The sequence below is a fragment of the Delphinapterus leucas genome, chromosome 3, assembly GCF_059928025.1.
Source record: "Delphinapterus leucas isolate spDelLeu-1000000601 "Yukka" chromosome 3, BTC_Dleu_Yukka2, whole genome shotgun sequence".
Lineage (NCBI taxonomy): Eukaryota > Metazoa > Chordata > Mammalia > Artiodactyla > Monodontidae > Delphinapterus > Delphinapterus leucas.
Window position 1 is genome coordinate 114,375,905 of NC_143131.1, and position 143,604 is coordinate 114,519,508.

Sequence of the window (143,604 nt, forward strand, 5' to 3'; positions counted from 1 at the left end):
ACATCGATTGTCAGAGTCAGTCAGATTGACTTAAAAGACATGCAAATGAGCCCACTTGTGTACCAGAGGCAGCAAGAGTGTGCATCCCAGTGTCCTAGAGGTGGGGGCGGGGGGCCGTGTTTGCTGGGTGGGTCAGTGGAACTGTTCAGACACGCAGGAGATTCCCTCCCTCCCCATGGAGCCCCAAGGGGAGGGACGGACGGGGAGAGGTAATGGGGGGCAGGAGAGGATGCTCCCATATTCCCCCTGGGAAATCACCTTCAAAGGAAGAACAGGGGCAGGAAGGGAAGGCACTCAAGCTGCTACATGAAGAAGGAGCCAGGCAGAAGCTGAAAGCCCACAGAACCTTCAGTCAGGGAAGTGCCTAGACCTGCTCAGGAATGTGGGAGGGGGTTCGGGCAGCCCAGAGCTAGTCTCTGTGGATTGCACCTGCCCTGCCCCTGCCCCTTCTCACATGGCAGGGACATGCACCACTTCTGCACCAACTTGGAGGTCAGGGGTGCAGAGGCTCTGCCTAGCGCAGAGCAGAGCTTGGCTGCAGCCCATCCAGAAAGGGTTTTTTTTGAAGCAGACTCTGAAGGGGCTCATAGATCAGTTGGATCAACAGTCCCCTACCAAAGTCATTTGTTTTGAAAACTCTGTGTAATCCATTTCATTCTTATAGCTGGCTGAGGTTGCAAATGCAGTGGCCCAAAGTCACTGCAGCCCCCGCTCATTTTAGCAGCTGAGCTCCTTGATATGAGGTGGGGCCTTTCCCCAGGAAGACCCCCCCCCCCAGGTTGATCCAGGTGACTCAGACCCATCCCTCTGGCCTTACAGACAAGCCCCGTTTCTTGGGTCCAGGGCCGGCTGAAGCGGACTGCTGCCTGGACCCACAGAAGGGATTTGCATCGCCTACGTGCCCTTCTGTTGCCAGGACACAGCTGAGGTGCTTTTTAAGCACCTGAAAGCACCTTGGTCGATGTGGAATCACTGCCTAGGCCCTCAGTGAAAGGAAGATGTGGATTTGGTGATGGGGGCCAGGCCCTGTGCTGAGCTCTTCACAGACACTCAGACACAAACACACACACACACACACACACACACACACAGAGCCTCCCCATTGCCCCACTCTGACTTTGTCCTCCGTTCTCCTGCAGACGAGGCTTACAGAGATGAAGGAACTTACCCAGGGTCCCAGCACTGGCCGTGCTCACCCTGAAACTTAGGTGTGTCCAACTTCAGAGCGGAACTCTACACAACACGGCCATCTGCTTTCTATTCACAGGTCCCACTCTGCAGGGCCTCTTCTCACCCCTCTCTGTACCCGATGAGGCAAGGCAGGTGGGGATTATGATCCCCTCAATAGAGAGGAGCTCAGATCTCAGAGAGGGCGACGTGTCCAGAAACCCCCAGACTTGGCAGCAGAACTGCTCTCTGCGGCTGGCTTCAGTGTCCTTCCACCTAAACCACGAGACCCCTCCTGTGACCTGGGAGACTTGTGTGACTGAGGACACATCTACAGAGCAGGAAGCTGGCTCTCATGGGAATCAATGTCCTTGTGACCCCAGTATTTGCTGTCACTGGTACTCAATAACAGTGGTTCCCTCAGCTGCTTTGGTGCCCAGAGAAAGTTCCATAACACCTTTGGTACAGGTGTCCGTCTGGCCCTGCACAGCCCAGCCCCGGCACTACCCTGGCAGATCCTGGTCTCCTGATTGCCCGCCACAGCCCATTGCACAGAGATGCCAGGGTGGGGCAAGAAGGGAAAAGAGGAAAATCCTAGAAACCACTGGATTTACACCAACAAAAATGGGGAGTGGAGCAGGGGAGTGTAGGGATGGGATAAGGCTATTTTCTGGTCTTTTCCTGGGGGGAGGGGTGGGTCCTCCGGCCGAAGTTATAGCACACCCAGGTTCTGGCTCCACCTCTGGCACTGACCCATGTTGTCTCCGCATTCTTGGGCATATCGGAGTGCAAGTGCTGCCCTGACGAAGGGGTGCTCTTAGGGGTAGCAGAGAGGGACCTGGCCCGAGGGCTCTGAGCTCCTGTTCCCGTTTCAGCTAGGATTGTTCCACCTCTGTCTGATCATACAAGGGCGCCCACCTAAGATTGCTGTTGAGGGGATTCCACACCTGAAGCTGGTTGAAAGCTACCAGCTGGGTGGTCTGAGTGCTGCACGATGGCAGCAGACCTCTGCTCTCCAGAACCGAGTGTAAGAGCCAGGAGAAATAAGAAGTAAGGACAGTTCCTGCAGGAGGAAGAGACTTCTAAAGGGGGGAGTGGGCCAGGGAAAGGGAGAGGAGGCGACAAAGAAGAACTGTGTGTCCACAGAGGCTGCTGACAGCCCTGATCACTGACTGGACTGGTGCCAAAGCTCTGGGAAGATAACCTGGACTCAGCCCAAGGAAGACATGGTTGTGATGCCCTGGACTTCCTCTTCAATTACTATAAGATGTGCTCTGGTGACAACATGTTGCTGAAAACCAGAAATGACCAGCAGAGAGGGCCTGCAGCCCAGGTATGTGGGACTTCTCCCAGCCTGGGCAGAGTGCAGTCTCCATTCTGCAGGCTCCAGGCGCCATGCCGGAGGGAATGGTACAGTGTGGTTTTGCCTTTGTTGTGAACAATTTCAGAAGGCCCAGAGCAGAGCAAAAGCTGAAAATCAATTCTCTTCTCTTCCGAATCTCTGTGTAAGCATGCTAATTGAGCGGGCAGGGATCAGCAGTCTGTTTTTCTCTTTTAAATTCCTAACATTTCTCATTCATGTTTGCTCAACTTGAAGACAGCACTGTGTCAGGCCTGACACAGTGCCGTCTGGGTCTGTCTGTCGGTTGGTCCGTCCACCTGAAGTTCTATGCTGCCTGTCCCCAAGCTTCTCACGCTGTTAATAGCAGTTGGTACCTTCTGGGCAGTTTGACCATGTAAACTGGCTGTCTGAGGGATCTGTCGATTGGTGTGTGAGCACAGAGGGAATTTTGTTTCCTTCCTCTTTCCAGGCACGTGGCTGCTCCTCCACATTTTTCATTTGTGCGGACAGTCAGGAGCATGGTGTGCATTTGCATCATGCTGTCATTTACAAGGACACGTGGCCTTGGACCTCGGACGAGTTACTTGTTTCTTTGGAGACTCAGTTTCCTCACCTGGAGAGATGCATTCCAGTTTATGGACTGCCTGGGAGAGGCCACAGGAGTGGAGAGCCTGAGCCCCATCACAGCTGAGCTGAGGTGTGGCCTGGCCTGGTCCTAAGGAGGCTGGCATTCCAGGGCACCTTCCAAGATCCCCGACTGTCAGGACAATGACATTGCTGTTGTTCAAACATGAGTGATTATTACAGGTACTGCATCTCTCCACCCTGGCCACCCACAGGGGTCACAAGGCAGGGCCAGACAGGGCCAGAGCACAGGGGCCTGATATCCCTAAGTGACCCCTTTGCTCACTACACAACATCTGCCTCTCTTCCAAGAGGCCTGTATGGCTGGGTATCTAATGGCTGATGAAGTAGCTGGCCCTTGCGGGCCTCTTCCTGAGGGTTCAAGGTTTCTTGATTCACAGGCTCCTTGCAGGCATGTGTTTTCATGGTCTGGCTCCCCGCAAACTTTCCCTTTGCCCTTATGTCTCTTTAACTCCCCATTGTGCCAAAAGTCTTGATGACAAAGCCCAACAATGTTTTTTTCACTGGCTAGTCGATTGGCTATTCTTTCAGCTACTGTAAATTTGCAAAATTCCCTCTTCAATAGGTCCTTTGGGGCCTGGAGCCATTTTGAATGGTAGCAAGTGGGAGAGGTGGAATATCAGAGAGAGAGAGAGAATGAATGAGGGGGACAGCTCTAGGGGTGGCGCCAGGGGCCCCTGAGCTACACATGCTCCCTTATCCTCTCTCTCTCTCCCTTTTTTACTTAAAAAATGGGACAAACCACAATGTAACAACCATAACAAAAATGTTGCTTTAATCACTCCTAATCCCATCAGTCAAGCAAATCAACTGTTTATAATTTTGGCTTCCAGAGCTGGTCTGTAAGTAAACATTTTTCTAAACAGCTGTAATTGGAACACAATTTTGCATCCTGTGTTCCCCTTCTCTGCTAAGCCTGGCCTCACATTGCTACACAGTCTTCATAAGTATCATTTTTAATGGCGCACTCAATTGTGGCCTCTGGAATTTACTTGCCGTCCCCATAAATGGCCATCACGTCATTACTTGTAAGAGCTAAAATTATCTGGGAAACAAGTATCTAGGTTATTCTATAATTTCTCAAGGTAACTGAATTCTAGAAGTATCTGGCCTTAACATGCTTCTTTGGGAAGGCACATCACTGTTCCAAGCTTGGAGCTGTTCTCCATGCCTCCTGTGTAAATAAATTTTACATTTTTGGAGGAGGCTCCAGCCCAGACCCCTTTGTCAAGAGCACAGCCACAGGTCATTCTTTGCACGGTGACTTTTTTGAGTATGAATTCGCCTTGATGGAAGAGAGCTCTTCCGTCAACATTACCATCATCATCACCATACTAAGAGCTGCCGTTTATTGAGCATTTACCCTGTGCCAGGCACTGTGTTTTACATCATTATTTTGTTTAATCCCATGACTTGCTACTGCTTTTATCCTCAGCTACAGATGAGCAAACTGAAGCTCAGGATGCTGAAGTGGCTTGTCTGAAGTCTAATAGCTCTCAAGTGTCAGAGGCCTTGTCCAGCCCCACACCCCCTGGGAGGCATCCCTCCAGGATGGGTGAGCCTTTGCACCATCTACCTCCTCACGTGAGGGCCTTTCATCCAGGGCAGAGTTTGTCTAGAGCTCCTAAGGTGGGCTGCTGGGCCCAGGGAACCTACTGTCTTAGTCCATTTTGGCTGCTATAACAAAATACCACAGACTTGTGGCTTCCAAACAACAGAAATTTATTTCTCACAGTTATGGAGGCTGGGAGGTCCATGATTTATGGCACTGGCAGATTCGGTGTCTAGTGAGGGCCTGCTTTGGTGTAACCTCACATAGCATAAGGGCAAGGGAACTGTCTGGAGTCCCTTCTGTAAGGGCACTAATCCATCCTGAGAGCTCCACCCTCATGACTTAATCACCTCCCAGAGACCCTTCCTCCTAACATCACTTTGGGCACTAGGTTTCAACATATGAATTTGGGGGACACAAACATTCAGTCTATAGCACTATTACAATGAACCTTTCTCTAGAAGGGAAAGGAGACCTTCTCCCACCCCACAGGAGCCCTGGGCAGGAGGGAGTGCCTGGTGAAGATAGAGCTGGGAGGCCATGATTACTTTATAGAAATCGAGGCCCAGAGCTGCCCAGAGCTGGGAAGGGCCTCACCCAAGGTCACGGGGTGAGTCACTGGCACAGCCAGCACCCACAGGAGGTGGGTCTCCTGACTCTGTCCTCCTCACTGGGAAGTGATTTCAACAGACTACACCTCAAACTGAAGGAGAGGCTTTGGAATAGTCTAACCTCTCAGTTCTCAGAACATGCTGGTGCTGTCACATAGACAGTGCAGGGCAGGAACAGGAGAGAAGGCAGTGACTGGTGGCAAACAACATCGACTCAGATATGTTGGAAACACAACCCTGACTTGACTTGTCAGACTTACTAAAAAAGCTCCAGCCGAAGGGATTGCCAAAAAGGTGGGGCTCTTTGCTCTTCTGAGTCTTCCACAGGCAGCAAAACCCCCTGAGAGGGACCTTTACTATGACCACAACCTTTCCTGGGCAAAATTAAAGCTGCTATAGGAAGAGAGACAGCTTCATTCACTGATTCTTTCAACAGTTATTTATTGAGAGTTTCTGTGCCAGGTAATGGGGATAATGGGGGAATAAGACCAACTTCCTGTCCTTATGGAACATCCTCTTTGGTGGGGAGAATAAACTAGTAAACAAGATACTTCCTGAAGATAAGTGCTTTGAAGGAGGAGGGAGGTGTGGTGAGGACAGTGGGTGGAGGTGAGAGTAGGAAACCAACTTGGAGGGAGTTGTCAGAAATGGACGGCCCTTCTGGGGAAGAGGCGTGTGTGCTGAGACCCAGCAGAAGCTGCTCAGATCTGGGGGCAGAACACTCAGGCTCTAAGGTGGGAAACAGCTGGGGGAGTTGCCGGAACAGAAAGAGGGGCAACGGGAAGAGGTTATTTTAGGTTCAGCATTAGTGCTGTTTAGAGCAAAGGGAGAACCCGCTGGAATTCCTGGCCTGTCTCCCCTTCCTCAGTCATCCACCTGGGCTGTATTCCTCCCTTGCCTCTGTACGTCACTCCAGATTGTCCCCTCATGGGCTCTGTGTGCACGCTCCAAGGAGCAGTGTGTGGTTGGGCACTAGTGCAGACAGTAGCCCTTCAAGATGCACTGCTCCCTCCAGATTCTCAGTTCTCTCAGTCTGATGGCTTGTGTACATCTCTGATTGCTGCCTCCTCATTAGAGGCTGTTAACAGATCAAAACAGCTTTTCTTGGACTTTGTAAAGTAATAAGTCATGTTATGTTTAGCTTTTGGTTACTAGGCGGAGTGCTAGGGTTTGCAAAAAGCCAGCCTGTGGTTATTTAATTGGAGAAACCTGCTCTTGTTAAGGACTCAGCTCAACAGCCATTAGTTCCGGGAGAGACAGACCTGAACCGGCCGTGCCTACTCATTTGCTGGTTCCTGATGGACACTAACTGACTCCCAGATCTCACTGCCCATGGGCAGGGCTGATCCAGGTGTGCCCTGCACTGAGGCTCTGCTGCTGGGGTCTGGGCCTGGCTCAGCACTGACTGAGGAGAACCCCTGCCATCCCATCTCCTCTTCTCCTGAGGCTACAGACAGGGCAGGGGAAGGGAGTGCCCTGGGGGCTAATAGTGGACCCCCACCCCCATGGCTCTGACTCTGTGCTACCACCTCAACAATGAGGCACTCCCAGGCATAAACGATATGCCCCATCTGTGTCCCCTGCGGGATTCGAGGCCTTTAATGAAGCCCACAGTACATAGCCTCGTGTCTGCCAATTTTCTGGGTATGGTCTCATCTACTTCCTTTTTTTTCTTTTTTTGCCTTGTTTCAGATTTTTTTTTAAATAGATCTTTATTGGAATCTAATTGCTTCATAATACCGTGTTAGTTTCTGTTGCACAACAAAGCGAATCAGCCATATGCATACACATGTCCCCATATCCCCTCTCTCTTGAGCCTCCCTCCCATCCTCCCTATCCCACCCCTCTAGGTCATCTCAAAGCACGGAGCCAATCTCCCTGTGCTATGCAGCTGCTTCCCACCAGCCAACTATTTTACATTCGGTAGCGTCTATATGTCAATACTACTCTCACTTCTCCCCAGCTTCGCCCTCCCACCCCATGTCATCGAGTTCATTCTCTATGCCTACCTCTTTATTCCTGCCCTGCAACTAGGTTCATCACTACCATTTTTTTTTTTTTTTTAGATTCCATATATATGCATTAGCATACGGTATTTGTTTTTCTCTTTCTGGCTTACTTCACTGTGTATGACAGACTCTAGGTCCATCCACCTCACTACAAATAACTCAATTTCATTTCTCTTTATGGCTGAGTAATATTCCATTGTATATATCTGCCACATCTTCTGTATCCATTCATCTGTCAATGGACACTTAGGTTACTCCCATGTTGTCCTGGCTATTGTAAGTAGTGCTGCAATGAACATTGTGGTGCATGACTCTTGTTGAATTATGGTTTTCTCAGGGTATATGCCCAGTAGTGGGATTGCTGGGCCATATGGTAGTTCTATTTTCAGTTTTTAAAGGAACCTCCATACTGTTTTCCATAGTGGTTGTATCAATTTATATTCCCACCAACAGTGTAGGAGGGTTCGCTTTTCACCACACCCTTTCCAGCGTTCATTGTTTCTAGCTTTTTTGATAATGGCAATTCTGACTGGCGTGAGGTGATACCTCATTGCAGTTTTGACGAGCATTTCTCTAATAATCAGTGATGTTGAGCATCTTTTCATGTGCCTCTTGGCCATCTGTATGTCTTCCTTGATGAAATGTCTATTTAGATCTTCCGCCCATTTTTTAACTGGATTGTTTGGTTTTTTGATATTGAGCTCCATGAGCTGTTTGTACTTTGGAGGTTAATCCTTTGTCTGTTGTTTCATTTGCAAATGTTTTCTCCCATTCTGAGAGTTGTCTTTTTGTCTTGTTTATGGTTTCCTTTGCTGTGAAAAAGCTTTTAAGTTTAATTAAGTCCCATTTATTTATTTTTGTTTTCAGTTCTGTTACTCTAGGAGGTGGGTCAAAAAATATCTTGCTGTGGTTTAGGTCAAAGAGTGTTTTGCCTATGTTTTCCTCTAAAAGTTTTATAGTGTCTGGTCTTACATTGAAGTCTTTAATCCATTTGGAGTTTATTTTTGTGTATGGTGTTAGGGAGTGTTCTAATTTCATTCTTTTACATGTAGCTGTCTAGTTTTCCCAGCACCACTTATTGAAGAGGCTGTCTTTTCTCCATTGTGTGTTCTTGCCTCCTTTGTCGTAAATTAGGTGATCATATGTACGTGGGTTTATCTCTGGGCATTCTATCCTGTACCATTGATCTATATTTCTGTTTTTGTGCCAGTACCATACTGTCTTGATTACTATAGCTTTGTGGTATAGTATGACGTTGGGAAGCCTGAATCCTCCAACTCTGTTTTTCTTTCTCAAGATTGCTTTGGCTTTTCAGGGTCTTTTGTGTTTCCATACGAATTGTAAGATTTTTTGTTCTAATTCTGTGGAGAATGCCATTGGTAGTTTGATAGGGATTGCATTGAATCTGTAGATTGCTTTGGGCAGTATAGTCATTTTCACAATATTGATTCTTCCAATCCAAGAACATGGTATATTTCTCCATCTGTTTATGTCATCTTTGATTTCTTTCATCAGTGTTTTATAGTTTTCTGAGTACAAGTCTTTTGCCTCCTTAGGCAGGTTTATTCCTAGGTGTTTTATTCTTTTTGTTGCAATGGTAAATGGGAGTGTTTCCTTAATTTCTCTTTCTGGTTTTTCATTTTTGGTGTATAGGAATGCCAGAGATTTCTGTGCATTAATTTTGTATCCTGCAACCTTACCAAATTCAATTCATTGGTTAGTTCTAGTAGTTTTCTGGTAGCATCTTTAGGATTTTCTATGTATAGTATCATGTCATTTGGCAAATAGTGACAGTTTTACTTCTTCTTTTCCAATTTGTATTCCTTTTATTTCTTTTTCTTCTCTGATTGCCATGGCTAGGACTTCCAAAACTATGTTGAATAATAGTGGTGAGAGTGGACACCCTTGTCTTGTTCCTCATCCTAGTGGAAATGCTTTCAGTTTTTCACCATTGAGTATGATGCTTGCTGTGGGTTTGTCATATATGGCCTTTATTATGTTGAGGTAGGTTCCTCTATGCCCATTTTCTGGAGAGTTTTTATCATAAATGGGTATTGAATTTCGTCAAAAGCTTTTTCTGCATCTATTGAGATGATCATATTGTTTTTATTCCTTAATTTGTTAATGTGGTGTATCACATTGATCGATTTGTGTATATTGAAGAATCCTTGCATCCCTGGGATAAATCCCACTTGATCATGGTGTATGATCCTTTTAATGTGCTGTTGGATTCTGTTTGCTAGTATTTTGTTCAAGATTTTTGCATCTATGTTCATCGCTGATATTGGTTATAATTATCTTTTTTTGTGATATCTTTTTCTGGTTTTGGTATAAGGGTGATGGTGGCTTCGTAGAATGAATTTGGGAGTGTTTATCCCTTTGCAATTTTTTGGAAGAGTTTGAGAAGGATCGTTGTTAGCTATTCTCTAAATGTTTGATAGAATTCACCTGTGAAGCCATCTGGTCCTGGACTTTAGTTTGTTGGAAGATTTTTAATTACAGTTTCAATTTCATTACTTGTGATAGGTCTGTTTATATTTTCTAATTCTTCCTGGTTCAGTCTTGGAAAATTGTACCTTTCCAAGAATTTGTCCATTTCTTCATGGTTGTCCATTTTATTGGCATATAGTTGTTTGTAGTAGTCTCTTATAATCCTTTGTATTTCTGCAGTGTCAGTTGTGATTTCTCCTTTTTCATTTTTAATTTTATTGATTTGCGTCCTCTCCCTTTTTTTCTTGATGAGTCTGGCTAAGGGTTTCTCAATTTTGTTTATCTTCTCAAAGAACCAGCTTTTAGTTTTATTGATCTTTGCTACTGTTTTCTTTGTTACTATTTCATTTGTTTCTGCTCTGATCTTTATGATTTCTTTCTTTCTACTGACTTTGGGTTTTCTTTGTTCTTTTCTCTAGTTGTTTTAAGTGTAGGATTAGATTGTTTATTTGAGATTTTTCTTGTTTCTTCAGGTGAGTTTGAATTGCTATAAACTTCCCTCTTAGAACTGCTTTTGCTGTGTCCCATAGGTTTTGGGTTGTTGTGTTTTCTTTGTCATTTGTTTCAATGTATTTTTTAATTTCTTCTTTGATTTCTTCAGTGATCTCTTGGTTATTTAGTAATGCACTGTTTAACCTCCATGTATTTGTGTTTTTTACAGTTTTTTCCTGTAATTGATTTTCAATCTCATAGCGTTGTGGTCAGAAAAGATCCTTGATACATTTTCGATTTTCTTAAATTGTCTGAGGCTTGATTTGTGACCCAAAATGTGATCTATCCTGGAGAGTGTTCCATGTGCACTTGAGAAGAAAGTGTATTCTGCCACTTTTGGGTGGAATGTTCTATAAATATCACTTAGATCTATCTGGTCTGTTGTGTAATTTAACACTTGTGTTTCCTTATTTATTTTCTGTTTGGATGATCTGTCCATTGGTGTAAGTAGGGTGTTAAAGTCCCCTACTATTATTGTGTTACTGTCAGTTTCTCCTTTCATGGTTGTTAGCATTTGCCTTATGTATCGAGGTGCTCCTATGTTGGGTGCATAAACATTTATAATTGTTATATCTTCTTCTTGGATTGATCCTTTGATCATTATGTAGTGTCCCTCCTTATCTCTTGTAACAGTCTTTATTTTAAAGTCTATTTTATCTGATGTGAGGATTGCTATTCCAGCTTTCTTTTCATTTCTATTTGCATGGAATATCTTTTTCCATTCCTTCACTTTCAGTCGGTATGTGTCCCTAGGTCTAAAGTGGGTCTTGCAGACAGCATATATATTGGTCTTGTTTTTGTATCCATTCAGCCAGTTTGTGTCTTTTGGTTGGGGCATTTAATCCATTTACATTCAAGGTTATTATCAATATGTATGTCCCTATTACCATTTGCTTAATTGTTTTAGGTTTGTTTTGTGTGTCTTTTTCTTGTGTTTCCTGCTTGGAGAAGTTTCTTTAGCATTTGTTGTAAAGCTGGTTTTGTGGTGCTGAATTCTCTTGGCTTTTGTTTTTCTGAAAAGCTTTTGACTTTTCCATCAAATCTGAATGAGATCCTTGCTGGGTAGAGTAATCTTGGTTGTTGGTTTTTCTCTTTCATCACTTTAAGTATATCCTGCCACTCCCTTCTGGCCTGCAGAGTTTCTGCTGAAAAATCAGCTGATAACCTTATGTGAATTCCTTTCTATGTTATTTTTTGTTTTTCCCTTGCTGCTTTTAATATTTTTTCTTTGAATTTAATTTTTGTTAGTCTGATTAATATGTGTCTTGGTGTGTTTTTCCTAGGGTTTATCCTGTATGGGACTCTCTGTGCTTCCTGGACTTGGGTGACTATTTCCTTTCCCATGTTAGGGAAGTTTTCCACTATAATCTCTTCAAGAATTTTTTTCAGGCCCGTTCTTTTTCTCTTCTTCTTCTGGGATCCCTATAATTTGAATGTTGCTACACTTAGTGTTGTCCCAGAGGTCTCTGAGATTGTCTTCAATTCTTTTCATTCTTTTTTCTTTATTCTGCTCCTTGGCAGTTATTTCCACCATTTTTTCTTCCAGCTCACTCATCCATTCTTCTGCCTCTGTTATTCTGTTATTGATTCCTTCTAGTGTATTTTTCATTTCAGTTATTGTGTTGTTTATCTCAGTTTGTTTGTTCTTTAGTTCTTCTAGATCTTTGTTAAACATTTCTTGTATTTTCTCAATCTGTGTTTCCATTCTATTTCTAAGATTCTGGATCATCATTTACTATCATTACTTTGAATTCTTTTTCAGGTAGATTGCCTATTTCCTCTTCATTTATTTGGTCTTGTAGGTTTTTACCTTGCTCCTTCATCTGTGACATATTTTTTTGCCATCTCTTTCTTTTTTTTTTTAATTAGTAGGATTGTGTTCCTGTTTCACTGGTTGTTTTGCCTGAGGCTTCCGACTCTGGAGTTTGTAGGCTACTGGGTAGAGCTGGCTCTTGGTGCTGAGATGAGGAACTCCGTGAGACCTCACTTTGATGAATGTTCCTTGGGGTTTGAGGTTCTCTGTTAGTCCAGTGGTTCGGACTCTGAGCTTCCACCGCAGGAGCTTCCACCTGACCCCTGGCTCGCAAATCAAGATCCCGCAAGCTGCATGGGATGGCAAAAAAAAAAAAAAAGACCAATAACAAAGTAAAAAATAAAATTAGACTAGGAAACTAACAGATATGTTAGAAAGAATGTAAAAATAAAAATACAGATGAATTAACAACCGGAAGGTAGCTCTTGGCTATAGATAGAGGGGCCTAAGCAAGGGTGAGGTTTGGGTGGTGGGTGAGGCCAATGCTTAGGGCCCACAGGGCAATGCTTAGGGCCCACAGGGCTGGAAAAGGCCCTGGGGGCTGGGGGGGGTGGGACTTAGGCTCAAGGAACAGAAGGGGCCCAGGCGTGCCCCCCACCCTGGTCTTAGATGACAAGGGCCTCACCTGGGAGCCCAGTAGGCTTCCTGAGCTCAAGAGGGTGGGGCAAACGCCCTCCTCTCCTCTCCTGCTCCTCCGGTCTGTGGTCTGAGAGGACCCCTCCCGCCTGCCTCTTCTGATCTCCCCGACCTCCCTCCTATGCCTCCAGGACCAATGTGGCTGGTTGGGGGGGTGTTGAAGGGGGGTCCTCCCAGGCCAGGCAGGGGACTGGCCTGGGAGCTCAGCAGGCTCCCTGGGCCCCAGTGAGCAGGGCAAACTCCCTCTGCTCCTCTCCCGCTCCTCCTGGATGGCCCCTCCCCTCTGCCACGCCAGATCTCCGGCCTCCCTCCTATGCCCCCAAGACCCATGAGGCCTGGATGGGGCTTTGGAGGGGGGAAGCAGCTTGGGAGCTCAGTAGGCTCCCCTGCCTGAGTGGACTAGGCGATCGCCCTCTGCTCCTCTCCTGCTCTTCTCAGAGAGTCCCTCCCTCCTGCCTCTCCTTATCTCCCTGGCCTCAGGGGCACTGTTCTTGTCTGGCCTCCACTTCTGCTCCCCTCTTGGTCCCCCTACATCCTACCGGTTCATTCTGGGGTTCCTCCCATCTCCTTGAGGGTCAAAGACCCCAACAGTGGCCAGTAGGCGCCCTAGTTGTGGAGAGATGCTAACTCCGCGTCTTCCCACACCGCCATCTTCTCATCTACTTCTTATTCTAATTAAGCCTTTTATTCTGAGATCATTGTAGATCCACATGCAGTTGTGAGAAATAGTACAGAGAGATCCCACATAGCCTTTATCAAGCCTCCTCCAATGGTAACGTCTTGTGAAACTCTAATACAGTATCACAACCAGAATAGTGACCTTGATAGTCAAAATACAGACATAAGGATCCCCATGTTCCCCATAAGGATCCCTCGTATTGCCTCTTTACAGCCACACCCTCTCCCCATCCCTCCACCCCTCCTTTACCATTTGCACAACCATTAAACTGTTCTCCATGTCTGTAATTTTGTCATTTCAAGAACGTTATGTAAATGGACTCACCCAGAATGTACCTTTGGAAATTGGCTTTTCCCACTCAGTGTAATTCTCTGGAGAGTCATGGTTGTTGTGTGTATCAATAGTTCCTTCCCTTTTATCATCAAGTAGTATCCGTGGTACGGATGGGCCTCTGTCTGCTTAACCTTTTACCCATTGAAGGACATCTGGGTTGTTTCCAGTTTTGTGCTACTCTGAATAAAGCTGCTATATACATTCATGTACAGGTGTTGGTGTGAACATAAGTCTTCATTCCTCTAGGATAAATGTACAGATGTGAGATTGCTGGGCTCTATGATAGTTGCATGTTTAGTTTTTTAAGAAACTGTTTTTATGAGGGACTGTTCTATTTTACATTCTCACCAGCAATGTATGAGTGATTCAGTTTCTATATATTTTCTCCAGCATTTTGTGTTGTCACTATGTTTTATTTTAGCCATCTGATAGGTACATAGTGATATCTCATTGTGGTTTTAATTTACATTTCCCTAACAGGTAATGGTGTTAAACATCTTTTCATGTGCATATTGGCTATCTTCATATCCTGTTTGGTGAAATATCTTTCCTGGTCTTTTGTCCACTTTCCAATTGGATTGTTTGTTTTTATTTTTACTGTTTGGTTTTGTAATTTGTTTACTTGCAAAGGATACTAGTCCTTTGTCAGATATGTGGTTTGCAAATATTTTCTCCCACTCTATAGCTTGTTTTTTCATTCTCTTAGCAAGGTGTTTTTCAGAGCAAAAGTTCTTAATTTTGATGAAGTCCAATTTATCAATTGTCCATTTTATAGATTGTGCTTTTGATGTTATATCTATGGACCCTTTCCTGGCCTTGAAGACTTTCTATTTTTTTCTAAAAGTTTTATAGTTTAAAATTTTACATTTATGTTCATGATACACTTTGAGTTAACTTTCAAATAAGAAGTGAGACTTAGGTCAAGTTTCATTTTTTTTAACCCACAGATGTCCAGCTGTTCCAGCACCATTTGTTGAAAAGATTATCCCCTCTATTGATTTTCTTTTGCACTTTTGTCAAAAGTCAGCTGGGCATATATCTGTGGGTCTATTTCTGGGTTCTTTTCTCTTTCATGGGTCTGTGTGTGTCTCTACCAATACCACACAGTCTTGATTGCTATAGTACATAGTAAGTCTTGAAATCAGGTAAAGCGGTACTTCCCATTTTATTCTTTTTTCAAAGATTATTTTAGCTATTCTAGCTCCTTTGTCTTTCCATATAAATCTTAGAATAATCTTGCCTATATCTACAAATTATCTTGCTGGAGTTTTGATAGGAATTTTGGTATCTGTCTTTTTATAAATAACTTTTCTGTAGCTAGCACATATTTTATGTATTATTTTTAATAGGATGAAAAATTTTAAATTAGCAAAAAGAGAAATGATAACATCTACAAGTCTACCAATATATATACATCCTGCATAGTCTATTTCATAACCAAGCTGTCTTTCAGTTAATATATTATGACTCTTTTTCTATAGCAATATACACATTTCTATGTTATAATTTTAAATTGTTTCATAATATTTACCTGTGTGGATATAGCATTCTTTATCTGATCAATCCCCCATTGTTGGATATTTAGGGATTTTTCTTTTTTTAATTTATTTTTCATTTACTTTTTTCTGTTATAAATAACACTGTAATAAGTGTCTTAAAGCCACATTTCTGAAAATATCTTCAATTATTCCCGTAGGAAAAACTTCTTTGAGTAAGTAGCTGGTGTTGTCTAGACTCTTATGTTTTTCTGAACTTAGATGGAGATCCAGTTCCTGGAACTGAAGATAATTTGTTTATTAGCTCAAAAAAGGATTGAGCATCAAACCGCTTTTTACCTCTGGCTTGCCTACCACCTCGGTTTCATCCTCTTGGGATGCCCCCACTGCCACCCCACTCAGGCTTGGATGGGAGAGGGGACAGATGAGAGATCCAAGTTCTCCACAACTCTCTGTTCTTAACATCTTCTCTGAGGCTCTCCCTGTAGTTCAGAGCTCTGTGTCCTATTTCTAACCCCAGATATAAAACAGATGGGAAATGGATCCTGTGCTTTACTCTTAGATTTCCCCCATACCCCTGCATTTGCCCAGTGATTCTCTAAAGCTGGTTCTGCCTTTCCAGAAGAAGGTACACAGGGACTCATGGGCCCTTACAAGCCCCTCTCCCAGCCCTGAGTAGCGTGTGACTATTTTCAGAAAACTCTTTAAGGGCTTCAAAGTGTAATAGGATAGTTTTCTGGGGTGCTTGTTAAAATTCTTGAATATATTTAAGGGATTTATATTTTCAAAGAGAGAAAGTTTTCTGTTTGATGTTGAGAAAAGTTTTTTTTTCTTCCCTGTGAACTTAAATAATTTGCTTGACTTTCTAGTGGAAAGACCACAGTGTTCTTACATTCTGGATGTGGCATTTGTTAGACTGCTTAATGACTGACTGCAGGGAGAATGTGTGTGTAAATGATTTTGAAATATGTTTTCAAACCAATGGCCATCTGTAAGTTGTCAGCTTAAAAAAACAAAAAAGGCATCTCCCGTGAATAGAGAAGTTTCATTTCTTTGAAAGAAATAGTCACAAAAAATCATAGTAGTTTTAAATGATCTTTAATGATGACCCAAAAGGTGCCTTCCAGAAGAAATGGAATCAGTCTTCCCCCTTGTGGATAACTAGGAAAGTACCTATTTCTCCAACTAAAATTTACATGGAAGAGTTCTGAGGGAACTGTAGGGCATATGAGTTTTTTTCCTTCTCATTTAAAAGTACATTTAATGTAAAATTTGTGTTGAAGTAACAAAATATCTCTGTAATAACTGATTGGCTTTATGACTGGTATTTTAAAATACACACACAAAGTAAGTAAAAAGGTTAATGTGAGATTGTATGTATAATTTATACAATATTCCTTTCTATCTGTCTATGTATCTATGTATCTATCTATCACTTTAGAGATTCCTGTCCCGTGTCCTCAGAGCCATGGCATCCCTGTGGGACAGGTCACTCTTCATGTCCCTGTCTAGGTCTTGTAAGCTGAGAGGTTTACGGTGCACCAGGAGCCTGTGGACTCACAGGAGAGGTGACAGTAATCATCACTGTCATTTGGTGGGGAGGTTACTATATTCCAGGCACTATTCTTACCATTTATGACTGTTCTCTAAATTAATTCTTGTCACAAGCTTAGGCTGTTATTATCCCCATTTTACAGCTGAGGACTCTGAGACTCAGAGATGGCTAGAGACAAACTCCCTGCAGGGGACAGGGGACAGGGAAAGCACTAGAGAAGCTCTGGGCATTCGGGGAGGCAGAAGGAGGCCATTCTCTCTGTAATACAGTCTGAGAAAGCGGGACAGAAGAAGTATGAGGACCTGTTATAAGCTGAATTGTATCCCCCCCAAATTCATATGTTAGAGCCCTAACTCCTAGTACCTTCAAATGTAATTTGGAGAGAGGGTCTTTAAAGAGATAATGAAGGCAAAATGAGGTCATTCAGAGGGGGCCTAATCCAGTATGGCTGGTGTCCTTATAAGAGGAGATGGGGGCATGGACACGCACAGAGGGAAAGTCGTGAAGACACGGGGGGAAGGGACCCATCTACAAGTCAAGGAGAAAGGCCTCAAAAGAAATCAACCCTGCCTCTACCTCGACTTCAGACTTCCAGCCTCCAGGACTGTGAGAAAATAAATTTGAGTGTTTAAGTCACCCAGTCTGTGGGATTGTATTAGCCCAAGAAGGCTAATAGAGCACCTGTGGCCACCCGGGAGGTTTCTTGGAGGAAGGCTACTGGCTTGCTCAGGTGGGAGTAGGGTTGCCGTGTGAGAGAAGGCACAGGGGGCAATGTGCCGGGTCTGTTAGGGGCAGTGCAAGTCCAATGGGCCGGAGGGGGCACTTGCTTAGTGGAGAGAGGAAGCTAGATGATGAAGGGCCTAGAATGCCAGGCCAGAGAGTTTGGATTTGGTTTCCTAAGCAAGAGGGAGCCACCAAAGATTTTTGAGCAAGGGAGTGATAGGATAAAATCCGAATTTTAGAAGGAGAAGTCTGGGAGCAGGTTAGGTTGGCAGGGGAGTGTCTGAGGTTGGGATCAGCTGAAAGAGGCTGCAGTTGCCTGGGGTAAGAGTTTTAAGGGTCTGAATGAGCATGACTGGGGAACAGGTCAGAAGTAGATCCCCAAGAAGGAACAGTTCATAGGTGACATGGAGGCCCCACAGGAGGGATCCACATGGCACTGTATGATAGGTAAGAGATATGATGACCAGAATGTAGGGGGAGGCAAGGGTCGGAGAAAGAGGAGGACTTGGGTAAGAGCCGTAAACCCTTAGTGGCACCCGTCTGTTACTGTGACTGGTATGTATAAAAGTACGTCTTTGGGCTTCCCTGGCAGCGCAGTGGTTGAGAGTCCGCCTGCCGATGCAGGGGACACAGGTTCGTGCCCCGGTCCGGGAAGACCCCACATGCCGCGGAGCGGCTGGGCCCGTGAGCCATGGCCGCTGAGCCTGCGCGTCCGGAGCCTGTTGCTCCGTGACGGGAGGGGCCACAACAGTGAGAGGCCCGCGTACCGCAAAAAAAAAAAAAAAAAAAAGTACGTCTTTGATTTGCCAGCATTGAAAAGCAGACAGTCCTCTTAGGTGAAAGTTTGTCCTTCTGACAAACTTCTTATCTGAATTGGAAGAGGGGCTAGTTGAGCAGCTCATCTGGGGGCCCAGCTGAAAGGGGAAATTAAACACTTCATCAGTCCTTTCAAAAAGAAATAAACAATGTTAAAGGTACCAGGGGAGTTCACATTCTTGAAAGCTGCAGGTACCAGTGGCATGCTCCTGCCCTGAGATGGTTTAGAACAGGAACTTTATTGGAGCTTTTCCTGAAAAACAGTAGAAAGTAAGAAAATCCTGGGGGGAGAGAAGGAGGGAGACACCAGGATCATGGGGGAAAGGGGAGAACACCCCCAAACGGTGGGAGGAAAGTTCTGCTCCTGGACGCACCCCAGGTGAGGGACTTAGGACCAAAGCCCTCAGTTTCTCCTGACAGAGTGACCTCAGGCCGCCTAAGAGCAGCTTCAGGGTGATAAAGGTGTCACTTCTGGCAGGAGGAGGAAAACACAAAGGACAATTCTGACCGCCAAAGACACAAATGTGGTGGAGTATTTTTTCCAACAAAGAAAAATCAAGTTGGCAATTGAAACAGAATCCACACTATAGTTGAGCTCCAGGTTTTTTTTTGGTTTTTTTTTTGCGGTACGCAGGCCCCTCACTGTTGTGGCCTCTCCCGTTGCAGAGCACAGGCTCCGGACGCACAGGCTCAGCGGCCATGGCTCATGGGCCCAGCCGCTCCGCAGCATGTGGGACCTTCCCGGACTGGGGCACGAACCCGTGTCCCCTGCATCTGCAGGCGGACCCTCAACCACTGCGCCACCAGGGAAGCCCTGAGCTCCAGGTTTTGAGCTGACATCTCACTGAGCATGGGCTACCCATGCAGGTCTCTGCACTCTGGGCCTTAGCTCTGCACCCTTTGCTCTGTTCCCTTAGCTGACCACTCCCATCTTATCGAATCTCTGCTTTCTCCAAACTCCACCTGGACTTTAGCAGCACAGGGACCATGTGTCCCTTCAAATCTGAATTTCAAACCTCCTGCAAGACGGTCACATGGTCCCTGTTACACAGATGAGGCATGAGGCATAGGGAGCGCTGATGTCCCTCCCCATCTAGACTGTAATCTGTCTGGGCAGAGAGCACGCTCTGCCTCCAGAGCAAGGGCTAGAAGCACAGGCTCCGGAGGCAAGGGCCTGGCCCGAGACGCTTAGCCACACTGAGCTGGAATGAGAATCTCCACACCTGCGCTCTGAGTCCCTGCCCCTGGGATTATGAGGGTTTTTAAAGTGCTTCCTCAGCACAGTGCCTGGTGCTGAGTCCTGGCTCTACCTGGATAAGACAGTCCCCATCTCTGGGCCTGATGATGCTCTGCTGGTCACAAGTGTGAGGATCCAGTGAGGATTCAGTGAGGCCAGGAAGGCCAATGCCTTGTGAACTGGCAGCAGCGCCCAGGGGATGGGCCCAGGGATAGGGGCTCTGCTGGACCAAACACTTGCAGTTTGAGTACGCTCTGGCTCGTACAGTGAGTTGGATGCATCTTCTCCGGGGCTCTGTGTGGGCCGAGATGGCTGAGGGTTTGCCACAGAAATCCCAGAACCCTGGACTTGCACAGCATTCATGGGGAGGTGGCTCTCTAAAAGTCACCTGAAATGTCTTCCAGGTAAAAAGGGCATCAACCCCACAGAAAAGCCTGAGGGGCTGGCCTTAAACTCTATATTTATGGGTTAGGGCAAAGTCTAACACGCGTTATGAAACGAAGAAAACAACTTGTGATACATGATTTCCTTTACGTAAAATTAGTTATCGTCATCCACATCGACAGATAAACACGGACACAGGCCAGCCTGAAACCACATTCACCAAACCAGAAGGGACAAAGTGTAGTGTCTGTGTCCCACAGCACAGACATTCTCACATCTCCTCCACGTTCTTTCCGCATCTGATTACAACCTATGATACCGATATTTAAAGACTCATATTTTTATTGAAAGAAAATCTACCTTGTCCCAAGCAAAAATATCTATAAAATCATAGCTTTGATGTGATAATTATATTTTTTCTAATATACATTAAATTAAATATATTTGCTATCAAAATAAAAACTATTCCCCTGTGTGTCACCTGAAATCATTCTTCAATGGCAAAGTGATTAAGTACTTTGGCTTTGGAGTCTAACTGCCTAAGTTTGAATTCCAGCTCTGCCACTTAATAGTGGCCATTGATTACTCAATACATTCTTAACCTTTTTAAACTTCATTTTCTTCTCTTTACATACCCGCTAGGATTATTAAGTGGAAATAATCAATGAAAAATGATCAACATGGTTCCTGGCATAGAATAACCATGCAAATAAATGTGACTATTGAAAATTGGTTCTCTTCATTGCCGAAGTGTAACTAGTACTAAATTTGCCCTCCCACTGTGAACAAATAGGAAAGTGGATAAACCAGGAAACCACTATTTTAAGACAATGGAAAACAGAAAATGCAGGACAGTGATTCAGGCAAGAAGGGGAACAAAGGAGGTGAGCCCTAAAATCACCACAGCTGTCCCCCTGAAGACCCTTTTTAAAATGCAGCAGGGAGGGGATACTCATGCAGTGCCTCAGTCTCTCTGAGTCGGGAAGGCAGAGACGGATGTTCAAGAAAGATGAGATAACCAGAACTTGCATATGATTCCTTTTGTGTGATTTTAGGGGAAAGGCAAAAACCAAAGGGACAGATAACAGATCAGTGGTTAAATGGGGGTGAGGAGAAGGGGATGCCTTCTACCTAGGGGTACAATGAATGGTGGCCAGGAGGTACCAGGTACCACCTCACAGGAGCCCAGTCTGCACCTCTCTTCCCAAGCCCACATTGAGCCGTGCCATGTTAGCATCTTGGAATCAGCCAGGTGGGAGTACCTACACCAAGGAAATCAGCAGACACTCCCATCAGGGCTTGGTTGTGTTGTTTGTTTTTGAGAGCTGGTTTACCAGAACACCACTGGGCAAAAGGGGTTTTGGGGGGGATAATTAGACTGTTCTATGTGTTTTTTATTGAGGTATAGTTGATTTACAATGTTGTGTTAGTTTCAGGTGTACAGCAAAGTGATTCAGTTATACATACATGTATATCTTTTTGTCTTTTGGATTCTTCTTCTTTATAGGTTATTACAAAATATTGAGTACAGTTCCCCGTGCTACACAGCAGGTCCTTGTTGGTTTTCTATTTTATATATAGTAGTGTGTATATGTTAATCCCAAACTCCTAATTTATCCCTTCCCACCCTCCTTTCCCCTTTGGTAACCATAAGTTTGTTTTCTACATCTGTGGGTCTATTTCTGTTTTGTAAAAAAGATAATTTGTATCTCTCTCTCTTTTTTTTTTTAGATTCCACTTATAAGCAATATCATATGATACTTGTCTTTGTCTGACTTACTTCACTTAGTATGATAATCTCTTGGTCCTTCCATGTTGCTGCAAATGGCATTATTTCATTCTTTCTTATGGCTGAGTAATATTCCATTGTATATATGTACCACATCTTCTTGATCCATTCGTCTGTCGATGGACATTTAGATTAATTTCATGTCTTGCCTATTGTAAATAGTGCTGCAATGAACATTGGGGTGCATGTATCTTTTTGAATTATAGTTTTCTCTCGATATATGTCCAGGAGTGGGATTGCAGGATCATGTGGTAACTCTATTTTTAGTTTTTTAAGAAACCTCCATACTGTTCTCCATAGTGGCTGTACCAATTTACATTTCCACCAACAGTGTAGGAGGTGAACTGTTCTATATTTTGATTAAGGTCATGATTACATGTTCGTGTGCATTTGTCAAAATTCATAGATCTGTACACTCAAAAGTGTATATTTTATTAACTAAAAATATATATATATAAAACTTGAAATATTTAGAAGTTAACATAAATTTATATGAAAATGCAAAGGACCTACAGTATGTTTTTATTTTTATATTTTAAAAATGTAAAATATTTTTTCAAATGACCAAAGCTGACAGACTCCTGTAGCTGATTTCAAGGAATATAGTAAATTTATAGCAATGGTTCACAACTGAAAACTATTTTCCCCCCAGGGGACATCTGGCAATGTCTGGAGACATTTTCGGTTGTCATAACTCAGGGGAAGGGGTGCTACTAGCACCCAGTGAGTAGAGGCCAGGGATGCTGTTAAACATCCTACAATGCACAGAATAGCCCTCACAGCAAAGAATCATCTGGCTCAAGATGTCAGTAGTGCCAAGATTGAGAAACTCTGATCACAGTAATCAAGGCAGTGTGGTATGGATCAACAAAACAGAACAGAGCGTCCAGGATGTATGGACCCACACATCTATGACTGAGCTTTGACAAAGGTGCTGGAGTATTTCAATGGGGGAAAGGAAAATCTTTTCAACAAGTAGTGTTGGCATAATGGATAGCCGAATGGAAAAATAAATCTTGATCCCCACCTCAAATCATGTCAGTTAACTCAAAAGAATCATAGTTCAAAATATAAAAGCTAAAGCTATAGAGCTTCCAGAAGAAAACAGAAATAAATCTTCACAATCTTGGGATAGGCAAAGATTTCTTAGGATTCCAAAAGCACAAATGAAAAAAAAATAGATTTCATCAAATTTAAAAACTGCTGTTCCCTAGAAAGGCATTGTTAAGAAAATGAAAAGGCGAGACACAGCTTGGTAGAAAATATTCACGATACATATTTCTGACAAAAGACTTGTATCCAGCATATATAAAAGCTCTTACAACATAACAATAAGACAGACAACCTTACAGAAAAGATATTTTGGGGCTTCCCTGGTGGCACAGTGGTTGGGAGTCCGCCTGCCGATGCAGGGAACACGGGTTCGTGCCCTGGTCCGGGAGGATCCCGCGTGCCGCGGAGCGGCTGGGCCCGTGAGCCATGGCCGCTGAGCCTGCGCGTCCGGAGCCTGTGCTCCGCAATGGGAGAGGCCACAGCAGTGAGAGGCCCGCATACCGCAAAAAAAAAAAAAAAAAAAAAAAGATATTTTGAAAAGGAGTTTCCTTTTCTAGCGTGATAATGTAAGGTCACTATCGTTCATTCTTCCCGTTGATTATGACTAAAGATTCTGAACAAGATACAAAAACCAACTACCTGAGAACTCTAGAAAGTAGATGAAACAGGTTGTGGAGGAGAGTCAAAACTTGGACAAGTGATCCATGCAGGGGTAGTTTTACTAGGTTCCTTCTTTTTCTCTCTGTGTCTCTGTGTCTGTCTGTCTCTCTGCTTTGCCTAGAGGGCAAACTCCATGAGCACAGTAGCAAAAGCAACAGTGGAAGGAGGGGGACCCTGGAAGGACAGAGAGTGTGGGGGAAATCCAGGAGGAGAGAGAGAGCCAGAAAAGAGGTCCCTTAATTCTTCAAACCTGCATACAAGTGTTGACCTAACCCCTGAGATACACATGAGTGGGACAGACCCAAACCAGCACAGCCAAGCTTTGAGAACCAAAGTCAGGTTTAAACCGTGTGCATAAAAACTTTTTAAAATGAGTTGTATGATTTCAGGGACACATATTTTTAGCCTAATCACTAAATAATGTAAGTTCAGGACAGACCCAAGCCACCACTACAACACAACACAGCAAAGGCTTAGAAAAGTGAACTCAGATTTGAACCACGGCGTACAGAAGGTAAGACAGAACTTGCAGCTTGAACCTAACAGAGTTGACTGCCTTCTAAAACAAAAAAATCAACTGTCTCCACAGGATGCTCTACAGGACCCAAATCTACACAACGTAATAGTCACCATGTCCAGGACATTTCAAAATTACCCAGCATACAAAGAACCAGAAAAATGTGGCCAGTTCTCAAGGGAAAAGACAAGAGATGCCAGCTTCAAGGTAACCCATGTGTTGGAATTATCAAAGGCTTCAAAGAAGCTTTTATAACCATGCTCCATCAGGTTAAAAAAAAATTCAGAATGAATAAAAGGGTAGAAGTTCTCAGCAGAGAAATAAAAACTATAAAAAAAGAACCAGATGGAATTATTAGAACTGAAAAATACAAAATCTGAAATTAAAAAGTTCACTGGATGATTTCAACAGCAGACTGGTGATGACCAGAGGAAAAACCTGTAAACTTGAAGAAATCGATAGAAATTACACAATCCGAGGATCAGAGAAAAAAGAAAATTAGAAAAAAAATGAGCAGAGCCCCAGGGATCTGGGGGAAAATATATATTTTAAAAGTAACATATGTGTCATTGGAGTCCCAGAGGGAGAGGAGAAGTAAACTGGGAAAAAAATACTTGAAGAATATTTGGCCTAAAGCTTCCCAAATATGGTGAAAGACATAAATTGACATATTCAAGAGGCTCTACCAACTCCCAAAAGGGTAAGGATATGAAAAATAATCTCTAGTGACAACAGGTCATAGTTGCCTGGGGATGGACCTGGAGGGAAGGAGAGATTACAGAAGTGCCAGAGGAAATTTGGGGGGGTTGATAAAAATATTTGTTAACCTGACTGTGGTAATGGCTTCTCAGGTGTGGACGTAAGTGAAGACTTATCAAATTGTACACTTTGAATAGATGCAGTTTATAGTACTTTAATGATAATAAAGTTGTTAAAATTGGCAAAACATTTGGACGCTTGCAAATGAAGATACATAAATTGACAACATGCACGTGAAAAGATGCTAAGTGTCGTTAGTAATTAATGCAAATTAAAACCATAATAACATACCACTATATACCCACTAGAATGGCAAAAATTTTAAAGTGATGGCAAGAATGTGAAGCAACTAGAATGTTCATACATTGCTTTTGAGAATGTAAAAATGGTACAACCATTTTGGAAATAGTGTGGCAGTGTCTTATTTAGTTAAACATGCACTTACCACGTGATCAAGCTACGCGCATCCAAGGTATTTACCTAAGAGAAATGAAGACTATGCCCACATAAAGTCCTGTACCTATTCAGAGCATCTTTATAATGGAAATGACGGAAACGCCTCTACACAGATGACTGGATAAACGCCATACGATGGTGTACTGCTCATTGATAAAAAGGAGTGAACAGTGCCACAACAGGGATGAATCTTCAAATGTGGAATAAAAAGCTTCACACAAAAGAATACGTATTGTGCGATTCCAAAATGAATCAGTAGCATCAAAAAGCAAATCAGTGGTTGCTTGGGGTTGGGAAGCAGAGAGAGGATTACCTGAAGTACTTCTGTATATTAATTCTGGGGTTGTTACATTAGTGTATAGATTGATTGGTATTGGTGAACCATATACTTTTTAGTGTATGTAAATTAGACCTTGATAAAGTTGATGTTTTAAAAGATGACTGTATAACATGAATTGAAATTATGATAAAACTAAAGCGATCAAAACAATATGGTATTGGTACAAAGAGAGACAAAGAGAGGGACAGAGCAATAAATTCGAGAAACTGACTTGTGTTTGAAATAGTTAAGAACTTAGAATGTGGGTTTACTTTGGTATTTCAAATCAGGTTGGGGGAGAAACAAATTATTCATAAATGATGTTGAGTCAACTGACTAACCATTCAAAGGATAAAATAAAATTAGAGCCTTATCTATTACCACTTACAAAAAATCACTTCCACATGGATTCGAGAGTTAAGTCTATTAAAAGAGAAAAGTGGGCTTAAATGGCCCAGCAGCCCATGGGTCCCAGGGCAGAGAGATGAGGGAGACCTGCCTGGGCCCCCGGGGGGTCTGCTGGGTCACGCTTTGCCTGGAATCCTGCACTGCGGAAGCCTGAGGTCCTGGAGACGTCCAGACCTTGTGGCTTCCCCATGGTGGGCTGGGGCTCTCCTGTCTTGAGCCCTCAGGCTAAAGTGTAACTCTGAAGTCCTCTTCTCCAGGCTGTCCTAGTGCTGAGGCTCAACTCTCCAATCTGTAAAATGGCCTAACAGTGATGCACTTTCTGACTTGAAAGTCTGTGGTGAGGACTGCATGTGGGAATCACCCAGAGGGTGGGACACTTGGGAGGTGACCTGGGAGAGAAGCCGGGGCTGCTGGCTCCACGGGAGAAAGCAGGCATTTGGCATAATCAGTCCTTCCACAGCCGTCTCACGTCGTGCTCACTGGTGACCAGGGAAGGACAACACAGGAGGGGCTGCTGGGATGGAGAGCAGAGATCCAGGTCTCGGCTGCATCCCCGGGGGGACTGGGGCCCCCAGGTAAGGAGACGTCCAGACGCCCTGGGCGGCAGTCCTTGGGACTCCTCCTCACCTCCTGCCAGAGGCCCTGGGGGACTCCACGAGTCTCGGGGCACAAGTCCCTGAGCAAGCTCACTGGCCCCATCGTGGAGAACTGATCTGATTACAGAAGATGTCCGCCTTCCCTTTGTCCCCCTGAGTCTCTGGGGGAGAGCTGGATTAAGCTGAACTAGGAGGCAGGTGATGATCCCAGCTGTTGGGCGCTTGGGCAGGAGTCTCCATGGTAACAGAGCCATCTGGCTTTCTTGCCTGGCACCAGGCCTTGTGACTTCACGATGGAATCTTCTCTGACAGGCAGAGGGGGATTTGCTAGGGGGAAGGAGAGGTCAGGAGGAAGGCACCTGCTGAGGAGGCTCTGTCTTTTCAGCCCGACTCTGAAGATGAGACTTGATCTTGTCATGACTTGGGGCTACTGCTGACTCTGGAACGGCCTCTGGAGGCGGTGTCCCAGGGACAGCGCAAGCAGCATTGTGCGCGTGCCATTTTGCCGAGCCCCTCTGGGGACCTGGAGGCACACCTGGCCTCCTTCAATCCAGGCCTGGATGGTGAAGTGGAGCCAGGACCCAGGCAGGAAAGGCTGCGGTTCAGGAGATCTGCTGGCCCCCGGCAGGGAGGTCCACGCTGGGCCAGCACTACCACATGGCAGGAAGGGTAAGGCCTAGGTGAGCCCAGCCCACAGAGGGGGCTGCCGTCATGGCGATGGGCCTCTCCCCACAAGCTGCTCGCCAGGTGGGGCTGGGAGAGTGCTGCCAGTCTCCATCCTTATGCCAGATCCCTTCATCCACGCAACCAGCCATCCAGCCAACCTGCGTGAACTAGTGTCCTAGGGCTGCCGAAGCAAGTCACCACAAACTGGGTGGCTTCACACAACGCAGATTTATTCTCTCACAGTTCTGAGGTCTAGGAGCGAAAATCAAGGTGTGGGCAGGGTTCCTTCTTCGGGGCTCAGAGGGAGAATCTGCTCCTTGCCTCTCTCCTGGCTTCTGATGGTTGCTGGCGATCCTTGGCATTTCTTGGCTTGTGGCAGCATCTCTTCAGTCTCTGCCTCCATTGTCATGTGACATTCTCCCTGTGTCTGTATCCAAATTTCCCTCATCTTATAAGGACACCAGTCATTGGATTAAGGGTCCACTCTAATCCAGGATGACCTCATCTTAACTGGGTTCCATCTGCAAAGAGCCTATTTCCAAATAAGGTCTCATTCACAGGTACCAGGGGTTAGGACCTCATTTCTTGTGGGGGACACGGTTCAACCCACGATGCCGTGTAAGTCACAGTGAGAAGACCACAGGCTTCAGAGCAGGGCAGACTCGGGCTCAAACCCCGGCACTGCTACTAGTCTGTCCTGTCTCTTTGGCACAACAAAGCTGGAAAGGCAAGTCTTTCCTCACAGGCCTCTTTAGGGTTCCTGGAGAGAGAGGACTGCCCAGCGCAGTGCCCATGGGGTGTCTGGGGAGTGGTAGAAACTCAGCAAAGGTGGCGTGAGCGAGACACGTGGAACTCAGAAGAGGGCCTGGTACCCACTCTCCAGGAAGTTGCAGTCAGCAGGACAGCAGGCATTTAGCAAGGGTTAAGACTTACGATGGGGACCGTGGGCTCAAGCTGCACACAGGAGTGTGTGCCACCACATGGCCTTTGGTGAGGGAGGGGCACTCAGGCCCAGAGTCCCCATCAAGGATCAAGAAGGCCTCGGCCAGACCACAGCAGGACCCTCCTATTGGGAGGGTCCTCCAATAGGGGCCCAGAGGCCACACATATACCCCATGGACCCCACCATGTACTCGTGGCCCTGACAGGCAAAGGTGGAGCATGGGCTGGCTTTTCACTGACAGGTGCTCTGGGTCCCTATGTTCCCTCAGGGCCTGGGAAGTAATTCCTCGTTCTCCACCCCACCCTCCCCACAAGAAATGGCTTCTCCCTGCTGTCGACATTGAGTCTGGCAAAGACTTTGCTCCTGGCCAAGCCCAGTTCAGTACTCTTTCTTTCTTCCTCTTTCCTTCCCTCCAACCTTCCTTTCATTTCTTCCAATATTTGGTATCTACTGTGTGCCAGGGCTCTTCTAGGCTCCAGGGATATGGAAGACAGATGGGCCTTGCCTTGGTGGACTTTATAAATTGTAGGATGAAAGGCATTAATCAAGTAATCATGCAGACGAATGTTTCACAGCAGAGGAATTGGTGCCTTGAATGAGAGGAATCAGGATGGTGGGAGTCAATGGTAGAGTGATGCAAGCAGACCAGGGGGGTACAGGAAGAGACCTTAAGCCAAGAGCTGGAGAAGTTGTCAACTAGGAAGAAGGAGAGGGGAGAGATTCCAAGCAGGAGCATTAGCAAGTGCAAAGGCCCTGTGGCAAGAGGATGCTTGGCAAGTAAGAAGCACCTAGAGAAGGTCTATGTGGCTGGACTGGACAGAGTGAAGGGCATATGAGATGCACTGAGAGTCAGCAGACTAGACTGATCATTTGTTGGAAAAGCATAGGCTGAGTGCCTACAATGAGCCAGGAACACCAGACAAAGACCACCGCACACACGGAGCAGGCAGACCAATGACTAAGAAAAATGCTTCAGTGCAGAAGTGAAGGGCGAAGTGATCCGGAGTCACGTGGGGGAGGCAGGGGCTGGGAAGGCTCCTCTGAGCTGAGAGTCTAAGAGAGTCTTTAGAGCACAGGCTCTAAAGCAGTACCTGCTTGGTGTTACTGACGAAGGGCAAGAAGGATGGTGTGTCCCGCGGGGACCTTGCAGGTGAGGCTTGTGGGTAAGCCGACCCTGGATGGGAGCCACCCTGGGTTGTAACGAGGACAGCCGCATTTGGAAAACCCCTCTGGCCTCCAATGTAGGCAGGAGCTGGGGTGAGAGCTGGGGAGGCTGGGGGAGTTGGGTGCAGTGACAGATGGAACTCCCTTCTCTTCCCAGACGTCCCAGAAGAGCTGCGAGGCTGAGCCCAGAGTCTTGCCCTCTCAGAGCCTCCTGCAGGAGGACGACCCAGAGTCCCCATCCCGGCAACTGCAGGCCACCGGTTCAAGGGGCAGTGAGCCCCACAGCAACCTTGACCTCTCCCATGGGCCCCTGGTGACCTTGGAGTACCTGCCCTTCTTCCGCACCTACGGGCAGCTCCTGGCTGAGGAGGAGCTGTCCCCGCGGCCTGAGGTTTGCAGGGACCAAGGAGGAGACCAGAGTATCAGAGGGGAGGACTCAGAACTGCCCAGTGGCTTCTTCCCTCACTACCGCTCCAAGGAGGAGAGTTTTCCCAGCCTGGCGCTTCCTGGCAGGTGGTGTTCAGGCTCCCGTGACCCACCCACCAGGAGGGAGCTGCAGGCTTGCTGCTGCTGCAGGACGACAGTCAGCGGCAGGTGTTCTGTGAGTTGGGGAGGCCACAGAGGATGCAGCACTGCGGGCCCTGGCAGACCTCTGTCCCAGGGCCACACACCCCAGGAGGCTTGACCAGGCCCCCGGGGTCGGTTGGGGCTCCTGGAGCAGCGTGTTGTTAGATAAGGGCACAGAGCCTGGAGGCAGGCTGCCTCAATCCCAGCTCGGCCACTTGCTCCGAGAATGTGTTTTAAGCCTCATGACCCTCAGTTTCCTTATAAAAGACAGAAAGTAATAGTAGCCACTATTTGTTTAGTCCTTAGGCTCCCAGATAAATGATTCGTGTGTGTCATTTCATTTTTCCTAGTAATAGTCCTATGAGGTAGATCTTGTTATTATTCCCGTTTTATGGAATGAGCCTTGGAGAAGTTAAGCGACTTGGCCAAAGACACTGCTAGCAAGAGCAATCCTGGGATTTGACCCAAAGCCCATGCCCTCCAGAGTTCCTAAAGCCACTCTAGCCCCACAAAGCCGGCAACTTGCCCTGTGACTGCAGGATGGAGGAGGTGGGATGCGTGGGTTCTAATCCCAGCTGGGAGCCCTGGGAGGGCTGAGTGACATCACATCGCTGAGTGCTTCCCTTCTGTAGAAGGTACGGCCCTGGCTTCTTCCCCTACGCTACTGTGGAGTGGAGGCACAGGCCAATCCTGGGAGCCTGGCTGACCATCTTGTCTCCTGCTGACCCAGGCTGGCCCGGCAGGCCCAGACCTCATCTCTGGGCTCTCTCACTCACCGACTCGCTGCCCCACCCTGCTGGTCTCAATAGGGCACTCCCGTGACAGCGGCTTGGATGCGCCTGTCTCCAGCGACGTTGCTTTCGGGGGCCAGGCCCTGTGTGCTCCAGGATTCGTGCCTTACTACAGAAGCCCTGAGGAGTGTCTGCGCACGAGCCCTGGGCCTCCCGCCTGTCCGCTTTGGGGCCAGGAGTCCCCAGGGAAGCTGCCCGGGCCTGGTGCGGCCTCACTGCGCCGGAGCAGGCGCTGGGGCCGGCAGGGGCCACCGAAGAACGGCCCCCGGCCCCTGATGATTAGCTCACAGGCGGTGAAATGGCTGGCGGTGAGGTTCCCAGAGCTCAGTTCGCCCTGGACCTGGAGCTGGCCTGGGACTGCAGCCTTCAGGCCTTCACTTTCCCTCCCGGCGGGAGGACCCCAAGCCCCGGCAGGCTCCCCTGTTGGGCTGGAAAGAAGACCCTGCACCCTGCTAGCCAGTGGCTCTACCCTGGGGTGTGACTCAGCAGAGGGGAGAGCTCAGCCTGTACCCTATGTTCAGCCCCACCCCCAGGAAGTGACCCTCCCACCCCGGCTGCTTCCACTCATCTATCCTAGCTGGGAAACCTGCCCAGTGGAGAGCAGCTGCCCCAAAAGTGCCTCCACTAAGCAGAAGGGGCAGGGCTGGCTGGACACCTGGGAGGCGCAGAGACCAGAGACGAGTTTGTAAATAAATCATTTGACTACAAGGGTTGGCGTTGGTGCACTAATTTGATGCTGTGAAGTAATACCTGTGGCTTCCGTGTATTGAGCATTTACTATGGACTAGGCACCTCACAGAGACCATCTCCATAATCCTTAGGGGCATACACTTGTGTCATCGCCATTCTACAGTTGAAAAAACAGGCTCAGAGAGGTTAAGTAACATGCCCGAGCTCGCACAGCTCACCAACAGAGGAGCTGGGATTCACACCCAGGTCTGTCTGACCGGGGGTGGGGTGGGGGGGGGGCTGAGTGCTTGAGCACTTCCCCACATGCCCCTCCTCCGTGAGTCTTTACACAGCAAGGACAGAGCCAGCTGCTGCCTGCCAGGCTCCCTTGGACCCACCCCCAGCTCTCCTTTCCTCACTGCCCCTCTGCCTTTCCTTCCCCAGCTTCCTCCTCTTTGGAGCAGCAGGCAGGACACAGCGACACAGCACATATCTGCTGAGGCCCTGCCTTCTTGGACTCTGTGGATGTGCTGTCTGGTGCCCCAACTCCAGGTTCCCTCCACGCACCACAGCAGAGGGCCCTGAGGCTGAAGCACATAGGATGAGGACACATGGGTGTGTCCGCCCACCCCACCCACTCCTGGGACTGAGCACACGGACGTCAGCTTCTGTTTGACACTGTCCTTGAGTGCCCAGTCATACACGTCATGTCCCACCTTCACAGCCAGTCTGTCCCGCGGCGCTGATTCCATGACCCACACGCCCCTGATGGCTGATTCCTGTTCCTGCACCAGGGGAATGCCTGCACCTCCTCCCCACTCTTCCTGAGGATGAGGAAGTTGAGGAGGAGGGGAAATAAACCAGTCGGTCACACTTCAGGTACGTGGAAGAATTTCTTCTAAAAAAATCCACTTTTTGATATTTCCTGTGAATTCCCTTTGGGCTGGGGGACTTGGGGTTGGGAGTATGATGGACGAAATCTAGGTGCCCTTGCTGGAAGACTCCTTGGCTTTGCTCTTGGAGTGGGGGAATTGGCCTGGTCCCTTGTGCGTTCCTCAGGGCCGAGTCTGGGCTGGGTCTGTGCTGGCTGGCATCCTTGAGCCCTCAGCGCCCTCAAACAGTTGGGAGGTGTCTGGGTGTGAGTTAGAAACCAGGGCGGGGTGCCACTCTTTCTTTGTGTTCTCCGAGCTGGGTCCCAGGTACGGCTCCCTCGGTCCGTGTGTGGGGCTTGTAGAGAGCACAGGTAGGGCTGGGAGCCCTGCAGCCAAGTGCCAGGGCTGAAGAGACCCTGGAGCTTTTCAAGACTGAGAGCTCTCTTGAGGGAGTGGTTTGCAGGAAGGATCTGGGGCAGAGAGATCCTGGGTAAGCGGATGGGCTTCTCTGCAAGAGCAATTTGCTTCTTATCCATCCAGCTGGCACTGGCCAGGAGCTGCTCTGTGCCGATGCAGACATGAGCACCCATGAGGACGCAGAGGCCGGAACAATGGTGAGTTAACTTTCGTTGAGTGTTTACTGTGCACCAACCACAGTGCTGAGCACTGTACATGATTTAACACACTGATTTTGACTTTGGTTAGGTACAGTTAGCAACCCCATTTTACAGAGGAGGATGTCCAGGCTCAGGGAGATTAAATGGCCAACCAAAGAATACAGAGATGGAAAGCTTTAGAGCTAGGATCTAAACACTATCTAGCTCTGGAGTCCATGCTCTTAACTATTATGCTTGTATTAGATGTCTATTTCCTTGTAATAAATTATCTCAAAACTTGGGGGCTTAACATAACAATAAACACAATTTCTCACAGCATTAAGGTTCAGGAATCTGGGAGCAGCTTGGCTGGGTGATTGTGGCTTGAGGTCGCTCGGGAAGCTGCAGTTAAGGTGTTGGACAGGGCTGCAGTCATCTGAAGGCTTGACTGGGCCTGGAGGATCTGCTTCCTCCCTCACATGGCTGGCAAACTGGTGCCGGTTCCTGGCAGGAGGCCTCAGCTCCTCACCTCGTGGGCCCCTCCACAAGGCTGCTTGAGCAGCCACGCAACATGGTAACTGGCTTCCCCAGAGCAAGTGATCCCAGAGACCAAGACAGAAGCTGTAATGCCTATTAACAACTGAGCCTCAGAAGTCACATATTTTTACCTCTGCCATAGTCTGTTGGCCACACAGGTGAGCTCTAATTCAGTATAGAAAGAGACCTCACAAGGGCATGAATGGTAAGAAGCACTGGGGACCATCCTGGAAGATGGGCTACCATATGCTCTAATATAAGGCATAGTGCCAAATGCTGGGGATTCGTGGGGAGAGAGGGCTCATTCACCAAAGCAGTCCCTGGAGTTGGGGTGCGGCATCAGAGGGAAGTGGCATTAACACTGTACTTGGGAGGGATGTGCTAAGATAACACATAACCCAGCATTATGCCTAGTTCATGGGAGATACTCAAGCATTCATTGTTGGATGAATGGATGAGGCATCAATAAGGGCAGAAAAGGGGACACATTCTGGTTTTATGGGGCCTAAACTTAGGGGAGGAGTGGAGGAAGGGGGATGGAAGCCTCCTTGGTCATTCTGAGGCACCTTCGGAGGCTGCATGCAAGAGGAAAAAGGTGGAGCTCCTCAGGAGAAGGTGGAGAGGGGGCTGGAAGAAGTGACAGGCAGGGGCAGAGCCGGAGCTCGGCTGCTTTGCTGGGAGACCCGGCTGCAGCAGAACCATGTAAGGCATGAGGCAGTGAGCAATTTCCCTTCTGCACGCCCCTCCCCAAGTGGTTTGGTACCTCATTTAAGGCTGGTTCCCCTCAGCCTTCTCCCTGGCTACAGATTTGTCACTTAGGAAATCTCTACTTTGGAGAAAATTGAATCCACATGGTTTTGAGATTTTGTTCTTTTAAGTTTTTTCTTTGTACTTGCATCAAAAATGAGATGTCCTTGGAGTCCTTTAAGTCACCCCTCTCTTAAAAACAGGAAGTTCCTCCTTGCCATGTTCACACTGACCCTGGAGCAGACAGCAGTGGTTTTGGGTGGGTTCCAAGCTGAGAGTTTTGTCACCCCGTCTCTTTCTTTGAGGTGTGGGGTCTTAAGTCTGGCCTTTCTTTTAATAGATGGAGAAACTGAGGTCGGGAAGGAAGAGTGCATCCAGAGACGCACAGCAAGTGGGGAGACCTGTGCCATCTCTGCGGACGGAACACGTTGCTGGTTCTCGTGCCCACGCCCCACCCCCACCCAGAGGCTGACGAGTGTGTGCTGTGCGTGTGCTGGGTGAGGGGAGCGAAGGGACACCACAGCCCTTCTGAGAGGCTGGACCAGCACAGGCCTCAGCCTCCCCAGGCAAGCCCGCCAGGTTCCCACAGAAAGCAAGGCTGGTGTGCAAGGAGCCCAGGCCCACCTCAGGGTGGGCCAGGGAGGTGTGTCCAGGTGAGATGCAGCTAGCCCCCAGATGGGTCCTCCGTCCACTCACAGGGGCAGCAGGAGGACTGCGGACCGCCGATAGACAGCAGATGCCACCGCCCACAGAGTCACCTGGCCAGCCAGGGCCCTGGAGCTCAGACTCCAAGCCTTCAGCCTCCTCTCCCACAGCAGGCGAGCTCTTTGGCTCCCGTGCTCTCTCCTGCCTGGGGTCACTCAGCTCTGCCCTCTACCTGTGATGTGATGGATGCCCTCTCTACTGCCTCCGCAGGCCAAAATCCAGATCGTCTTTTTAGGACCAGCTCCTTCCTGAGACTTCAGAGTCTGGCTCCTTTTCTTTTCATCTCAGGCATGAGATGAGGTTTCCTGGTCTTCCTCAGAGTTCTGCCCCTGAAGTTTGAGCCGGCTGGTGGAGGAGACTCGCCGCACAGTGGCAGAGATGGGGCCGCCATTCCCAACACAGACTCCTCTCTCACCAACCGAGTCACCAGCTCTCTGCACCCCAGGCAGTTCAGCACACAGCACTGCTCAGCAGGGGCCGCTGGATGTGACCTCAAGAGCTGCAGTGGAGTCCCCCCGCCATCGCCCACCCCACACCCCTCTTCTCCTGAGGAAATCCCTCAATCCCAGATTTCCTGGTCCCCGACTTGCGCGGCCTCCGCTTGTCCTCAGCACAAGCCCGCTTATGCCCATCAGCTGAGAAGGAAAGGGCAGGCTTGCCTTGTTCTCAGATGTGCACAGAGCCATCTCAGCCCACAGGACCCTGGCAGGGAGGCAAGGACTGAGGGCAGCCCGGGGCGCTCCCCTTGATTCCTGAGACATCTGCTCCAGCAAACCTAAGAATGTGAGCGTAGTTGGCAAAGGTTAATACCATCTCCCTGATGGTGGAGAAGCTGAGTCAGAGAAGTTAGGACATTTATGCACAGGGGCCAGGGCAGGGAGGGGGCAGGGCTTTGGGGAAAGTCACCTCCACTTTCTGAGGCTTGACCAGGAGGCAGCACCTCGGTTATGAGCTGGGTCCTGGAGTCAAACAAAAGGTGTGAAGCCTTAATCCTCCACTCACGGAGGTTTTGTGTGGGTTTGGAGAAATTGCTTAACTAATCTGAACTTCATTCTTCTCACCTGCAAAGTAGGGAATTGCCTCACAGAATTTGATGAGCTAGTGTAGGAGGAACATATAGCACTGGCCCAGCTTGGAGCCCTGAGGTGGAAAAGAACCTGGTAAATCTGAGGCCTGGATGAGTCAAGGCAGGTGAAGAGATGGAGGTGTCACCTCTTCTTACTGGGGGCTCTCCCTCCAAGTACAGAGTCAGCTCCCAGGAAGCCTCAGATGGGTCCACATCAAGCCCCTCAGAGGTCCGCTCTGGCACCCTCAGACTCCTCCTGAGCCTCCCGTGTCAGTGCATCTTCCGTTGCCCAAGTGTATACTGGCTCTGACTCTGCCAGCCCAGTGCCAGGGAAACTGGGCCAGGAACCTCTCCCCCTGCTGCAGCCAAGCCTGTCCTTTCCTCCTGGGAGTTCCAAGTGCTGTGCAGCAGCGCCCTCTGCTGACAGATCTTAAGAAGACACCCACAGCCGGCATCTCCATGGCCCAGAACTTTAGACTTCTCTGGACACTGAGGAGGCCCGTCTCTACTCTACAAAAAGCAGAGGGGAAATTGAGCCCTGGACTTGCCCAAGGTGCCCAGTGAGCAGCAGCACCAGAAGCAGAGCCCAGGCAGCCCAGCCTCCCAGCCTCCCAGCAGCTGTTTTGCCCCCTCATTTCACAGCCACTCGCCTCTGTTACTTGACTTGGAGCATCAAATTGAAGGGGCACTGGACCAAATACAGAACATGCTCTGAACAGACTCTCTCAAAGAACTGTCAGTAAAAGAACGAATCCTGCGCCAAATGAGAAACTCCAGTGGCACCTTCAAAATCACTCATCAGAGTCAGGGAAGGGACCCCAGAGCTCCCATTGTCTGAGGTCGGCACAGGAGTGGTGCAGCAGGTACAAACAAGCAAAGAAGAAAGACAAAGCATTCATTCATTCATTCATTCGCACTCAATCATTAGTCATTACCGTTCACCTGCTCTGCAGCAGGGGCTTAGAATGCAGCGACAGTGGACAAGGCGGACAGCTCCTACCCTCCTGGGCCTCCCAGGCATTGCACAAAGACTGGCCAACACGGCGAGGGCTGGAAGGAGAAGCAGGGAGCCTCGAGAGGGGCAATGGGAGAGCCCTCTCTGCAGGGGCTGTTTCAGCTTAGTCCTGAGGGAGGTAGAGCTGGCCTTGAGGATGGCAAGAGGAGGGAGCTGCAAGCAGAGGGAGCGATTAGTGCAAAGGCCCTGAGCTGGAAAAGCATCTGGAACTTTTGAGGGCCTGCAAGGAGCCGGGCTTCTGTGACACGCCAAGAAAGACCCTGGTCTCTTCTGCTCTGCCTTGTATCAAGACTCCCTCTTTGACTGCCAGCAGTCAGCAGGCCCTTCAGACTTGGTCTCCATGGCCTTCCTTTTTAAGGCCCGCTGAGCAGTGATGTCCACCAGGCCTCTGCCAGGCTCTGCAGGTCCAGAGGAGAATAAGGCAGTGCCCTCTTCTCGGCGTGTCCACAGTCCTGACGGGAAGGCAGACTATAATCCATAGAGCGTGACGGCAGTGCTATGCATATGCCTGGAATGTTCTGGAAATACAGTTGAAAGATAGCAGATCCAGCATGGAGTGGGCCGTCAGTGCTTCAAGGAAGGGCTATCAGGAGAAGCTGAGCTGAGTTTCAAAGGAGTAAGGTGTGAGGGTTAGCTAGAGAAGAAGTGGGGAAAAGGGCGTTCCCAGCAAGGGAACATGTGGGCGGGCACACATGTGAAAAGCGTGTGGGGCGTGCAGCACATACTTCTCAGCTGGGGCTTTGGCCTGAGGGGAGGGCTGGGGTGGTAGGAGGTGAGAAGTGGAAAGGCAGCCGGACCCAGGCCCACAGACCCTCACATGCCAAGCTAAGGAAGTGGAACTAGACTCAAGGCCGTGGGGAGTCATTGGAGGTCTGTCAGCCGGAGAGCAGGAACAGATTCAAGGTCTCAGAAGCTCACTGTGGCAGCTGCTGGAGCGACAGAGGATTGGGGCAGAGGGACCCAGGGGCTTCTGTCCACCATGATCCAGACAGGCAGAGGCACAGGGCTGGGCTGAGCCACATTGGGAGACGTCAGAGAGGGATGGATGTCGGGGCCAGGGAGGAGATGGACCCTGGACTTCACAGCTGACGGAATGAGGCCTTGGGGGAGAGCGCAGAATTGAGGGTGATGCCCAGCGTCTGGTTTGGGTGGCCAGCTGGGTGGGGCACTGGAGGGATAGAGAGTTAGTTAAACAAAGAGTCCATAAAAGGATGTGCTGAGTTAGAGATGACATGGGGCCATCTACTCTTCAAGTAGAGGAGTTGAGGAGAGGAGAGACAGGTAGGAGATGAGGTGTCGAGGTTGTGATCTGAGAGGTGATGGGTATGGCTGGGAGAGGGTCCAGGTGAGGGCCCTGAGAGTCCCCAAACAGAACGAGGGGCAGGAAGTGAGTACTGCGGACAGAGAGAAGGAGGGAGAGCGCAGTAGTCAGGGAGAAAGGCCGCCCCACCGGGTGAGGGCAAGCTTCCAGAAGACAGAGGAGAGCAGGGAGCAGGGCTGGGTCTCTGCCACGGGGTATCAGGTGGGAGCACCTGGCCCAGGTGTAGCAGGTGGGGGACCTGGGCTTGGCCAAGGAGGTGGAGCCATGGGGCTGGAGAGACTCAGGGTGCAGCCAGGAGGCTGCAGGCTGGGAGCCGGGGGCGGGGGGGAGTGGGGGGCCTTCCCTGACTGCTGACTGACACTTGACTCCCCTCAGTGCTCTCACAGCCACCCCCATGTAGCATCTCAGGCAAATGGTCCCCTCTCTGCCAGAGCCCTTCCCAAGAGCAGAGACTGACACAGACTAGGTGCTTGGGAAACTGTTTACCTGAAAGGGCAAATGAGGAATGGGAAATGCACCACTCGTTATCAGACTGTCAGCACCGCCCACCTGCCGATCCCCACTGTGGTGGAAGATGCTCTGGGGGTTATCTTTGGGGAAGGAGCTGAAGAAGAAAGGAAATTGGGTTTCTTTCTGACCCTAGCAACCGAGGGAGTTGATCTCTCTGTGCCTCAGTTGCTTTACCTGCTCTCTCCCAAGGGCGGAATACAAGTGTGCATGGCAGCACTACAAATGCTGCTCCAAAGCAGGGAAGCCAGGAACAAGTAGCAGCTCAGAGCCCTCCCCAGAGACAGCGTTCTGCTGGGTCTAGGATTCTCTGGCCAGGCCGTTGGCTGCCACGAGACCAGACCTGGGCCCTCCCCCTACCTCCCTTGTAGGTGTGCCTGCTGGGCAGATCTGTGGCCCACATTTGGGAATGGAGCGCAGAGGTGCCTTCTGGAAAGGAGCCCACACCCTCCGCTCTGCTGCAGCTCATTAGCAGTTCAAGCAGCCGCTTTCTGGGCCCGGGAGGCTGTCCCAGGGCTCCGGAGCCTCTGCCTGCCAACTCAAGGCTTTCTTACTTGGTGCCAACACAGGACTGAGGGGACGACAATCCGCCTGGCACCCTCTAGGTGGTCCTCCAAAAGAGCAGGCAGGCCTTGGTGAACTGGCAGGCTCTCCACCTGTGGACTGGCTTCAAGGTGAGTTCACACAGTGACCACTCTTTGGAGACCTTTCGTTTCTCATAACTGTCCTGGCACACGTCCCAAGCATGGCAGGGCAGAGCATGGTGAGGGGGGAGAGGTGCTACTGGTAGCCCCACTCCTCTCAGCCCTTTTCAGGTCAAGCCTCAGTGGCAAACTTTGTCTTGCTTTGGAAGAAGGAGCCCTGGGCAGCTTCCACACCATGATGGTCTTGATGATGTGACATAAATGTGCCAGTGGGAGAGGCCCAGCAGAGGCCCCTTCCTTCAGACATTAACCCTCACCATTTTTTGCAATCCCAGGTGCTACGACTGGGTCCCTGCTGGAAACTAGCAGGACACTGAGGTACACCAGTCCTCCTCCTTCTTGGAGGGAGGCCAGGGAGCTCTCACTGGACCAAAAGCACCTCCACGTAGCCAGGTCACATTTCCCAGCAAGCATGGGCCTCCAGCTGGGACCTGGCTGGGTGCAGGGCTGCCTACAGAGAGGAAGTCTGAGAGAGATGTGACCACCCCCTCTGCCTTCCTTCCGGGCTGGCTCAGGCTGAGCCTGGGCCTGGAGGGAGCTGGGCCCCTGCAGAGTCAGACCCTGGCCTTCCAGGTCTTGCTTGCTCTGGGGCCAGGGCCTAGGATGTGGCTGGAATGTCAATAAGCATCACTGCCTGGGGGTGAGACAGGGAAGAGAGAGCCCGTGGCTGATGGGGGTCAGCACAGGCTCAGGGAGACATGGGCACACCGTGAAGCACCATTTCAGGACAAGGGGCGGGATAGGAAAGTGGAGGGTGGGGTGAGAAGTGTGTGGAGAGAGGTCCAGAGCAAGGCTGTCTCTAGAATTTCTCCAGCAGCTCACAGCTGGGGGGCATGAGACCCCCTGACTGGTTAGGCTTTCATGAAACCTCCCTGAGTCTCCTACGAGCCGCCTCGTCTCTATTTTACAGGTGTACACAGTTAGGGTTCTACCAGAGAAACAGAAGCAGAGGGAGATTCTATGTTACATAATTGTAGGGTCCGGCTGGGCAAGTGTGACATCTGGAGGGCAGGCTGGCCGGCTGGAAATGCTCATCCCACAGGTGGCATTTCTTTCTCAGGGAAACGTCCATTTTGCTCTAAAGGCTTTCGGCTGACTGGACGAAGCTGACCCAGATTATCAAGGATGAGCTCCCAGACTTAAAATCAGTTGGTCGTCACCTCCACAGAATCCCTTCCCGGCAACACCTGGATGAGCGTTTGATCAAATCACTGGGTAGTGTCACGCAGCCAAGTTGACACATAAAAGTGACCATCGCAGGGATGACCCCCAGTGCCTGCTCACAGCTGCTGTGAGGGGGAGTGAGGAAGTAAGACTTTGCACAAGACTGTGGCTTGAAAACATCCTCAGGGCAAGGCAGCTCTGGCTCCCTGTGCTTGTCTGGGGCGTGCGGGGAGTGCGTTTGCAGGCTGGTCAGAAGTGTTTGAGCCGAGGAGGCTGAGCTGGGTTTGGGTCTGCTTGTCCGCAGGGGGTGGGGACTGGCTCAGAGAGCCCTGGAGGCTTTGTGGGTGGGGCATCAGCGGCTTCGGGGAGCTTCAAGGCAGGCACTTCCAGGGGCACAGTGAGCTGCCTGGCCACCCAGACCTCACGCCCAGGCAGCTCTCAGAGGAAATTTCCAGGCTAGCCCCATCCCTCCTGAAAGCCTGGCCAGGGGCAGGCTGAGAGTTTTCAGGGCTCTGGAAATTCCCACCTGGCCCGGGGTGCTCTCAGCAGGGGGCTGTGTGCCCTCAGCCGGGGGTGCTGCAGGACCTTCAAGTCTGGGTGGGGTCTCCCCTGGGCTCTCCACCGTGGCAGCCGGATCTCCTAGGAAAAAGCTCAAATCTGTCCTCACACAGCTAAACCTATAACTCAGGTGCGACAACTTTCGTCTCCTAATCTGGACCAGTTTTCTAAATGATTAAAATCTATGTGTCATACAATCATTTCCCTAGGAATGAGGATAATAATAACACCCATCTCACAGGGCTGCTGTGAGGGGTAAGCCCAGGTACAGTGAAGGGGGCCCGATGTCAGTGCCCAGGAAATGTTGAACATTATTAAGAGCGAGTACTTACTTAGCGCTGATTTGGAGCCTGCCCCTGGGCTAGGTGCTTTCCACACATTATTTCAGTAATTCAGGAATAGATAGGGTTTTGAAACCTGGGGGCTAGAGAAAGGTGTGGAGTACAGGCGAGAGAAGAGCCCCTGACCACTAAAGTTGTTATGGAAGATTGTGTGTCCTTTGTATTTTATAGAGAAACTGTCCATGGCTTTCAATCAGCTCAAAGAATTGAGAACTTCTGGTTTAGTTGATAGTTGGACATTCAATTATAATTATTTCAGCTCTGTTTTCGCTAAAAAGAGGATGTGTCCACCCAGCTAAATAATCCTATCACAGAGAGACCTTGGTGTTTGTAATCAAATACGTCTGGACCTCGGATAAAGCCTTCCTCTGTACCTCTTGTCATGAACTTTGAGAAATGTCCCTAAATCATTTCCAGTGTCTCGGAGGAGATGTGAAGAACTACCATAACTACCGGTGGACACTCCCTCGCCCGGCCCGCGCGCTGCGCCTTTAAGGTCTACTGGGGGCGTGATGTCAGCTGCCCGCGGGCACTTGGAGCGCGAGCCCGGCGGCCCGCGCGCTTCGGCGATTCCGAGCCATTCCGAACCCGTTGTGGAGAAGGACCTGCCTGCCGGTAGCTCCGCGTCCCTGACTTCGCCCGTCCGGCGCGCTCGCCCGTGGGCCATGACCAGCAGACCCTGAACGGGCACCGAGCCGGCTCCGGGAACGCGAGGCTCCGCGGCCCCGGCCATGGGCAACTTCCAGCTGGAAGACTTTGTGGCGGGCTGGATCGGAGGTGAGCGCATCCCCGGATGGGAGGGACCCCCAGAGGTGAGTGCGCTGACGGGACAGCCCGGCCCGAGAGGAAAAGAGCGAGTCAGCCGGGAGTTGCGCAGGCGGAGTTTCCACGCCGTGCCGGGTCAGGGAGCTCCGCGCCCGGGCGCTGCCCACACGCGCCCTGGGTGCTCGCTGCCCGCCGCCCGGCTGGTCTTGCCGCTCCTCGCCTGCTGCCGCGACCCCGAGGGAGATTCATCCCGAGCCTGCGATTTGCCTCAGAGTTTGGGTCCGCGGAACTTGATCCTGTAATGATTAAACCAGTGGTCAAAGCGGACAGCCAATGGAACGTCCCGGCGCGTACACACCCTTCGGCGCCCTGGTGCGCACCTGAGTCTGGGGACTCTGGGCTCACAGGAACTCGTGTGTGAGGGTGGCGTTTGACCGCCGCCCGCCCCCGCGCGCGGGATGCGGAGCCCGGCCTGGCGGTCAGGCCGGCCCTTGTGGCGTCCGGCTGCGGGGAGCGGAGCGCAGAGCTGGGAGCCCAGCACCGGCTGCAGGTGTCCGCTGCCAGATAGGAGGAACCCTTCACGTTTTCAGCCACAGCCAACTGTCATGCCTCTCCTCGGGCACTGTTGGGTCCGCCGGTCCCTTCCTACCACTCCTGGAGACGCTCTCTGCTGAGCCTGGGGTTTGCTTGGGCAATAGTCGTATCCATTGCCTTGCTTCTCCATTCTTCTCTTTCCAATAGGTCTATCCCTCCTCTTTGCTCAGCTATTGGGGGGGGCGGGGCTGAGGGACTTTGCTTATTGTCAGATATAGCCTTTCTTTTGGTTCCATCTAAGAGGACCATCAGAAAAGAGCTGTTGGCGAATGCAGTCCCTCCCCAATGTAAAATCCTGAGACGCTCAGGTAGAGGCTATGGCTAGCGTGTTTGTGCCCCACTAAGTGTTCTAGGTATGGAGACCAGGAGATTTGTAGGAAAGAAAAAAAAAAACGAAAACAGCAACTAACCAGCTAGGATCCCGGGTGGTTCCCCTTCTGGTGGCACCCTCCCATCTCCTAGCAGGAGTCCATGTCTGTCCCCCACAGGTGACAGGTGGCTGCAGGGCCCCTGCTTCTCACCCTCCCAAGCAAAGGTGATTCCTCTCCCTGGGGGCAGTTCCGTTGCACAGGCTCCCTTGGGTAGGGCTGAGACCTGCCTCTCCTAACTTTGCCAGTCAGGGGACTGTGCCCAGGGACCTACCAGGCACATCCAGACCCTCTTCGGACAACCTTTCAGCTGTTCGGAGGGAGAGGCTTTCCTCGGCTGCCCTTTAAATAGTCAGACCAACTTCAGTAGGGCTTGCCAGGGGCTTGGTTTGAGAAATGTCCTGGAGGGTAAGACTGTCAGAGTAGCTCAAAATCTCTGATGACACAGAGACCCTCCCCAACTCACACAGCAAGTAGTGGGTTGTCCTTTATTCTGAGATTGCCCTTACTTTGTTGATGTCAACATGGTTTTGTATGTTTTTGTTTTCGCTTCCATGAAATGAACATGAATGTAGTAGCCGTGAATACTTCCTAAGTGTCAGGTGCTGTTTAAATGCTACATGGATACTTTTAAAGCAACTTTATTGAGGTTATTTTACATATCATAAAATCCACTCATTTCAAGTGTACAATTTCGGGATTTTTAGTAATTTCACCAAGTGGTGCAACCATTACCATAAACTAGTTTTAGAACATTTCATCCCCCAGTAAGATCCCTCATGCCCATTTACAATTAAACTCCATCCCCTCCCTCTGTCTCTGGGCAACCACTTTCAGGCTCTATAAATTAGTGTTTTCTGGACACTTTATATAAACGGAATCATACAATATGTGGTCTCATGTCTACGTATATTCCTTTATAGCTCTAATGAGGTAGCTGCTATCATCACATCCCCATTTGACAGATGAGGAAATGGATACTCAGAGAAATTCAATGACCCTCCCCAAACCATACATCTAGGATGAGCACGAGGATTCCAACCCAGACAGTCTGGTACCAGGGCCATTTTAAGCCCTGTACTCATCGATAGCTGCTTTCTCTCTCAGTGACCTGTCATGATAAACTTTCACCATTACATCCTTCACATTTTGGAAACCACTGACCTGATAATTCTGTTTCTTATCTTGTATCCCTGCTTTCAGATGGGTGGACTAATGAGTGTGCAGGGAGATAATGGCCCAAGGCTGGGTCTGGGGCTGCTGCCCTGGGCTGAGGGATACAGCCGGAGCCCGAGGACCAGAGCTCCTTCCTTCCCCTGAAGGGAGGGGTTCCTGTAGAGTGAATGGCCCGGCGTTCCGCTGCCCACCATCTTTCTGCCTCTGCCCCGTTCTGTGGGAAGGAGGGGTTGAGAGGGGCCTGGAGGTTCTAGACCAAGGGAACATTGGTTCTGGAATAGCTGGTCTCTCTGCCCTGTAGATATCTAATATTCCAGGACCCCTGATCTGCCCTACCTGGTGCAGTCGCTCCTGCTAGCAGACACTTCTTCCTCATCAGCAGACGGGGACTTGGTCTCAGAAGGATGTGGCTCCTGTTTCAATCTCACAATCATTGCCTCCTGCGGTATGGCCTCAGGGCGGTCTTGCTTGCCTCCAGGATCGTTCTGGCCTTGTGAATGTGTGTGTGGATGGGCATTTTTCATTGAAAAGATCCAGAGTATCCATCACCTTTTCAAAGAGGTCTTCTTAAAAAAAAAAAATCAATAGGGATGGCAGCCCCTTTTGAGCATCCTGTAAGTGCCAAGCTCTGCTGGTCCTTTACATTTTTTACTTCAGTTCCTTCTTAAAATGGAACCGTGGGGTAGGTGCTAATGTTATTCCCACTACACATGCTAAAAGGGAGGCGTAGAAAAGCTAAATAACCTGCAGGTACCTGAAAAGTTTCTGGGTTTTCTCTTCATACCCTCCCTCTTTTTTTTGAGGTGAAACTCACATAACATAAAATTAATCATTTGAAAGTATACAATTCAGTGACATTTAGTACATTCACGGTGTTGTGCAACCATCTATCTAGTTCCAAAACATTTTTCTCATGCCCAAGGAAGTTTCTGGACCCATTAAGCAGGTACCCCCATTTCCCCTCCTCCAAACCCTTGCGATCACTAATCTGCTCTCTGTCTCTATGGATTTACCTGTTCTGGATAATTCATATACATGGCATCATACAGGATGTGACCTTTTTTGTCTGGCCTCTTTCACTTTGCATAATGTTTTCCATGTTCATCCACACTGCAGCACGTATCAGTACTTCATTCCTATTTATGTCTAGTAATATTCCATTGTATGGATGCACCACATTTTATTTAGCCATTCATCCAGCAGTGGACATTGGGCTGTTTTTACCTTTTGGCTTTTTTGCATAGTGCTGCTATAAACATGTGTGAATATGTACTTGTTTGAGTGCCTGTTTTCAGTTCTTTTAGGTATATTTCTAACAGTGGAATCCCTGGGTTATAGGGTAATCCTATGTTTAACTTTGTAATAAGCCAAACTGTTTTCTACGGCAGCTGGACCATTTTACATTTCCACCAGCAATATATATGAGTTCCAATTTCTCTATATCATCATGAATACTTGTTATTTTCCTTTTCTTTTTTTTTTATTATAGCCATCCTAGTGGGTGTGAAGCAGAATCTCACTGTGCTTTTGACTTGCATTTCCCTAATGACCAATGATGTTGAGCATCTTTTCATCTACTTGGCTGTTTGTATATCTTCTTTGGAAAAATGTCTATTCAAGTCCTTTGCCCTTAAAAAAGTGTTTTTTTTCTTTTTAGTTGTTAGAGTTCTTTACATATTCTGTATATTTGACCCTTATCAAATGTTCGATTTGCAAATATTCCCCCCCCCTTCTGTAGGTTTCTTTACCTTCCTGAGAGTGTTCTTTTATACACAAACGTTTTTAATTGTTATGACATCCAATTTATCCAATTTTTCTTATGTTGCTTGTACTTTTGTTGTCATATGTAAGAATCTGTTGCAAATCTCCATTCGTGGAGATTTCCCCCTATATTTTAGCGTATGATTTCTATAGTTGCAGTGCTTCCATTCAGGTCTTTGGTTTCTTTTAACTTTTGTATATAGTATGAGGTAGAGGTCTGTTTATTCTTTTGCATGTGGGTACCCAGTTATCCCGGCACCTTTACCTCCCTTTTTTTAGGGTACTTGTTTCTTGAGGCAGGGCCCAGGTTTTACTCCATTTTCTTGCCTTCCTCCATGCGTGAGCCTGTGCCTAACACACTGGGTGGGGGTTGTCCCCTCTGGTGACTGGGCATTGACTGAATAAGTGAATGTAAGTGTCTGAGTCCTCTGTTCTGTCCTAAGAACCAGCCAGTACAAGCGAGGAGTCCAGGGACTGAGTAACCAGGACGTCCTCTTTGATCCACAGGTGCAGCGAGTGTCATCGTCGGCCACCCTCTGGACACAGTCAAGGTACGGTAGCCACGTTGCCATTACCTTTTGGAAAGGGGCCTGGAGTGAGTCTGACTCCGGGAATGTGCCTGCTGTTTCTGACCCCCAGAAAGCCACCAGCGCAGGGCAGGCTCTCTGTGCCAGTCCACGGGGGCGGAGCGCTAGGAGGCCCAGTTGGAATGCTCCCCCGTCCTTGCTGGGCAGTGATTTTGTTTTTGTGAAGCTCCATTTCTGCCTCCAGGCTCTCATGAGCTGCAGGGGAGGGATGGGGCACTGTGAGTGCTCTCCTGCAAGCCTCCATGGAGCGAAGGAACCAGAATCTGGGCCCATAATCTAAGGTTGGGCCATTGGAAAAGATACTCCAGGCACAGAGAACGGCACAGGCAAAGACAGTGAGGTGGGGACACCGCCCGGGGGGGCCATGCTTCGGAAGGGCCAACATGGCCACTTCTGCTGACGCATCAGGTTTCTGAAAGCAGCTACGGATCAGAATCCAGGACCAGTAGGTCGGCACTCAATCCTTGGAGGCCTTGACCTTCAGGTTAGGACTCTAGACTTAGGTTGGGACTGGGAAGCCGTTATAACTTGACGGAGCCAGCAAAGCCACCTGGCATTGGGGTCATCCACGCTTCTTGTTCTACACGTGTGGAAAACTGGCCCAGAAAGGGGAAGGGTGTCACCTCAGGTCATACAACAAATCGAAGCATTGAGGAGCGAGATGTTACAAAGGGACATTCTTTGGGTCCACCCCTACCCCTGCCACCTGTCCCCATGGTGACCAGCACTAACAGCTGAACCCTGAGAAAGTGGCCACAAATAGCGCCTCCTCACCCTGACTTCCACATTTGTATCTAACGCTGTGCCAGGATCGTGCACAACGAGGACCTGCCAGGCCCTTCTCCAGTGGTCACTGTGGTCCCCTTTCTCCCCATCTTCCTCCCTGCGTGGCCGTGGGCCCCTCCTCAGTCAGAGCCCAGGCCTGCTCTCTTCTTGATGGGGAGGTCATCCTATGTGTCTAAATAGTTAAAGGTACTTCCTGGCCCCTCACACAGGCCCAGCCTTTTGCTCATACATCAAATGCATCTTGGATGCTTTCTCTGTGCAGGCACTGTGGGGCTGGCAGGGCAGCAGTGGTGGACAAAGCCAGTCTAGTCCTTGCCCCAGCAGGCCTAACAGCCACATTTCTGACCCAGGCAACCAGTGTCTCTCCCTGGTAGAGCATCCTTCCCTCACCTGCAGCTTGGTTAGGGGAGGGTAGAGCTCGTTGGAACCCCCATCCTCATCCCCTGCCCCTGGCACAGGCAAGCCTGGCCACATGTCACCTGTAAAGACCAGGACTCTCCTTCTTTTCTCCACTCTGCCCCCTGAGCCTCTGCAGGGAACCTTTCCTGATACATAAAACCTTGTCTCTGTTCAGCCTGAGAACCTCTCTGCTGAGGGTCTCAGCCTAAAGATGCTGGCTTACATGGCTGGCCTTTGGGTCCAGCCCAGGGCTGTGGCCTGGGGCCCTTGTTTCTCTCCAGAACATCCTCCTTCATTCTGGCTGGCATTTTCTCTAGAGTTCCTGTTCACTGAGAAAGGTCTGGGCAAGAGCCTCAGAGTCAGAATAACCTGGAGTCCAGCTCCAGCCTCCCACATACTCTCCTGTGCCTAGGGCACAGCACTTAACCTCCCCAAGCCTCGGTTTCCTTGTCTGTAAAATGGGCAAAGAGCACCTCCCCGGTGGGGCTGTCATGAGGATTGTCAAGTGCAGTGAGGATAGAGCAGTGAGCGATCCCCTCCTGTCCTGAAGAATACACACATTGGAGTGTGGGGAGGCAGATGAGTGACTTGTTCCTGGTTCCCAGGCTCGCCCCTGGGAGAGCCAAGCTAGAAGAATCTGGGCTGCTGACCTGGGTCAAAGACTCATTCCCTGCCCGCAGCTGCCTCACCACAGGTGGGAGAGCCAGCACTGGCTACTTGGTGGCAGTAGAGCTGGGGTCAGGATTCACTGCTGGCTCCTGGCAGAGCTGGTGCATTTAAAGTTTATGTCTGATGCAATGTGACCAGGGTTTTCTACTCAGGGCTCAGCTCTCTATAGCCCAGCTAGAGCACTGTAAGAGAATAAATTTGCATTGTTTTAAGCCACTGAATTTATCATAATTTGTTACAGCAGCAATCGGAAACATATACAGGGAATCAGCTTTCTTCATCTGTGAAGTGGGGATAGTATCCATGCCTCAGAGCATTTGTGGGATTCTGTGAGAAAAGTTCCATAAGATTTCCAGTGTTTTCCCAAGTATGCAGTTGGTGCATGATAAATGCTAGCTCCTGTTGCAATTGGAGTCCTTAGAGGCTTGAGCTGTGCTGCTGGCCTCGGTGGCAGCTTCCTCAAGAGCTGACAGACTTTTGCTCTGGTCTAGACCCAGAGTGAGGTGTGCCCTGGGCTCTTCTGTGGCTTTTCTCAGACCCTCTGCCTGTCTACGGATGCCCCCAGTCACCAGAGCCAGCCTCCATTAGAGGATGCCACAGTTTCACCTTCCGGCCCCTCGGGTAGCCAGTGCAAAGGGCCGAGTGCCACAGCCACGCTCGGCTCCGGGGACGAGAGGGAAATACAAGACGGCCCTGCCCCAGAGGGGGAGCCCAAATAAACCCTAAGTAAACAGACAAACAGATCACATCATTGCAGCATGTAAGCTCAGACCCAAGAGATGAGCAGAAGCTGGAGAAAGAGCCTTCCAGGGGAGGAAAGCAGGTGGAACGTTCTGGAAGTGAGAAGCAACGGATGCTCCAGGATCCAGGAACATGCCGTGTGGCAGGCCCAACGGGTGCGGAGGAAATGACATGCAGGTGGTGAAAGCCACGCTTCTGGGTGCTGGTTAAGGGTGGAATTTCTTCTGAGTTTGGTGGGAGGCCACTGGAGAGCTTGAAACAGCAGTGACAAACATTCATCGTTGTTTGGAAAAGATTAGTCTGACTGTTGTGTAGACACAGGCAGAGGAGTTGGGGTGGGGGAAGCAGGAGGCCAGCGAGGGGCCCAGCCCATCATCAGGGTGAGAGATGCAGGGGTTCTGGAGATGGGAAGAGCAGGTTGCTCCTGGCAGTGTTCAGGAGGGCAGACTGACGGACAGCAGGTGGGCCAGAGCCACGGGTTAGCTTTTTGTACTCAGGATGCAGCAGCATCGTATGTCCCCACACAAGCATTGTTCTTGCACACCACACTGGCCTTTGTTCTTCTCTCAGACCAAGGGGACTCCTGCTGCATTTAGCAAGGTGGGAACGGGACTTGGTGCAGGTAGAGGATGCAAGGCCAGCCAGGCCAGGACTGAAGTCCAGGCCTCCTTCCTGGAGGTCAATGGGGCAGGGGCTTCCCGTCTCTGGGCTTCAGTGCTGGGAGCCCAGAGCCGTGAGGGAGGTGGGGATGTAACCTGTCTCCGGCTGGCCCTCACGCCCTTGCCTTTCTCCGCAGGCTCGCCTGCAGGCCGGCACTGGCTACGGGAGCACCCTTAGCTGCATCCGCACTGTGTACAGGAGGGAGAGCGTAAGTGCTCCCGGGGTGGGGTCTCCTCCTGGGGACCGAGGTCACAGCCCCTCACACCGGCACGCCCAGCAGGAGGCCTGTTTATTCTGCTCATCACCTTCGGCTCAATTTTCTCTCTTCATCTCACACCACTCCTCAAATATTATGTGTTACCTAAACTTAACCCTGCCCCCAAGTGGGATGTTATTGAGGAAAAAAGCTGGTTTGGCGTCACCTCTCTGGAGAAATTCGGAGGCATTTAGAACCACAATGTGGAAAATTCCTACAAAAACAGGAGGACCTGCCAGGTTTTCAAAACCTAATGTGTGGCAGTAAACCATGTGTTCACAGGCTCCCTTTATCCCAGCATGGGGTGGAGGGTGCGGGGAGCAGGCTCTTCTGATCCCAGACACCCCGAACGGGCTTGTACCCCAGGTCGCTCCAGACCATGGACCCAGGGGTTTTCTCTGCAAAGGGGAAATTCTGAATAACATTTTGTAGAAGAAGCATCAGGTGACCTTCTTGAGAATGAGTATGTGCTTTTGGAAGACTTTCCAAGGCTCCTCCTTGGGGAATTTAAAATAAATTTTAAAATTTAGAATGAAATGACCTGTTGGTTTAAAGAAATAGTCAGGTGTAAGCCCTGTGGCAGCCCTGGGCTTTTCCTTGAGTCACTGGAAATGTGGCCCCGTTATTGACTGCTGTCCCCCCCGCAGGCTCCATCCTAGGAAGTGCCCTGGAGCTCGGGAGCCTCCTGCCTGCACCTGGAGGTTCTTCTCTTCAGTCAAAATATGTCTTGTGTCCTGGTGTTGTTCTGACTCTCTTGATCGTCTGCTTTAAAATCAGGGTGAGCGCTGTAAACCCAGCACTCGTTGTTCCGGGGTAATGTTGTCCGATTCCCGCGTCCCCGAATGGCAGCTGTTGAGCCTCCTTTTTGGCACATGTTCTCCGCAGTGTCTGCCAGCCTGCATCTCCGCTCTGGGGTTTCTGTGGGGACTGTGGGCGTTCCTCTGACACACAGCAGCTCAGAGCTAAGTGATGTCTCAAGTTATCTGAGGGACCTTGTTGTAGAGGAAGAGGCTGAAGCATGGTGCGTGCGTGCATATGTGTTTGCGTGCACATGTGTGTGTGGACGCCTGTGTGAGGAGGTGTCCTGCTCCTTGCAAATAGGGGGCATGCATTCAGGTCAGGATTAGTGGGTTTGAGTACAGCCTGGAGATTTTACAATGGCTTCCCGGTGCTTTTTCATCTTTGGTGCCATGTGTGCTGCACTGACTCCTCGAAGAGCCTGTGGAATTTTCCAGGTTCGGTGGAGCATCTGTGGTGTTTGCTGAGAACGCAGTGTGTATGGACAGAAGCCACTTCATGCTGTTCATCCGGGGACTCCCCCTCTGGCTTTTTTCCAATAGACTCCCATGCTCGGGGCACCCAGCTACATGCTGGCCCAGGTGCCCCTGGGATGCTGTGGGACCCTTCTTACCCCATCACTACAGGCTTAGCACATTATATTTTAATTGCGTGTCAGTTTGTCTGGGTCCCCCCTCCCCTGCCCCCAGACTGTGAGCTCAGTGAGGGCGGAGAGTGTCACTTTCTTGTTGTCCTCCAGGGCCTGGCACGTGCCCAGAGAATGCTTTTGTTGGAGTGACACATGAGGAAAGAGTGTGTGGTGCTTGGTAAGCCCACTACCCACTGGGGCTCCATGGGCTGCCCTCAGCCACAGCCCAAGAACACTGCCACTCCAGTGACAAATGCAGGTTCCAGGCCCAGCACATCACGGCTCAGGAACCAAAGCTTCATGCAGAAGCCGGTTCCTCCTCGGGTTAAGGATGCTCTCGCCCTCCCCTGTCTCTCCCCTCACATCAGCATCCTCTTTTATTCTTTCCACCAACGTACTGGTTTGCTTCTCCTATGGGGTCTCCCCTGCCAGCCTGCAGGCTCCAGGAGGGCAAGGTCTCTGCCAAGGGCAGCATAGGCCCTCATGCTTCCTCCCCCTGGGTCTCCCCACAGGTGTTTGGCTTCTTCAAGGGCATGGCCTTCCCCCTCACCAGCATCGCTGTCTACAACTCAGTGGTGTTTGGGGTCTTCAGCAACACACAGAGGTTCCTCAGCCACCACCGGTGCCAGGAGCCCGAGGCCGGCTCACCCCGCGTGCTGTCTGACCTGCTCCTAGCCAGCACGGTGGCTGGCGTGGTCTCTGTAGGGCTGGGTGCGCCCGTGGACCTCATCAAGATCCGGCTGCAGATGCAAACACAGCCATTTCGGGAAGGTAAGCGGCCAGGGGAGGCGGCCTGGCGTCTGGGGACCTGTGGCCCTTTCCTGGTTTCCCAGCTCTGGAATTTGGTTAATGATCTTTTTATGGAGCAGGGCATCTATGTTGAATCATTTTATCTATAGTGGTAACTCTCACTGGTTAAGGATTTTCTACGTGCCCGGTGCCTGCAAAGAGCCCTGCGTGGGTTCTCTTAATTCGTCTTCAGCACAATTCTCTGAGGCAGGTGCTGTGATTTTTTCCATTTTACAGATGAGAAAACTGAAGTTCCCAGAGGTTAAGATGCTTATTCAAGGACACACAGTTAATGACTGGGCAGTCAGGACCAGCTACATAACTTGCAGCCCCCCAGGGTGAAATGAAAATGCGATCTTTTGATCACAAATTAGTAAGAATTTTAAAAGGGCGACAGCAGAGCATTGTCAAGTGGGGGGCCCTGTGTGACTGCCCAGGTCTCAGACCCACACCTGCCCCCACCCCCACACACACACCAGGGAGTGCAGCCAGGGAGGCCTCAAGCTGGACTGGCTGCAGGGCTATGAAGCGGGCCGCCCCTCCCTCACCCTTGATGTTCCATTAGAGCTTCATTTCTTTTTTTCTTTTTTTCTTTTTTTTTTTTTTTTTGCGGTACGCGGGGCTCTCACTGTTGTGGCCTCTCCCGTTGCGGAGCATAGTCTCCGGACGCGCAGGCTCAGCGGCCACGGGTCACAGGCCCAGCCACTCCGCGGCATGTGGGATCTTCCTGGACCGGGGCACGAACCTGTGTCCCCTGCATCGGCAGGTGGACTCTCAACCACTGCGCCACCAGGGAAGCCCAGAGCTTCATTTCTTATGTGCTACGTAGCTACTCCTGCGCCGCGAGCTGGAGCTGTCATCTCCTCCCTGCTGGGAAAGAGGTTTCTGACTCCTCCTGGAGCAGTTTTGATAAAGGAGGATGGAAAGAGTGGGAAGGCATTTGCTGTGCAGAGTAGATAGTGCCAGCTCCAGAGGAAGGCTGAGCTGGGGGTCTTAGACAAATTTCAGTACCTTGGGGTTTGGTCCTTGGCTCTCATTTTACTCTGTCTCCTCAGGGAAGATATTATCCCTTCCTGGGCCTCGGTCTCTTTTCTGTATAATGGAAGGATTGCATCCCAGGTCCCTCCTGTCACCTCAGATATATACCTGACAGATCTCATGGGTAAGACCCCTCTCCTTGGCAGCCTCCTGAACGGCCTCCATGTGAACCCTCTGCCCACAGAGGTGGGGGGGGGGTCGGCTCTGCCCCATGGCTGAAGCCCCAAAAGCTCGCTCAGGAGCATCCCAGGCCAGTGCCTCTCCTGCCCCTAACCCAGATTCCTCGATTCAGCCTGCACTCCCTGCTCAGCCAGGGAGGTGTCCAGGGCAGGTCTGCACACACTCTGAGCACAATGCTAATACTCCTCACAGGGGTCCCTGCTACCCCAAGAACACGAGTCACACCTGCTGGGTGCTCAGGGCCCCTGTCAGCATGCGGGGAGATGCAGGGCAACAAGCGGGTTGGCTCACCCAGAGGGTCACAGAGCATACTCCCATGGGGGCCGCCCAGGGAGACACGGGGCAGGCAGGTCCTTACCTCCATCCACCTGACATACTGAATCGTGTCTTGGTACAGCTCAGTTTGACCAAAGAGGTCACACCTCTGAGAAGAGTTTGAAGCTCACTGATCTGGTCCTATCCCAGAGGCAAAAGCAAAGATGTAGAGAAATGAAGGGCGTCGTGGACAGGCCTAGAACCCAGGAGTCCTGGCCCCCAGGCTGGTTTTTTGCGCTATCCTGTCTACTTCCAAAAAGCTGTGTTAGTCTAGGGTGCAGAGGAAATCTCTCCATAAGCCTTAAAGCTCTTTGGGGTCCAGATGTTGCAAGAGTCTCGGTGATGAGGCTCCTGGGGGCAGCCCCACCTCCTTCACAACCAGGGCACCTTGTCCATGGAAGGGGAAGAGAGAGGAGTAGGCATGCTTGTGTACGTGTGAGGGGGCCCTCAGCCAGCCTAGACACCAAGGAAGGTGTTTCTCAATAAATGCCGGGGCATTTGGAGGCAAGTTAATTGGTAAACTTTCTTCACAGTGTTTGCTTCCATTCTCTGTTCTGTCCTCGCCCACCTACACTTTCCCTGCAGAGGGTTCTAGAATGGTGGCTGACTTGGCAGGCTAAGGCCTGAGCTACAGGGGTCCTGAGGCCAGGCTAGAAGCCTCCGGAGACTGGAGGAAGGATAGGAGCAGAACAGCCAGTGCAGGAGCCTCACTTTGAGGGAGCTGAGCAGCCTCCATTAGCAGCTGCCAAAGTGGCTAAGTGTACATCGTGTCCTGACACTGTGTTAAGCGCTGAATGTGCATCATCTCATTTAATATCCACCCGACAGTGGGAGGTCAGCATGACTGTTAGCCCTGTCCATCTACCCAACACACAATAGTTATGTACCTGCTGCGTGCCAGGCTCAGGGCTAGGTGCTGGGGACACAGCGATGAACAGAAGGCTCCATCCCTCTTGTAGTGCTCTGTCCAGCAGACGGGCAGACAGGAATTGGGCCACTCCAAATAGGGTGGGTGGCAGGGAGTGGGTTGGGCTCTCAGCCAGGCTGGGGGTCAGGAAGGGCTCCGGGGCAGGTGGTGGGAGGGGTGGAAGGAGAGCGTAGAGGTCAGGACTGTACACCTGGTTAGGGCAGCACCGAGGGCCACCCATGCCTGCTCTCCTGGGCCATGGGAGCCTGAGGCACAGCCCACCTGGGCTGGGACTCTCTAGAACTGCCCGTCCAGGAAGTCGGGACCCTTCTGGAGCCTTGTTTCCTGGAGAAGCCCGCTGAGCAGGGAGAACATGGGGATGGTGTGCCCCCCCTCTCCTCCAGCATCTGGGCAGGAGGCGGTTCCGTGACCCTACTCCTGTACAGACGGGACCATGGCCTCAGGCTGTAAGTTTATCCGCATGGCGCCAGAAGGAAACCGGTTCTTAAGTAAACCACTTGAGGCAGCAACAGAAAACGAAAATGTGTTTGTTCTGTCTTCCCGTGTGTGCCAGGAAGCTGATCTTTGGGGAGCTCAGGGAAGGCTCTTAATAAGAGACCAAGGGAGGTCCTGCACACAGATTTTTCTCAGCCCTGCAAAGCTCCAAGTCATTAGCGCCTGATCCCAGGGGCTTAGCTGGCAGTGCGGACACAAAACGGTTGACCTGAGTGGGCGGAGGGAAGGTAGAAACCAAGACTGGAGGGTCCGCCTCAGCTGTGCCCCTAGAGCCTCTGATCTGGACTAACCCAGAATAGTCACAGCCATGGGGGCCGAGCAGCCAGTATTTACTTAGCCCTCACCATGCGCCAGGCACTGTGCGAAGAACTTGGTGTGTGTTTAATCTTCACGACAACCCAATTCCTAGACATTTACAAAGGGGAGACTGAGGCACAGAGAGATTCCATCACCCGCCTGAGGTCACTGGCCTAGTGGAAGGTGGAGCTGGGATACAGACCCAGGCAACTGGCTCAGAGCCCACTGATGCTGTTTCTGCTTCTGCCCCAGGGTTTTGTAGAAGCTGGGGCTACGACAACTTTGGTAATATCTGGGCCTTTGCAGAAAATCATCATGTACAAAACCAGTTGCAAACTTTGAGGGAGGAAAGGGGACTTGGAGGATGTCTCCAAAATGACATTGTTCAAGTAGTGGGCATAGCTTGTGGGCTTCGAGGGATGGGTCTGAATTCTGTGGCTTTGGGCAGCTCCGCTCTGCGTGGCCCACTCTTCCTTACCTTCCACTGTCCCCCCAGATGCATGGGGAAAGGGCTTTGGCGACTACAGGTGCTGGTCAGGGTCACCTACTGGGGGTAAAGCATGGGAGGCAGGCAGTGGGTCACCAGGCAGGACTTTCCGCCAGGGGTCTCTCCAGAAGATGAGGAAGGGTGCAGTTATCTTTCACTTGTTCCTCGGGGACCCTCTTGGCCAGAGGTAGAAACCTCAAAGACTCACTGGGACCAGGGAGGTAACATAAGTAAGCACAGGTACCTGGAAAATGGACCCTTTTCCATTTTTGGGACACCTACAGCCCTCCCAACCTGTGTTTCGTTTTTCCTCTTTTTATTGAAACACAGAACATACTTCACTTTCCATATCACTCTGCGGTTAGAAACACAGCAGTTCAAGCACATGTGTCAGCCTTGGTGCTGGGAAGGCAGTCGGGAGTGGTGCGCACAGTTGCAAGCTGCCCAGATCCTGTGGGAGGGGTGGCTGCAACCCTGCTCTGGCTGACTGTTGCCACGTGGCCTGGATCTTCTGCTTTTTAAGAGAAGGCAGAAAGCTAGATTTTCCCAGGGTCTTCCAACTGGAAATTGTCAGATAATTCAAGTAAAGACAAAACCAAACACCAACCAACGTAACACCATGCAGCCCAAAGCATTGTGTGGGCTGGACAGTGTGGGGCTGTGGCTGGCTGCGAGCTTGTGGTCTCTGCTCTGAGTCAGGCCCGCTCTCCCTGATAACTGGGCTGAGATGGGTAATTGCAGGCTACCCTGTGCAAGACTTGTGGGATAGATCATGGCTTGTGGCTTTACCCCAGAATTGCCAGTCCACTTCCCCAGGCGGTGACAACGGGCTATGAGAGACTACGCCACGCTGGAGACGTGCAAATATAAAGCCATTGAGTTCATTCTGACTGTCTGAATGTGGAGGGAGAAAGCGCCCACCCACCCAAATACAGTCACCGTTAACACATTAATATGTTTCCTTTTCCTGTTCTGTATGCATGGATTAAATGTTTTAAGTGGTTGTACTAATGTTATATAGACAGTTTCACATCCTGTTCTTAATTCAACGTAAAACAGAAGCATCTTCCATGTTACTAAAATAGAATTATAAAATTAAAATGGATAATATTTAAAATAGATGTACAATATTCCATCAAATAAACACACGCACACACGCACACACACACACACACACACACACACACTTTGAGAGGGATGATACAGTGTAGTAAGAATTCAGTTTCTGGAGTTAGGCCACCTGCTTCTAATCTTACCCCCACCTGTTGTTGCCAAGCCTCAGTTTACTCATATGCATAAAAGGCGTAACAGGAGTAGCTCCTTCATAACTGGGATGGGATGGGATAACATGTAACACAGGAAGATCTTAGCACAATGTCTGGTACATTGAAAAAACGCAATAAATGTTAGCTATGCAATTAAACTTATTATTTAGAAGTCTTCCTACTAGTGAACATTTAGGTTGTTTACAGTTTTTCCTCTTCTAAAAATAGTGATGTGATCAGCAAATTTGTCCATAAAGAGTTGCCTTCATTTACAGTCATTTCCCCAAATGTGTGGGCTCTTTGATTCGTGACTGGGTCAAAGAGTACAGTCATTTTTAAGATTCTTGGTATATATTGTGAAATTTGTTATACAGAGGGGTTTTACCAAATTACATAGGCAGTTGCTAAAGTTTAAAGGGAGTGTCCGTTGGGCGCTGCCTACCAGTACATGCTAGACGGCAGTTATCCTCGTGAAAACTCTTCCAACTTCACGGAGGTTTTCTCCTGGGGCCTCTGTCGCTTGGCCTGAATTAATTCAGGTCTGTCCTTGACAGTAAGGTGCCCGTGAAGGTGCCGTTTTCAAGTTATCATTACCCTTCGCCCAGACATGAGCCTCACTAGGCACCCTGCTGGGCCCGAGCTGGAATTCAGGGGTGAGGTCCCTCTGCTGCCTGGGCCAAGTCACATCCTGGAGCCCGGTGGCCAATGACACTCACTCCTCCCCCATCTGGGAGCTTTCAGGTCTGTGTTTTCATTAAGAGCCTAATTAATGTGCAGATCACAAAGCCCTCAACACCGCAGGAGGCCAGAGTTTGTGGAATCAGAGGAGGACTCAGCATTAACTCCGTGCTGGCCAGCATAGTAATTTCACCAGGCCCAGCTGGAGGCAAAGGGCTGAGGGTTACACCTGACTGAATTCACTCTTTGCTTCATTCATTCACTAGCATTTCCCGAGGCCCTGCTCTGAGCCAAGCAGAGTAGGTAAACCAGGCATCAGACACACACAGCCCCTGCCTTCAAAGAGCACTCAGTCTGGTGGGGAATCAGCTGTGCACCAGAATGAGAAGGGCCCCAGGAAGGCTCTGGAACCTCAGAATCTGGCTCTGCAGACCGGGAAGGCTCCAGAGAGGAAGTGGCTATTGATTGGGTGTTTGAATACTGGCTAGGATTTGGGGGTGGGGATGTAGGGAGGGAGAGCTGTTTCAGACTGAGAAACGATGTAAGGAAAGAGTCAGTGGCAGGGGACTTCCCTGGTGGTCCAGTGGTTAAGACCTCACCTTCCAGTGCAGGGGGTGCGGGTTCGATCCCTGGTCGGGGAGCTAAGATCCCACATGTCTTGCAACCAAAAAGCCAAAACATAAAACAGAAGCAATATTGTAACAAATTCAATAAAGACTTTAAAACTGGTCCACATTTGAAGTGAGAGAGTGGCATGGACTTATATATACTACCAAATGTAAAATAGATAGCTAGTGGGAAGCAGCCGCATAGCACAGGGAGATCAGCTCAGTGCTTTGTGACCACCTAGAGGGGCAGGATAGGGAGGGTGGGAGGGAGATGCAAGAGGAAGGAGAGATGGGGATATATGTATATGCATAGCTGATTCACTTTGTTATAAAGCAGACACTAACACACCATTGTAAAGCAATTATACTGCAATAAAGATGCTAAAAAAAAAATGGTCCACATTAAAAAAAAATCTTAAAAAAAAAAGTCAGTGGCAGGAAAGCAAGCATGTGGCAGGATGGGGGGGAGGGGTGGAAGATGCAGGGTCAGTTGTGAAGAGCTTGGATTTTTAGCCGAGTATGGGCTTCCTTTCTATTCTGCCGGCAGTGGAGCGTCTTGGACAGCAGCATGACCTGAGCACAGCTGTGTGGCAGGAAGTGAGCCTGGCCTTCAGCAGGGATGGAAGGGGGTGGGAATAGTAGAGGTGAGGAGTCTGATTCGGAGGCTGCTCCACAGACCAGGCGAGAGGCTGGGAACGCCAGACCCAGGGCCGTGGGCTTTGGGAGTAGAGGGGAGCGGCAGATGGAAAAGGCATTGATGATGTAGAACCAACAGGCCAAGCAGGAGAGAGGAAAGTGTCGAAAATGACCCAGGATTTCAAAGTTGGGTGGCGATGAGGGAGGTGGTACCTCCCGCGCAGGGAATTAACCAGCAGATGAAGCATGCAAGACAGAGCTCGGCGTGGAGTGGGTGAGCACTCATACTCATCGTTGCTGCTGCTGGTTTGGACCCTGGCTGGAGGGGTAGGCTGGAGTGAGAACTGTGGGGACTTGACCTTGGTTCCTGTCGAGGGAGGGACTGCAAATGCAATGTCAGGGCTGGAGGTCTAGACAGGGGTGTGACAGACATAGAAGTGACAGCTGAAGTCATGGCGTTAGAAGCAAATGCCAAGGTGAGCTGCAATAAGACCTGGGTAGACGTCAATGAGAAAACGCTGTAAAGGAGTTTGGGAGGGAGCTATACTGATGCTAATAGCTGTAGTTAACAAGTATTGCGCCCCAGCCATGTGCTCTGTGCTAACACAAACCCCGTGATTCAGTCACCACAGCAACTCTATGAAATCCGCACATTCTCCATTTGACAGGTGGGGAGACTGAAGCTGGGCTTAAGTGACTTGTCCATGCTCCCTGGGCTCTTCCGCCCCGGGCCATGCAGCTCCACACCCTGGAAACACAGTCCTGAGAGACTCGTGTCACCAACGTGGGGAAGGAGAGGGTAGAAGGGAGAGTTGCTGAAGTCAGGGTGACAGTGGGGACGGAGACCAATGGGCAAAGAAGGAAAAAGACTTTCTTTTCCAAGTTGGGAGGGGAGAAGGCAAGAGACGATTGTGAGAGAATTTTGAGGCAAGAGGAAGGAAGTTGAGGAAGCCTGACTCTACCATACTTAAGATAATCTGATGGAATGAAAGGGACAGAGTGTGGCCAGGATTCGAGGAGGAGAAGGTCCTAATATCTGGACATGCCGAGAGGAGACAAGCTGGACTGGATGGTAACAGTGGGAGTGCCAGCTGAGGGGTGATGTGGGCAAGTAAGATCATCAGCCACACACCTGAACACAAAGCCCGTTTGAGCTCAAGAATCTGCATGATGACAAAATGGGGCAAAACCATTTCTCCCTGGATCTTCTGAAATGTCTGGCTGAGAAGGTCAACAGCTGTGCCTCAGAGGCCCTGACTACATCAGTTTGTCTCTTTGGCAACACAGTTTTATTGCTCCCATAAAGATGTGTGACCGCCAAGAAGCATACTTATCTCCAGGCAGGTTAGCCTTTTGATACAGTGGACTTTCTAAGAATTTCCCAGTTCAGGGCAGGAATTATTGATGCTAAGCTCCGTAAAGAGATACACATTGCTCCATTCAGTTCCTAAAGAAGGAAGCCTCTGGGAAGGCAGGAACCCTTGGAATGTGATAAGGGGCACAAAAACCTGGAGACTAGCCAGGACCGTACAGTCGGGGCCTTCTTCTCAAGTAGGCTGTGTGCCAGTAGGAAGTGAGGGCTGGAGCAATGGCAGCCCAAAAGTGGAGGGAGGAGGTTTGTGAAGAGGCCAGGTATATAGCCATGCAGTTCAAGAGGTGCCCTTGAGTTCTGGGCAGTGTGACTGAATATTTTTCAAACTGTGTTCCCACATAGCTTGCCAAGATTAATGAAGGTGTACACAACATAACACACCGTTGTGTAAGTTACATACAGTGGGGACACACCCATTTGTTCTTTCAATCAATTGACAAGGGCAAATATTGTCCTGATTTCTAGACTTGACACTAGTGTTGGTAGTTCTCAGAGCTGGGTCGGTATCTACAATCTTTCCACAGTAGGCTTGGCAGGGCATGGCTGCCTGAGATTAGCAAGTCCAGCACTTCCGGAATCTGAAGTCACATCAGGGCAAGGTAATAAAGACAGGAATGATAATTATTTGCCTCAAGTAAAGTACATTTGCACAACACACATTTTAGTAAAGTACATTTGCCAACATTCTCAGTTAATTTTCACAAAAGCCGAATGATGTGGACAGGCCACTGATTCTTCCCCTTTTGTGTATGATGAGGAAACTGCAGCCCAGTGTGGTTGAGTCCTTTGCACCAGGTTGTACAGCAAATAGCAACTGAGAAACAGAGCAGATCCCAGCTGCTCCTAATCCAGGGCTCTTTCTACTAAACCATCTGCCTATCGTGGACTCTTTAGCTCATGAGAAAACTGCTGGACTCTTTAGAAACAGGAACTGGGCCAGAGCTTCCCAGTTGGTAATACCCTGGGGAAGTGACCTGAGGGGTCCCTCAGCTTGTTGAAACCCAAACCACAGAGGTTATACCCAACCTGTTTGTTGGAGGATGTCCATCCACATTACTGGATGCTTCCATAGCATCTTTGACAAGCGAGACAGCTTATGATTTGGAAGTTTCTTTTAGCATCTCCAGTCTCTGGCACAAGGACCAGACAGGGCTGGGCTTGGAGGAGTGCCGAACACTGGTGAAGCTTTGGGAGGCCCCGGTGCTAGAGCTGCCGATCAGATGCTCACGTGTTCACTGAATGGATGTTGAGGCACATACGGCCCACAGTGTCAGGCACAGGGCCACAGTGCCTGGGACAGGCCACAGTGTGTGATTCCTATCATCACTGAACTCACGGTTAAGGCAAAACAACGCTCGGGAAACAGCAGCAGCCAGGACAGACCACGACAGGGGGCACAGCCTTGGCATGGACTAGGGGTCCCAGCTCTTTCCACGAGTACCTTTTACATATATACAATGGAGACCAACCCACAGAACAGCTGTTCACTTTGTGTCCACAGATTAAGAAAACACATATGACAAGAAGCTACCATGGATCATCAGTGTACTTAAGTAATTGTTATTGTGTTCCCACAATAGCACCTACACATGTGAGAAAAATGGCCAGACATGTATGTGAGATATTTTAGGAATTCTGTCAATCTATAACGCTTGTGGATTGGTGGGTCCCTTGAAATAACCCCATGCTCCCCCCTTCCATTTGAGAGCCTGCTGGCCCAGAGGCATTCGAGCACAGAACGCTTGGTGAGCCTGCACGTCGCTAACTGGGGACCAGCAGGACCTCATCAGTGGGTGGCGGACTTGTTAAGGATTTTCTGGAGAAAGTGACCTGTTGGGAAATGATGTTGTATTTCCACCCCACCCTAACATAGGCACACAGAGGAGGACTGGTGGCGCTCTCCCTTCCAGAGAGGCTCCTGAGGCCTGGGCCCTCCTTACCTCAGTGGATCAGTGACCAGTCACTGTGTTTCAGCTGACTTTCCTGTTTCCAAGGTCATGACCCACTGAAGAAATTGAACAGCATTGCCTGAAAAAGGAAAGAAGTGAAACTTGTTCGTGTTTGTGTCTGGGAAGGGTACAGCGGGATGCAGTGACAGGACCCTGGGCTCTGAGAGGAGGGGCACTAGTGGCAGATCTGTGGGGACCTCAGCCTGCATCTGGGCCAGTGCAGCCTCTCTGAGGTAGGAGGACCCCCCCAAGGAGTGGCTGCATGTGTACCTGTTAGAACCGGCCAAACCTGGACACCCGTACTCTCTGCAGAGCTCCCTGCAGAGGCACCTGCCTACAGAGGGACCTCCTGGCCCAGGCAGGAGCCAGCAAGCAAGGCACCAGACACTGCCGCTGAGCCAGACAGCCACAGTGTGTGCTCCGAGGAGCGATGGCGGGGACTGAGCTGGACAAGGCAGGGGAGCCCAGAGGAGGGGTCTTTTTAGAACTGTGTAGGCCTTCCTAAGCTCCTAGGTGAAGGTTAGGAGCAGGGTGGGGGGCAATTTTATCAACTTTGAACATCCTGCTCGTCTCGGTGTAGGGTGCTTGAGTTGACCCTAAATGAATTTGGGAAAACAAAGAAAACCACAGGCATCCTGAGTGTAACTCTACCTATCATAGTAAAAGACTCTTGATTTAGAGAGTACAGCAAAAAATGGCCTTAATGACAAAGTGCTCATGATAAGAAATAATCAAAATTTGATTCATCATCTTATCCTCATTTTCGAACAAAAAATTCTCATTAGAGAAACTAAATACATTTCATTCTAGAAGGAAATATACCTAATGTGAACCCTTCACTTGCATGTGTGCACCCCAAGCCAAAGCCCTGAAGGTTCTAGAACAACAGGCTGAGGGGCAATGGTTCAGTGTGGACAGGGTGCCTACTTCCTTCCTTGGGTTCCTTGCACAAAGACAAATCCACATGCATCAGTTGTGCATACTTCCAAGAGCTGCTTGCCAGCAACCTCCCAAGTCAGTTCTTAAGGGTCACCAAAATTTGTTTTACACAAACTAAATTTGGTCCACTGCTAGAGTTACCGGAAGCTCTGATTCGGCGCTTTTCTAAGTCTAGCTGCCAAGGCTCCTGGGCAACTCCTTCCCCAGCTGAGCCACAGAGCATCTTGTGGTCTGAGCAACTGATCAGAATCCCAGCGGTCTTCTACCTTGTGGTCCCTTATGAATTGTCCATACCACTATTGCTAAAGTAGGTGGGCCCATAACAACTGTCACCCGAAAGAGATTTGCTTCTCATTGAGTGACACGTCATTGATGTCACAGAATCCTTTTGCCTTGAAAAGCAGGAGAGGCTAGGTAGGCTTCTTTGCTCTGCCTGAGTAACCAAAACAGTTTATTTCAAGTCTAAGACGTCATTTTCTCAGTAGGATATGGTGTCTGGTGCATGCCATGGTCAAAACTCACCAACTGTGCACTTACAAGCTACACCTTTTATGGAATGTAAATTATACCTCAGTTAAAAAACAAACTAATAACAACAGGCAGAGGAGGCCAGAGGAGAAGACAAGGGCTATTAAGAGTGATTGGTCTTCATGGGAAAAAAGGTGAGACTTAAGAACAGGGAAGAAGTCCAGCCAAGAATGCATCATCTCAATGTAATAACAAGGACACATCAAACAAGCCTCAGATAAGGAAAGTTCTGTTAACAAGAAAGGGGGTGGTGTAGTCTTGAAAAATGGCAGTGTCATAAAAAAAAAAACCCAAGAAAGGCTGTGGAAATGCTCCAAATGAAAGGAAGCTAAAGAGACCTGACAACTAAATATAATACATGATAGACTGGATCCTGTCCTGGGGGTTGGGGAGGAACACTCTAAAGGTCAGCATGAGATCACAGGAAGGTATGAGCATAGACAGTACATTAGATACAAGTATTGTCCATGTAGATTATGAACCCGGCTGTTGTCCCACAGTATGTAGAATGGTATCCCGAAACACAGACTGAAGTATTTAGGCGTAAAAGACCATTTTGTATGTAACTCACCCTGAAATGCGTCAGAGAATAAAATTATGTATGCATGTGTGTGCAAAAGAATTTCCTTATTGCTTATTTTGGGAGAAAAAAATGAAAGTACAGATTTGGTTCTGGTTTGGGTCTTGATGTCAAGGCCGGTTCTCGTTTGGCCAAGTGTTTTTCCAATTTTATCAGATTCTCTCCTTCTATCAGTAACTCCTGAAAGCCACATTGTACCCACAGCTGATTCGTGAAAACCCTGACTCCAAGTCAGGTCACTGTTACCTGGAGATGAGCATGGCCCAGGCAAAGTTTAGGCACTGGGACAAAGGCATCTGTTCAGTTTAATTGCACACACGTGTTTGAGTGAAAAGTAGGGGGGCGGAGTGGGAGAAGAGGGGGAGGGAGGGAGAGAGCATACAAACCATAAAACAAATAAGGTAAAATGTTAACAATAGGTGAATCTGGGTAAAGGTGTTCTGTGTACAGTTTTCCTTTTTTGTACTTTTTTTTTTTTTGCAAATTTGAAATTATTTCCAAATAAGAAGTTTCTTTAAAAATATTGGGGTTGAGGGAGCTGGAAGGAGTTCCAAGGGCTTCACAGTATCAACTTGTGTCCAGAAGGCCTTGGCCACCAGTTCAGACTCGTGTCAGTACTCCAGGTCACCATGACAATTCTATTGCTATAATAATTGTAAATGGATCATTTTCAAGCAATAAAAGCTAGATCACTTATGTTACAACCCTGGGAGAATGTGAGAGAATTTCCTTATTGATTATCCTGAAAAGAAAAGGAAAAAAGTACAGGTTTTTTGTTGACAAAGTCAGTTGGAGGTTGGACAAGTTTTTTTTTCAACATCTGTCCCCCACACAAGCAGAATGTTATCAGGACATTCTCTTTCAATCAGTAACTTCTGAAAGCTACATCATACCCACAGTTGATTCATGAAAACCTTGACTCCTGGGACAGATCACTGTTACTTCGACATGAGCATGGCCCAGGCAAAGTTTATACGTTGGGACAATTAACATCTATGTGGGCTAATGTCAAAATTTCCCAGGATGACCCTGGTGGTATCATAGTGGATTTGGGAGAGAAAGGGGTGTTCAGTGACCTCTCAGTGGATTCTCAAAGACCACAGTGTCTGATCTTGCTCTGAGCTCAGAGGGCCCTGTGCCCCTAAAATTGGCCACCACTCCTGCTCACTCCCTGCTATAGACTATAGAATGAGACTCAGCCTCCTGCCCACGCTGTAGTTGGCCTAACGTACGTGGCCAGGATGCCTCTGTTCCCCCAACATAGAAAGAAAATACGGGATTAGTTTGTTCAAGCATACTTTCCAGGCAAATAGGAACCTCCCCCTGGACCTCGTCTACTTCTGGGTTGAGTGAAAAGGACAGGTTGTACTTTACTCCTAAATCTCCGGTTTGGACTGTGGCATCATGAAGCTGAGTATTTTTTCCTAATCTTCATTTGATAAAGATGGGGCTATGTAGGGGGCTTGGATGTTCACCTATATAACAAAAGTGATCTGTCTCTTAACCAGCATGTGTAAAACCCCATTGAGAGGGTGCTTACAGGGAATTAAACCCAGGTGGCAAAATACGCATGTGGTCACAGGCAAGCTTCATTCTGTTTCTGTCCTGGCCATGTCATGTTAGTTCTTCAAGAAGGGAAAGTTGAGAACATGAGTCCGCTTTATCTGCACTGGGACTAGGAGGTCTCTCTGGCCGTGAGTCAAAGCTGTGCTAAAAGGTCCGTAGCAGGGGCCTCCCTGGTGGCGCAATGGTTGAGATTCCGCCTGCTGATGCAGGGGACACGGGTTCGTGCCCCGGTCTGGGAGGATCCCACATGCCGCGGAGCGGCTGGGCCCGTGAGCCATGGCCGCTGAGCCTGTGCGTCCGGAGCCTGTGCTCCGCAACGGGAGAGGCCGCAGCAGTGAGAGGCCTGCGTACCGCAAAAAAAAATAAATAAATAAAAATAAAAATAAATAAAAGGTCCGTAGCAGAGTAGACAGGCATGAGGCAGGGAGATGGAAGAAGCCCGATGGAAGAATTAGAGAAACAGACAGAGTCACTACTTGCTGTCTACACACATCCTGTAAAGAAGCTACTGATATAACAACTGATGATCTGCCAGCAGAGACCCCAGAGGTCAGCTAAGGAGACAGCACCCTGTGCCCCTGGACTTTGAGGGCCAATGGCACCAGTACTGCCCTACAGCTGTTTCAGGGCACAGCCTGGCCAGGGCTGGAGAGAGTCAGTAAGAACATGTCCAGCCCTCCAGCCAGTGCATCCTGCACCCAACTCACACCAGTCAACTTGGTCTCAGTAATAATCTGGTGATAACATTGCGCCCCTACAGTGTTCCTAGCACCATGCTGAGCTCTTTATAGGTATTACCTTGTTTATACTCACAACAGCCTGTTCTCTTTTTTATTTAAAAGATACAATTTTCCAACTTTATTGAGATACAGCTGACATATAGCCTTGTGTAAGTTTAGGGCGCACAATGTGATCATTTGGTACACGTATGTATAGTGAAATGATTACCAAGATAAGGTCAGTTTACACATCCATCACCTCACAGAGTTACCATTTTGTGTGTGTATGTGGTGAGAATGTTTAAGATCTGCTCTGTTAGCAACTTTCAAGTATACAATACAGTATTGGCCTGTCCCCTTTTCAAAGGTAAGGAAACAGAGGCTAAAAAGGTGCCTACCAAGGTCAGAAAGTTGGTAAGCAGGGCCTGGATTTGGAACCAGGACGGTCTGGGTCCAAATCTCATACACTTTTTACCACACTAGGCACGAGCGTGCGCGCGCGCACACACACACACACACACACACACACACACACACACACACACAGAGTGTGTTGGATTTTCCAGCCTCTGCTTCAGGAAGGAGCTTGGTATGCCTCAGCATATTTGATCCTAGGCATCGTGCAGTCACATCTACTCAAAAAGACATAGTGATGGTTGACCGAGAACCTCTGGGCATCCTAAGGCAACAGGTGCTTTATCACCTGGCTGGGATTTTGTCCAGTCTGGCTGCACATGCTGGCAGGAGCTCCTTGTTGGGACTTCAGAATCCCCATTTGAGTTGCCAAGATGGTCAGAAGTTTCGGTAAAAATCAATTGGTGACGTGAGCAGGAACTGTCAATGGGCTGGGCTGACTCCAGTGCCAGACAGTGGTCATTCTCTTGCCCCCAGGTCACTTGCTATCTTTTTGCCCTGTCTTTGCAGCCAACCTCGCTTTGAAGCCCAGGGTGGCAACTCTTGGGGAACAGCCAGCCTACCAGGGGCCTGTGCATTGCATCATAACCATCGTGCGGACTGAAGGCCTGGCAGGGCTGTACCGGGGCGCCAGTGCCATGCTGCTGCGGGACGTCCCGGGCTACTGCCTCTACTTCATCCCTTATGTGTTCCTGAGTGACTGGATTACGCCCGAGGCCCACACAGGCCCCAGCCCCTGTGCTGTGTGGCTGGCGGGAGGCATGGCAGGTAAGGGCGGCATGGCTGATCCCTGCCCCCATGCTGACCATGGCAGCAAGACAGCTGGGGAGCCTACCATACCCTTCTCAGCCCTGGGGAAGGGCAGGGTTCATCCAGCCACTCATCCAACAATTCTCTGTTAAGCACCTGCTATGGCCAGACCTAGCCAGGCAGATGAATGGCTAGGAATGGGGGATGGTCCCCCCTCTTTCTCCCATCCCCTTTTCTCTGAGTCCCTATTTGGACTCTTACAACTTTCAGCTGGAAGGTATATTTTGAGCACTTACTCTGTGTCAGGTATCACTGAGCTTTGAAAAGAAAATCTGTTATCATGGCTCACCTTTTTTGAATACTGGCACCCTGCAAACCTTTCCAATGTGAAATTTTTATTAGCCCCAGAAGGTAGGAATCAGTCTCCCCATTTTTCAGGTGAGAAAACAGGTTCAGCGTGACCAACTCAAGGTCACACAGCTAATGTAGACAGTATAGTAGGGACTCTGCAGTCAGAAAGATCCAAGTTCAAATCCACACTTAGTCATTTTGTGACCATGGACTGGACTTAACCTCCTTACTCAGAACCCACGCTGCATCCCCATTTCACCTTGGGTAAAAGTCAATGACCTTGCAATGGTTTCAAGACCATCAGCATTCCAGCTGCCTGTTACCCTTCCGCACTCATTTTTTTGCTACCGTCCCCTTACTTTGCTCTGCTCCAGCCATGCTGGTCTCTTTCCTGCAACTTGACCGTGCCTGGCTCTCTCCCCACCACAGGGCCTTTGCACTTGCTATAACCACTGCTTGGATTTAGCAATGCATAGGTCACCAGGGACTTTGACAAGACCCATTTTGATAAAGAGAAGGGTGTGAAAACCTGATGGAAGTGGGATCAAGAGAGAATGGGATGAAAGAAATTGGAGAACCCAAGGACAAAAAACACTTCTGAGAGATTTGAATGTGCTGTATCGGGAAAGAGAGAAACACAGCTATAGTCAGAGAGGGGTACGGAAGTCAAGAGAGGATTGCTTCTCAAGAAGGCGGATAACTGATGGGAACATACTGTATAGCACAGGGAACTCTATCTGATGCACGGTGGTAACCTAAATGGGAGGGAAGTCCAGAAGGGAGGGGATGTCTGTATGTGTATGGCTGATTCATTTTGTTCTGCAGTGGAGGCTAACACAACATTGTAAAGCAACCAAACTCCAATAAAAATTTTTTAAAAAAAGGCAGATAACATGGCATGTTTGATGCTGATGGGAAAGATCCACCGGACAGAAGAAAATTGTCATCCCTCCTCCTCATTATCTAATCAGCTGTGCTTGAAACTCAGGAAACACATAACAGAGCCCACATCTTAGCCACCAGACCCCAGTGTTCCCATTCCCCGCCTTGTGCCTGAGGCCTGGCCTGTGCCAGCTCCCAGTAAGTGCTCAATAAGTACTTCTTGACTGAGAAGGCAAACAGGCCCCGGCTGCTCTCATTTCTGGTGAGAGCAGATGCGTGTGGCCTGGCAGTCAAACCTGGTTTTGTAATACCCTCGCCCATGGGCTGAGAACAGGGGAGTGTGCCAGGGCAGCACCTGGGCTGACTCCAGGGAAAGCGGCCCCATTTATCCTGGAAGAAGGCAGGAGGGACGAGAGGTCCAGAGGGCTCCCAGAGGACCAAGGGCAGGAGGCTGGGATGGGCAGGGGGCTGGGGACAGGCTAAGGCCTCTTTTGGGAGCCGCTGGGCAGCAGTTACAAAACCTTGCAAACCAGCTGCCTTGGACTTTGACATCGGTTTGTTTTTCTCTCCCCATCAAAGAATGTGCCAATTTCTCTGTTTATACAATAACCTGGCGTTGTTTTCTTAGAGTCCGTTAAAGTCACAAAGTACTCAAACCAGGACACCTGAACTTATCCAAAGAAGATGACCCAGTGGCACATGGTCCTAAGGCTTCTATTCCACATCACTGGAAAAGATAAGAGCTTTTTAAAGACCTGACCCTGCTCTTCTCTGCAATCCCTAAGCTGACCCTTCCTTGGCAAGCAGGCTATGTGAAAGTGTTTGTTTAGCGTCTTCTTCATGTTCAGAGTAAATCCTGCCTCTGGGGAGCTGCCAGCCTTCAGCCTCAGGCCTCACCCTGGTCTCCCTCCCCTGTGCCCGGAAAGTACTATGGGGCCTGTTCCTGTTCCTCCAATAAAAGCTGCTAATAAATCCTTCTGCTTAGGAAGCACTAGCGATGGACCTGGCACTGTGCTAAATGCTTCACATGCATCAGGTTATTTGTCCTCATAGCAACCCCATGAAGATAGGTGCTGCTGGCCCATTTTACAGAAGACAAACTCAAGGCCTAGAGGTGGCAGGAGACTTCTGCAAAGTCCCACAGCAAGTGGCGAGGGAGGATCAAGAACCCCCTTCATAGGTCCTGACCTTGAGCTCCTTCCACGTCCCCCAGCAGCATATTAAGCCTCTGAATGGTGGAAATCTGCAGGGAGCCGGGTCCCCTCCAGACCCCAACCAGCCAGCCCCTGATACCTATTTGTCTCTCTCTTAACAGGAGCAATTTCTTGGGGGACAGCAACTCCTATGGATGTCGTGAAGAGTCGACTGCAAGCTGACGGGGTTTATATAAACAAATACAAAGGTGTCCTGGACTGTATCTCCCAGAGTTACCAGAAGGAAGGTCTTAAAGTAAGCCCCACAGCAGTCATGCAAGGGTCAGTGTCAGTCCCTGGAAGGTAGGGTCAGAGATTTTGGAAGATGTGAGACTACAGAGAAGGGAATCAGGAAACCGAGGTGCTGGCTGTTAAATTATGAAGCACTTGTTTCATCCAGTCCTTGCCCCGGCCTGGAGGAAGAAGTGGGTGTGCACCCAGCTGATGGGTTCAGAGAGGACCGGTAACCTACCTGAGGTCACACAGCTGGTATGTGGCAGAGCCGGGGTCTGGACCCACATCTGTGTTACCAAAGCTGGCCTCCTCATCCAGAAAGGCTAGGAGCTCCTTCCTCACTCCCTGCTTAGCACCTCAGCCTCACCCCTCCTATAAGTGGGAATTCCCAGAACCACCTCAATGATCACATCTTGCAGGTTCCAATTCCCTGATCTGTCTTCTGCTTTCCACCCCACACAAGTCCAGACCCCATCACCTCTGGTCTCGGCTACTGAGGCAGCCTCCAGCCTGGCCTTGTCTTCCTTCTCCTGAACCTAAAGGGCTTATCCTAAACCCAAGCCTCTACTTGCCTCTAAACTATCTCAGAATGAAGATCAGGTTTCCACATCTAGTGTCCAAAGTTATAAACATCCCCATCTTTCTTGCCTCCCACTATACCCCCTAGTACCCTCATGCTTGCTCTTCCTTGAATGGGCCCCTGGCTTTCTTGGCATGCCTCTTAGTCAGCAGACTTAAGTGCAAAGCCAGGCCTGGCTACTTGTGAACTGGGGGAATCCAGGCAAGCTTCCCCTCTCTGGGCCTCAATTTCTCCAATGATAATCACCCCTACCATGAGCAGCAGAGATATTTGTAGGTTAAATTAAATTAGGCATATAAAAAGTGCTCAGTTTAATGTATAACACATAGAGAACATTTAGAAAGAGTCATCTGTTTATCATTAGCATTAGTATTAGTAGTTTTATTAGCGTTAATGTTACTACTGACCTATGGGCCTTATCTCACGTGACCGCCTCATCCCAAGCCCTCCAATCCTTACTAACTGCCACTCCAGTGTGTCCAAACTTCTGTTTTTTTGCTCCAGTGGAGTGCCAGAGCTTGTCCTCTGGAAACCTGGACTTCCACAAAGGCTCTCTCATCTGTGTGTGACCTCCCAAGTCAGTGTTCTCCAGCTGCTCCTGGACTACAGCCAAGAGTGGCTGGAGCCAATCCACAGGCTACTGCAGGTTTCACTGCCAGTACTGAGGTCTGTCTGCCTATTAGCTGATGCACAGGCGGGAAAGACTCCTCTTGGGCCCCTTGGTATATGGTGCTGGATCCCACAACTCCCACAGAGGCACTTTTGTTCATGGATGGATGCTGAATTTTTGTTGTTGAACTGAGGACAAAATAAGGGACATTTGGGGCTGCCATGATGCTAGTGTCACTCTCCCCGTGTATTTACCTTTTGTGAGATTTTTACAGTATCTCTTCATACAGCTGCACATTACTGTCTAGTGATTTTATTTCAGCCTGCAGGGCTCTCTTGAGAATTTCTTACGGGTAGATCTAGTGGTAATGAACTCCTTCAGCTTTTGTTTATCTGGGAATGTCTTGATTTCTCTCTCACTCTTTTTTTTTTTTTTTTTTTTTTTTTTTTTGCGGTACGTGGGCCTCTCACTGTTGTGGCCTCTCCCATTGCGGAGCACAGGCTCCGGACGCGCAGGCTCAGCGGCCATGGCTCACGGGCCCAGCCGCTCCGCGGCATGTGGGATCCTCCCGGACCGGGGCACGAACCCATGTCCCCTGCATCGGCAGGCGGACTCTCAACCACTGCGCCACCAGGGAAGCCCCTCTCTCTCACTCTTGAAGGATAGTTTTTCTGGATATAGAATCGTTTCTTGACAGTTTTGTTCTTTTTCTTTCAGAACTTTCGATATATTCACCCATTGCCTTCTGGCTGCTAAAGTTTCTGAAGAGTAATCTGCTGAAAGTCTTATAGAGGATACTTTTTATCTGCTTTCAAGATTCTCTCTTTGTCTTTCAAAAGTTTATTATAATGTGTCTTCTTGTAGGTCTCTTTGAATTCACCTTGCTTGGAGTTCATTGAGCTTCTTTGATGTTTATATTCATGTCTTTCATCATATTTGGGAAGTTTTTGGCCCTATTACTTCATATATTCTCTCTGTCTCTCTCTCTGTCTCTCTCTGTCTCTGTCTCTCTCTGTCTCTCTCTCTCTCTCTCTCTCTCTCTCTTCTCCTTGGACTCCCACAATGAATATGTTGCTCTGTTTGATAGTTTCCCACAAGTCCCTTAGACTCTGTTTACTTTTCTTCAATGTTATTTCTTTCTGTCTCTCAGACCCAATAATTTTTCTTGTCCTATCTTTAAGTTTGCTGATTCTTTCCTCTGCCTGTTCAAATAAACCTTTGAATCATTCTAGTAAATTTTTCATTTCAGTTATTCATTCATTCATTCAGTGCTTTTCAGCTCCAGAATTTGTTTGCTTTCTCTCTGGGTTTTCTATTTCTTTATTGATATTTCTATTTTGTTCACATATCATTTTCTTGACTCTCTTCACATCTTTCTTTAGTTCTTCAAGCATCTTCAAGAAGGATATTTTAAAGTCTTTGTCAAGTAGATATGCTATCAGGTCTTTTTCAGGGACATTTTATTTTGATTTTTTTTCTTTGAGTGGACCACACTTTCCTGTTTCTTATATGCCTTGTGATTTTTTATTGAAAACTAGACATTTGAATCTAATAATGTGGTAACTCTAGAAATCCAGTTCTCCCTCTTCCCCAGGGTGTGGTGGGTTTTGTTATTATTTTTGATTGCTGTAGACTATCTCTGTGCCAATGATCAATCTGAGGTGTAAACTTAAGGTTTTCTCAGTGTTTTTCTGAGCCTGTGCCTTTCCCTGGGCATGCGCAGTCACTTTCTAATTTTCCTCATACATGCAGTCACTTTTGAATGTCCTAGTCTTTAATGTGTGACTCCCAAAAGAGGAAAAAGAGAGAAATGAAGGGAAGGGAAAGGGGCACCATCCCTTTAAATTCCCTGGAAGTCACTTCAGCCAGTGAACAAGGGGGTTGCAAGATGGAGGGGGAGGTTAAACAAGAATGACTGCCCTCCTCTTTGCACCTCATGATCAGAAAGAGCAATCAGTGACCAGAACACAGATGTCCAGTATTTGGAGGACAAGGTTCTCATTGCCCACCCTGGTTCCCACAAGCTGTGTGCAGGTTACTCCAGGAACATGTGCATAGATGCCTGCCAAAGGGCTTGGGATGGGGGATGGGTAGCTGCTACTGTGCTAAATGCTGACATTGACTGAAATTAACCACTGCCCAAACCCTCTCCTGAAAGTTGGAAGCCTTCAGTAAACTCCAGAGTTCTAAAGTAGTTACATCAGACAAATTCTGTCTGTGTAATAGTTATCTAGGTGAGGAGACAGAGTCCTGGTATTTTCTACTCTGCCATGTTCCTAGAATTCTCACCTCAGTTGTTTTTTTTTCTTTTCCAGTTTTATTGAGATATAATGGACATACAGCACTGTAGATGTTTAAGGTGTACAGCATAATGATTTGACTTACATATATCATGAAATGATGACCACAATAAATTTAGTGAACATCTATCACCTCATATAGATACAACTTAAAGAAATAGAAAAATACTTTTTTCCTTGTGATGAGAACTCAGGATCTACTCTCTTAACCACTTTCATACATAATGTACAGCAGTGTTCATTATATTTATCATGTTGTACATTACATGTTGTACATGCCCTCCCACCACCCCTCACTTCTGGTAACCACAAATCTGATCTCTTTTTCTCTATTTGTTTGTTTTAGAAGTATAATTGACCTACAACACTTTGTTAGTTCCTGGTACACAACATAGTGATTTGATGTTCCTATGCATTTCAAAATGATCACCATGATAAGTCTAATTACCGTCTGTCACCATACAAAGATATTACATAATTATTGACTATATTCCTCACACAGTACATTTCATACCCATTACTCATTTAGTTTGTAACTGCAAGTTTGTACCTGTTAATTTCCCTCACCTATTTCTCTCCTCCTCAACATCCTTCCCCTTTGGCAACAACCTGTTTGTTCTCTGTATCTATGACTCTGTTTCTGGTTAGTTATGTTTGTTCATTTGTTTTGTTTTTTAGACTCCACATATAAGTGAAATCATACAGTATTTGTCTTTCTCTGACTTATTTCACTTAGCATAATACCTTCTAGGTCCATCCATGTTTTCACAAATGTCAATATTTAATTCAGTCTCGGCTATTGTAAATAATGCTGCAATGAACATAGGAGTGCATGTATCTTTTCTAATTAGTGTTTTTATTTTCTTTAGGTAAATACCCAGGAGTGGAATTGCTGGATTGTATGGTAGTTCTATTTTTAATTTTTTTTGAGGAACCTCCATACTATTTTCCATAGTGCTGCACCAATTTACATTCCCACCAACAGTGTGCAAGTGTTCCCTTTTCTCCACATCCTCACCAACACATGTTATTTCTTGTCTTTTTGATAATAGCCATTCTGACTGGGGTGAGGTGCTATCTCATTGTGGTTTTGATTTGCATTTCCCTGATGATTAGTGATTTTCAGCATCTTTTCATGTTTATGTTGGCCATCTGTGTTTCTTCTTTGGAAAAATGTCTTTGCAGGTCCTCTGCCCAGTTTTTAATTGGGTTGTTTGGTTTTTTGATGTTGAGTTATATGAGTTCTTTGTATATTTTGGATATTAACCCCTTATCAGATATATCATTTGCAAATATCTTCTGTCATTCAGTAGGCAGCGTTTTCATTTTGCTGGTAGTTTCCTTCACTGTGAAAAACCTTTTTAGTTTGATATAGTCCCATTTGTTTATTTTTGTTTTTGTTTCCCTTACCTGAGGAGACTGATCTCAAAAAATATTGCTAAGATTGATGTCAAAGAACGTACAGCCTATGTTTTCTTCTAGAAGTTTTATGGTTTCAGGTCTTAGTTTAAGTCTTTAATCCACTTTGCATTTATATAGGGTGTGAGAAAGTAGTCCAGTTTTTCCAACACCATTATTGAAGAGGCTTTATTTTCCCCATTGTATATTCTTGCCTCCTTTGTCATAGATCAATTGCCCATATAAGCATGGGTTCATCTCTGGGTCATCTATTCTGTTCCATTGATCTATGTGTCTGTTTTTGTGCCAGTATCATACTGTTTTGATTACTGTAGCTTTGTAGTATAGTTTGAAATCAGGGAGCATGGTACCTCTAGCTTTGTTCTTTGCTCTTAAGATTGTTTTGGCTATTCAAGGTCTTTTGTTTTTCCATCCAAATTTTAGAATTATTTGTTCTAGTTCCATGAAAAATGCCATTGATATTTTGATAGGGGTTGCATTTCATCTGTTGATTGCCTTGGGGAGTATGGTCTTTTTAATAATATTAATTCTTCCAATCCATGAGCATGGTATATCTTTCCAACTGTTTGTGTCATCTTCAGTGTCTTTCATTGATGTCTTATAGTTTACCAAGTACCTTTTACCTCCTTAGTTAGATTTATTCCTAGGTATTTTTTATGCAGTTGTAAATGGGACTATTTTCTTAATTTCTCTTTCTGATAGTTCATTGTTAGCAACAAATTTCTGTATATTAATTTTGTATCCTGAAACTTTACTAAATTCATTGAAGAGTTCTGGTAGTCTTTTGGGGGCATCTTTAGAATTTTCTATGTATAGTATCATGTCATCTGCAAACAGTGACAGTTTTTCTTCTTCTTTTCTAATTCAGATTCCTTTTATTTCTTTTTCTTCTCTGATTGCTGTGGCTAGGGCTCCCAATACTATGCTAAATAAAAGTGGCAAGAGTGGATCTTCTTAGAGGAAATGCTTTCTGATCTTAGAGGAAATGCTTTCAGCTTTTCACCATTGATTAAGAAGTTAGCTGTGGGCTTGTCATATATGGCCTTTATTACTTTTATCATAAATAGATGTTGAATCAATTGTTTTTTGTATTTTTTTAGCAGAAGCACAGTTTGTGATTCAACCAACAAATACAGAGTGACACATAAGAGAGATTCAAAAGAGATGCTCAGGTTTTATTTGAGATTTTTTTTCTATTTCCCCAAATATTAATGTATCATTTTTCCAAAAAGTCCTGTAGAAGCAAAATATATTGCTGATATTATTTCCTCCAAAAATTTACTGTCTTCTGTTAAAAGCAAAGTCCTAGAAAACAACTGAGGTCAGATGGTTGATTTCTTAACCTCAAAAGTGTCTGACCCAAAGTTTATAGTCAGAGACAGGTTTTAAGCAGAGATAGCAATATTCAACTTGATTAACCACATCATTGACTGAAATTATTTTTTATTAGTTGCTTAAAAAATGTGTAGTATGTAGGGCTTCCCTGGTGGCGCAGTGGTTGAGAGTCTGCCTGCCAATGCAGGGGACGCGGGTTCGTGCCCCGGTCCGGGAAGATCCCACATGCCATGGAGCAGCTGGGCCCGTGAGCCATGGCCGCTGAGCCTGCATGTCCGGAGCCTGTGCTTTGCAACGGGAGAGGCCACACAGTGAGAGGCCCGCGTACCGCAAAAAAAAAAAAAATTGTAGTATGTGAACATAGGAAGCTTCAAAAGGTATAAGAGGATATACTGTCTACATGTCCCTCCTGTGACCCCCTGCCAGTCTTCTCTCAAAGGCAATCACTGTTATAAGTTTCTTGTGATATATTTTCAAAATATTCACAGCCTATGCAAGCATATATGTGTGTATGTATATTTATGTATGTTTGTATATGTGCTTGCATATAAACATACATAGTAACATGATTAAAAAAATAATCTTATACAGCCCTGGAAAGTTGGGTGGTCTCACAGTCAGATCCCCAGCTGCGGCAGGTGGAGCATCTTTTCCCAAGGCCGAGGGATGGCTCCAATCCTAGTGAGCTTGAGTGCTGGCTTTGTGGAGTACGCATTCCCAAACAGTTTTACTGCAGCTCACTGAGGCTGCAACCTATTCTCACTTCCCTATGGAAGAAGAACTCAGTGATAGTAAAGAACTGGAAAGGAGTGAAATAATGGCAATGGTACCCAATTTTAGTAGCCCCTTGTAACTCAGTGATTACCAGTAAAGCAGTCTTTATGGTAGGGGAACTAGTAAGTCCATGGACTTCTGGGGCATTCCCAAGTCAGAACGGAAGAAAGGTGGGGTAGTTTTGGATCCATTCTCTGCCTGCTGCGAGGATCGTCCTAAACCACATGAGCCATGGCTCACACTTGGAGAGCTGTCATCTGCAATAAGGAGGCTGGAGGAGTGACTTGATGTCCTCTAGCTCCACAGAGGTGACTGTTGTGAGGGGATTTGTGACAGTGGGATGAGACTGGATGACTCTAAGGAGAGATGGAGGGGACCATTTGTAAGTAGGCACCAGTGTTGGTTACTCTTTGGTTCTGCCACTTGGGGGATCTGAAGGCCTCCCTCTACTCCAGGAATCCCCCACTACCACCAGGATGCTTCCAGCCTAGAGACCATTTTTCTTTTCACATCAAGGAGTTTGTTCGTTCATGCATTCATTCATTCATTGACTCCTTCATTCATCTGCCTGTCCATCCATCCACTGATTCATTTAATAAGATTCATAGAGGATCCTCTAGGCCGAGCACCACGCAGATGCTGGGGATTCAGATGTGGGCCACACACAGCCCTGCTGTCACTACTCTGACTGGGACTTTTTTTTTTTTTTTTTTGCGGTACGCGGGCCTCTCACTGTTGTGGCCTCTCCCATTGTGGAGCACAGGCTCTGGACGCGCAGGCTTATCGGCCATGGCTCATGGGCCCAGCCGCTCCGCGGCATGTGGGATCTTCCCAGACCGGGGCACGAACCCATGTCCCCTGCATCGGCAGGCAGACTCTCAACCACTGCGCCACCAGGGAAGTTCTGACTGGGTGGGACTGTTAATGAAGGGATAGACAAGTCATAGGTGATTGGAGGATGGTGTGAGAAGTGCTGTGATGGCAGAGATACTGAGGGCACAGAAGACAGCGGGCCATAATCCTACTTGGGGTGGTCATGGCAGGGCTACCAGAGGGTATAGCCGAGTCTGGGGAGGATTCCAGCAGAGGGGACTAGAAGAGGCTCAGTGGTGAGAGAGAGCTGGCCTGTTAGGAGGAATGAATAGCGGGCCAATATACTGCCCACAGTGTCAAGTGTAAGAGGCAGCTCAGAGCAGTGCAAGGAGAGAGCATGTGGGTCCTGGCAGGCCAGGGAAGGGTATGGACTTGACCTTGGGAAGTGGGGAGCCATTGAGGATTCATGAGGAAAGACTCTGTCTACTGTTTTTGTGTTCCAAAAGCCAAGGTGATAGCCAGTAGCTCTGCACTATTTTTGCCATCTTTGGGCCTCACAGCAGAGCAGGCCATAGCTAGGGGTAAGTAGGCACCAGTGTTGGTTACTCTTTGGTTCTGCCACTCGGGGGATCTGAAGGCCTCCCTCCACTCCAGGAATCCCCCACTACCGCAACCACCACCAGGATGCTTTCAGCCCCAGAGACCATTCTTTTTTCACATCAAGGAGTTCGTTCGTTCATGCATTCATGAACTCTGGCTGCCTGAAGTGGCCCACGGCTCCTGCACGGCCCAGTGCTATGGGAGATGAGGGTCACATTCCAAGCTGCGTCCTGCCTGGCTTGCCTCGCCTTGCAGAGCCAAACCCCGGTGCACACGGGAGCCTCTCTGTGCACCCGGCATGGAATTTTCCTCTCAGAGGCTGACCCAGTTCCTTGCTGCTATTCAGTCACCCTGGCTGAGCCTGTGGAATTCCATAAAGGTTAGACATTAGGAGTCCTAATGTTACAAGGAGCCTTCCTGCATTGCTCCAGGGTTAGGCTGGGCCACTTGCTCACCTCTGGGGATCTTAAGCTCCCTTCCCTGGGGCCAAGGCTCCCTCACCCCCCAAGGTACACTGAGGCCCTTCTCTCTCCTTCCTGACAAAGCTGCATGTCCCAGGCTGCCACGAGTGCCATGGTGCAGGCACCTCTCCTGAAGGGATGTCTGTCACCTGATGTCCTGGCCCATGACAGTGGCCTGCACCTACCCTGACATCACAGTGTCCAACAACTAAGAAAACTGGGAACATGTAAGGGATTTCTACCTTCTGAAAATTATAGTACCAGGTCTAGTCCGTAAACAGTAAATTATACAGGCATCAATAAACAAGTTTACATCTTACACCTGACAGTTCTCGGGTCATTCACACTTGGGTAGTGATTTGCCTTCAGACACGTGATCTCTTCCCAGAGAAGACATTTAATGACAGCTCCTCCCCATTCCACCCCTCACCAAGGCCTTTATTTATTCTCATCATGTTCTAGGTTATGCTGTAGTTACTCCTGAATGGGGCTTATCTTCCCTAGTAGGTTATCAACTTCCCAAGGGCTGGAGCCACATCACAGAGACCAGTGTCTACCCAGCACCAGGCAGGAAGATTCAGGGTGGAAGGAAAGCATCTTACCATATTCCCTAGGGGTGAAGACAAATACAGTCTTCTTGTATTAAAGGCCGGGTTTAGGCCACTGGTACTAATACCCCTCAGCACTCATACTAATGAGCGAAGTGGAGTGCTTACTCTGTATGAAGTGGTGACTACTGATAATAAGGATGGTGGTGTGATTGTCAACAGTTAAGGAGTGCTTTACTGCTGAACAGGCACTGTGAAAATGCCTTTAAAAGCAACTTCTCATCTCTTCCCTCAAAAACTGTAGGAGGTCAATGGTATTATTACCCCCATTTGACAGTTGGGAAAATTGACTTCTAGAGACTTTGCTATTTTCCCAAGTAACACAGCTACTAACTGGCAAACTGTACCTGGACTCCAGGTGTATCACCTTGAGCAGGGCCTGAGTTCCCCCTACCCTGCCCCTCTGGGGACGTCCTGTGAAGCACCTGTCACAGTTGTTGGTCATGGCCGGGTGCTCTACCACTGCAAAGCGTGTGGAGCTCTGACTTGCAGAGTCCCAAGAACCGAGCATGTGTGCGCATGCTCACGAGAGAGCGCAACAATTAAGCAGAGTGTATGTGGTGTTCGCGGGACTCACCTGTTGGCGCATAGTATGTAGCGCATGCGTACCGGGCCTGCGAAGGAACGCGCCTTCAGAAGTGACGTGGCTGAGGGCGGGGGCGTGGCTGGGGTGTGTGTGTGCTGAGGGGGGAGGGTCTCCACCTTCCCCGTCCTTTGGGCTCTGTAGGGTCCAGCCTGGGACAGGGGGCTGCGTGGGTGGGCAGCAGCGCCGGCCCTGGCTCTGCCCTCGGTGGCAGCCCTGCGGAAGGTGCAGGTCAGTGCCCTGTGATAACGCCGCCTCCTGCCAAAGGTGTTTTTCAGAGGCATCACGGTCAATGCCGTGCGGGGCTTCCCCATGAGCGCGGCCATGTTCCTTGGGTACGAGCTCTCGCTGCAGGCGATCCGCGGGGACCACGTGGCGACCAGCCCCTGAGCGCAAGGTCAGTGCACCTCCTTCCCAGCCACTTGTGCCCTCCTGGAGCTTAAAACTTTGTTCTTTGAGGTGAAAATGGTGTGGCCTTCTGAAATATCCCTCTGTCATTTGTTTCCTGTTTAATCTGTGTTAATTCTGGGCTAGAATTGCCACCCTTCTTGTCATCAAAAAGCCCTTCTGAAATGCCCACCTGTGGCTGATGGTGAGCTGGACGCTCAGTAACTGAGGTCGACACAGAACTTAACCTGTTTATAGTGAGCTCACCTATCTTGTTTCCCATTCAGTAGCTTCAACAGCCCTTGAAGAGACGCGTGTTTAGCTTCACTGTACAATTTAAATAACCCAGGCTCAAGACTGAGGACTTGAACCAGGGTACCCACAGCCTGTTACACAGGCAGCATCTCCCCACCTCCCTACTGAACTCAGTCTAGGTCTGAGGACAGGCTCCCAGAGCTCTAGAGGACAGCCTCTGCTATACCATCCCTGCCTCCCTCACCCTCTCCTTTTCCTGTTCTCATTGTAGAAAGGTCACTGCAGCCAAAGGGATCTAAAAACAGAAATCTGAACAAGTGACTCGCTTGCTCCAGTGTCCTCAATGGCTTCCCATTGCCCTCTAGGTTATGTTTCGGTCCTTAACAGCCTCGTTCTCACCAGCATCTTAAGCATACCATCCTCACTCTCGCCTCTGGGTCTTTGTGCATGCCGCCCTTGCCTGACACCCTCTGCTCAGGGCTTCCTCTTGTTTTTGGCCTCACCAACTCCTCTTTGTTGTCCAAGCCTTGGTGTAGAGGTCTCCTCCTCCAGGAAGCCTGCCCTGATGTCTCAGCCAGGAGGATGTGTGCCTGCTGTAGGCTCTGCTGTGTCCCTACCACATGCCCTTGCATTATAACTGCCTGCCAACTTTCCTCACTCCCCAGCCAGCACGAAGGTCCCAGGAGAGCTGTAACTATGTTTTCACCTCTGTATCACTAGTGGTTCTCACGAAGCCTGGCACACAAATGGCCACTCAGAAACACCGTTGAGTAGACGGATGATCAACTTCCAATATCCCCTCAATTCCTCCCCTTCTTTTCCTCCCCTGTTTCTCCTTCTCTAGCCCCAAACTAGTTGTGTGCAGAGCTCAGAAGACAAAGTGGGATGAGTCACTGAATTTTCTAGAAGACAAGAGACCATTTTGCTTCAGTCGTGGTGACTGCAAATTCTCTCAGAAAGGATTGTCTTCATTAGGAAGGTCTAGCCAACCTCCCTGTTGACTGCCCTGGGGCATCAGAGTCTGGCTAGGATGCATGGATGGGGCCAGACCCTAGAGCCAAGGGAAGGGCAGGATGGATCAGGCTCATGAGAATGAGCCCAGGCCCAGCCCTGGACGCTGGCTTTAAATCACATGCTTGAGCTTTTCACTAAAGCACCTATATCCACAGCTTTCTGGCGTTTTGCCTTCTCTTACTAAAGGAAAAGGGCAGCAACACATTTTGCATAATTAAATATCCTGGGTAAAGAGTCACTGAACTTGGGTTATGTCCAAGACAGGGAAGAGAAGTCTGGTTCTTAAAGCTGTGCTCAGGTACTGGCCACATCCCCCTTTTAACAGATGAAAGTGACTTTAAAACAATCCTATCATAAAATCAATGCATTTTTACTGTAGGAAAAAATAGAAAATACAAATAAACAGAAAGAACAAAATAAAAATACCTGTAATCTCATGACCTTGTTAATATTCTTCCAACTTTTTTTATCCCCCAAATGGGATCCAACTTTACTCAGTATTTTATAACTCACTCCTCCCATTTACTAGTTCAGGACCATTTTTCCATGTCATTAAATCTTCAGCCGCAAAGCGGGTTTAATGCCAAGGCTTCACAGATCCCAGAGTCACTGGACGCTTGCCTGAGCCATGGCACCCTGCCACTTGTGGCCACCCTGGTGATTGGCTGCTTCAGGAGGGAAGAAGGCGTTGCTAGCAAGCCCCATCCTGATTGTCCTGGATTTGACCTTTCAGAGCAGTGCCCCAACTGGAAGCTTTTCCTTCTGAAAGCGCTCTGATAGGACAAGGGGTACAGTTGTCTGTGTGCCTTTTCTTTGCTGGGGTGGCAAGGGGGCTGGTGCCACTCAGGTGGAGGAGGGCGTTCCCAGTGACTCTTCCGGAGCCTCGTCTTGAACAAGCCTCACCCAAGGAGTTCAACTTCCTCCTCTAATCCAAGAACACCAAAGCCCTTTAATGAGTCCTGGATCTGAATTTATCAAGTCACGCTGAGGTCTCGGGCAGGTCATGCCCCAGGCAGCAGTAAAACCCACTCTTTGAAGACAAGGCAGCCAGTGCCCGCCTCGTAACCTAAACTGAGGACAGAGTGGGATGAGGTAGTTAGAGAATTAGGGAGCCTAAAAAGTGGTGGGACGCTGTCTATCTCGATTCCTGGGCACAGGTGGTGGGAACGACGTGGAATTGTTTCCAGGTGCCTGCAGGGAATAGAGTCCAGCCCCAAACAGCTCCAGCCCCCTTCCAACTACCGTATACAGAGCCCTCCCCCCGCTCCCCCCCCCCCCGCTCCCACGAAGTCCTGGGAAGGAAGAGCACTTCCCTCTCACTCATCCACTCAGTTATCTCGCTCCCAGATCACACATATGAGTGACCCAAGGATCATTTGAAACCCAGTAAATACCACACAAGGTGGTGGTTTTGTGATGTGGTTAGTTTTGTCTGTTCACATGGAGAAACCAGTATCAGACTGTACGAGGAAGATGACCTTTGGTGGTAGAAGTGGGGTCCCAACCACTGCTCAGTGGTCAGCGCTTGTGAATCCAAGCACTGACCTGAATTCTCAGGTCCGAGGCCTGTGAATCCAACTGCACCATCCCTACCGGCCCGCCAGCATCCCCTGCCCCCAGAACTTTCCTGGAATGATGCTGGTCCGCCCTCTGCTGTGATATTCAAACTTTATTGGCCCACTTTCAACTTCAGGAAAATTCATTTTTCAAGGCAGGAAGATACATGTTTTCCTACAATATCTTTTATCGAACTTTTACAGATAACCCTGGACAACCTCATAGCCTTTCCCCAGTCTGTTCTCATGGCAATACCTTGCCCAGTGTTGCTTCACTAAAACAGTTTTCAGATGGATTGACTCCTGGATCTCGCTGACTGATAACCCCAGTTAGATGAAAGTCTTACCTTTCCTCTTCCTTCCCAGAGCCAGCATCACCTGACCAGGGCCTCATTCTGCTACAGCTGATACTGATGGCGGCATCTCTAGAACCTGCGGCAGCGAATTTACTGAAGAGAAAGAACGCCTCCCCGCCGACCCTCAGCCAACCGGTCTCACCTCCGGAATCCCTGCTTTCCCAGTTGCAAGCACTCTTCCTCACCTCTGGGCTGGGGCCCCTGAGCTGCTGCCTTGGAAGGACCTTTGATTCATGACCATCTATTGCAGATCCTCACTGGCACCTGATATCAAGCAGGATCAAATAGACCCTGCCCCCAAGACTGCTGTAAACTCACTGGGAATTCACAGAGGAGCTGGAGTTGTCTCGAAGCTCCCAAATAAAAACATTTCTGTATCAGATGCTTCCGCCTGGCTTCCAAGAGACTGACCACCCTCATTCTTCCCTCTGCTTAGACCCCTGTGGATGTCACCGGCCCAGAGAGGAGCCCACTCGACACAGGTGAGGAGAGGAACTCAGATGGCGAGCTCGCTTCTTTTTCCCCAGCTGCCTCAGGTGGGCAGGGCGGCAGGGAAGCCTTGTAGCAGGTTTCTCTTCCCCGGACAGTGACATGCGCGGCTGCAACATCTCCGGGATGGCGGCATTGAGCGCAGGTCGGGTGGGCGTTCTCTGGGCCTTATTTTCACATGGAGGACAAAACAGAACAAAATGAACTCTTTGTCTACAGTCTGATTTCCATTATGATGTCATTAATCTAAATTTTACTTCTCCCTGGGACCACGTGGGGAGGCCACTGCTCTTTTGCCGTTATGTGTCCATGATGTCACTGCCACTTCCACGCCCCCAAGAGCATCCCTAATCAGTCATACAGCCCCTTCCTCGTGAGCTGAATGCAGCTCCCGAATCCTTCTCAACACAGTGCCCTGGGAAGCCGCCACCAGCCAGCGCGATGCATCTATTCCTGGCTTAAATCCTGGTGGGGAAAATATCCTTAGATTCCCCCACCACCACCCCTTTTTTCCCCCTTGAAAGGGTCTTCCTTGATTTTTCCACTGTCTCCCATCCCCCTTGAGTGATTTGGAGAATGTCTCTGAAAATCCCCTCCCCCAGCAGACCCAGCACCAACACAAAGCATGGCTCTGGCACCGAGTTGAAAGTGTTCAATCTCCTCAGCTTATGCTGTTACTGTAGCAAAGGGTTCCCTGCTTGAAATAAAACCCTCAGTATGGTCTCCTTGATTTTTCTCCTTTACTATCCCTGGCACTGCGGGGTCCCCGGGCAGCTCTGTAGGCTGTGGTCTAAACTCTTCACCCCGCTAGCAGCAGGATGTTTGCTCATTCCTTCGGTCATCAAACATTTTTGAGCATTTACTACATGCAGACGCTGTCCTTGATGTTGGGGACAGCCATGAAGGGCCCCTGTGGTACTTCCATTCTGGCGTATTAGAGACGGTTCTGTTTACATGAGAGATGGGTCTGCATGCATCGCTGGGCCCGGCGGGCACTATGGATGCTGGTGAAGAGAGGCTGACTAGCATCTGGTTCATTCCCGGGGGAACCTGAGATGTTTTGTATAGCACAACCCAGAACATGTTTCTTAAGTCCTCCTCAGCTAGACCATTTCCTGGCGCTGCTGCTGGTGGCCAGTTTGTTCAGAAGAGTGTTGTGTTCACGAGGCCAGGTGGGGTCTTCTGCTGGGTGCTCCTGATGAGCTGAGATCCACAACAACCTTCTGCAGGTGTCAGAACCTGTCCCAGTTTCTTTTGATCATCTTGGCTCCTCTGCGTGATTTAAGGAGGGAAGTTAACATGGAAATACGATGCTGGCCGTATATTAAGTGCAAAAATGAAGTGGAAGGGTAAAATGTGTGATGTTACTCCTTTAAAAATATACATGTTGGGGCTTCCCTGGTGGCGCAGTGGTTAAGAATCCGCCTGCCAATGCAGGGGACACGGGTTCGAGCCCTGGCCCGGGAAGACCCCACATGCCGCGGAGCAACTAAACCTGTGCGCCACAACTACTGAGCCTGCGTGCCACAACTACTGAGCCCGTGAGCCACAACTACTGAAGCCCGCATGCCTAGAGCCCATTCTCTGCAACAAGAGAAGGCACCGTGAAGCCCACACACTGCAACGAAGTGTAGCCCCCTCTTGTCACAACTAAAGAAAGCCCGCGCACAGCAACACAACACAGCCAAAAATAAAAATAAATTAATTTTTAAAATATATATATGTTATATAAATATATTCTAATTATGCATAATTATATAGATATTGAAAAGAATCTGGAAGGATACACACCAAACTTAATAGTGGCTATTTTGGGAATATGGAATTGGGGGAAGGCTTTCAATTTCTACTTTGATGATGATGGTGATTTCTCTGTGCACCACTATAGTGTTTCAATCTTTTACAGTGAGCATATATTGATTTTATAATTTTTAAAAATAAAGCCACATCTATTTGCAGAGCTGGGTTCCATGCTGGGCACTTATTTCTCAGGTTCCCGCTGGCTCAGCTGCACAGGCCAACTTCAGGCTCTAAGTAACAGCCCTTCCTCTGCCTGCCCTGCCCACCCCCGTGCCAGTTATACACAGCCTGCAGCACACTTTCTGCACACACACACACACACAGGAACACCTGGACAGCAAAAGGATGGGCCTCAACCTTAATGAAGGCACTCGACCCCAACCCAGACAAACCTCATGTGTGGCCAGTACTGGGAGGGGTCAACCAGCAATGGCCCCAATTCCTGTTAGATTCTCCTGGAGGAGATAATCTTGTGGAATAATTGGGACCAACAGTTTGGGGGTTTTCCTTAGTCCACACGTCATACACTCAACCCAAAAGATGTGTGTTGAATCTGACTCTGTACCAGGTGCTTGTGCTAGGCATGCTGGGTGACCATGGCAGGGATCCTGCCCTCGGGAACCTTAGTACAGGCTGATCTGTGTCATCTTCAGGAATATGTTTACAAATGGAATTCCATTTTTTTTCTTTTTTCTTTTGGCTGAGTCCTGCGGCATGTGGGATCTTAGTTCCCCGACCAGGGATCGAACCTGTGCCCCCTGCGTTGGGACTGCAAAGTCTTAACCACTGGACCGCCAGGGAAGTCCCAGAATTCCATTTTTCAGAGAGGCTGAAGACAGAACAGAATTTCACGCTAAGCACCAGGTTTGGTGCCTGTATCCTGGTCTTGAAGAACTTCAGACTTGCCCTTTTGCCTTTCTGGGGACAGCAAAAAGAATACCAATAACCATTATTCTACAGCAGAGGCTCTCCACAGCAGTCCTTTCACTCTGTAAAATTACGGAGGGCCGCAAGGAATTTTTGTTTATGTAGATTATAACATTTACAGAAATTAAAACAGAATTTTTACAATGTTGTGTTAGTTTCAGGTGTACAGCAAAGTGAATCAGTTATACGAATACATATATCTACTCTTTTTGATTCTTTTTCCATATAGGTCATTACAGAGTATTGAGGTCCCTGTGCTATACAATAGGTCCTTATTAGTTATCAATTTTATATATAGTAGTGTGTAGATGTCAATCCCTATCTCCCAATTTATTCCTCCCCCCCCTTCCCCCCGGTAACCATAAGTTTGTTTTCTACATCTGTAACTCTATTTCTCTTTTGTAAATAAGTTCATTTGTACTATTTTTTTAGATTCCACATGTAAGTGATAGCATATGATATTTGTCTTTCTCTGTCTGACTTATCGGTACTTCACTCAGTATGACAATCTCTAGGTCCATCCATGTTGCTGCAGATGGCATTATTTCATTCTTTTTTGTGGCTGAGTAATATTCCAGTGTATGTATGTACCACATCTTCTTTATGCACTCCTCTGTCAATGGACATTTAGATTGCTTCCATGTCTTGGCCACTGTAAACAGCACTGCAGTTGGGATGCATGTATCCTTTTGAACCATGTTTTTTTTCCAGATATATTCCCAGAAATGGGATTACTGGATCATATGGTAGCTCTATTTTTAGTTTTTTAAGGAACCTCCATGCTGTTCTCCATAGTGGTTGTACCAATTTACATTCCCACCAACGATGCAGGAGGGTCCCCTTTTCTCCACACCCTCTCCAGCATTTATTGTTTGTAGACTTTTTGAAGATGGCCATTCTGACTGGTGGGAGGTGATACCTCATTGTAGTTTTGATTTGCATTTCTCTGATAATTAGTAATGTTAAGCATCTTTTAGCCATCTGTAAAAACTGAGAATTTTTAAAGTATAAAAGCCCATTACATTTTAGCACACATATTTTAATGAAAACAGTTATTCTTTCCAAACAAAAATAAATAATGAGAAAAGTTGCACTGTTTTACAGTTTTGCAAATCTCCTAATGTCTGGCTTAAACAGAGGACAGTTGGATTCCCATATTTGCTTCTGCTTTCGGTCGGCTGCGATATCCCTTGCCATGTAGTTTTCTGAAAACTCCATTGTTAGCTTGTGATAATGTGAGGGTAAAAAAGGCAGATAATATCTTGGTGTCATATGAAAATATTTTTGAGCACGGGTCTCCCTTTGAGAACTCCTGCTCTACAAAACAAAATCAGTCACCCAAAAGCGCTCTCGGCTGATGAACTGTAGAATAGCCACTAGGTAGCAGCAGAGGTCAACTAAATGCACCGCAGGTCGGGGCTCCTGTTACCTAGTGACATTGGTTTCAGTGGTTAGAGCATCCGGGCCCCATGACACTTCTCTTCCTGTTTTTTGGGGTCTCATCATCTTCGTTGTTGTCATTGTTCTTTTACTTCTCTGTGGTGGAACTAACTTCAGACCAGGGAGACCTTGCCTTGGTTCCAGCTCCGGGTCTGTAATCAGCTACCTGCATGAACTTGGCAAGATTTGGCCCTCCTGGACCTCAGTTTCCTCATCTGTAAAGTGGCCACACTGGGTGGACCTCCCTTACCTATCTTCCAGGGATTCAGTAAGACTCTATTGCTAAAGTGGTTTTCTAAACTGTGAAGTGCTAAACATAGGGGTCAGAGGAACGTGGTGGAGGTTGGGTACTCTGTGATTTTTCCTGTTTCGGTTTCAGGCTGTCTTCCTCTCTCTGAGTCTGGGTTGTTGGCGTTTTTCATGGGGTGTCACAGAGTGGCTGCATCAGTGGTCCCTGAGCCTTGTCTCTGCCTCTAAAACTCTGACTTCTACAGATGCTTGGCTCCTGGGCCTCTGGACCCCCAAGTAGACCTCCGATATGCATGCTTGGGGAGGGGTGGATACAGATGCCGATGTGACCTTTCTGATGCCCAGGATATCTGTCGAGTCACTGATTCAAGTCCTCCAGGGTTCTGACTCCCAGTGCCTCTCTCTGACAGGCTGATATCAATGAAGTTTCCAGGAAACATTTGGTCAAGCAGAGGAGTCCAACCCGTGAGCACCTGGGAGCCAGAAAAACCATCCAGAGAATGTCTACTTTTTCCGGCTGCTGGTGGAGAGTGGGGAGAAGCCAGCGTGCTCTGGGCCCAGTCACCCTCACCAGTCACAGCACCCACCCCTAACTGCCTTGTGCCGGGTGTCGCTCCCCTCCACACCTGTAGATTATGAAGACACCACTGTGTCTTACTCACCGCTGTGGCAAGCCCAGCACCTGGCACTCCTTGCGTGCTTTACTGGTGTTTGTTGATTGACTTGGCCACAGGCGTACAAAAAATAAAAGAAGCTTGGCTTTTTTTTTTAAATTTAGTTTTTTTCAAGCTTCCATTCTACCTGGTGGCAGAAAAAGTAATTTTGCCATTTCAGATGTAAAACTCAGAAATTCCAAGTTAAATACAGCCAGTTCAGGATTTTCTCCTTCTTCTCCCTCTCCTGGGGTGACTTTAGATTCTCAGGGTTTGGGGTACAGGGAGAGGCTTCTTGCTCTTGGGAGATGCTCCATCCTATGCTAGCATTCTTCCTGTCTAGTCCTGGGGCATGGCCTTCCCTCCATGGTGGCTTCTGTGGAAGCATCTTCATTCCCATCTGGTCCTGGCCATATGGTTCCTGCCTGCCATATCTGCCAACCCCGAGGCCCCTCTGGCCTTACCATGCTCCGTGACACATCCATGCCCCTCTCTGTCCTATGGGAAAAGCCTTGCCTTCCACACTGGAACTACTCAAGGGCCTGCATCAGGCCCACCTTCCTGGGGCTTCCTATGCCACACCATGTAATGGGAGGCAGGAGACAATTTCTTTTCCAATTGTCATCTCCCAGGGTACACAGGACATGTGGCTCAGGAGCCCTCCCTTCTCAGGTCCTCAAGCCTCCTTGGAGTTCTGCCACCACCACTCCAAGCTCAGCTGGGGGAGAAGCACTCACCAGTGTCTGCTATCATCTTCTCTAACTTCTCTTCCACGGTCCATACGATATTACTTCCTCCCCCTAGAGCTAGGAGCTCTACCTTTGGAAATTCAAAAGCCAAGAATTAACATCTATATTAATAAGTAAAGGACAGTCACCTCAGTCGATGCAGAAAAAGCATTTGACAAACTCCAGTACTTGTTCATGATAAAAACACTCAATGAACTGAGAACAGAAGAGAGCTTCCTCAGCCTGATACAGGGCATCTACAAAAAGTCCACAGCCAACATCAAACTTATAGTGAAAGGACAGGTGCTTTCCTACTAAGATCAGGAACAAGACTCTGACCACTTCTATCCAACATTGCACTGGATGTTGTAGCCAAGGTAATTAGGCAAGAAAATGAAATATAAGGCATCCACATTGGAAAGGAGAGCTAAGCTACTTCTATTTACAGATGATATGATCTGGTATATAGAAAATCCTAAGGAATCCACTAAAACCTATTAGAACAAATAAACAAGTTCAGCAAGGTTTCAGGATATAAGATCAACCTACAAAAATCAATTGTATTTCTATATCTTAGCAATGAACATACCAGAAATGAAATTAAGAAAACAATTCTGTTTACAATAGTATTTGAATAATGAAATATTTAGGCACATTTTAATAAAAGTACAGGGTTTTTACACTAAAAACTACAAAACCTTACTGAAAGAAATTTTAAAAGATCTAAATAAATAGAAAGATACTCTATGTCATGGATCAGAAAACTAAATATTGTTAAGATAGCAGTACTTCCCAAACTGACATACAGATTTAATGCAATCTCTCTCAAAATCCCAGATAGCTTTAAAAAAAAACAAACAAGCAAAACTGAAACGCTAATCTTAAAACTCATATGGAAATGCAAAGGACCCAGAGTAGCCAAAACAATTTTGATATGGAAGAGTCAAGTTGGAGGACTCACTCTTGCCTATGACAAGGTTGCAGTGATCAAGATAGTGTGGTGCTGGCATAAGGATAGACTCGTAGAGCAATGGGATAAAATTGAGAGTCCAGAAATAAACCCTTATATTCATGGTCAATTGGTTTTTGATGTGGGTGCCAAGATAATTCAATGGAGAAAGAATAGCCTTTTCAACAAATGGTGTTGGCACAACTGAGTATCCACATGCCAGAAGAGTGAAGTTGGAACCTTATCTCACACCATATATGAAAATTAACCCAAGATGGATCATAGACCTAGATGTAAGAGGTAAAACTATGAAACTCATAGAAGAAAACAAACAAATAAATCTTGTGACCTTGGGTTAGGCAAAGATTTCTTAGAATACCAAAAGTGTAAGTGACAAAATAGAAAACAGACAAATTGGATGATAACTTAAAACTTCTGTGCTACCAATATCATGAAGAAAAGGAAAAAGACAACCCACAAAATGGGAGAAAATATTTACAAATCTTATATCAAATAAGGGACTTTTATCCAGAAGTACAAAGAACTCTTACAACTCAACTATAAAAAGACAAATAACTGAATTTAAAAATGGGCAAAGGCAGGACGGACAGCAGAAGCAAGAAGAACTACAATCCTGCAGCCTGTTGAACAAAAACCACATTCACAGAAAGAGAGACAAGATGAAAAGGCAGAGGGCTATGTACCAGATGAAGGAACAAGATAAAACCCCAGAAAAACAACTAAATGAAGCGGAGATAGGCAACCTTCCAGAAAAAGAATTCAGAATAATGATAGTGAAGATGATCCAGGACCTCGGAAAAATAATGGAGGCAAAGATCGAGAAGATGCAAGAAATGTTTAACAAAGACCTAGAAGAATTAAAGAACAAACAAACAGGGCTTCCCTGGTGGCACAGTGGTTAGGAGTCCACCTGCCGACGCGGGGGACGTGGGTCCATGCCCCGGTCCAGGAGGATCCCGCATGCCACGGAGTGGCTGGGCCCGTGAGCCATGGCCTCTGGGCCTGCACGTCTGGAGTCTGTGCTCCGCGGTGGGAAAGGCCACAGCGGTGAGAGGCCCGCATACCACAAGAAAAATAAAATAAAAAGAACAAACAAACAGAGATGAACAATACAATAACTGAAATGAAAACTACACTAGAAGGAATCAATAGCAGAATAACTGAGGCAGAAGAACGGATAAGTGACCTGGAAGACAGAATGGTGGAATTCACTGCTGCGGTACAGAATAAAGAAAAAAGAATGAAAAGAAATGAAGACAGCCTAAGAGACCTCTGGGACAACATTAAACGCAGCAACATTCGCATTATAGGGGTCCCAGAAGGAGAACAGAGAAAGGACCCAAGAAAATATTTGAAGAGATTATAGTCGAAAACTTCCCTAACATGGGAAAGGAAATAGCCACCCAAGTCCAGGAAGCGCAGAGTCCCATACAGGATAAACCCAAGGAGAAACATGCTGAGGCACATAGTAATCAAATAGGCAAAAATTAAAGACAAAGAAAAATTATTAAAAGCAGCAAGGGAAAAACGACAAATAACATACAAGGGAACTCCCATAAGGTTAACAGCTGATTTCTCAGCAGAAACTCTACAAGCCAGAGGGAGTGGCATGATATACTTAAAGTGATGAAAAGGAAAAACCTACAACCAAGATTACTCTACCCGGCAAGGATCTCATTCAGATTCGATGGAGAAATCAAAAGCTTTACAGACAAGGAAAAGCTAAGAGAATTCAGCACCACCAAACCAGCTCTACAACAAATGCTAAAGGAACTTCTCTAAGTGGGAAACACAAGAGAAGAAAAGGTCCTACAAAAACAAACCCAAAACAATTAAGAAAATGGTCATAGGAACATACATATAGATAATTACCTTAAATGTGAATGGATTAAATGCTCCAACCAAAAGACACAGGCTTGCTGAATGGATACAAAAACAAGACTCATATATATGGTGTCTACAAGAGACCCACTTCAGACCCAGGGACACATACAGACTGAAAGTGAGGGGTTGGAAAAAGATATTCCATGAAAATGGAAATTGAAAGAAAGCTGGAGTAGCAATACTCATATCAGATAAAATAGACTTTAAAATGAAGAATGTTACAAGAGACAAGGAAGGACACTACATAATGATCAAGGGATCAATCCAAGAAGAAGATATAACAATTATAAATATATATGCACCCAATATAGGAACACTTCAATACATAAGGCAAGTGCTAACAGCTATAAAAGAGGAAATCGACAGTAACACAATAATAGTGGGGGACTTTAACACCTCACTTACACCAAAGGACAGATCATCCAAAATGAAAAAAAATAAGGAAACAGAAGCTTTAAATGACACAATAGACCAGACAGATTTAATTGATATTTACAGGACATTCCATCCCAAAACAGCAGATTACACACTTTCTTCTCAAGTGCGCACGGAACATTCTCCAGGATAGATCACATCTTGGGTCACAAATCAAGCCTCAGTAAATTTAAGAAAATTGAAATCATATCAAGCATCTTTTCTGACCACAACACTATGAGATTAGAAATGAATTACAGGGAAAAAAACATAAAAAACACAAACACATGGAGGCTAATCAGTACGTTACTAAATAACCAAGAGATCACTGAAGAAATGAAAGAGGAAATCAAAAAATACCTAGAGACAAATGACAATGAAAATACGACAATCCAAAACCTATGGGATGCAGCAAAAGCAGTTCTAAGAGGGAAGTTTATAGCTATACAAGCCTACCTCAAGAAACAAGAAAAGTCTCAAATAAACAATCTAACCTTACACCTAAAGGAACTAGAGAAAGAAGAACAAAGAAAACTCAAAGTTAGCAGAAGGAAAGATATCATAAAGATCAGAGCAGAAATAAATGAAATAGCAACAAAGAAAACAATAGCAAAGATCAATAAAGCTAAAAGCTGGGTCTTTGAGAAGATAAACAAAATTGATAAATAATTAGCCAGACTCATCAAGAAAAAGAGGGAGAGGATTCAAATCAGTAAAATTAGAAGTGAAAAAGGAGAAGTTACAACAGACACCGCAGAAGTACAAAGCATCCTAAGAGACTACTACAAGCAACTCTATGCCAATAAAATGGACAACCTGGAAGAAGTGGAGAAATTCTTAGAAAGGTATAACCTTCCAAGACTGAACCAGGAAGAAATAGAAAATATGAACAGACCAGTCACAAGTAATGAAATTGAAACTGTGATTAAAAATCTTCCAACAAACAAAAGTCCAGGACCAGATGGCTTCACAGGTGAATTCTATCAAACATTTAGAGAAGAGCTAACACCTATCCTTCTCAAACTCTTCCAAAGCATTGCAGAGGAAGGAACACTCCCAAAGTCATTCTGTGAGGCCACCATCATGCTGATACCAAAACCATACAAAGATACTACAAAAAAAGAAAATTACAGACCAATATCACAGATGAATACAGATGCAAAAATCCTCAGCAAAATACTAGCAAACAGAATCCAACAACACATTAAAAGGATCATACACCATGATCAAGTGGGATTTATCCCAGGGATGCAAGGACTCTTCAATAAACGCAAGTCAATCAATGTGATATACCATATTAACAAGTTGAAGGAGAAAAACCATATGATCATCTCAATAGATGCAGAGAAAGCTGTCAACAAAATTCAACACCCATTTGTGATAAAACCCTGCAGAAAGTGGGCATAGAAGGAACCTACCTCAACATAATAAAGGCCATATACGACAATCCCACAGCAAACATCATTCTCAATGGTAAAAAACTGAAAGCATTTCCTCTAAGATCAGGAACAAGATAAGGATGTCCACTCTCACCACTATTATTCAACATAGTTTTGGAAGTCCTAGCCATGGCAATCAGAGAAGAAAAAGAAATAAAAGGAATACAAATTGGCAAAGAAGAAATAAAACTGTCACTGTTTGCAGATGACATGATACTATACAGGGAGAATCCTAAAGATGCCACCAGAAAACTACTAGAGCTAATCAATGAATGTGGCAAAGTTGCAGGATACAAAATTAATGCATAGAAATCTCTTGAATTCCTATACACTAATGATGAAAAATCTGAAAGAGAAATTAAGGAAACACTCCCATTTACCATTGCAACAAAAAGAATAAAATACCTAGGAATAAACCTACGTAGGGAGACAAAAGACCTGTATGCAGAAAGCTATAAGACACTGATGAGAGAAATTAAAGATGATACCAACAGATGGAGAGATATGCCATGTCCCTGGATTGGAAAAATCAATATTGTGAAAATGATGATACTACCCACAGCAATCTACAGATTCAATGCAATCCCTATCAAATCACCAATGGCATTTTTTACAGAACTAGAACAAAAAATCTTAAAATTTGTATGGAGACAAAAAAGACCCCTAATAGCAAAAGCAGTCTTGAGGAGAAAAAACGGAGCTGGAGGAATCAGACTCCCTGACTTCAGACTGTACTATAAAGGTACAGTAATCAAGACAATATGGTACTGGCACAAAAACAGAAACATAGATCAATGGAACAAGATAGAAAACCCAGAGATAAACCCACGCACCTATGGTCAACTAATCTATGACAAAGGAGGCAAGGTTATACAATGGAGAAAAGACAGCCTCTTCAATAAGTGGTGCTGGGAAAACTGGACAGCTACATGTAAAAGAATGAAATTAGAACACTGCCTAACACCATACACAAAAATAAACTCAGAATGGATTCGAGACCTAAATGTAAGACCGGACACTATCAAACTCTCAGAGGAAAACATAGGAAGAACACTCTTTGACATAAATCACAGCAAGATCTTTTTTGATTCACCCCCTAGAGTAATGGAAATAAAAACAAAAATAAACAAATGGGACCTAATGAAACTTCAAAGCTTTGCACAGCAAAGGAAACAATAAAGAAGACGAAAAGACAACCCTCAGAATGGGAGAAAATATTTGCAAATGAATCAATGGACAAAGGATTAATCTCCAAAATATAAAAACAGTTCATGCAGCTCAATATTACGAAAACAAACAACCCAATCCAAAAATGGGCAGAAGACCTAAATAGACATTTCTCCAAAGAAGACACACAGATGGCCAAGAAACACATAAAAAGCTGCTCAACATCACTAATTATTAGAGAAATGCAAATCAAAACTACCATGAGGTACCACCTCACACCAGTTAGAATGGGCATTATCAGAAAACCTACAAACAACAAATGCTGGAGAGGGTGTGGAGAAAAGGGAACCCTCTTGCACTGTTGGTGGGAATGTAAATTGATACAGCCACAATGGAGAACAGTATGGAGGTTCCTTAAAAAACTAAAAATAGAATTACCATATGACTCAGCAATCCCACTACTGGGCATATACCCACAGAAAAGCATAATTCAAAAAGACACATGCACCCCAATGTTCATTGCAGCACCATTTACAATAGCCAGGTCATGGAAGCAACCTAAATGCACATCCACAGACGAATGGATAAAAAAGTTGTGGTACATATATACAATGGAATATTACTCAGCCATAAAAAGGAACGAAATTGTGTCATTTGTTGAGACGTGGATGGAGCTAGAGACTGTCATACAGAGTGAAGTAAGTCAGAAAGAGAAAAACAAATATCGTATATTAACGCATATATGTGGAACCTAGAAAAATGATACAGATGAACGGGTTTGCAGGGCAGAAGTTGAGACACAGATGTAGAGAGCAAATGTATGGACGCCAAGGGGGGAAAGCAGCAGGGGGGGATGGTGGTGTGCTGAATCGGGCGATTGGGATTGACATGTATACACTGATGTGTATAAAATGGATGACTAATAAGCTGCTGTATAAAAAAATAAAATTAAATTTAAAAATTTAAAAAGAATGGGCAAAGGATTTGAATAGATATTTCTATACAAGTGGCCAATGAGCACATGAAAAGATGCATCACTAGTTATAAGGGAAAAGCAAGTCAAAGCTACCACGAGAGACCACCTTATACCCACTAGGACGGCTATAATCAAAAGGACAGATAATAACAAATGATGACAAAGAAGTGGAGAAATTGGAACCCTCATACATTGCTGGGTAGAAATGTAAAATGGTGCAGCCACTTTCGAAAACAGCTTGGCAGTTCCTCAGAAGTTAAATATAGCATTACCTTATGACCTAGCAATTCTACTCATAGGTATATACCCAAGAGAAATGAAAACATGTTCACACAAAAAACCTTTAAATGAATGTTCATAGCAGCATTATTCATAATAGCCAAAGAGTGGAATCAACACAAATGTCTATCAACTGATGAATGGATAAGTAAAATGCCGTATATCCATGCAAAGAAATATTATTTGGCTATAAAAAGAAATGAAGTGGAACTTCCCTGGTGGTCAGTGGTTAAGACTCTATACTTCCACTGCATGGGACGTGGGTTCTATCCCTGGTGGGGGAACTAAGATCTCACATGCAGCACGGCGTGGCCAAAATAATAATCATAATAAAATTAAAATTAAAAAAATAAAAAGAAATGAAGTACTGATACGTGCTACAACATAATGAACCTTGAAAGCATCATGGTAAGTCAAAGATGCCAGTCCCAGAAGAACACGTCATATTCCAATTATAGGAAAAATCCAGAAGAGGTAAATTTATACAGCAGAGACAGAAAGTAGATTATTAGTTGATTAGGCTGGGGGAAGGGAGGATGGGGAATGGCTGCTAATGTGTACAGGGTTTCTTTTGCGGGTGACGAAAATGTTCTGAAATCAGATTGTGGTGATGGTTGCACAGCCCTGTGAATATACTCAAATCCACTGAGTTGTACACTTTCAATGGGTGAATGGTCTTTGCATTTCTGCTGAGCGCTCCCTTTGCAGAGGAAGAAAGGTGTTGGTCTGGGGTGAATGAGGAGGGGAGCAGGGTAGGAAAGGAATTGCAGGGCTGAGACTGCACAGTATCCTCCTGCCTCAAATGGGATGGATGGGCAGAGAGGGAGAGACAGACGGATGTGGACTGGTCAGCTTTCAGGCCAGAAGCATCTGGGCTTGGCTTTGGCCAGTGACAATGTGCCCTGATCTGGAATCTCCTGGGCACAACTCTGCTGGGGGCCTGGCAACCTGGACAAGGCAGCCAGGTTGTTGAGACTGACTGTGTTGAGAGCCGACACCCTCCTGTGGGTCAGATTTAAGAATGTAGCTCTAGAGTCAGTTACCTGAGCTGGAATCTTGGCTTTTCCACTTGTGAGCAGTTTGCCCCTGGCAAGTTATGTAACCAGGTAAACTTTCTGGGCCTTGGTTTCCCCATCTGTGCACTAGGCATAACTGCAGACAATAATTCTACACCAACCTCATGGGCTTGTTGTAAAGATCCAGCTAGATATTGAACAAAACATCATTAACCGAGTGCCTGGTACACAGCAAACAATAAATGTTAGTCCTTCTTTTTTCTCCTTTCTCCAAGGTGACTTCTAGATAAATCTCAACTCCTCTGGCACAGGAAGGAGAGCAATGACAGAGCACCTCGTCACAGACAGGCCCTGAGAATCCTGCTTTGAACTGGCTGCAGGGGTGCATCCGGTGGGTAACGCCACCTTTGCAGAAAAGCCAAGGGAAACCGCCAAGCTCTGCTGGTGACTAAGCTGTGACAGTGGGTTGCAGCCTATCTCTCTGCCCATCTTCTCCGGCAGCTGATTGCATCCCCAGGTTGTGTTGTGAAACCATCACCAACCGCTAGCGTCTGTCCTTGTTGTGATGCCCGTGTGGGGCGAGCATTGCTGAGGGGGCGGCTTCCAAGGCTGCAGGCTGTAAACCATGTTGTATAATGTGGCACAGCTCTGCGTCTGGGGCCAGTCATTCAGAAAACCCAGATGGAGGAGAGGAGAGGAGAGGAGAGGAGAAGGCCCTGCTGCCACAACCTGGATGCCACAGCGGGCTGTCCAGGGAGCCACAGAGGTCTCCGTCCCTCCTGGAGGTGCCCAGTGCAAAGAGAGGGCCCCCCCTTTCTGTAAGTGGGGCCAGAGCTAAAGAAATGCCCACAAATCCCTCATCATAATGTTGAAATCCAAGCAGCTCTGAAAGCCCAAGATTTGTTGAGATTCATTTGGTTGCCAAAGCTGACTACCTCATGCGATTGCTCCTCTGTTTTTTGCAGAATATTAATGTGTTTAATTACAGGATCCTGCCCCAGGCCCTGCTATGGATGTTGTGTAATGTAAGAAGTGTGAACTGTGTATTCTCTTTCTAAACAGGTAAACAGTTTGAATTCTGAAAGCTCTCTGGTCCCCAGGTTTTTGGAAAATGGAATGTGGACCCATATTATTATGAATCTTTTTTACTGTCAGGCTGTAGTCAGAGGGAACACAACACAGACACAATATATAGAGTAAGAAAAAAGCAGAATGGAGAGAGCAAAGAGTTTGGAATCAGAGGTAGCTGGGGTTGGATCTCTACTCTAACTCTTACCACCCGTGGGACCTTGGGAAGGTCACTTAACGTTTCTGAGCCTTAATTTCCTCATCTGTAAAACAGAAATAATAATACCTACCTCCTACGGTTTATTAGGAGATTAAATGAGGTAATGCATGCTTAGTACATATAGAGTAAGGGCTTAATCATTACATGATTAATATTAATAAATAATAGTAACTATGTTATTTGATAGACCATTTTCTCAGCGCTTTGTCCATGGGAATCCGCAGGCCAGCTAGGGAGCTGGCACAGCAGCCACAGCCGGACCCCGCATTCAACTCACCCTGCAGGGCAGGCCTCCATTGCTGGGAGCTGGGTGCCAAGAGGAAGGGCACTGAGGACACTTAGGGGTCAGACTGTGAGTCTCGGGGAGGAAATAATATAGGAGATGCTGGGAGATACTCATTAAAACAGTAATAGCTGGAGCACGAATTCTCATGCTATGAGAGGTCCTGAGGAAACGTCCTCGACAGAACCTATACCCCACTCCCACCCCCCTGCCACGTGATGTTTTCCCTTTTCTCGGGAAGCCGATGGGTCAACAGACTATGACTGTTGTCTGTCTGTTTGGAGGTCTGTGTCCCCTGCAACATGCCTGATGACCTTCAGCACTGAGGGAAGACAGAGTTTAAACCAGTGAGCAGAAAGCCTCTGGACTTAGAGATCCAGCTTGTTGCCCTTTGATAGACATGTCACCGTCAGTTTATCACTGAGAAACTTGGCTCTTTCTGTCAAAACTAAGACTAAAATAATTATGATTGGACGTACCCATGGACCCACCATTTCTGCACCAAATAATAAAACACTCCCCTGACCTGGGCCCCCTTTGCTAAAACTCCTCCACTTCCCCTATGCGGGAGGGGCGTGGCTGCAGGTGGAGGGCGAATTTCACGCCACCCCCGTCACTAATGGAGCTGCACAGCTACAGGGACCACACTGCCCATATCATCAGAGAACCTCACCTCTGGCCAAGGCCTGTTTGCTGTGCAGGTCACATGGATATTTCTTGACATTGTAACTGACAGAAATCCCTTTGAGGAATCCTGGCTCTGGGTGCTCTGAACTGTATGTATTATTGACACCAAAAGTACCAAAGGATGGTCTAGCCCCATAGGGAGAAGCAATTTTAATTTTACCAGTACCTAGAAAAATACTGCCCTTAGTAGATTCCTCTAAACCAGTGGCCCCCAGCCTTTTCGGCACCAGGGACCAGTTTCATGGTAGACAATTTCCCCACAGATGGGGGTGTGTGGGGGGGCTGGGGGATGGTTCAGGCAGTAATGTGAGCCATGGGGAGCGATGGGGAGCGACAGATGAAGCTTTGCTCGCTTGCCACTCTCTTCCTGCTGTGCGGCCTTGTTCCTAACAGCCCAGACACGGTTCACGAGGCTTCAAGTCTGTGTTGAGGATAACGAGTCTTACTGTTATTACAGGAGTATTCGACCCATCAGCCCATTGACAGACTTGCAGCTTTCTTTGTTCTGAGCATCAAGGAACAAATAAGCACCTGGAGACCAGACTTGAGTTTTTTTCCAAGATCTGTTTATTCCAAAATAAAGATATAAAATTTTAAACAAACTATTAAAACTGATTTTGACTTAGCATGGCTTATTTGATTTTTTAATTGCCACAACTTAAAGAGGAGGCTTTCTAAATTCAATAAATAGAATAAATAACATTTCAGCTTCACACTCTGCCTCTCATCCTTTCTTTCTGGAAACTTTCCAGGAGAGTCTTCAGAAATGTCAGCATATTGCCTGCTGTGGTTTGGTTGCATGGCTGTTCACAGGAAAAAGACTGTTGGGATAAAAGTTGACAAAGGCAGAGTGACTAAAACAGTATGGAACCCAGCAGCCCCAGGAACCACCCTGCCCAGAGCCTGGTGAGTGGACGGGGGGGGGGGGGGGGATGGTCAGTGGGGGTGGGGGTGTGCTGGCAGTGGGGGGCTTGAGGCATGGAGCAAATGGATGGGGAGTTGCTAACATTTTGTGTAGGCGGCATAGGTGCTTGACTTTGAAGTAGGAGTTCAGGGGTCTGCTTGCCACACACACACACAGACACACACACATCAAGTGGCCCTAAATCTCTAAATCTCCTCATTAGAGGAAACCTTCTTGGGATGCTTTGAGGCTTAAAATTTTGTTTTTGTCCTTTTTGGCTGTCCTTCCAAGGTCATTTTATAGCACAATGACTAAGAGCGGGATTTAGGAGTCCCATAGACCAGAGTTCAAATCTCAGCACTGCCACTTATTAAATATGCAGCCTTGGGCAAATCAGTTAACCTCACTGAGCCTCAGTTTCTGCCTCTACAATGTGAGGGTGGTAAATCTGACAATTGTCATTAAGGTAGGTATTCAATGAAACGGTATATATTAAGCATTTAGAACTGCATGCTGTTGATGGCAGAAACGCCCGCAGTTCAGTAGCTGAGTGAGGAGGGGCCCTCACAGGGTGACGGTAATGAAAAAAGTTCACTCCCTCCCCTCTCCTCCAGCGCAGGGTGTATGCTCAAGAAGAGGATGCGCTGATGGACATTTAGGGCAGATGACAAGCTTCCACGTGGATGTGGATGTGTCTTCCCTTAAACACCTCCTTGGCCGATGGAAAGAAAACTTTAACTTACAGGCCAGAATATCCACTCGGCAAACTGAATCTCTACGATTATGTAGAACTGTATGGCCTACAGCCCTGATTCTCTAGATTTTAGCTTCTAATTACAATCAGGCTAGATTCTTTCATTATTCAAGAGGTGGAGAGAAGTAAAAGCCAACACAGGGGTGAGTGTTTTTTAAAGGGAGCGGAAACAATGAGCCATCCGGGCAGATCTCACTTTAATTCTCTTGCTCTGATTAAATTTCTTATATGTCCCTAATCAACCTTGAACTACCAGTTCCAACTTTATCACCCTTTCTCATTCAGATGGAGTTGGCATTGACATTCACACAAAAATAACTAACCAGAGCACATCACAGATAAAAACACACTCACTCCACACTTGTTGTTCTGGAGGGCCTCAACTGTTTTCTTCACCCGATTGAAAATCAGCGGGAAACTTGTTTTCACTGTGGTGTTGGTCATCTGCGACAGACCCTCCTGGAAGCATGCTGAGGTGCAGGTGTCCTGGTAAATAACAAGGATTTAGGAAAAGAAACACTCAGAGGACAGCTTTGAGTAGGAATCACAAAGAGAATGCTTTTAGAGGCTATTTTAACTTAACCAATGTAATCTAAACTTGCATTGTTTTTTAGACAGGTCCCTTGCCAGGCTAGGAAATGATCTTCAATATTTCAAGGTAAGGCTCTTTTCCCACAGTGATACTCCCTGAAGATTTCCAGGATGTTGTGCCCCAGGGAACATGAGGCCTGTGGACCCCAGGAAACAGCCAGTGCTGAGTCTACTTTTCAAAGGATGCTTCCTTGTTCCAAGTCTTGTCATAGTGAGTTTGAAAGTACAGAGAAAGGAAAAGCCTTTTCACACCAGCCTGATGGGATGTGCCAGTTGAATACTGCCATTGTTTCAGCAGTAGCTAAAACCATGGATTAAAAACTGAGGGAATGGGCTGGGCCATAAATGTGTGGTTCCTCCTCAGAAGGCATAATAGATGGACTGTGATAGGGAGTGACACCTGACCTCAGCTGTGGTGAAAAGCTCAGGTTCTCCCAGGCCTGGCTTGTGAGAGAGTCAAGCACAACAGCACCTTGGGTAGGTGCTGCTTCCTCACCTTAACCAGGAAATTCCTGCCACGCTTCCTCTCCGCCAAAGTGGGGAATGACTCCCTGGAAACCCTTTTCACTTTCCCTCCACCCACAATCTCAGACACCCTATCCTCCTGGAAGGCAGGCTTCAAACCTTGCAATAGCCACTCTAAATCAGCTAAGCAGAAGGATAGGGAGGGAGGGAGGGAGAAGGCAAAGTATGTAGAGAGTTTAGGCCAGTGGAAGGACAAAAGGACGTCATTTTATTTACATTGTTTTGCAACCCTAGAGATACCAGCAAATGGATTAGAAAACTGTGATATGAACTATATCATTTGTTATATTCTCAGTCCCAGTTTGATTTAATTGTGCACATGGCCACTAATCTAAAAACACATTCAAGATTGTTTTTTAAATATCGAAAAGTGTTCAGACTTCTCAAGGAGACTAAATGCAAAGAAATGTATATATCAATAGCATAGAATTTCAAGGTTTTGAAAGCTTTTTAAAATTGTTACTAATCTGTAACAATTGTAACTAAGTAACAGTTTCTTATTTCAGATGTCAAATAGAACAATTAATTTTGACTTAAAGCCTTTAAAAAAACATGATCAAGATTATTTTCTTTTACTATACTTACAGAAGGAATGGGCAGACACGAACAATCAGTCACCTGCGAAAGAGAAATTTCAGAGTGAAGATTCCAGATGTGAAAACTAAAATTAGTTTGGAAAGATCTTAGAAGAGCATTTACTCACATTGGTGCTGCAGTTGCATTTTGAAGATGGATGTTTCTAAAAAAGTAAGTGGAGAAACAAGAACCCATGGTGGGTGGTGCATTTTTCATCCTCCTATATTTCACTTAAATGTTCAATAATTGCCTTTCCCGCTGGCGCCCCCGTCTGCAGCTTACCTGCAGGTTGTTGATGAGGTACTCGACATCCTTGATCCCTGTCAAGGTCAAACAGCTCTGGCTGGCCGCAGAGCAGAGGAGTAGGGCAGAGGCAAGGACCACAGCCAGGAGCATCTTGACAAGGGGCTGGAGCTTGGCCTTCAAATGCCTTCAAATCAAGTTGTATTTAAAGCTGCCCTGCAAACATGGAAAATCCCTGACATCAAACTGATACCAATGCCCACTTTTTCTCTGTAAATTTGGGCCACTTGACATCGAAAAAATATTTGTGTGTGTATGTATCTCAAACTGAGTCACTTGGCAAAGACTATGTTACATTGTCCCACGAAATACCATTCCTCAGAAAAGATGCTTTTCAAACAGTTGGGTATCAAGATGCTGCAGGAAAAGTTAAAGATCTTAAAACAATAATTTTTTTGAAGGCAGGAGATTCTGGTTGTGAGAGTGAAAATACTTTCCATGAAGGCCCAGGTCTGTATTTTCCCCTTTTTACTGATAAATGCTGATATAATAACCAGTCACTGGTGTTCTGACGAAGGCAGGTGTGGAGGATGAGAAATAGTGCAGGAGAGCGGTTCTGTCATCAGGGTTTTTGCAAGCTCAGTCTTGTCATTGCTACCTCAATCTTACTATACTTTACTTCCAAATCTTAAACTTGTCTTCCATGCTTGGGGCCAGATTCCCTACCTCACACAAATGCATCCTGGAACAAGTGACTGAAGGAGGAAGTCTTCAACTTAAGCACAAGAATGCAGCAACAGTGCCTGTTAAAACTGGCCTGGAGGATTCCTTAGTGTCTTTAGGGAACTTACATAGCACTGTGCAACAGCCAGTAAAAACTCCATGCTCAAAATAAGATAATAGTTAACATTTATTGAGTACTTATTACGTACCAGTCACAATCCTAAGCACTTTATGGGAATTAGACCATGTAATGTGTACAGTCATCAAATGAGGTCTGTACTAATTTGTCATCCCCATTTTTTTACCTTTTAAAACGCTGTCTGCCCCTTAGCTTCTTGGTTCTTTGGAGAAGTCATTCTGATCCCTATGAGCCAGGAAGCAGTCTCACTGTAGCCCTATGAAGGAAGTAGTATAATTATCCTCATTATTTTATTTTATAGCTGTGGAAACTGAGGCACAGAGAGGCAAACAATTTGCCCAAAGCCACACAGCCAGAAAGCAACAAAATTTGTATTCAAACCCAGAAGTCTGATTCCCAGGTTCAGTCCTTAATATTCTGGCTTTCCTGCTTCTCTATGTTTTTTGTATGCCTCTTCCATCAGGATATATACCTCTTGTGGGTCTACTTCACCCCTGTATCCTTAGCACTTGGGAAGGTGTGGGGGGAACAGTGGGCCATCACTAAATCCTTGTTGGGTCAAATCATTAATATGAAAAGTTTTTGAAATAGTAAGAAATGTGCACATAAACAGATTTTATAAGACTTCAGACCTAGTTTCTAGGGTACATATTTGGAGGTGTGTGTGCTTAAGAAAATATATCTTCTACATAATAGAGACTGAAAAGGCAATTTGCTTGGCACTTTGTGCCGTAGTGGCCAACGGGGACAAACCCGTAAGATTTCTCACCACTACTCTTACTACTGTAAGAGCGTGTGACATTATTGCTTTTCTCGTTGCATGTTGTTCCTTACGAGCGACGACGGATCATTGGTGTTTGGTGGCTCTATGTGGCCACACTATCTTGGTGGCAAACAAGGTAAAAAGAAATTGGCTTTCTGCTTAATTCCCCAAATCCTCCCGCATCTCTAACTTCCAGGCCTGTCCTCTGCAGGCACTAAGAAGAAGGTTCAAAGGCTTCCCAGCCTATGGCAAACACTTTTATTACTGAGTCCAGTATCTATGCCCTTTCCTTGATGGTAGAACCCTGATTAGTTCAGGGTGGCAATGTGTCCAGCCAAACATTCACTTTTTCAACCTCTCTTGCTGCTATAGGTGACCATGTGACATGTTCTGATCAATGCAATGTCTGTATAATTCTTTTGCTTTCTTGGTAGTAGGAGATAAAAGTAGCTGAAACCTGCCCTTACCCCTTGTTCCAGTTTGGGCATGGATGTGATGGCAGGACCTTCAGCAGCAATCTTATAACCATGAAGGAATGGAAAAGAGAATTGCAGCAATAGCAGCACTAACACTTTACATAAATAGAAATTAATCATAAAAAACAGTAACAATAAAACCATGAAAGCAACACCAGAAAGTAATAAGAATAGAAGAGTGATACTAAATTCTAGCTAGATGTCACCACCTACTGAAGACGCTGAGCCTTGAAACTCAGTAAAAATGGAAAGCTGTTATAGAAATGGAAAATACCATGTGCTGGAGAGATGTTAAAAGATATGCGAGGGTCATATTGAACCTTTTTCCCTGACATCATTGGAAGATTTAAGAGACTTGAAAGGACAGTCATCTCACTGTGGGAATCAACATTATTTAATGCCGTGTGTATGAACCATGGAAATCATTCCACACAGCATCGGGCGTGCCTCTCACACTGAGGAAGACCCCTCTTACTGCACAGATGGGGGCTGTACCCAGAAAGACGCATGGATTTGTCCAAAGCCGTATCTCTAGTTAATGGTGGGGGATAGTATAGTGTTGTGATTAAGACCAGGAAGCCTGAGAACAGACTGCCTGGGTTCAGACCTTGCTTCTATCGTTTGTTAGACACATGGCCTTGGGTGGATGTCTTGACCTCTCCAAGCTTCCATCTCCTGACCATAAAACACCGATGAGTGTGGAAAATGGGGATAGGGTTGTCATATAAGGCCTATCTCAGAGAATTCTTGTAAAGATTAAAAGAAATGTTTATGCAGCATGTCATGCAGATTACGTAGCCTCAGTTTGAAATTTGACAGGGCAATGTAGTCTAGCTTAGGACTCAACAAACTGTAACCTACTTGGCCGGATTCAGTGTAAACCCTGAAAGCTAAGAATGGTTTTTAATCCTTTTGAAGTGTTATTAAAAAATAATTAACAGATAAAAACAAAGAAGAATGTGTTCCAGAGACCATATATAGCCTGTGATGTCTAAAATATTGACTATCTGACCCTTTACCAAAAAGGGTAGTTCACATACCACATTCCTCATTTTCAGAAGATACAATCTGTTATCTCCCACTCCTGGGAAGGGCACAGCTAGGAACTGGTGGCTCACGTGTCTCTTCTCCCACTGTCCTTCTCTTATTCAGGTCAGGCCTCCATACAGAGGGGAAGGGAGTGGGGGCCCTGGAGTCTTTGGCTGCCTGATTCTCTGCAGTGCTGGAGGCCCATCATTTCCTGCAGCTGTCTGTGGAATGAGCTCGATGGTCCCACGAGCAAAACATCTTCTCTTGGTGTAGCCATGACCCACCATCAGTGGTATCTAAAGTTGGCCCTGGTTTACTGGGAACAGTTTTGCATATTAAAGTCAGAAGAAAAGTGGGTGAACTAACATCCTTTTCTTCCTGGGCCAAATCCTGGCCTGACCAGCTAGCCTTGAGTCACCCACCCTCCTACCTACCTGCTAAGAGCTGGTGCTGGGGATAGGTGATCAGTGGACATTGGTGCTACTTGGGCAGGTTATCTAGCCTTTCCAAGCATCAGTGTACCATCAACACTCACTCACACAGGATTCTGGGGCAGATCACCTAGGCCTACCTCACGGAGGGATAGGAGTGTTCCATTTGGAATACTTCTTCAGGAATGAGCCACGTTTCCATTTGGAAATTTGGTCTGGTCTGATCCAGTCTCTACTCTCCCCTCACCTACCACCCTCCAGTCATGTTGGTTTCTTTCTATATCCAGCCTCCAGGCCGTTGCTCTTGCTGAGCTCTGCCTGGAATATTCTTCCTCAGCTCTTCCATGTATGGCCCGTTCTCATCCTTCAGGTTTCAACTCAAAAGCCACCTCCTCCACGAAGCCCTCCATGACCATAGTAGTCTTTGCAATCTGCATGATTCTGTCTTACGGTCTATTCCTCCTTGTGGGCTGTAAGTTCCATGAGAGCCAATACGATGACTGACTCTTGTTCATTTGTATTCCCAGGGTGCAGTCTATATTAAGTATTTAGGAATTACTGGTTAAATGAATGAATGATGAATACATTTAATCTTGTAAAAGCTTATTAAATTTATATTATTTACGAAATGACCAATACATATTCTCCGTGGACCAGTAACAAAAAAAGAGCAAATATAACATTTTAAAAACCTGAGCCAGGAAGGCGATTCAGCAATGAACAAAATAAACCTTCCTGTTCTGTAGTCCCTTGAGAAATTTGAAGTACTTTTTAATCTCTTCTTGTTTTCAATTCTCATTGAACTACATGAGGAAGGCATGTCAGGTGTGGGAACTCCAGCTCTGTAAAGGATGAAACAGATAGAGAGAAAGAGAGGTGACTGTTCTTAACAATTCTTTCCCATCTCCCCACCCACTCATTTATAAAAAAGAAAAGAATTAAAAGTACTTAAATGGTAGCTCTGCAATTCAAAACACCATTAAACAGCAGATGTTTATCTACGCAAAGTCTACAACTTTTGAAGTTTAGCTTCTAGGATTTCTTTCAGTATCAAAATGTACGTACGTATGCAAATGATCTCTTACAAAGGAAATACACCAAGCTCAGAAATTAATTACTCACCTATTTTATCAAGAAGATTGGAGAGTAAGATGCTTACCAAGATTTAGCATAGATAACATATTTTACAATAAATGACAAAAGGCTATACTCAACCAGTTATTTTGTTCTAAAGATAAAGTTTGACATTTTTGTTTTGTGATAAAAACTCATGTGTAATGGATTATTTCTCTGGGAATAAAACAAAATGGTTATTTGTTCTAGGAAGCCACAGCACAAAATGATACACCCCAAAAAAGGCACTCAGTTTCTAAGTAAAACCCATTCTCCTTTTTTCAGTAAACAACCAAGCGATAACTAGTTATGAGAATCCTCAAGCACTAATTTCTTAATCAAATAGTTATTTCTAAGTTAGTATTTCTCAATCAAGTGTGATGGGGCAAACCCCACTGGATGTGCTGTCATCCCTTTAGGGGCTTCTCCCCCAAGGAGGTGATTTCTAGCTGGGTGCCCAGCACCCTCCCCTTGCATCTATCCCTCCTAAGGAAATTCTGGGTCCCAAGGACACAGAGCCTACTGCTCCCAGACTGGCCCCTATGCAGTTTCCAGAGCTCCGAGACCAGCATCCTCTCTTCCCTCCCCCCCTCTTCTCCTCTGCACTGTTGGTGAATAACAATCCAGACTACCTTTGTCAATGGAATTTTCACACCCTCCTATCGACACAGCCCATCATTACCTGAAACCTGCCCCTACATTAGTTAAAGACTGTGGGACCCCCTTTGCTGTGGCTAGTTTACTAGTGTCCATCTAATTAAGAAAGGATAAGAACTCCTGTTCTGGATCCCATTGGGGAAGGCACTAGAATTTGTTGAACCCTGACTACATACAAGGTGACATGTTAAGCACTTTATGTATATTATCTGACTCAGGCCTCTTGACAATCTTTACTAGCCCCATTTTTTTTTTTTAATTTTATTTATTTATTTATTTATTTTTGGCTGTGTTGGGTCTTCGTTTCTGTTCGAGGGCTTTCTCTAGTTGCGGCGAGCGGGGGCCACTCTTCATCGCGGCGCGCGGGCCTCTCACTATCGCGGCCTCTCTTGTTGAGGAGCACAGGCTCCAGACGCGCAGGCTCAGTAGTTGTGGCTCACGGGCCTAGTTGCTCCGTGGCATGTGGGATCTTCCCAGACAATGGCTCGAACCTGTGTCCCCTGCATTGGCAGGCAGATTCTCAACCACTGCACCACCAGGGAAGCCCCTACTAGTCCCATTTTATAGATGTGGAAATTGAAGCTCAGAGAGGCTGAGAGTCACCTTAGTCACACAGCTGGCAGTGTGAACTGGATTTATCTGCTTAGCTGGACTCTCCGATTCGTCCCAATGACACGTCTACTTATATTGGTGCTCTTGTACCATGACCTTTCGTTTCTGTGGCTCTTCTGTATATCTAAATATATGGCTGGGAATATCTGCCTGCTTCTTATTACTTGTCATTTTCAACAGTGCCTTAGATGGCTTCAAACATTTATAGTTCTAGATTGGTTTTAGAATCCTTTTGATAAGTTTCCTCTCCCCAAAAAATGATACTAGGATTTTAATTGGGATTGCGTTCAATATAAACTGAAGTTAGGAAAAAATGATGTCTTTGAAATATTGAATCTCTCCATCCAGGATGATGATATGTCTCTATATATTCAAGCCTTTTTTATTTCCCTCAATTCAATTTTATATTTCTTTTTTCATACAGGTTTTGCAGAGTTTTGTGAAGTTTATTCCTAGGTCTACCTATTTATTCAACAGTATTTATTGAGAACTTATTATATCCTGAGCATTGTTCTAGGCCTCTGGGGATAAAGCAGTGAGCAAAACAAAGTATCTGGTCTTGGGAAGCCTACATTCTAGAAAGCAGAGAAAGACAATAAACAAACAAATATCTTGGTAATATGTCAGGTGGTCATAAGTGCCATGAAAATCAAAAGCAGGTAAGGAAACAGTGAGTGGTAGAAGGTGGGAGTTATGTTCTTTAAGGTGGTCAGTGATTTTGATCAGTATTAAATCTCTGATACGGTGATTTGAGTGGAGGTCCACAGAAAGTGGGTGAGTGCGTCAGGCAGATATCTTGGAAAATATTTCAGGCAGTGAGAATAGAAAGCTCAAGGGCCCTGAGGATAGAGTGTGTCTGCCATGCAGGAGGAACAGCACAGAGGCTAGTGTTTCTATAGCAGAGTGATTGAAGAAAAGAATGGAAACATTGGGGTCAGAAAGCAAATCAAATAGAGCATGATAGGCAGTGAGGAGGACTTAAGATTTTACTCGAAATAAGGTGGGAGCCATCGGAGAGCTTTGAGCAGAGGAATAACATGATCTGACCTGTAGTTTAGGTCATGAAGCATAGCTGCTGCATGGAGAATAGCTGGGACACAGGAGTGGAAGACTTGATCGCCTTTTACAGTTAGATCTGGTAGGCTGGTGGGCTGGCTAAATGATGAGAGAGAAAGAGAAGAGTCATTAACTGACATAAGGAAGACTGCAGAAGAAACAGGTACTGGAGTGGAGGAGTTGCGATGGGGTGAATTTTGTTCTGGACGTGTTTAGTTTGAGATGCCTATTAAGCATCCAGGGGCCATGTTGAGTAGGTAGTTGGTTAAAAAGGGTAAAGAAAGAGGTGAAGTGTTTTCTATTTTAATAGGTATTGAGTGCAGGGTTACATTTTCTAACTGGTTATTGCTAATATTATAGGTATAGAAGTTAGCTTTTGCTATGTAGCAAAAGACCACAACACCTTAGTGGCATGCCACAATAATCGTTAATTTCACATATATTTATGGGCTTCAGGTGGGCTTGACTGCACAGCTCTGCTGATCTTGTTTGGGTTCACTTATATATCTGCAGGTTTGCAGGAGTTGGTTAATCTAGGCTGGGCCTGGCTTCCACATACCTGAGACCGTTGGGATAATCCCATGTAAAAGTTCTTCTCATGGTAGTGGAAGACATGTAGGAGTAAAGCCCAGTGCTTAGTTTCATCTCAGGCCTCTGCTTGCATCACTTCTGCCTACATGCCAGTACCAAAGCAAGTCATATGGCTGATCAATGAGCGAAGCAGGGCACCTTGCCCATGGTGAGAGGAGATGTAGCAGTTATATGGCAAAGGGCATGGATATGGGGAGGAGGGAGGAACTAGGCCAAATGATGCAATCCAACACAAGAGAAAAATGATTAATGTTTGTATCTTTATCTTATACCCACCAACTACTGAACCCTCTTATTAGTTTTAATGATTTTCAATGGATTCTCTTGGTTTTTTTCCTTAAGTAGATGTTCTCATCTGAAAATAATAATCCTCTAGTCCAGGGATCAGCAAATTTTTCTTAAATGTCCAGCTAGTGGATATTTCAGACTTCGTAGGCCATATGGTCTCTGTCCCAACTCCTCAACTCTGTTGCTGTAGCAGGGAAGTAGCTAGAGGCATTACATACATTAATGGCTCTGGCTTTGTCCCAATAAAACTTTGTTTAAAAATAAACAAGCAGTCAGCCCGTTTTCTGACCCCTGCTGCTATAATCAATTTCTTTAGAATACTATGTCCTGTTTCCTTTTGTTGTTATTATTTCACAGCTAGAATTAAGGAAATGCCATTTTTGTCATAGCAAGACTCGTGGCCATTTTCTTCACTTTACTGGGAATACTTTCAGTGTTTTCCATTTAAATATCATGTTTGCTATTGATTTCATCATAAAGAATGGTTTTGTATTTCTAGTTTACTAAGTTATTAGAAATGTCTCTCAATTTTACAGAGTGTCTTTTTAAGTTCCTGTCAGGACCGTGAGTTTTATCTTTTCACTTATTCACGTGATAAATTATTTTAATAGATTACCAAATGTTGAATCATCCTTACATTCCTTGAATAAAATCTATTTGGTCATACTACATTACCTTTTTAACACATTGCTGGATTCAATTTGCTATTCCTTTATTTTGAATTTTTTATTTGTAATGCACACTGGGAGGTCTTCCTAGGCTCAATCAAACATTCAGCTAAATGTGGACTCAGCTAAACATTCAGACTCACAAGACTATCCTAGGTCACACTCAGTACCTGCCTCCTCCGAAGGGTAGAGGATGGACATAATTTGCAGGAAGGCAGCGTTGGTTGCTTCTCTCCATGGGAGCGGTCATCCAGCAGCCATTCCTTTAGCCCTCCACATGAGATGGCTCAGGTGTGAAGTAGCAAGACTCCCACTGCAAGGGGATAGGATGGTGGTGGCTTAAAGGCCTTGTGCCCCATAGGAGTCAATATCCCTTGGAAAAGTTCCAATGGGGGGGGGGGGCTTCCAAGTCCCCTGCATTCAGGGGAGCCCAAGGCTGTGATGTCCCCATGAGGAATTTATAGTTCATTGGTAGTCCTCCCAGTCTAGACACACTCTGCCAATCAGGCCCAGTTTATATTTTACCTTCATCAGGTTTTCAGAGAAACAGAACTAAAAAATTAACGGAAAGGCCAAATTCTCTTTTGGAAGGGGAAACTGTTGTGTTAATACATTACGTGCATCATCTACATCCATAAGTTCATTCTTAATTTTCTCTTTTCTGTGCTTTTTCAGGTTTTGGTCAGGATTATGCTATCCTCATAAAGTGCGTTAGGAAGCTTTCCATTTTTCTCTATACTTTGTAAGAGTTTAATCAGCCTGAGAACTTTCAGTGTTCCGTCACGCCTCCATGGAAAGCAGGGGATTTTTCTTGTTCATTTCCACAAACCCAGTGACAACAGTGCCTGGGACACAGCAATTAGATTATTTGCCGTCCTTTCTGTTCTACCTAGACAGGGGTGCGTGGCATTGTTCTGGGTTCCTGTCGTAACTTAAAGGGAAACTTTCACAATGTCTGGAGCCCTTGAGGTCCTGCAAATGAAGGAGGGTATGTCCTCAAATTCCTAGCAGCAGGAACCCACTTAGGTGGCACCAACCTTGACTTCCAAATGGAACGGTACGTTTACACAAGAATAAGTAATGGTATCTACACCAGAAATCTGAAGAGAACCGGGAGAAGCTTCTGCCGGCAGCTCTTGCCGTTGTTGCCTTTGAAAATCCTGCTGGTGTCATATCCTCCAGGACTACCGGCCAGTGGGCTGTGCTGAAGTTTGTTGCAGTCAGTGCGGCCACTCCTATTGCTGGACACTTCACTCCTGGAAACTTCACTAACCAGATCCAGGCAGCCTTCTGGGACCTGCAACTTCCGGTGGTTACTGATCCCAGGGCCTGCCCCGCATCTCTCTGGGTAAGGCACGCTCTCCTCTGCGCCGTGTGGACGTTGCCGTCCCACACATGCGCAAGGGCGCTCACTCAGTGCATCCGATGTGCTGGATGCCAGCCGGGGAAGTTCTGCGCCTGCGCGGCGCCATCTCCCGTGAGCACCCGCGGAAAGTCACACCTGCTCTACGTCTACGGAGACCCTGAAGAGATGGCAGAGGGAGAGCCGGCTACAGCTGAAAAGGTTGAGAGCACGGAGGAACTTCTGGGTGAACGGACTGCTCCAGCTCCCGAATTTACGGCCCCTCAACCGGAGGTGGCAGGCTGGGCTGCAGGCACAGGGACCCTCTGCCCTCTTCGGCGACTCCCCGCTGAAGACGAGTCAGCCCGCCTCCCAGGACGGCACTGCAGCCAGTGGGTAGGGACATCCGCCAAGTCACCTTAAGCAGTTCTTCCGCAGACTGTGAAACAGAAAATGCAAATCAGGTTGACGGAAAACAACCGTTTCTTTAAAAAAAAAAAAAGACATTGCTGAACGAATTAAGTTCTTATAAGAACTTGTCCATAAAACCTGGTTCTGATGACTTTCGGAGGTTAACTCTGGCATTTTCTGTTTTTATCTTTTTAGTGCTCTATTAGGTTTTTCACTTCTTGATTTTTTTGTGTGTGTGCATTTTCCTAGAAGATGATCCCAGATTTTTGCTAACAAAGTAATGATATTGTGCATTTTGCCCACATTTTCCCTTTGGTGAAACTTGTAGGAAAGTTTGTATAGTTGATTATTTTCAGAGAATCAAGTTATGCTTTTATTTATCAATACTGTGTATGATTTTTCTTATTCTAATTTAGCATTTTTGCTAAATTATAAATGATTATTGCCTTTATTAATTCTTTCTTACCTGATTTAGATTATTTTATTGTTCCTCTGCTAGCTCCTTAAGTCATGTGTTTGCTTCATTTTTTAAACAGATAGTAGCTCCAGTTATTGAGTACACTATCCCATGTCTTATCTCACTGAATCCTCATAACACCCCATAAGGCCTCATAAGAAGCCTTTAGTATAGTGGTTATGAGTGCAGACTCGAGCCACAGCTGCTGCCATTTGTAATTTGTGCATGTGACTTCTCTGTGCTCCTACTTCTTCAGCTGTAAAATGGGATAATCATATCTACAAGATAGGCCTGTTAGGGGAGATAAATAAATTCATACACATAAAGCCCCTAGAACCGTGTCTGGCACATAATTGGCACCATGGAAGTAGTTGATATTATTATTTAAAGGTGAGGAATAGAAGCTTTATAAAGTTAAGTAACTTGCCCGGGATCACATAGTTATTACTAGATAAGAAGCCAGTCTTTTGAACACAGCAGCCTTGTGTAGATTTTGGGGTATGGTTTGCTTGTTCTCATTAGTTTCTTAATAGTCTATAATTTCAGTTTTGTTTTCTTCATGAAGTTTCTGTTGGTTTCTTCCTCTGAATGAAACCTTTTTGTTTCTTCCTATCCACGTGATCTTCATCCTTGGAACTCAGAAATTTCACCAGAATTTGTGTAGTTGTGGCTATTCTTTTTGCTCCTGACCAGCAAATAGCCCATTTGATCTTAAGATCATAATCTTTCTTCCAGTTAAAATCTTTTCTATTAGTTTTTTGATCACCAATCTTCATTTTTGTCCTCCTATAATTCCTATTGTACATATTTTGAAATGTCTTAAACTTAGTTTTCTTGCCTTTGTTTTTCCCTTAAATTTCTTACCATTGTTTTTACTCCTGATTTCTAGGGGAACTTTTGGATTGGGTCCTTTAATTCCCAATTCAATTATTTGCAGAATCCAATCTGTTGTTTAAACGCCTCTATTGAGGGTTTTTTCCCCATCAATGAATATTTTAACTTAAAATTTTCAATGTGCATTCCAAATAGTATGTAATAAGCTCATGAAGCCCATCATGCACCATTTTTATAAAAATGATTAATTAAGAATTCCACCAAAGCTTTCATTTCCATTAAAGTTCTTTGACCCTGGATACAGCCATCCAACTTCTCTTTCTCCAAAATCTGACACCCACTGTCAGACCCTAAACCAACTTATTTGGTTCAGGCTCACTCTCCCCCATGCCTTACTTCAGCATCTTTCCATCTTCTTTTTTGATCTTTAGTAAAGTTTTAATTTTAGAACAGTTTAAGCTTTACAACACAGTTGTGAATATAGTACAGAAAGTTCTCATATAGCCCACATCTAGCTTCCCCAGCTATTAACATCTTACATTTGTTACTTATGTACATGGTACATTTGTTACAATTGATGAACCGATATTGATACATTATTATTAACTGAAGTCCTTACCTTATTCAGATTTTCTTAGTTTTTCCTTTATGTCCTTGTGCTGTTCCAGGATCCCATCCAGGACACCACATTACGTTTAGTCGTTGTGTCTCTTTAGGCTCTCCTTGGCTGTGACAATTTCTCAGACTTTCCTTGTTTTTGATGACCTTGACAGTTTTGAGGAATACTGGTCAAGCATTTTGTAGAGAATGTCCCTCAGTTGAGATTTGCCTGATGGTTTTCTCACGATTAAACTGAGGTTGTGTGTTTTGGGAGGAAGACCACAGAAGTCAAGTGGTGTTTTTGTCACATCATATTAAAGGTACATACATCAACATGACTTATCCCTACTTATGTTGACCTTGATCATCTGGCTGAGGTAGCATTTGTCAGGTTTCTTGCTGTTGGTTATTCTTTTCTCCTTTTTCCATACTGTACTCTGTAGAAGGAAGTCACCATACGTAGCCCACACATAAGGAGCAGGGAGCTGTGTTCCATTTTCTTGAGGGCTGAGTATCTACATAAATTATTTGGGATTCTTTTGCATGGTAGATTTGTCTCCTCATTTATTTATGTCAGTATGGACTCATGAATATTTATTTTACACTTTGGGTTACAATCCAGTACTGCCTTATTTATTTGGTTGCTCAAATTGCTCCAGCTTTAGCCACTTGGAGATGTTTGAATTGTCTTCTGCGTCCCTTTTGACCCTATCATTGTGGGTTTTTTCGTGTTTTGAGCACTGTATTACTTTCTGGCACTGTAAGATATTCCAGGCTCATCTTGTCTATTTGCTTCCCTAGTCCTAGAATCAGCCATTTCTCCAAAGAGTGCAGATTCCTTTTATTGCAGAATGGTATTAGAAAGCAAGATGGAAGCTAGCTTTGTTCATTGCTGCTGGGATTTTGTTTTTGTTCTTTTCAGTTGTGCAATTGTATTTTTTATCTTCAAGACTTGTTACATATTATTTGTTTTCCTAACAGCCTGCTCTTGCTTTATTGATACAATGTAAGAATAAGAATTGTTAAAAATATATGCACAGGAAGTGGGGGAGGGAGAAGCTCTTTTATTAAGCACTTTTCATTCAGTATTATTTACTCTGAATGTTCCATTTAAACCGCTAAGTATTTTTTATATATTTGGTAATTTTTTGGTAACCGCTGAGGCATATGGACAGTTGTTCAGAAGGATAATCAGGACGGGCAGCTGAGATGGGTTCCAACAGAGACTATGTAAGCCAGTGTAATTTCTTTCAGTCCTTAACAAACATAGAAGACAAATTTAGATGTATAATTTTTCTTTAGCAGCTTACAGATTGAATAGTTTGTTCAGGACAGGGATGGTGCTGTAAGCAGTGCTAAGCTGCTTGGGTGGAATTTCATGTTAGCTCAAGAGCAAGGTCTCCTTCTTGTCTTGGAAGTTGGACGTCAGCTAGCACAGAGCCTCCCTCTAGGTGACATCTTGGCCATCACAGAGTCTTCCTCCACCCAGAGGACAAACCCTGTCCTCAGCAGCCTCAAGGATGCAGATTTTAAGCAAGGTTACTGGATTCCACTCCCCTTGGTCTCTAGCACCTGCTCTAGGTACTTTAGGTAAAAGACTCAAAACAGAAAAGTATTGAACTTTGTCTCTGCTCACTCCTTTTTTTTTAAAAAAACATCTTTATTGGAGTATAACTGCTGTACAATGTTGTGTTAGTTTCTGCTTTATAACAAAGTGAATCAGTTATACATATACATATGTTCCCATATCTCTTCCCTCTTGCATCTCCCTCCCACCCTCCCTAACCCACCCCTCTAGGTGGTCACAAAGCACCGAGCTGATCACCCTGTGCTATGTGGCTGCTTCCTACCAGCTATCAGTTTTACATTTGGTAGTGTGTATATGTCACACTCTCTCACTTCATCCTAGCTTACCCTTCCCCCTCCCAGTGTCCTCAAGTCCATTCTCTACGTCTGTCTTTATTCCTGTCCTGCCCCTAGATTCGTCAGAACCTTTTTTTTAGATTCCACATATATGTGTTAGCATACGGTATTTGTTTTTCTCTTTCTGACTTACTTCACTCTGTATGACAGACTCTAGGTCCATCCACCTCACTACAAATAACTCAGTTTTGTTTCTTTTCTTTTTATGGCTGAGTAATATTCCCTTGTGTATATGTGCCACATCTGCTTTATCCATTCATCTGTCGATTGACACTTAGGTTGCTTCCATGTCCTGGCTATTGTAAATAGAGCTGCAATGAACATTGCGGTACATGACTTTTTTGAATTATGGTTTTCTCAGGGTATATGCCCAGTAGGGTGATTGCTGGGTCGTATGGTAGTTCTGTGTTTAGTTTTTTAAGGAACCTCCGTACTGTTCTCCATAGTGGCTGTATCAATTTACATTCCCACCAAAAGTCTGCTCGCTCCATTTATAGTAACCTGCTCTATCTCTAGCTCCCTGAGAGGGTACAATGGCAATCCTTTCAGTTACCCCAGGTGAACGTCCTCTCATGGTGGGATGTCTGACCAGCCCTCCCTTACTCCACTCCTACCTGGGCCATTCCAACTGAAACCTTATAAAATAACAAGGTTGGCATGTTAGTTATTTACTGCTGCGTAACAAATTACTCCAAAACTTAGCAGCTTAAAACAACACACATTTATTTTCTCGCAGCTTCCATCTGTCAGGAATCTGGGCATGGCTTAGCTGGGTCCCCTACTTCAAGGTCTCTCACAAGGCTGCAATCAAATGTCAACAAAGGCTGTGTGGTCTCATCCAAAGGCTCAGTTGGGGGAAGGATCTACTTTCAAACCCACATGGTTTGGGTAGGAATCAGTTCCTCTCTTTGGACTGAGGACTTTGATTCCTCTCTTGTTGGAGGCTGCTGTCAGTTCCTTGTCACGTGGGTCTCTCCGGTATAGCAGCTGGCTTCACCAAAGTGACCGATAGAGAGCATCTGCTAAAAAAACAAAAGATCTTTTATAAAACAAAAGATCTTTTATAACCTAATCACAGAAATGACACCCTATCACTAGGTCCAGCTCTCACTCAAGGGGAAAGGATTATACAAGAACACAAATACCAGGAGATGGGGAACATTGGGGTCATCTTAGAAGTTGGCCTACCACATGTAAGGATGGAGCCTACTCCAGTCTCCAGCTGGGATACATAATTTTTTATCTGGCATGGTTGGGTTGTTTCTGTGGGACTCTGGGAAAGAATGCACATTAAAAAAGTGGGCTTAAAACATTTATCTAACTAAGTCCTGGATATGATGAACTTTATTTTTTATATGCTGAGTTTGAAATTATAGAAAGAGCTTCAGGTGAAATTTTTCATTCTGTTGTTCACTTAACAATAATTCTTTTACCATTTTCTGTAAGCCAGCTTTTAATTTAGATATTCTGTGTACATTATCTCACTTTAAACCTCACACCAATTGTTTGTGGAAGGCATTACTAGTTGGAATTTTGGGGTGAGAAAGTTGAGGTATAGAGAATTGAGGTAACTTTCCAATGTCTGGGCATGCCAATACCCTAAGCAGCTCCCTCCCAGCCCCAGGATTGGCTGACTCATCCAGCTGCAGTCTCCATCTCAAAGGGGACAGGGCTCTGTGTATCAGCACTTGAGGATTGTGGTAGAATCCACTTCCTATGCACCCCCTCAGATCTGTTAACTCTATGTAATTGGCCCCATATGCAAACGATTGGCCTCTGTCTCAGTTTCCACCTCTGTATCCTGCTCCCTTGGATGGAATGCATCAGAATGACTGTCTCCTTGGTTCCTGACTCAGTCTCCTCATAATTATGGCAAGCCCTGCTCCTCCTCCACGGCTAGTGACAGGTCCTAGAAACCCAGCCCAGCTTAGAGGGCAGGTTTCTCACTACCCACCCCACAACCCACTGGATTACTTAGACCTCCAGTGTCACTAAGCTAGTGAGAGGCAGAGCCAGGATTCAACCCATGCTCTTTGTATTATCTCATTCTGTCTCTCAGGTTGACCATTAAAGTAAACAGTTCAAACTCAATCACTGTTTGTATTGTTCTTTCCATAGTCTAGATAGTATTAACCTGATTAAATAGGTAAAATGGAATAGAGGAACTTAATAAAGATACTGTGGCCACAGTCACAATTACAAGTGAAGGTCAGGGTAGGGGTAGCAGGCACCATGAACTCAGAGCAATGGTGGGGAGAAGCATGAGGCCACAGGCACCATGCACATCCCAGGGGTTTATTTCACGGCTCCTTTTGGTGGAAAAAAAGGCACCATCTCTGGCTACATTTCTACTGTTTCCAGAATGCCTGGGACACCAAGCATGGGAGCCAGCAGAGGCCTCACCCACAAAGCCATGTGCTTTAGTGTCTGCCTAAAAGAATGAAAGACTAATGCGTTTTCCAAGTTGATTTCAGAAAAAAAGATAAGCAAGGCAAAGAAAGTCACCTTGCTCTTCATGACTCTGCATAAGAGGCAGACTGGAGATCCTGTGCAGTACCTCTAAAAGTTCTCAGTAAGGGCAGGGGATCTCCAATAGCCAGTGCTCACTTCAGTCATCCTGATGGGGTTTCAGTTTGGCTCAAAGAGAGCAGACATTGCTGAATAGAGTATCATCTTAGTTAACAATGGTTACACGATTTTATGAAGTTTTGCTACTAATGGTCCTTTTAGATAAGATATTTGTTTTATTCATTCCAACTTGTCCGTATTATCCTTCTAAGGAAGCATTGGGGGTCTGAGGTAGGGTCAGGGTCAGTATCAGAGTGTGGGTAGGGTCTTTTTATAGGCTTGTCCCACTGGGAATGTTTGATTCAGTTGCACACTCCCTTTTTCCGGAAGCTTGCTCCTCTTGTGGCCCCAGTGACAGCACACGCTCGTAACTTTCTTCTGCCTCATGCACTACCTCTCAGTGTCCTTTGCTGGCTCCTGGCTCCGTCCAGCCTCTCTGTACTAGATTGCCCCAGCACTTGGCTCTGGGCTCTCAGCGCTTTTCTACATGACTTAGATGCTCTCCTTCATTCCTGGCTTTACCCCATCCACATGCTGGTTTCTCTCAGTTGTATCTCCAGCACTGGCAGTTTCAGTGAGCTCTACGCTTGTGTTACAAGTGTAATATATTTAAATATGTCTAGATTGCATTTCCCTCTGAATAATCATATCACCATTTCCCATAATCCCTTGGCCATAGCAATGTGACTGGAAAGAATTTTTGTATCCTTCAATTATATTAGAATTCTGTATATAGGGAGAAGATTCTCCCTGCCCCCACCCCATCTCTGCTGTCTGGGCTGTGATGCTTGCTTCCCAGGGCAGGAGAAGAATGGACCAGGATGAATGAAAGTTGGAAGCCCACCTCTTCTGGTACCAAGGGCTTGTTGGGAAAAGAAGGTGGGGCAGAAGAGGCAGACAATGAGAGTTTTTGTTCAGGCTACTTTGGAGGCTAAGAGAGGAGATTGTCTCCCATCTGGGCCTGATGGATGCCAGCTTGGGTGATGGGAGGCAGATGGTGGACAAACATATCAGAGTACAATCAGTGGTATGCCATGGTCAGGCAGAGACAGGGCTGGGTGGTCACTCTCTAAAGGTATCCTCAGTTCCCATGTGATGAGGATGGGACTCAGAAATGCCCACATGTTCCGAAAGTGTCCGTGGACCATGGCTGGGTAGAGAGCTAGTAAACGTTCATAGGGCCACAGTGTGGTTCGGGTCAGGGGCTGGGTGGAGAATATGGCAGGCACCCAGAGGGCTGTACAGGGCCAGCTGACAAGAGGCTGAATCACCCAGGGAGTCCCAGAGCCTGAACCGAGCTCTCACCAGCCACAGGCTGCCAGTTTCAGCAGTGAACACCAGCAGGGCAAGCAGTGACCAGGGCCATGCAAACAAGGTGCACTGCTGCAGAAGCCAGAGGTGGTAGAGGACACCAAAGGGAACAAAGACTCCTGCCAGGCACTGCTGGGAGTGCACCATGGGTGCCCACCATCTTGGGGGAGAGAGGGGTGAGGGAATGGAAATCCGAGAGATTGAACCTGTTTAAATTCTTCCCTCAGTTGAAGAATAGCAGACTGGGCTGACTAGTTCTCTTCCTCCACCTGCCCCCATCCCTCAGTGGGTCAGGAATCTCGAGGAAGATGTAAGAGGCTATGATCTCTTCACACTTCTGAGTTCTACTTAATAGAATCAAAAATTTCCTCAACTCATATGTCTGACTGTTTGACACCTAACATGCATCTTAGGCTAACTTTGCCGAAATTGAATTCTTGACCCCTCTCCTAAAAATAACCTAGCCCACTCCCTGATTTCCCTCCCTCAGTCAGTGACAGCACCGTACCCCATGGGTTTAAGGATCAGCATTGATTTCTCCTTTCCCCTCGCCTCTCACGTCTAATCCATCAGTAAGTCCTGCCAGCTCTTCATCCAGGCATATCCTAAACCCACTTCTTTTTTTTCTCCACCATAACTGTTATCCCTACAAAGATTCTTTCAATACCTTCCCCCCCTGTTCTCACTCCTGAGGCTGCTTCCTGCCCATATGGTGCATTATGTGTGATAGAAAAATATATGCCTTTCTCCAGGTGAACGTAGGCCCCTGCTGGACACAGGGCTTGGTGAGTCGTGCAAAAGCTGGATTTCAAGCCCACTCACCTACTCTGCGTGCCTTCCTCGCGTAGGATCCAACCTACATAAACAGAACCAGCACCCTCCTCACTCCTAAGCTTCTCCCTATGGTCCGTTACCCACCAGCTGCCAGAGGGATCTTTTAAAAACACGAATCAGATATCACTGCCCCGGAAGACCCTCACTGTCTTCCCCAAACCCTTAGCACAGAGTTTCAGCTCCCCCCACCACCTGCTACCCCGTGACCCACGGTGTCCTGCATGCTGGGACCCCTGCTTCCTCCTTCAGCCTCATCACGCTCACTGGTGGCCGCTCTCTCTCTTTCCCTCCTGCACGATGCCGGTCCACTCTTTGTGCTCCTGCTGTCCCCTCATGCTGGGAAATGCAGGCTGGCTCCTTGTCATTCAGGTTCAAGCTCAAATGTCACCTCCTCAGGAAGGATTTTTCTAAATGGCCCTATTCAAACTGCCCTCCTCCCACACCCTTTATCATATTACCTGTTTTGTTTTCTTGAAAGCATTTACCAACCTCTAAAATCATCTTTTTAATGAAAACATTTCCTCTCTCTCTCTCTCAAGAATAAAAGTTCCAAAAGCAGGGACCATTTCTGTCTGGTCTGTTTTCAGAGTCTTGAACAATGAATAGCACATATTTGTTGAATGAACACTTGAATTAAAGAATGAATGGGAAGATGCATGTGGTGCTATTGTAGGTGTTTCATAAAAAGACTGCACTGCTGGCTGGCAAAGTCAAGTCTTTAGTGTTTCTTTGAGAGACAGTGACGTGGCCCTCGACATACACAGAGGGAAGAATAGCACAAGAAACCAGTGAGCAGTTTGCTGGACAGTGAACCATACACTCATGTTATAACTTTTTCGATAATAAATGACATGGCAAGTTGATATCAGTGCCATTGGCGAATCTTAACAAAAGTCATGCTTATGTAAAGTTCTATCAGTATTTCAAAAGTTCAGAAATAATTATTGTGATGTACTCTACTTGTAATATAAAACCGTTGATAGAAACTATTGATGTCTAGATTACCATATGAGTTAAGGCAAAGATTTCTTACCTAAAGAAAAACTTATTTTAACAAATAATTCACGTAGTATATTCTATTTTGCTAATTTCATGAGGGTGAGAGTGAGATCTCCCCACCCCTTCCTTTTTATAATGTCTAAATTATATAATATGGTAAAAGATGTCCTTCAGTTCTGTGTTTATGATATTAAGGAATCTTTTGGGTTGTTGTCTTTCATTACTCAATTTAAAACTAGAAAAGAGCAAGTTTGAAAGTGTCTGGGTACTTTTACAAAGCCATGCAAAACATATTCTCCTGATGACCATCTTATTTTCTGACTCTGAAACTTATTTTTTCACCTTTTGTCTTCATCCTGGTTGTGGTTTAAAAAGTCTGATCACAAAGAATGATAATAACACATACTAAACCATAATTCAAATAGAATAATCTTAACATCTACTCATCATCAAGTGCTCAAGTTTTCTAAAACGTTATTCATTGTGTTACTAAATCCAGGAACCGCCCATTTTCACACAGTTTATTCCACAGCCCTTGTAAATGAATACTACTACTTGTGACTGAGCCCTGTCGTAACCAGTTCATGGAACTACTGCAATTAGGGCATTTATCAAGAGTCACCATCTTCTGTTACCTTATTTGTTCCTAACGTTCAATCCTCCAAAGATGGGCTTGTCGTCTGAGGCTCTGGCTTGAGGTTTCTCTTCTCACAGTTTCTTCTGTTCAATTTAGGAGAAGCAGTAGTGGCATAGCAGACTAGGTTTAATGGCATTTATTGAGATTACTGTAAGATACTAGTTACTAACATACGCTCTGTTGAACAGTAGAAAAAACAATTGATTTTTACTTGAAACCCACTCTACTTTTCTTCTTCTTTCCTCTTTCTCCCCCTTATTGCCTGCTTTCTTCCCTCCCTCCCTCCCTCCCTCCCTATCTTCCTTCCTTCCTTCCTTCCTTCCTGTGTATACTGAGTTTCAACTATGCATTAAACCCAGTGTGAAGTAACTACACATGAACACATTTATAAAAGACCTTATTCTGTGCCTGGAACACAGTAGATGTTCCATTGGCAAAAGAATAGAATCAAGTACATGGTTTCTACCTTTGATCCTGGCATGATCGGATCTTTTATTTGGAGTTACCTAGGCACAAATCAATTAGTTTAAATTGTCTTATTATATCACAGAATCTTTGGCAAATGATCCTTCATCTTTTGCTTAAATAAATGAATTTTGCCATGATGCAGTATGGTATGGAAAAAGACCTGTACTTCATTTAGAAAGTGTTGAATAATTCACAAGATAGAGTATATAAAGCACTGTGCAGTAGAAAATGTGTTGGAATGGAAATCAATAGATCTGATTTCAAGTCCAAATTTCATCCCCAGTGTGCTGTATAACCTTGAGTCTATCACTCCCTCTGTGTGAACCCCACTTTCCCCATTTGAAATATTAGAGGATGTATTACTCAGGATTCTTTTAATCAAAAGTGACAGAAATCTAGCTAAAGCTAATTCAGGCAAAAAAGAGAAATTTTCAAGTCAAACATCTTCAGGCATGGCTGAATCCGGGAATCAGACAGCATTGTTGGAACACTGTCCTTCTCTCTGCTCTGCTTATCTCTGTGTTGGCCTTACCTCTCCTCCTGCAGATGGACTTCCACTATGGGCTCAAAGGAAAGAGCCACTGTAACCTCACGTTTGCACCATCCCAACTTACTAACTCTAGAGGTAAGGACTCCTATTTCCCAAGATCTGTATACCAATCTGAGGAAATCTGAGAATGGTTTGCTTTGGTCGCATGGCTATCCTTTGGCCTTATTTCTGTTGCTAAGGGGAGTAGGTACTATCCTTGTTTGCGTACAGATCACATGTCTACCACTGAAATTGGTTTTGGGGAGGGATCTTCTTGGTTGCCACCTGGTGTCCGTTTTCTGGCCACAGAAAAGAGCTGGAAAGACTTGGGATGGCACAAGCATGCTCTCAGCCTTCCCAGGCAATCTGTTTCTCCAAGCCTCTGATAGATGAGGAGACACTGAACCAGAGAGACATTTCTCCTTTAAAGTAGAACTGTGGCCCATTTGCTTTGCTCATTTCTCTGCCCTGTCCTAGTGGATGGTAGTAAGTTTGTCTGCTTACTAGGAGGGTTTCTATTTCCCAAAGAGATGAGGTACTCGCCAAAAGTGAAATGGCTAGACTGCAAATAAGTCTGGGCTAAAACTCATACCTACCTTCTCCCGTCCAGTGTCCTCTCCACACCACCGTGCTTTTTCTTTGCTCAAGCAGGTAATACTGATTTACCACTTGGTGCCTGAGGTCATGGGCTACCCTAGTTTGGAGGCAGTTGACAAGTTAATTCCTCCTGGACCCAGCTTGAAAATCTTCTTATTAGTTTATATGATTTGCATTCCTAGAATACAGGCATTTTTGGAGCATCCTGGTTGACAAGCTCAATCAAATATCACTGCTTTTGGTGGTTGAGAGTCCACCTGCCGATGCAGGGGAACGGGTTCGTGCCCCGGTCTGGGAAGATCCCACATGCCGCGGAGCGGCTGGGCCCGTGAGCCATGGCCGCTGAGCCTGCGTGTCCGAAGCCTGTGCTCTGCAACGGGAGAGGCCACGACAGTGAGAGGCCCGCGTACCGCAAAAAAAAAAAAAAAAAATCACTGCTTTTGATTAAGAAGATGTATAGAATGAATGATTATGTTGAATTACAGGACCTTTTGCAAGAAATGCAGTCAGTCATTTCCAGGCACACACAAAAGCAAGACATGGAATGTGCACTGAGGGGCTCAGAGGACAGCAGTTAACGTTTAGGAACCTCAATTTCCTCACCTATAAAATGGGAGAGTTACACTAAATGACTTCTAAGGTCCTCCAGAAGTCTGTGAATATATGATTCAAGGCCTGTTGGAGTCTCTTTCAGACTTTAGACCCATGGGGAAGAGTTTATTTTAATAAGTAGAGCAGCTGTGTGCTGGAGAGGCTTGGGGCGCAGGGGTTGTGAGTGTTTGGCCTACTTGACGCTATCTCCAGGGCATTGGCAGTCAAAGTCCTGCCCCCAAACACAGAGGCCTGGCTTGTTGATTCCTGAAACGTCACCGCTGGTACTTCATTCATTTTATTTCCGGCTTTGATCTCTCCAAAAGGACATATAACAACTTTGGAAGAGGCAGCTTATTTAAGCCATAATCAGAGGCTTTCCTGTGTGCTAGTTTTGAAAGTAAGAAGAGTGAGGGTTCCGGGCACGAGAAGAGGGGATTTAAGGTGATGAGGGGCATGCCATTAGGAGACCAGGGCACCAAAGCCACACTCTAAACATTTGACAGCTTTGTAGGGGCTCAGTCTCATAAAGGCCACTTGTCTTTAGATTGTAAGTGTGGTCAACACAGAGCATATGTGTCACTCACACTTTGACCTCAGGAAAACACTTACGGTTAAGAAAAAAGTGCCGAGAGTGAACCCCTCTTCCTTCGCCAAGCCTTCTCTGAGCAATCTGCTCAACTGTGATGTGGTAAGAAGACAGGAAAGAACCAAGTGAAGTTAACTGAGGTCGCTGGCTGGCCCAAGGTCGCCAAGGCACTCTGTTGATAGTCAACATGTCATTTCACTTTTTTCTCATGCTGATAAGCGAGGCAACAATAGACTTTATAAGGCTTAAATGACATATTATAAATGTCAGCCTGCTGCTTGGGCTCCTCTTTCATTTTCTGTTCTATTACAAAGGTGTCAAAAGCCAGTGAGATCTTGAATCCATTAAGCCTTCTACTGCTACCTGATGTTTAAAGTGATGTATAAGTACATGTAATTATGGTACTCTTTTTTTAAAACACATTTTAAGATGTTCAAATGAAAGGTATTATTTAATACTTAATTTCTAAAGCATATAAAATGTGTAATGATTATATGCTGTCCTTAGCCTAAAATGAGAAGTTCTGTCTGTAATTCTGTCTTAGTAGTTCTGCTGTTTTTTCTTGGAGTAGGGGTGGGGGAGTGGTAGTGACAGGTTATACCAACCTATCTATATATAGGCTTGCTCTGTCTATCCATCCATCTATCCATCTTCTGTCTACTGGAACAATTTTGTGAGATGACAAGACATTCATTTACTCATGCCCTTTACAATTATGCTTTGAGTACTTCCTATGTGCCAGGCGCTATTCTAAGTAGTGAGGATACAGCAGTGAATGAAACAGGCAAAAATCCCTGCCTGCCTAGAGCTTACATTTTAGTGGGGGCAATCGATAAGCAGAACATATAGTATATTACACAGTGGTTAGTACTAAGGAGAAAATAAAGTGGGTGACATTTGAGTAAAGCCTTGAAGGAGAAGAGGGAGTAAGCCCTGTGGATATCTATGGAAAGAGCATTCTAGATAGAGGGCAAAGTGAATAGCAAAGGCCCTGAGGCAAGAGTATACTGGGAGGGTTTGAGGAACAGAGAGTAGAGTGAGGGACAGACGAGGGAGGAGGTAGTAGATGAAGTCAAAGGGATGGGGTGGCAGACAGCGGACTGCAGGGAGGCTTCTTAGGTCCTTATAAGGACTGCCTTTTACTCTGAGTGGAAGGACGCCATTAGAGGGTTTCAAGCAGAGGAGTGACATGGCTGACTTGACATTCTCATAGGAGTCCTCTGGGTACCGCATTAAGAATACATCATAGCAGCAAGAGCAGAGGCAGGGGGGCCGTTAGGGACCACCAAACACTCAGGAGAGATGGTGGTGGCTTGGATCAGGATTTTGGCAGTCAGGGTGAGGAGAGGTATTCAGATTCTGGACATGTTTTGAAGTTAGAGCTGAGATTTGCTGACATTTTACGGAAAGAAAGGAGAGAATTCTAAAGTTTTGGGCCTGAACGGAAAACATGGTGTTGCTATTTACTGAGATAGGAAAACAGCAAGAGAAGCAGGTTTTGAAGAAGAGGATCTAGAAGTCACTCTGGGCACAAATTTGAGATGACTGTCGGAAATCCAAGTCCAAGAGAGAACTGGATATAAAAGTCTGGGGTTCAAGAGAGAGGGGAGGACCGGAGATCTAGACATGGGAGTCAATAACATGTAGGTTGAGCTTGAAGTCAGGAGAAGGGGTGACGTCACCAAGAGAATCAGCATAAATGGAGAAAAAAGTGCTCCCAGAACTGAGCCAGGGCAGAGGTCGAGGAGCTGGGAGAGGGGGCAGCCAAGGAGAGGAGTGGCCATGTTAACGCAAGTTCACGTGCCCCACACACAGTGAGGCCAGACAAACTGAAACGTTGGAGTTTGGAGCAGAGAAAGGCTTATCGTAAGGCCGTGCAAGGAGAGGAGGTGGCTCACGCCCTGAAAAGCCTCGAGCTCCCCGAAGGGTCAGTAAAGCATTTTTAAAGGCCAGGAGATGGGGGGTGGGGGTCACAGGGTAAGTGGTCAGCTTGTGCACAGTTCTCTCATTGGCTGATGGTGAGGCAGCAAGGTGCTGTCACAGGGGTTAACATTATCAGTGCTTAGGCTCCAGAAGGCCTGGGGCTATGTGCTTGTGGTCTCCAAGTAGTTCTTCTATTTGGTGGTGGTGGTGTGGGGTTTCACATCCACAAAACAACTCAGGAAATTTGCATCAAATACTGTTATCTAGGCACTTCAGAGAGGAGCTAAAGCAGAGGATATGGGGGAAGGCCTGTCCGGGGAAGGCCCCATAGGGTCCTGCTCGGTTACAGCCAGAGGAACCAAGGGAAAACCAGAGACTGCATCCATAGTCTTTGCCATGGAATAGGACGTAATTAAATAGTGTACTAAAAACATCATTATACGTTATTGTCCTATATTTAGAAAAGTGTCTGTGATTTGGGTTGGGAGTAGGACAAACCAAAGCTAAAAGAACAGGCAAATGTGATGTCTTCTGGTCAGAGAAAGGTGATGCCTTTCCATCATTTTTCCTGCTTTACAAGAGGCTGCATACCAAAGTATAAAATTTGAAGCATTTGTTTTAAAAACTATTTGGGGATTTTTTTTTTTTTCTGCGTAATTCAGGAGTAAGGTCATTATAATTCTCAACATATTTCTATGGAATATTAGCCAAAAATTTTAAAATTAAATTTAGGCTATTTGAAAATAGGTTTTATACAATGTCCAGAATATAGGGCAATCTGAGTTTGTGAAAAGGAAACTTTTACTCAAATCCTTTACCTTTTATGGATAATGTTCTAATTCTGTGTTGAGAACATTTAGGAAAAGTGCGAGGGATGCCATGAATATTGCATAAGAAATGCTGTGATTTATTAATTAATGTTTTTAGCATAATTTTCTAGGTAGTTAATTCAAGGAAATGCAGCTGAACTATACTCAGAAGTCAGTGACGTAGTTGCACATCATCACTGTCACTTGTCAAAGGTAACCTATATATGGCATTCTGCAAGCTTGAAATTTGTTATTTTTTCTGGATTCAAAATGAAAACTGTTCCAAAGGGAAATACATCAATATAATAAGAGTTTGACTCGGTTCTCCTCTGAAGTACCCATACAATTTTTCTGCTAGAAAGAACGAATCACTTTCAGGATATGACTCAACAGCAACTTGCTCTGAACGAAACACACTTCATTCAATAGTGGATGCTGTCATGATTTCCTTTCAAAGATTTGAGAAGTTCCCTAAAGGCAAGAAGGTGTGATCGATGTTGATAAAGGAATATGAGTAACAGAGTTTTCTCTGAAGAGAAAACGTCTTTTATTAAACATAAGGGCAAAAATGCTCAACAAGGATTTGAGGATCTAAAATATACTCTTTCACTATGATTTGACCCACACTGAATACATATTCTGTGACTCACCATCAAGGGAAGAAAATAGCTCCAATTCTCACACATGAGATCTGCTCCCCGCTTCTGGAGGAAAATCGTTCCCCCTAAGCCCAAAGCTTTGTGCCTTCTCAAAAGCCTGGACTCCTCCTCAGAGACCATCTTATGAGCGCACACCACTCCACGTGCTGGGTATGCATGTGGTCCGGAAAGTGGTTTCACTTAGATTTTTATTTGACATGTTTTGCACACCTCACCCCATTTTTATAAGGCTCAAATAAGAAGACTCATTTGAAAGATTTAAAGATGTAACTCTCTCTCTAAGTGTTGAGCTTTATAAGTTTACTCAACAGGGGGAGTCCACACAGGGAAATGTAAAAACCAGACATGCTGTGTTCTGTTTGAATGTCTACTGATGCAGTAGTTTAATTAATACCACCATCTAGGAGCCTTGGTGGTAGGTGTGTGATCAGCAGTGACATGAGCAGTAGTGAACATTATTGTCGTGAGCATCTGGCTGTGTTGCACAGATGACTGTGTGGTTCAGTTTGTTCTTGCTCTGTTCTCTGCCTTGCACTGGTTACCATTGGTGTTGACTGGCAAACTCTGTTGATGTCTATGAGCCTGTTTTTTCAGTGTCTCCTTATTACCTTGGTAACAAAGAGCTGCCCTATTTCTGTTTGGGTACTTGATTGGTGTGTTCGCTGCCAGTCTACTGCTATGCTGTAGCGTTTAAAATATTACTTCCCCTAAATATTATAGTATTTTTTTCTATTTCCTCTGACAATTGTTCTACTTTTATGATCTAATGTAATTGACTGGCAATATAGTATATCCCTTACGATAATGAGTAATAATCATTTTTTTAAAAAAACCCTACTTTGGAGCATTTTCTTTCTAAAACCAGTAAGTCAAATTAAACTATTGTGTAGTTAATTTCCAATCTTAAGAGGTGTTGTTTTTCAAAGATTTTAAATTAACATAGGAAAATGTCATAAACAAGAAAGTTTAATACACTGAAAGTGTTTACTGCTCTATGTAAGGAAAATATTTCAGCGTTAAATTTTTCCTCTTGTTAAAAAAGCTAAGACATTTTCATTCTTGCTAATGACTACTTCTTGAAATGCTCTAGAAATGGCTGATCACCAGGACAGCTATAAAACATGACCTACTACTAACATACTTTTATCAAATGATTTGAAATGGCTGACCCTGTTTCTCTCTATAATCCTGGATTAGTGCTGACAATCAAATTAATAATATACATTTTGCCTTTCATAAATAAAGTGACTGCAGAAAATTATCTCTAAATTAACGAAGTATTTGTATGAAATGTTTAGTTAAACATAACAATAAATTAGTTTCTTTTTAAAACAAAGTATATTTGCAGAATCATTTACTTGAGTTACAGCTTTTAAAACCAGATAATCTGCAAAGTTGAACATAATTCAAAGTTATACTTTATCTTAAAGACTTTGCATATAAAAGCTTGACTAGAAAAGCATTAGTGAAAAGCAACCAGGTTCAAAATCATTTTTCTTCTCTGTTTTAAGAAATGATAAGTTCAGATTCATGAGATGGTACAAAACAAGGCTACCTTACACCAGGTAGAACATGGTGTTTATGAAATCTTGAGCTCCATGCAATCCCCTTGATTTAATTCACTTTTCAAAACAGAATAGTGGCTTTGAATCAGTATTGTCGGTGATGACTAACCCTGACCCATTTAGAAATGCTCATTTCATAATTCCCTCTTTTTACAGGGGCTTCATACTGTGTTTGAATACAGTAAAAACAGCAGCAAGTTCTTCCACATTTAGGGACACACTAACTGGCATTTCTGATTTTAAAATTAAAAGCCTTAATTTTTACTTTACTAATCTTACCTTTACTAATTTCCTTTGGAGAAAGCTTAATCTAAAGGAATATGAAGTGAAATCAGGAAGTCTTAACCTATTTAGAAAATAGCTTATATATCTTTTTAAATATTAAAAACCAAGTTCTTAAAAGGAAGGTAGGATAGATCTTCAGAGCATAATTATATGGATTTTAGGGTTCAGTTGGGACAAACTGTAACAAAAACAACTTCTAGAGGGTCTTTTTATATAGGTAATGTGTTTGGCAAATGTGACATTGTTTTTTCCCATCACACTACCAAAAATAAAGACTTTTTATTCAGTAGCAACTATTACTGATATAATTCAAATGTTTTTTTGTTTTTGTTTTTTTGTGGTATGCGGCCTCTCCTGTTACGGAGCACAGGCTCCGGACGCGCAGGCTCAGTGGCCATGGCTCACGGGCCCAGCCGCTCCGCGGCATGTGCGATCCTCCTGGACCAGGGCACGAACCCGTGTCCCCTGCATCAGCAGGCGGACTCTCAACCACTGCGCCACCAGGGAAGCCCTCAAATGTATTTTTCTTTCCAGTAGGATACAGAGACAACTTAATTGTAGAGTTCTGAAATGATGTTGAATCAAATATGATTTAACCCCTGTGTAGTACAGCATTATCCTTACCTGAAGAGAGGTCTCACCTTCACCCTCAGCTCCCATAATGTGATCTCTAAGTCCTTGGAATGTTCTGCCTGATAAGAGTGTCTTTGTTTACCTAGGGCTTTGGGCCACACCAAACAGTCTAACAATGTGATTTATGGTGAGGGCTTTGGGCCATGTGGTATCATCTCTACCTCTGGTGGGACTGGCCAGTAATCAGTCACACTGGCAGTCAACCATGTCTATGTGACCAAACCACAATAAAAACTCTGCATACCAAGGCTCAGGTGAACTTCCCTGGATGGCAGTACTCCATGTATATTGCCATACATTGTTGCCGGGAGAATTTAGTGTTGTCCATGACTCCACTGGGAGATGACAACTGCTGGCTTGCATGGGGAACTCTCCTGGTCTTTGCCCCATGCATCTCTTCCCTTGGCTGATTTGATCTGTATCCTATCACTGTAATTAACCATAACCATGAGTATAGCCACTTTCAGTGATTTCTGTGAGTCTTTATAGCAAATTATCAATCTGAGGGTAGTCTTGAGGACTACCTGAATGGTGTCAGAAGCAAGATAGTCTTGGGTATCCCTGATATCTGTAGTTGGTGTCAGAAGTGACTGCAGTCTTGGGGACAGTCCTTTCCTGAACTTGATAATTCCCCAAAGTGAGACATTCTTTTATCCTTGAAAATATTTTTGGTGACATTTTGGTTGCACAGTTTTACTAATATGACAGTTCTTATGGTTGTTCCCAAATATTCCAGATTTGTGATAGAATTGCACTTTCTCACCCACCTAAATTTGAGTGTGGCCATTTTGATGAGCTTTGACCAATGAAATGAGAATGGAATTGATGTGAGGTTAGATGCATAAGATACAATTATGCATCCCACTGCCTCTTCCCCTCTGCCACAAACTGATAACTTTCTAGATAGTAACTGTTCCATCATTCTTGGTCCCAGAATGAAGACAGGAGGGACCAGAGCTCCCAGCTGAATTATGAGAGAAACATAGCATGACTGAGAATTAAACCGTTATCGTGTTAAATCCTTGTGGTTTGCAGTTATTTGTTATGCAGCATAACCTAGACCTAGACTATTCTGATTCAAACCACCAGAATCACTATTTGTTCATAGCATGACAATGACATTCCCTACAAAAGGACTATACAGAGATGCTCTTTTTAAAAATTATTATTGGCATAATTCTGTGGTCCTTAGCTTGAAATGAAGTATATCACAATTGTCTGTCCAGCATTCTTTTAGATATGGCCATATCTGTCAAAATCTAATGTAGTTGAACAAATAATTCCGTATCTAGGATTATTATTCAGTAATATCTGCAGAAGTGCACTAAGACATGATTTTCATAGTAGTAAAAACTAAATTTCAGCGATAGGATAATAGTTAAAGGAATTGTGATTTTTCCATATAAGGGGAACTTCTCACTCATCCGCTACAAAATATGAGGGGGAGACCTCCTATTCCAACCACGATAAACAGGGACTAGATTTACCCTCTATGGAAGAAAAAAAGGTGGGGAGGAGACAAAATATTAGAAACAACAGCTTTCAAGACACAAGACATCAGAAGCCCTATGAGTGCCGCCATTTTACTGCATTGAGAGCTTCTAGACTGCTATACAGGAAGGGGGAACCCGGGCTGAGTTTAGTGGACTCTCTGAACTTAGGTATTTGTGATATGCCACTAAAGCAGTACTTAGGGGGATAGTTATAGCACTGAATGCCTATATTAGAATAGAAGGAAAGTTCAAAATTAATGAACTCCACTTCCACCTTGAGAAACTAGAAAAAGTATATCAAATTAAACTCAAAGTAAACAAAGGAAATAACTATCAGAATAGAAATCAATGAAATACAAAACAGAGAAAACAATTCAGAAAATCAATGAAACCGAAAGCTGGTTCTTGGAGAAAAACAATAAAATTGTTAATACTTTAGCCCGACTGAACCAGTAAAAAAAGAGTGTAGAGACAAATTACCAATATCAGGAATGAGAGAAGTGACATCATTACAGATACTACAGACATTAAAAGGATAATAAGAGAATATTATGAACAATATTATGCCAGTCAATTTAACAACTTAGATGAAACGGACAAATTTCTTAAAAAATGCAAACGTCCAAAGCTCACTCAAGAAGAAATAGATAACATGAGTAGCTCTATGTCTACTAAAGTAATTGAATTTGTAGATAAAAACCTTCCCACAAAATAAACACCAGGCCCAGATGGTTTCATTGGTAAGTTCTACCAAATATTTAAGAATAAATAATCCATTTTTATACAAACTCTTCTAGAATATTGAAGAGGAGGAAGTACTTCCCAATTTGTTCTATGAGGCCAGCATTACTTGTTATCAAAATCTGAGAAGAATACTATAAGCAAAGAAAATTACAAGTCAATATCCCCTATGAACCCAGCATTACTTGTTATCAAAATCTGAGAAGAATACTATAAGCAAAGAAAATTACAAGTCAATATCCCCTATGAACATAGATGCAGAAATTCTAAACAAAATTTTAGCAAATTGAATTAAACGATAGATTAAAAAGATAATAAATTATGACCAAGTCAAGTTTATCCTGGGAATGCAAGATTGGTTTAACATTTAAAAAGGAATAATGTAATTCACCATTTTAACAAACTAAAAAAGAAAACCGTAAGACCATCTCAATAGATATGTAAAAAGCATTTGACAAAATTGAATATCCCCTATTCATTAAAAAAACAAGAAGGAAGCTCTCAGCAAAGTAAGAATGGAAGGGAGCTTCCTCAACCCGATGAAGGGCATCTATCAAAAGGCTATAGGTAACAACATACTTACTGATTAAAGATTGAATGCTTTCCGCCTAAGCTCAAGAACAAGCCAAGGGTGTCTGCTCTCACCAGTAATCTTCAACACTGTACTGTAGGTAAAGAGCAGTCAGGCAAGGGAAAGAAATTAAAAGCATGTATTTTGGGAAGGAAGAAGTAAAACTGTCTTTATTCACAGACAACATGATTGTCTATGTAGAAAATCCAGTGGAATGTACTAGATTCCAATGGAAGCTTCTAGAACTAAAAAGTGATTTTTAGCAAGGTTGCAAGATATAAGATCAATGTACACAAATCAATTATATTTCTGTATATTGGCAACAAATAATTAGAAATTTAAAATATAAAAAGAAATACTATTTACAACAGCATTTTAAAAACTATAAAATACCTAGGGATATCTCTGGAAAAAAATGTGTGCTAGACCTGGATGAAAACTCAAGCATTGCTGGGAGAAATTGAAGAAGAGTTAAATAAGTGGAGTGATATATTGTGTTCATCGATTTGAAAACCCAATGTTTTTAAGTTATCAGTTCTCCCCAAATTGATTTCTAGATTCAAGGTTATCTCTGGCAAGATCCCAGCAAGATTTTCTGTAGATATTGACAATCTGAGTCTAAAATGCAAAGAATATAGAATAGCCAAGACAGTCTTGAAAGAGAACAAGTTGTAGGGCTAAAACTACCTGATTTTAATAATTATTATAAAGTTACAGAAATCAAGACTGTGTGATATTGGCATAAAGATGGGCAAATATATCAATTAAACAGAATAGAGGGTCTAAAAATAGACCCACACATACATGGATAACTAATTTTCCAAAAAGATGCAGAGGCAATTCAGTGGAGAAAAACAATAGTCTCTTCAAAAGCTAGTAATGAAATAACTGGATATACATATACAAAAAAAGTGAACTTTGATTCATATACAAAAGTTAACTCAAATGAATCATACATCTAGATGTAAAATCTAAAATTATAAACCATATAGGAGAAAATCTTTGTGAACTTGGCTTAGGCAAAGATTTCTTCGATTTGACATCATGATCCTTAGAAGGTCAAACTGATAAACTGAACCTCAACAAAATGAATATTTCTGCCCTTTTGAAGGAGTGTAGAAGGCAAGTCACAGACTGGAAAAAAATGGTTATAAGTCATATATGTGAGAGGGAATTTGTATGCAGAATATATGAAGAATTCTCCAAGCTCAATGAGAAAACAGACAACCCAATTAAAATTAGGCAAAAGACTTTAACAGACACATCACCAAGGAAGTTGTACAGATGGCAAGTAAGCACATGAAAAAATGCTCAACAGCATTTTTCACTAGGGAAATGCAAGTTAAAACTGCATTGTGATACCTCTAGACATCTATTAGATTAAAAAGTGTGGGTGAGAATGCAGAGGAAATGGAACTGTAATACGTTTCTGGTGGGAATATAAAACAGCCTCATTGGAAAAGACATTGGCAGTCTTTTTTAGAAGCTAAACATACATGTATTATATAATGCAGCTCTTCCATACTAGGTGTTCACCCAAGAGAAATGAAAGCATATGTCCATACAAAGATGTGTAATGTTCATACTAGCATTATTTATAATAACCAAAAACCAAAAACAACCCAAATATCCATCATCAGGTGAATGTATAAACAAACTGTGTTATATCCATAAAACGGAATACTACATAGCAATAAAAAGGAAAGAACTATGTATGATACATGCAACAACATGGATGAATCTCAAAACAATTATGCTGAGTGCAAATAACCAGACAAAAAAGAGTACACACTCTGATTCAATTTACAAAAAATTCTAGAAAATGCGAACTAATCTATAGTGTCAGAAAGCAGATGGGGGAGGGGTTGAAGGAGGGATTACAGAAGGGCATAAGGAAACTTTCGGGAGAAATTCGTATGTTCATTACCTTCACTGCAGCAATGGTTTCAAGGTGTCCAAACTTATCAAATTGTACATTTTAAGCATGTGCAGTTTATCTTGTCAGTTATACCTCAATAAAGATGTTTGTAAAAACAAAAAAGAAGTATGAGGGGGATCTATATGTGTTGATAGAGAACTATGTCCATGGTGTAGTAAGCAAAAGAAGTGCCAGAACATTATATACAATTTGATCTCAGATTTTTTTCAAACTAACAAATGAGAATAATAAAATCCTTGCCTCTCACTGGATACTTTTGGGTGTGTACCGAAGGTCTAGTAATTTACACAATGAACAGTGGTTATCCCCAGGGAATGAGATGTGGAGCAGGACAAGGAAGTGATATATACATATTTAACACTGAGCTGTTAACACTTTTGATATTTTAAGTTTCCATTATTTGTATACTAATAAAGGGTGCACTTTCCAGGGAGGTTTAAGTTCTAGAAACTGGAATTACAAATTCACTCCCATTCGGAGAGGCTGGTAGTCAGTTTCACGGCGCAGGTGGCCACAGCGATTTCGATGAAGGCGGCGGGCAGAAACTTCCCACTAACCAACTAAGAAGGTGCCCCGCGGACTCCTGCGCAGGTGTGAGCTGGCGCGCACCGGCCTCCCGCGAAAAGTGGAGCTGCGCGCATGCGTGAACGCCCGGGGGGGGGGCGGGCCTGGGAGACGCCTGCGGACTCAGGGGTCTTCGCCAGGGGCCCAGCGCAGTCCGCTCCAGTGTAGTGGCTTCGAGCTGGGACAGAGTGGGCTGGTCCCGCTGCCGCAGCCCGGCTCACGAACACCGGGGCGCGCGCGGAAACACACGCGGTTCTGTGTTGCAAGGTAGCCTTTCCTTCTGGTGGGGGCGCGGAGGTGTGCGGGGATTGCGCCTCTGCTGGCTTTGGGAAAAGCCGCGGGCCGGAACGCGCGTCCTGACTCGGGCGGGTTGTGGTTTGGGGACCGGGAGACGCCCCGCCCAGCGCACTTTCTCCGGGAACGAGGAGGTGTGACCTGGCCTCCGCAGCCGGGGCGCTGCCCATCGGGGGCCGTCGGAGGCGGGGAGAGGGAGGGGGGGCCCCTGGCTAACGACCCCACCCGGCCCCAGGCCAGGCCGCCTTGCCAGCCTCCATCCCCGCATTTGACTTGCCTTGAGGTCGGGTCTTCCGTCTTATTTTTACAGCCACAGGTGGTTGGTTTTTTCCCGTGGTGGTTTTTCTGCAGGGCACAGCTCGGGACCCAGGTTTCCCGAATTCAGTCATTTTGTTCATCTTTGGAGGGTAAGCTCTGAAAGGATTGCATTCGTCTTAACCTCTCTCTCTCTCTCTCTCAAACGCGCATTACATGTTTCCAGTCCATGTAGTTGATGAGAATGCTAAGTGATTGATACACGCGGTTGCTTTTGCACGACTACTTGAAGGGTTTTCCTTTTACAGGAGGATCGTGTTAAGAGTTTAAATTTACAAAGGCTTGTCTGGGAGAAAAGTAGACTCAAGCCTTTCCTGTGAGTTGGAAGAATCTATTCTTTTAGGTATACTGGTTTTGTTGTTAGCACCTGTGCCCAGAAAGTTTCCCCAAAGTTGAAAAATTATGATTATTTCCTCAGAAAAATGTTGCAAAATGCCTTCCTGAACTCTTTGTATTAATTGTTGGATCCCTTGGTGTACCCAGCCCTAAGATAGGGCTTTCCCCACGTCAGAAGGCTTCCCCGTAGAGGGCCTGGCTTCCTGTGCTCGCTCCTTTTTCTCTTCCAGAGTTGGGAGGAGAGGTGGGGAGGGTTAAGAGAGGGGAACAGCTGGGCCCCCCTTTCAAGGATTTTTAACAGATAACTCAGTTCAAGTTCTGTTTAACCCTCTCCTTGCATCTCAAAAGGTGTTTTGAATCCACATGTATTTTGAAAACTTCAGTTTTCATATGAGTCATTTAAAAGCAAACATACCTATTTTAAAATTAAAAGTTTTCCTGAAAAATAAATATATCTTGATACAACAGAGACTATTTAGAGTGTATAGAAAATTGCTAAATCAATGAAAAAATATAACACCAAAAAGTTGGCAGTTACTGCTTTAGGAAAGATCTGTTTGACATAAATACTAATTTTTCTCCTGTTGAAACCTTGATGATATTGTAATTTGACTTTCATATTTTAAGAAATTGTAGGTTTTAGATTTAGAAGGGAACTTAGGGGTCATGTGGGATGCAAAAAGCATAAATATTTTTGAAAACATCCCTAAAAAATTGTTTTGTCCTCTGCTTGGGATATGTTTAGTGGGAGGATTCTGCCCCTCAACACAATTCGCTTCTATTAGAATGCTGGGTGTTTCAAAGCTATATTTTGGAATAAATCTTCTGCTCTCCTGCCAGGCCACGCCTCCCTGGTCATTGCACTGGTGACTGGGATTTCAGACCCCTTAGCAGGGGCCATGTGCCTGTGGTGGCAGCAGCCTGATTTCTCAGTGTACCACCTTAGAAAAGTAGCTTAAATAAAGAACATTTGCTCATTATTTCTGTTCGTCTTCATCTTGCTGCTTCCAACGAATTTGTCTAACCTTTTAGATAGTTTTGAATTTTTATTCTTTATCCGTAGTATTTACACAATATTTCTACTGTTGCGACTATTAAAAACTTGAAACTTTTAAAAGTGCCTTTTGTTTATTCATTTCACCAATCTAGAAGAATCTGGTGATGGTGCAAAAGATATGACTTTGGATGTTGAGTTTTTCGTCTTACCTGTCTTTGATTATCTTTCCCTCAAGAATACTGTGGGAGATTTCTTAGATTCTTTTAGAGGCTCCGATTCACAGGGTCACCTTATCTACCAAATTAATTAACGTATCAAAGAAAGGAAATTGGGTTACGTGGATAGTGAAGCCACCAAGTGGGCTTTGAGTCATCATTGCATTCTTTCCCAAGTGCTTACAAACCTGCTTTATACTCTAGAATTGTGATCAGTGTCAGGCTTGCTCATCTCTCCCTTTTCCAAATTGTGGCTTACCACCCAGTGGGATTCTGAATTCTGGGTTTGTCTTCCACCAGCCCTCACAATTTCAGATAGTGACTCTAAAACAGCAGTCAAATTCCTTCAGCCACCAGGGAAGTAATTCATCTGATCTTAACGACTCCAGTGAACTGATCTGAGTTAGGTACTTTGGTACCACCTTATGGGTCTTAGGTAGTGATTCCCTATTTATATACCTTTACCAGATCTCCTCAGTGTTCTCTAGCATAAAGAATGGGCTGCACACACAGAATTAGCCGTATTGATAAGTCAGTAGAAAATTTTCTGCAGTAAATAAAATTGTGTGTCGTCTGATGAGGGAAATATGTCACTTGACTTTTCTTTCTCTTATTTGTGGTGTTCCTCTGAAAGTGTACCTGGTGGCTCCTTTCTGCCTACTTCTGGAGTGGAATGTAAAGGAGAGAGAGATGGCCTTGCCATTATCTAGATGGAAAATAGTGTTTTGGATGATAGTAGAACAACGCTTGGCAGTGGGGAAATCAAATTGTGGATATTGACCTCTAATTCATTCTCCCTGTCTGTCCTCCAAAGTTCTATTTTAAGAGTAGGCTTCAGAGAGAAGTTGAGAGCTGGCAGGTGGTAGGCATTAGAGATTTAAGAGAAGTTTTTAGTGGATTGATAGGTTGCCTCCTCCAGCTCCTGTGTGTAACTGAGTTAGGCTTACAAAAATTAGCACAATGCATTTATTTATTTTTACTTATGATACTTATTCATGATGTCCAGGCAGTGAGTTTTATCCTGGTGTAGACCTGTTATTATTTTCTCCCATGTCCATAGACTGCTCCTCATTCTGATAAGTCACTGTGCCTAAAATTGATCAAACCTCAAAGAGAGTATGAATCAATCGATTATGAACGAATCAATTATATGTCTCAATATAAGTGAAAAAATAAAAACCACAGAAGCTTATGTTAACAGCAGACTAGTCAAACAAACTACATTCATATGGGAATGATAAAAAATCAAAGTTCTGTCTGCTTAATTATTTTAACTGTAGTGGCGTTAGGTGCTGCTAAAAACTGGAACTGAAAGATGTACACAGCCTATGAACAAATAAATGTAATCATGGGCTACCTTAAATGTTTTGTAATACCTCTCCATATGTGCTTGTTAAAATGTGGATTTTCAGAGCCCTCCTTTGACTGTTTGATCCACACACAGCCTTTTATTTGAGCAGAACTTCACATGTAATTCCTGGCAAGTGTTGCAGTATTTCCATTTATCAGGCTAATGTGTTTTTTTGTTTTGTTTTGTTTTTAATGGACAGGTTTTCTTCTGAGTAGAAAATAGTTTGGGAATCAGTAATTTCCTGACAAAAACTTTCAGCATATACAATGATATATAAATATCCTAAGCTTAAAAATTACTGGGATTTTAGTTACATATATTCTGATAAATGTGTTTTTGTGGTGTTTTGTCAAGCTAGGAAGTGAAGTCAAATGGATGTTGGTGAGCACCCCATAGCAGCAGTTACTTCATTTCGCTTGTTCAGAGGGGACTCTAACTTGGAAGCCTTCTTTAGGTAAGACAGTTGGTAGTTTGAAAAGGAAATAGCAGTTTTGAAAAGTGATTGTATATGCTTAGGCTGGAATTTCAAGCTAATAAAGATCAACTTGTCTTGAGTTCTAATATTTTCCTGATGCTCATTGCTATAAAATTATTATATATAAAATTTATGATTTGTGGGTGGGTTTTATATTCTGAAAATTAATGTACATGAGGAAAAAGAAAACTAAGGTGTTATTTTTAATAGAATTATTGGTACCTAATATCCTTAAGTTATTTATGGTGATTCTGTCACTGAATTGGCAATTTAATGATTGTAATAAATAAACAGGTTTAACGTTTAATCCATGTTAATGCAGATTTAATGTATAGCACAATCCCTTTATTTAGAACTGCAAGGCAGTTTTCTAACTGGACATTTGGATGAAGTCTTTGTTTTATTTTTGGCTTCACTGC

General features: G+C 45.9%; 3 protein-coding genes and 1 pseudogene across 3 annotated transcripts; 3 read left to right on the forward strand and 1 right to left on the reverse strand.

Moving 5' to 3' along the window:
* Positions 1-27,814: 27,814 nt before the first annotated feature.
* LOC115803306 (uncharacterized) lies at positions 27,815-31,357 on the forward strand. The gene is made up of 3 exons (XM_089908573.1): positions 27,815-27,821; positions 29,439-29,911; positions 30,608-31,357. Exons 1-3 carry the CDS (start codon positions 27,815-27,817, stop codon positions 31,355-31,357), a joined length of 1,230 nt encoding a protein of 409 aa, XP_089764699.1.
* A 10,799-nt stretch (positions 31,358-42,156) lies between these two features.
* On the forward strand, positions 42,157-87,477 carry SLC25A48 (solute carrier family 25 member 48). Its single transcript, XM_089909338.1, has 8 exons — positions 42,157-42,247; positions 46,642-46,685; positions 50,113-50,184; positions 52,171-52,429; positions 67,952-68,209; positions 70,740-70,873; positions 81,202-81,331; positions 84,513-87,477. Exons 1-7 carry the CDS (start codon positions 42,202-42,204, stop codon positions 81,322-81,324), a joined length of 936 nt encoding a protein of 311 aa, XP_089765464.1. The 5' UTR covers positions 42,157-42,201; the 3' UTR covers positions 81,325-81,331; positions 84,513-87,477.
* Positions 87,478-101,901: 14,424 nt separating this feature from the next.
* IL9 (interleukin 9) lies at positions 101,902-105,516 on the reverse strand. Its single transcript, XM_022588857.2, has 5 exons — positions 104,824-105,516; positions 104,669-104,704; positions 104,551-104,583; positions 103,204-103,335; positions 101,902-102,012 (listed from the first exon to the last, which is right to left on the reverse strand). Exons 1-5 carry the CDS (start codon positions 104,935-104,937, stop codon positions 101,902-101,904), a joined length of 426 nt encoding a protein of 141 aa, XP_022444565.1. The 5' UTR covers positions 104,938-105,516.
* Positions 105,517-113,999: 8,483 nt separating this feature from the next.
* Positions 114,000-115,634, forward strand: LOC111182467 (small ribosomal subunit protein uS2 pseudogene; annotated as a pseudogene).
* Positions 115,635-143,604: the final 27,970 nt, after the last annotated feature.

What these genes read in the sequence shown, in the direction of transcription:
- LOC115803306 (XM_089908573.1), top strand. An exon ending in CAGTCAGCGGCAGGTGTTCT is followed by an intron (nt 29,912 to 30,607) that starts GTGAGTTGGGGA and finishes CTGCTGACCCAG; the next exon opens with GCTGGCCCGGCAGGCCCAGA.
- SLC25A48 (XM_089909338.1), top strand. Translation starts at nt 42,202, where the DNA reads ATGGGCAACTTCCAGCTGGAAGACTTTGTGGCGGGCTGGATCGGAG. An exon ending in TGTGGCGGGCTGGATCGGAG is followed by an intron (nt 42,248 to 46,641) that starts GTGAGCGCATCC and finishes TTTGATCCACAG; the next exon opens with GTGCAGCGAGTGTCATCGTC. An exon ending in AACACAGCCATTTCGGGAAG is followed by an intron (nt 52,430 to 67,951) that starts GTAAGCGGCCAG and finishes CTGTCTTTGCAG; the next exon opens with CCAACCTCGCTTTGAAGCCC.
- IL9 (XM_022588857.2), bottom strand. Translation starts at nt 104,937, where the DNA reads ATGCTCCTGGCTGTGGTCCTTGCCTCTGCCCTACTCCTCTGCTCTGCG. An exon ending in ACCTCATCAACAACCTGCAG is followed by an intron (nt 104,705 to 104,823) that starts GTAAGCTGCAGA and finishes TTACTTTTTTAG; the next exon opens with AAACATCCATCTTCAAAATG. An exon ending in TCCAGAACAACAAGTGTGGA is followed by an intron (nt 102,013 to 103,203) that starts GTGAGTGTGTTT and finishes TTATCCCAACAG; the next exon opens with TCTTTTTCCTGTGAACAGCC.